Consider the following 104543-nt stretch of genomic DNA (forward strand, 5'->3'; position numbering starts at 1 on the left):
CCATATCATTAAATATAACATGGTTCCTATGTAACCAAATAGTCCACATCGTTCATCTAGACACACCACAAAATCTTTCTTTTCTTTTTCTTGATATAGCCCCCACAATGTGGTCAAAAGTGAGATACACAATTTTCCTGTAGAGCAGGTTCAAAACCTTGCCCACTTATAGCATTGACTCAAAACTTTATAAGATAAAGTGTAAGAGAAAATAAGATGACTAGAAGACTCTTCATGTTGATGGTAAAATGGGTAAAGTGTAACATCCTAATAAAAATTACAATTTAGATTGACAGAGGAAATTATGTATTGTATCTTTTATGCTTATGCTTATTTAATTGCAGTGATTATATGCTTCTAATTATTGATTTTCTTGCTATATATTTATATTTAGTGTAAATAATTTATTTAGTCTAGCTTGACAGAGATATGAAAACTGTCTGAACGAAAATTAATTTTGTAACAAAATTGTGTTAAATACTGAGTTGCAGTGTAATTTAGCTCTGTGTGAGGTTCACTCTATTAACATGTAAATTTAGGGAGATTAGCACAATAATCAAGGCATTTAGGATATAATTTACTATTTTGGCATAAAGTGAGAATATCCATTTTTGGCAAAACTCTACATTAGCCTTTTTAAGTAAAATTTTTTAAAAGTGAAGAACATCACATTTGGTAGTAGATGTACACGGTTTCCATAGTTGAGCAAAGGTCACTCATGAGTCAAAATTGAATGATTAAGATAAGCCAACACCTTAATCCAATGGACCATGCTTTAAGCTTCTTATATAAGTTCATTTAAACTCCCAAAAACTCACAAAAACTTGGTCATTCTTCTTCTATTTCACAAGCTGGTCATTAGGAAAGGAGACAAAATTTCCATTCTTCTTCCAAGCTTTTTCAAATGTTCTTGAGCCCTTCTTCCATCAAGCTTAGATAAATGACCTCCATTTTCAATTCTAAGCTTGATTTGCACTTCATTTTCTTGCTCTATTCTCACTTGTGGTTTCAAAATCTTATTTTTGCACTCTTGAAGGTTGGAAACTAGAATCTAAACTCCCTCATTCTTCCTTCTAAATTTCGTGGAGCATCATCAAGGTAAGGAGGGTTTCTCCAACTCTTGAAGTATTCTTGTTGTTAAACTTTCTTGAATTGTTGTATCCTGAAATTTTTGCATTGCTGCCCTGTTCTAGAGCTATGTGCTGATCTATTTTTCTTGAGATTTTGATACCAAAAATAAGTTATTTGGGTGTTAAAACCTAGGGTTATACTTAAGGTGCGTCTAAAATGAAATTTTCTAGACAAAGTTATGAGCAAAATAAGTTAAGGAGATTTTTAGGAAGCCATAATTTTAGTAGTATTATGTGGGCTTTTTTCTTGAATTTTTAACCTAAAAAATGAGTTTGTTAGGTATGAAATGTAGGGTAACACATAAGTTTTAGGAAAAACCGATTTTCAGAACACCTAGAAAATCTTATTAAAGTTTAGAAATGAGATTTGGTGAATCTGAACAGCAGGAGAATTTCAAGTATCAGATGAATTAATTTAGTGTTTGTAAGATAATAAATGGAGTTAGAACATGGGTAAAACCTTGGGGAAGAAGTAATTAGTGTTAAGAATTGATTCTAGCAAAATTACAAGACAATAGACTTAAACCTATAAAATTGCTAGAATTGAGCGATTTAGGGTTTGAATTTCTGAAAAAACATGATTGAGCATGTTGAATATTTATTTCTAAATTACTATTGTTTTGAATGAATAAGACTGTGTGAGTGTGAACTTCGGCTCTATTTATCTATGGTGTGTGAATTTTTTTATTTTGGCCTGGAACCTTAAGATAACCACTAAATATGAGAAGATCGTGAGAGTGTGAACTCTGATAAATTATATTGATTATCTTTTTTGTACGTGCTCTAGGTTGGATTCGGGGGTGTCTGACCCTCAATAAAAAAGAATTAGGGGAGGGAAGAAAGAATTGAGTCAATGAGGTAGATCCTTCCTCCGAACGACATGAACTTATGCTTCCAAGATGAAAATCTCTTCCTTCACTTATCCACCACCAATTTCCAAGTTTTCAATCTTCTTGGGTTAACACCTACATAGATACCTAGATAAACAAATAGAATGGGCCTAGTTTTGCAATGTAACAAGTCAGCAAAAGTCATGTGAATGATCCTCCCAAGCAAAACCACCAAACTCATTGTTAAAGAACTTAGCCTTCAAACTAGAGGCTAGTTCGAAAACTTTAAGAATGCTCTTTAAAGTGATAATGTTCCTAACCTCTGGTTCGAAGAATAAAATAGTAATGTTAGTAAACTGCAAAAGCAACATCTAGAAATTCTCATTACTAATCTTCACCCTAGAGAAGGCATTCTTGCTCACAACTTCTCACACCAAACCTCCCAAGCCCTCAACCACTATCAGAAACAGGAAATGAGCCAAAGGGTTACCTTGCTTAGTCCCTTTCCTACATCGAACTCCATTATTTGCTTCTGTTGACGGAGATTGACATTGCGAAATATTTTAAACAAGCTTTTATCCGGCCAATCCACTTTTTGTTGAAACTCATTCTCTCCATCATATAAAATAGAAACTCCCAAAACACTAAATCGTACACTTTTTCAAAGTCCACTTTAATGATACAACAAGACCTTTTTTTTTTTTTTTTTACTTTCCTTTCATGAACAATCTCATTAGAAATTACAACTCCATCCATCATCCTTGTTCCACCTACAAAAGCCGATTGAGTTTCATGGATAATCTTCCTCATCACCTTTTTCAATCATCTTGAAAGAATGTTTGCCATAACTTTGTATACACTACCTATTGTAGAGATAGGCCTACACTCACCAAGACCTTGAGGGCTCTCATTTTTTGGGATGAGAGCAATAAAAGAAGAGTTAACTCTCCTTGGAATCTTATAATTTTTTATGGAATTCTTGAATGGTCCTCACAAAATCATGTTTCAATGTATGCCAAAAGGATTTTAAGAAAAATAAGTTAAAATCATAAGGGCTAGGACTTTTATTCTTAGCATTTTAATTGCTTGTGCATTTGTGGCCAACTTCGTACGAACATAAAACTCTAGAATAATTGAATCCTTTCAAATAATGAATGAACAAACATATTTTAGGGATTTTGGACGCAGTTGGTAATTTCAACTTTTGTCTTTGGACTTATACCTTTCTCCCTCTTCTATTTTAGACATGTTAAAATTAGAACTCTCCAAACACTCTTGCTAGTTGGGGTTAGAATCCCTTAGAAGTGGTTCCTTGCCTGTTTTACAAGAGAACGAGGTAAGGAAATGGGCTCTGCGTTCCACTAAGAGAGGATAGGAGTAAAGGGTGGCATGAGCAGTTGGAAAGAAGGCGAGCATACATAGTGGTGAAGGGTGGCATGAGTAGTTGCTTCAATGATGCCAACACAAAATTTAGTAGAAGAGTCTAAAAGAGGTTGATGACGACTGATGTGCAGTGGATAACTATGGCCACTCATGCGGCAACAATTGGCTATACTTGTGCAAAGATAAATGATTTCAAATCCTTAAGTTCACTCTCCCTTTTTTTGTTTTATGGTTTTTTCTTTCATTTTTCTCTATGGTGGCAAAGGCAGCGGTGCATGAGTACATGATGCCTAGCTATGGTAGATTTCGATGAATTTTCTTTTGAATAGAGCACAAATTATTTTTTTTATCTAATATTTTGTGCATGTTTTGATGATGAAAGTGAATGAGAAGAGGGATGTTAATATGTGTATCCAAAAATAAGTAAAAAAGGATGCTTTTTGCATTTTGCATATGCAATGTTCTGAGTGGTTTAAAATTACATTATTGAAATGAAAATTTTTGTTGTGGTAAAAATTTGCTAATATATGTTAGCTTTAACAAAATTGTATCTGAAAAAAATTATAAATTAAAATTTTTGAAGTTTTAAATCATTACAAGTTATTTTTTAAACGGTCACAAATTATATCATTTTTAAGTACTACTAATGGAGTTACTGATTGGGGATAATTGTGTCATATTTAGAAAGACGAAAATGATGTTTAATCCTTATTTAAAAGTATTTGATAATTCAAATTATCATTATATATTATAATTATAATCTTAAAAAAGGAAATGAATTTTACATGATAAACACAAATTTGGAATTTATGATTAAAAGTTAACATTTTTTTTGTTGAACTTTTTTATTTTATTTTATTATTAACAATTAATTATTACAAATAATTTTATATCCGTTTTTGTAATTTTATCATAAAAAAATGCTTCTTTTAAATAATCTAAAATGAAATAAATTATTCTATTTTTCAATTAACAAATTTATAGATGGAATTTGTTTTGTATAGTTAATTATAAATTATAAAAATATAATTAATTATTATTTTTTTACAATTAATTTAAGTGCACACTAAATTTTGTAACTTTATGACGTTATAAAATTTGTCTGCATAAAACTAATATTGCACAAGTCAAATCGAATTTATGTACCAATTTTTATTTTTATTTTGCTGCCGCCACATCTGTCAAGTGTTGTTTTAACAATAATTAGGATTAGATTAGGATATTTTACGTTTGAAGGCGTGTGTAAATGAGTTGGTAAGAACCTATTTTAATTTAAAATCGATTTGAATTTGAGTTAATTGTATTAAAATTTGGTAAACCTTTCTTTTTCCGTTGTCTATAACTTTATTCAAATTGAATTTTAATCAAATATTTAATATAATATTAAAAAACAACTAGGACATTTTAATATTAGTCTAACAATACGTACCTGCATGTTTCCTCAAACATCATATAATTTGACTTTTTTTTTTTTGTGTGACTACTTTAATTTTTTTATATAATCATGTAATCTTTTTTTGGGTAAAATATAATCATTTAATCTAACTTTGATTGCAAGTATTTTCACACAAATTATATTATTTATAGCACTAAGGCCCGATAAAATTTGGCCACGTAAAAATATAATGAATTTACAAGAATCACGTTGCAAATATTTTGACTATCATATGAATATTTAAATTCAAGAAAAATATAAAAATACAGATCGATTAAAAATAAAAATTACAAAAGAAATGCAATATATATGCATTATTGATTTAAATAAAGTCTAAAAACTATAAATTAAAATATGATTATTAAAAATATTAATATATAATAATGAATATGTATAATTAGTTTACAAGTACTAGTATTTTTTTTTCAAAAAAGTATAATAAATTAAAATATTCAATTACGTTTTTTAATAAATAAAAAACACATTCTAGTTCAATCCATATATGTCTGAATACGATGTCTTAGTCTTTGTCTAAGTAAGTAAAATACACACTTCCTCAAACATGTTGAATGTGACTTAAGTAGTTGCAATATGCACAGTCTTTATCATTGATCGGTCATACTACTCGAGCCTACTAACTAAACTTTTAATGAATTTTGTTTGGAGTGGATAAATTATTAGCATTATTGTTGTAAAAGTTTTTTTACTATAAATGTTATATGATATTCTTACGATTTTTATTTTTACTTTTTTTTAACATTCTTTTATTCTATTATGTTATATTTTATTTTATTTCTCACATTTGCATTTTTTTCTTGACTTTCTGTATATTTAAATTTAAATTTCAAATTTTATATTTTTTTCCATAACTTTAAGAGAACACCAATTTAATTGGTAAATGAATCTTTTTATTTGCTTGGAAATTACTAGAGGATTACAACCAAAGGAGAGACTAAATAAGTGTCTTACAAGCTGAGGAGAACCATTGCTCTTCGGATGCTTCTTTTTTTTCCCTCTCAATTTGTACCCAACACTATGGTGTTAAACAAAGTATGGAAATTTCATGGTTTTGGATGGTAGTAAACTTTTGTAAATTCTAGAAAGAAGACCTAACTATTCTCTTTGGGAGTTACCGCTTTTTATATACTTGTATATATGTTCATTTGATATGTAACAAACCCTATTGTATTTAATAAAAAAAGAATATATTCACCCATAACGCATGTAATTTTAAAAGTCATATATTCAAACACTAAAAAATTATATGAAGCACCTTATTAAGGGCCAAAGGATTTATTCAAACGCAACTCATAGGAAATTGGTTTGGTTTAAATCGAATAATTATTAAAACTTAAAAGTAGGGCTTTTTGTTATCCTTTATAGGATTATAAATTTTTTTATATTGATATAATTGACTTAATTCTTTTAATCAAAGGTTGTCTTTCAAATATTTAAACTATAATTTTTTCTTAAAACGTGTAATAAATATTTGTTTATTAACCAAAAATCATTATTGCAAACGTTGAAAATTAAAGTCCGTACTATGCACATGCAATCAATCCATCATATTCTTAAAGCAATACTGGCTTCTTTCAAGAGTAATCATGTTTGAAATATTGTAAAACACTACTAATTGTAGATTTTTCTTCTAACAAAAAATTGAACCTTGATTCAATGGACGAAGTGCATTAATCACTAATCCATTATGAAACTACATACATATTTCTTATTTGATCAATTTGATGGAGCAACTAGAATGGATAATCCGGTCAAGGCTCTTTATTTTGGTCAAGGATTAATGGTCATGACTTGTAGGTTTTAACAATTGGTCAAGTTTGCGTGGAGAGCAATCTTGTAGTAGTGGTGGTGGGTCTCATCGGTGTTTCCCTAGGGTGGGTCTTTCAGTGCCAGCCAGTGTGCCACAACTCATATGATATGGCTTTGTGTTCATCGACAACCCTAGATGCTTACCTATCATATGATGGTAAATAAGAAATATATTCAACTGATCAACACTACAAGTTGGTTTTTATTTGATGTGTGAGACATGTTCCGTCGGCCATGTTAGGTGATCCTCTAATTCATTCATCCCAAGACTTTTAGCTTTCATAGTTTCGGTTAGTGTTGGGTTTAGATATAAATAATTTTTTTTAATTATATCTATCAATTCCATGTATGTATGTATGTGTAGAAAGAAAAAAAAATGTTTACCCGTTAAGATTCGTGTGACGCGTGGTTAAGTGCCGACATCAAGAAAAATATGTAACACGACGCGTTAACGTGAGGTTGTCATTATGGGAAGTCTCTAGTTATAAAAGGAAATTTGATGACGATTCATGATGCATGCAAGGGGAGTTTCCTGCTAGCACTAAAATAATAATATTGATTGATTAAAAAAATAATTAATATTGATGTTAAACAATATCATATCATGGTTATGTTTGAGAGAATTAGTTAAAAATTAAAAAATTAATTAAAAGTTAAAATGTTAGTTGATAATTGAAAGTTAGAAGTTAGTAGTAGTTAGAAACTGAAAAACTAATTTATCAAATTATAAGTATTTTTAAAAAAAATTAGTTGTTAAAATAGCTGAGTAAATTGAAATAAAAATCATAAAACTATAGTTTATTTAAAAAGAATAATTAAAAAAGTTGATAAATATATTAAGGATAAAAAATATTAAAAGATAGAAGTTAGAAGCTAATTAGTATTTTAAAAAAAATTAGTAGCTAATTTAAGTAACATTTTAAAAAATACTAAAAATTATTTTTAAAAAATTTATTTATCAAACAGTTAAATAAATTTTTTAAACTTATAAAAAAATTAAAAACTAATCAAAATATCTTACCAAACATAATCAATAATATTATCTTAACTATTCATAATACTAACCTCAAAATGGTAATATTAATGAAACATCTTGGTAGGTCATGAAAAGTTGTTGTCGACCAAGATATTAATAGAGGATTAGAGGTAATACTAGTTAAGTAATAAAACTTGCATAACATCGTTACTAAAATTACTATAGAATATAGAAGCATTTAATTTCCTAAAGAACAATTGCAAAGTTATAAAGTGGTGATAGTAATCTTATCGAAGAGGTCTGAATAATAGAATTTAAATATACAGTTAATTAAATACTAAACGAGGCAGATATTGATACCTAAATATATTCTAATAACGTAAATAATAAAAAATAATAAAGAGAAGAAAATTTCAATCAAATTAAATAACAATATGTTTTGGATCTGATCTAAAAGACGTAGGCTAACGTAGATGAACAAAGCCTCCTAAAGAACAATTACAAAGTTATATAGTGGTAATACTAATGTTATCGAAGAGGTCTTAATAGGAGAATTTAAATATGCAGATAATAGCAATTAATAAAGGTAGATATTGATACCTAGATTATTCAAATAACCTAAATATTAAAAAATAATAAAGAGAAAGTAATTTCAATAAAATTAAATAACAATATATTTTGGACCTCATCTGAAAGACTTAGACTCACATAAATGAACAAAACTAATACGTTGGTACAATATTATTAAGTTCGATTATAAGTCTAAAATTATAGAGTTAAAAGGAGTCAGACACATTCGTTTAAGACTGTAATTTTTAGGCCTAATTCGACCTGATGTAATTATGTTGGACCATCGGATCAAAATAATCCTAATTAAAAAATATTTTAAATTAAAAAAAATCAGTATTTTTTTAATATTAAGTCACCGGAATCAAATTATGAAACAAGTTTTAATTATTAGATAGTGCAGAATTTCTATATAAATTCTAAGATACATTTTTTATAAAATAATATAGCTTTGAATAATTTTAATTTTTTTAGTATAAATAGAATAACACATGTTTAATGATTATAAATATTCTCCACAAAATCTCATTTGCAATATCAATATTTGGGATTTAGTTAATAAGAAATTTAGTTTAAGAGCCCAGATTTGATTCCTTGGAGTATCCGAAACACGTGGAAGAATGTTGTTCGCTTATCCAAAACCATGAATTCTCTTATTGGGCATATCTATCGCGAATATGTACATAATTAGTATGTGTAAAACTAAAATTAAGGATGAATTATTTTTCAATTTATATAATATCATCCAATAATTTTTATCTTAATTATTATTTTAAGGGTAAACAAAACACAGCAAAACTTAGATCTATATATTCAAAATTTCAACAAACATATATGCAGAAAAATAATTGACTTGTTAATAATCGGTTAACGTGGTAATTTCTAATAATTAATTTTTAGAAAAAAGATGTTTAGTAAGTTTTTCATATTATACACTACTATTATAGAAAAAGACTTTGCTAATGTCTATTTATTATAAATTTTTTAACAAAATGTTTTTTTTATTTAATATGAAAAATATATTAGTAATTTTCAAAATCATTGCTATTGAAATAATATTTTATTAGGGATTTTTTTTTACAAAAGTAGTAAAAATAATTGAAAATAATAATCAAAATAAATATTTTTCTGTTAGCAATTCTTATGTAACCGTTATATATATATATATATATATATATATATATATATATAACAAATTTATTATTGTGATTTTAAAATAAATATATAACTTAGTATTTAATAAAGAAAGTAATTTATTTTTATCATTATTTATTGATTTGTGAACAAGAATTGATATTTACTAAATGTGATAAATAACCAATTAAATAAGATGATTATTAATTTAAGTAAAGAATATATCAAATATTATTAACAAATTATTTTACAAACCATTAATTATATAAATTACACTAGCAATTATTTTAAAAAATAATAATTAAATATACAAAATTTTAAACAAATAATTGTTATTAGTAAAGAAATTATAAATATTGAATAAATTATTAAATAAATATAGAAAATTTATTATTTTGATAATCATATATAATAATAAATAAGAAAATAAAATTATTATTATTTAAAAATAACAACAAAACAAACAAATGGAAAGTTAAAAAAAGGTTTGGAATAATGAACTATAATTTTATGTTGGTTCCATCATAACTTGTGACCTACCTCGAATTCTCAAGACATGTTTGAAAATTTTTCACTAGTTGATTAGATGTTATAATGTAACAATTGTTTTACACTCAAGGTATACCCACCTTGACAACTCAATCCTGAGATCTTTCTCACTTTACTTACTATCTAATAACTCACTAGGAATCACACACCACAAAATAACTTAGGAAACTCACCTTGCAAACATGAGAGAACTCACTCTTGGAATTAGAGAAAAACCTTTTCTATGTTGTTGGTCTAGGCAGCATGTCCCATGGATTCTTGGCCTGAGGATTCTTTGTATTGAAAGTCTTTCTAGTAGTGGGTTTAGACAATATGTCCCGTGAGTTGAGTAACGGTGTAAGTATCTAGAATATGTGAGTTCTAATGATTATTAGAAAATACTCGTAAATTATAACGATTTTCGCTCAAGAGAGAGATTACCATGTGGAGGAAACTCATACTTGAGAGAGAGATTGTTAAAGTAGAAGTGTGATTACTTTAAAAGGAAAATACACATGATTGAGTGTTTGATAATAAGAATATATAACCAAATTGGGTTATCATGTAAGTGACTTGTAATTCATTAGTCATGTAAGCAAAAACTCTTACAATATTTGTGCATAGAGACTAAAATAAGTTTTTATTTTCTTTCTTTCAAATTTCAAGGATTATAAAAATCAATTTTAAATTTCAAAGATAAAAAATAAACTTATCCAAAATTTAGGAGACTAAAAACACATTGAAGCCTATTTTATTTGTTTTGCTATTTTAGGTTCTTGAAAGGTTATAACATTGCATTAGGGGTATCTATAAGCTTTTTAAAATCTCGGTCTCCTAAAAATAAAAGTCTTTATAGTAATGTGTGAAAAACTTTAATCTTTATAATAAAATATGATTTTTAACTCCTTAATGAGAGGTGCATGCACTTTAGAGAAATAAAGTTAAAATGTGACATTTCTTATTTTTTTTACGATAAAACTTATAGTATTATCTTTACGATAAAAAAATGGATATTCAGTTTACATTTTAGTATTTTAAACCTTTAAAACTCATTAAAGTTAACATTCTCCGATTACCACACTGTAAAATAAATTTAAAATCTACAAATAAAATAATTGTTTCTTGGATTTAAACTTAATTGAACAGAAGCCACAGCTCCAGCAGCTATATATCCTTAATAATATTAATTGTATACTTTTTCTCCTTTTGGTAATTCATTATTGATGAACTTCATCATCTAATTGTCGTACCTAGCATACTCTATGCCATCCAAAGATGGGTATATATAAAATAAAATTGTGTTTGTGTCATAAAATTAAAGATAATAATATTTATTGGACTTTCGATTGAAATGTAAATATTTAGGAATGGGGGTAAAGAACCTTTGGAATGCCTCAAGGAAAACTTGATTTATAAAAATATTATATATTCTTATCCTTCATGTAAAGTGTTCTTATCCTTATAGTCATTAATTAAGTCAGATCCAATTGAACTGTGCAAAATATTTCGTAGCCATGGGCAATGGAGAGATTATTCTATAGTTTTTTGAAGTAATCATATTATAAGTATTAAGTGAAAACGAATTTTATAATTTTTAATTAATTAATTAACGTAGGTTATATATTATATTACTTATATTAATTATTTATATTTTTTTATTAGCTCAATATAACTAATCTAATTTGGTGAGTCTATTCTATTATGAATGCTTGATATGAGCTTAATAAACGAAAATTAATTTGACCTATCAAAGGAAGGGATAATGAAAACCTTAATAGATTTGAAACATGAGACGGTTATGATATCCAATATATTAAATAAAAAATAATTTTTTCATCTTCTCATCAAATTAATTGTTCGTTATTGTTCTTCAAATTTCAATGTGCTTCATCAATCATTAGTATCCCTAAAACTCTTTATTGATAATCTAATATAATGCGTTCTCGGTGATTATTGATATTTTAAAAGGATTTCTAAAATTCCAACAAAATATGCATCCACTTTATTTATAATTAATCTCTATTAAAAAATTAATTTAACACCACTCAAATCACTTTTTTTGCCGTGACTAATTAGTAGTTAGTTTTATATAATGACACTGTTTCCTCCAAAATAAGAATATATAAAATAAAAATTAGGATATATTTACTACTACTATTAAATTTAAGAAAAATATATTTACAAAATATTTTAAAAATTAATGGATTTTTTCTACTACTACCATTATATGATTTTTTGTTCTTACTTTTTATATTTGTTAAAAAAGTCAATTTATAACGACAGCCCCAGATTATGGATTAAACCATCAGATTGATATCCTGTTATCTTTTTTCTCTTCCTTTGACCGCGATTGAAAACCTTTATTTGTTTTGATTCTAATCGAATGGTTAATTTGGCTTCCAGAGTATCTCAATGGACCTTTGAAATTCAATAAAAAAAAGAGATATGGATAGACAAAGAAGACTTCACCCTTTGACATAGCCAACGACATTTCACTTTCTTAACCAATATGATTACATCATGTTCTCTTGGCATGCACTTAATTTTCTGCTGGTCGTGCATTTTTCGACGACTATTGTTGATATAAACAATTGTTGTTTATATAATAAGCAATAATTACTTAAAACATTTAAGTCATAAATAACATTTTTTTATTAGGTACGAATTCTTCCTTGTAATTTTTTTTATCACACAGTAATCACCCTTTAATTTCCATAAAAGATTGAACTTTCTGTTTTTAATATAAAATTCAGCCAATAGCATTTAACCACATGTATTCATACAATTTTCATGCAAATGGTATTTGTACCATATAGCACTTGTTCCAACATAATTGATATTTTGAATTGAAGTCTTAAATCCTATCTTCATCTCTAAATATATGACTCTAAATAATTTACACCTTTTACAAAGTTAATTTAGTAAGCAGTATTAAATTTGTTACTAATTATGTTTTTTTTTTAAATTATCCTTAAAATTAAATTTTTTTATCATATTTCTCTTTTCACTTAACTATTTTTTATCTTATTAATTAATGTTTGCTAATTTTCTTCTCCAATCTTTATAAGAGAGAATGCACAACATTTATCATCAACAATTTTTTTTTTCCTTTTGAACTAATTTCAATAATCCTTTTAGTTGCTTTGATAGGTGTAATTGTTGTGACTCTCGCCAATAAGAAATTTTTAGAACTAATAATATAAATCAAAACCAAAATTCAATTTTTTTTTGTTAGATTTTATAACATTTATTTTTGTTGAATTTTATATTAATGAAAATGAATATTCCTGTATAAAATCTTTTAAAATAATTAAGAATATTTGATGAAAAAAGAATTAATACAAAAGAAAATTTATTTTTCTTTTATAAAAAGGGAAGAGAGAAAGTATATGATTACATTTAATATTTATTACTTATAATAATCACTACAACCGAGCAAAATTGCAAAATAACTTATAAAAAAATACCTTTGATTAGTATTAAATAAAAAAAACTCGTGAAAAATAGATAACCTATTACTCATGGACTCTATGAATATATTTGACAAGATATTTTAATTAATTTTTTGTTTTTTATTAGGTGGAAAATTTATTTGATTTTTTTAAGTAGCTTCTAGTATTTTTTATACGCTATGTTATGTTTGACAAAATTAGTAAAAAAATTAATTGAAAACTGAAAAGTTAGTTGAAAGCTAAAAAAAATATTTGGTAGCTAAAAATATTGAAAAGCTAATTTATTAAATTATAGGTATTTGATAAAACTAGCTATTAAAGTAGAAAAAAATCTAAAATATCAAAAAAATAATAAAATTATGTTTCATTAAAAAGGGTAATCAATAAATTGAATAAATATATTGGAGATAAAAATAGAAGAAAATATAAAAATTTAGAAACTAGAAACTATTGTTTTTAATTTTTTTATTATTTCAAGTAATATTTCAAAAAACACTAAAATCTATCAAGAAGTTATTTAAAAAAAAAGATTAGTTAAACAGTCAAATAAATTTTTCAACAAATAAAAATAACTAGAAATTAATTAAAATATCTTGTTGACCATATTTAAAGTAACATTTTGTAAAATATAATTTTTTTATATTTATTCTTTTTTATTAGACTTTTTTTTAAACTTTTCTATTTAAGATAATATTTATTTTCTTTTTATCCTTAAATATTACTTAAACATATAAATTGATGTAATTGTATATTTTTTAGTTAGTTTTTATTAAACATTTATGATTTAATATGATAATTTTTCAGGTTTAAATTAACCTCTTAAGTTATTATTAACTTTTTCCGCTTTAAAACAACTTTTAAAACTGTTTTAGTAAAAGATAACATGTATATATACATATCAATTCCAAGAAAGGAAGCAACGTGTGTCACGGTAAGCCTTTCCCAAAGTGTGGTATGCTTAGGGCTTTCTTTGGGGGGGTTGTCTATGCATAGTTGGCGAGGTGCGTCACGTCAGATTCAGAATTCTCCCGAAACCTTCATCCACAACACAAAACGTAGTAAGCCCGTAAAGGTATCTACAACGATAATTCGACACATAGATTAAGAACAATAGGGAAAATATATATAATTACAAACGTAGTGTTTAGGCTTTATCTAAAACGTGTCACAAATTTTATGTAAGGATGATCAACACTCAACAGGGTGTGTGATGCTTACACCATTGTCGGAATGTCGAATAGACATTTGATTGCATCGGAGGAGACAGAATGCATAGGGATTCCACACACACCCAAGACTCCAAGAGTTACCATAGACATGTCTACATAGATATGTAGCATCAGTTATTATGGTCGATTGGACAAGGCACGTACTCAATTCAAACGGATCAGGTAGACAAAAATTGAATAGTCTTATTGATATGTTAATTTTTTTTTTAATGTTTTTGTATTATATTATTTTATTTTTTCTCAATGATTCTTGACTCTATCCTTTGAGTATAGTTTATTGTAAAAATATGCAATGTATATGTAACATTGTTTGACAAAAATTATAAGTTCGAATTCAGAGAACACTCCAAACATGAACAATTAATGTTCGTTTCTCATGTTTTTTTCATAAAACAATCATCTCAATTGTATTTCATTAAAAGTGAATGAATAAATCAAATAACCAAAATAAAAATATGTACACGTACCATTAGTTTTTTTTTGGGTACATATCTATGTTTTTTGGTACATGTACACCATTAGTTTAAAGTAAATTAATATTCTTCGATTGAAATTAACAATAAATATACTCATACTTTTAGGTTAAATTACAATCTCTTACAAATTTTTCTTAAAAAAGTTAAATTAATCACTTAATCCATTATTTATTTTAGGTTGCAATTTAGTTTTTTATTTATTAAAAGTTATAAATTAAATAATTCTTTAAGTAACACATATAATTTATTTATTTATTTTGGGACATAATTTTAAATGTGTCTCATAAGGAATGAAGAACTAAAACATCTAATATACATGGTACTTTTTTTGGTACTCATGAGACTTATTTTTTACGTATTCTCACCATTACATCAATTGATTTTTATAATTTTTATGTAAATGAATCAAATATGATAATTCTCATATCTTAATTAATAAAAGAAAGTTAAAAATTGTGTCCTAAAATTAAAATAATCTGTGTTTCGAAAAGGACAAACTTGTTATAAAAACATTACTTCAAAAAATTATTTTAATTTTTTTAATAAATAAGAAATCAAATAAAATTACAACCTAAGATAAAACTAAAATTAAGAGACTACGTCAGTAATTTACTCAAAAATAACATTTATTATTTTTTCTTCTCACACCAACATTACATCATTTCTTATTCATTTGAAGTACGTGGACTATTCACTGAAATTGAACTCTAGTAGTGAATGCTGATTGGGGTAAGTCTATGAGTGGACTATGGCCAGAGGTCTTGTAATGACTGTGAGATGTTTGACAAGGTCGATACATCATGAGAAATGAGGAGGTATCTGCAAAAAATATCTTGACGTAGTAAAAATTCCACTAGTAGTATGTAATGCTTAAATGCTACAATAATGCTTGAACTCTAAATAGGGCTAAATTCCTTAGCACGGTGCCAAGCACTTTCAAAGACAATAACTTTGTTGGTCTAACAAGGTATCTTTGCTCTAGGACGAGATTTAGATAGCTTTGAGACGGAAATCAAACATTTCAAAATTATCTTACAAAAAAATAAATATTTCCATATACATTGTTGGGATAAAAATATAATTTTGTTTAGATAGCGCTTTAGACAAAAATATATATTTCAAAATTAGAGGGATGAAACATGAACAATTTTTTTTTTGGAAATTTTAAAGAGATCAAAACATATTTTACCCTATTATAAATTTTATCAATTAGATGTGAATTTATTCATTAATAAAAAAAATGAAAGATAACTAACTGAATTTAAAAGATTCAAAATCGTGTCTCATAATAAAAAAAATGATTGGTGCTAACGAATCATTTTATAATTTTTAATAAAATAAGAGACCAAATTACAATCTAAAATAAAATTAAGGGATTAAGTGAGAAAAGTAACCTTCTTTTTAACCTAGAAGGATTTATAAGAGATATGAAGTATGGGTATAGTATTGTTAATTTCAACTAATGTACTTGATAATATTAATTTACTTGAAACTAATGGAGTACATATTTTATTTGATTGTTGAATGCATATTAGGAATCTTGTACTTGATTGAGGGCTGAGTTTAATCAACGCATACAATTTGAGTTGATCCAACATATGGGCATATGTGACCAATTATTTGAATTAAGTCTCAAGTCTAACCTAGAACACTAGCCTCCTACCTCAATATATGCACATGGATTGAGCATGTTAAATTGCATGTCCTCCTTATTTCTGGGTGTAATTGGGAAATTATCAAAGTAATTTAGTCTTAAAAAAAAATTCCTTGCAGGGTGTAAGTCACCACTCTAAAAATATATTTTGGTTAATTTAGTGAAACTATTTTGGCAGTTTTTCGCAGCCATAAAACTTGTAGTGTTCTTAAACCATTGGAAAAGAGGAAAAAATTGTCCAAAATTTTGTTTTACAAAACCAAAATTGACATTCAGAGTGTCGACTTACACCTTCCATGGATTTTTTTTATATAACAACACTACTTAGGTAATTTTAAAATAAATCTACCCCATTTTTGTAAAAAATATTTTATGGAGTCAAGTCGGCGCCTTTCACTTGTTTCACATTTTTGTTTAATTTTTGTCCTAGTTATCGTCGTTGTCAAACCACTTCTACTAATTGGTTGTTACATTCATATGCATTTAATGTTTTTCATTTCGTAAGTGACATCCAAGGCTTAGTGGAGACTATATAAAGGATTTGATTTTCATTCTTGAGTGGATCATTTGTAATTAGCTTTTCTGGTTATTTTAGCACTACAGGATGACCAAAATGACTGAGTAGCTAATTTTGGAGGATTACTCAATGATTTAAAGACATTCCTCACACAAAAGAAATGTAGAGACATCTCATCTTTTGAGAGAAAATCTTTATTAGAATAAAACTATTATTTTACTCTAGTGGAGGCTTCCTAGAATAGTCGGAACAACTAAATAAGAAAAGCAAATTATCACATGCTATATTAGGGCATATGCCTCTATATTTCTTTTTTCCCAACCAACATTTTCTTTTGAGTTGATCACGAAATTATTGGTAGACTCAAGAATTAAATAATCAATTTCACATATTAGAGATACGTCTCATTCTTGATTTAGTGTTGTTACCATCATTTTTCTATTTCTTATTTTTCTCATTAAATGTTGGATAAACATTAAATTTATCAGATTTTCATATGTATTTTGTAGTGATAATTATTTGACATTTTAGTTAACTTTAGGTTTTGTTTTGAATTAAATTAACTTTAAATTCATTTTTTACTTTGTTTTAAGTAAAATTTTATGTTTTAATTATTTTTAATGAACTTTGAATAATTTTTCAGCAAAAACAAGTCATTCCGACAAAGCTTCAAGGCCCAAAATCATCAAAAAATTCTAGAAGGAGAAATTATAGAAATTGAAGATAAACTAAAAAAAATCAAGAGTAAAATATTTTTTAAAGATAAATCAGCGGAAGAAAATAGTTACTTGAATTAGTTAGAAATATTATTTGTTTGTAATCTATTATAATTATATTTCTTTAATTAAACCTAATTACAATTTTATAAATATGAGGCTAGACATTGATTGTAATGTGGTAGAAGTCCTGAACAATTCTTAGAATTATATTTTGAACTTGCACCTACTAGATGTCACCAATATTTCATTTTATTATTTTTATGAGTGCAATTCCTTCCACCTAGGAGAGGAAATGATGAATTTTGTTTTGCTTTAATTCTATCAATTCAATACTTCATCTTGAATTCTTTATTTGTTTTTGTACTTAATGTTTTTATTTGATTCACCATCTTATAGATGAATTTAGAAATTGACTTGCATTTTGGCAAGCCTTGTTGAAACCCAAATATGAATCAAGTATTTAATTGGAATTGTCTCTAGGGATATAATAATCTTGGTTAAGTCTCGTTAATTCTCAACCATTAATCTAGATTGCTTGTGTGGTATGTCCAGGGGATTGACTATCAGACAAGTAGTTTAGAATCTGCGATCATGCGGGAGTAATAATACAATACATTAGTGAATTAGAGGTGAACAAGAGAGATGAGTAAAAAATTGTGAAGTTACAGTGAATCAAGAATATTTCAAGTCTAAATCTAGACATTCATTCATCAAGATCGACATCATCATCCAAGTCTATCATTTTTATCTTTACTTAATTATTTTATTGTCATTTAATTTTTCTTGTAATTTATTTTGTGATAATTACAAAACAAATTAAAAATACAAAAACCTAGTCCTTAGTTAAATAATTACATGAAATTCCTCCTTTATTCCTTTAGGAGACAACTTGGACGATAATTCAATTACTACATCATAATTGAATTACATTTGACCTATAAGTTGAATATAATGTGAAATAAAACCCTAACAATATCACCACACTCCTAAAAAGCTCTTGTAAAGACCTCTTGAACTTCACTTCCTCTTCCAACAACCCTCCCTCTCACTTTTTTTCCCTCAATTTAATTCATCTCTCTTCTAATAGTCACCAAACTTTTTTGAACATCTCCAAAGTCTTCCTTATTCCACCTTTTTTAGCAAACTTTGAGCCCCTTAAGTTTCTCCTTTAAGACATAAGCTCCACTCCCTTGAATGTTCAAAAAGGACCATCCATCTTGCATAACTTTCTCGAACCTCTTGTCCTCCAATCAACAATCAAGAGCCCTGAACGACTTCAGGCCCCAATTAAAATAGCAATCCTTCAATAATAGTAGATAATGGTTAAAGATGTCTCTCTCTAACACATAGATAGTACTTCTGGCTGGGCCAAACATTAAACCAATAACCTGTCACAAAAAATCTATCGATTCTACTCATGGCACTACCATTCGACTGAATGCAAGTGAACTTTCTCCCCACCAACGGTACATCCTCCACTTCCACATCACAACGGACTTGTTGAACTCTCTAGACTCTATGCCACCTAAAGAAGGATTCCTATTATCACTTCTCTCCGAAGGCCGGTTGATGCAATTTAATTATTAAAGTCTCCCAAGATGCACCAAAAATTTAAATTACTTGCTGGTTTAACCTGCTGAATCTCCTCCCAAGCCCTCCTTTTTGTGCTCCAAGTCACAAGGCAAATAAAAATTTACATGCTATCATCCTATCAAACTAATGTACAAATATAGCCTAAGTGCTAAGAAAGTAATCTAAATTGTGGAGAATGTTTTCACAAAGAATTTAAAGCCATTCGTTTATCTCAACTTCTCAAATTTCTAATCTTTGTAAGGTTTGTCTTTTATTGAGGTTTTATAGAGAGTTTGAATATGTTAGTTGGAGCTCTTCTTCATTCTTAAGAGATTATGAAAATTGATGCATTTTAATGTAGCAATAAATGCTAATTGAAAATACAAAATACTATGCTTTATCTCATTTCTTTGTATTTTTTTATGTTATCAGGAGGTATATATATCTAGGATTTCTATTTGACACTTATATCTAATTCTCCTTTGACTGGATTGACTCATTTTGAGGTCAAGCCATACCTTAAGTTATGACTCCATATTCAAGTAAGAAATCAAATCTCAGACTCTGATTAACATTAAATTACTTGTGTCCAACTACTTTGTCGCTGACTGTATGTAGTGCCGTCTTGTCCCATGCTTTTATGCTTTTTACACCATTTGATATATGGAGAGAGAAGTCTTATATATTTGCCTTGTTGTGTTAAGGATGAAGCTTTAAATCTTTTCAACCAAGCTTCTAAGCTTACATAAAATAACCTATATATCATTCTTGATTGGACTTATTCTCCTAAGTCATAGCTCTGGAAAAACACATGGATAGATGAACCTATTCTTTGTCTCTCACTCTCTCCCCTTTCTTCTTCGTTTCCTATTACTCGCTCGCAGTGCCACTAGTGCAACTATCGTGACTAGATCTGTGACCACTGCGAGGAGGAGATGATTCAAAAACAATGTCCTCTTCATCTACTCTCACCCCTCCCCAAAACGGAAACCACCATGGAGGTCGCATGGTTGGATGTCACCTAGGAGAGGTCATGAACGTGGTGGTGGTGAACGTTCTCAGCGACAGTGTCAATTAGAAAAAAAAGACAGAGAAACTGTAAGAGCTAGAGAGGGAGAGAGCTTTACATAAAAAAATTGTCAATTAGAAGAAAAAAAAATTATAATATGCTTCTTGTTACATGATACAATCTCAAGATCTACACCCTTAATTATTTTATTGTTATATCTAAGAATTTAAAATAATTTATGCATTATAACAGATGTACTTAACACACTTGTGCACCCTACAACTGATCCTATTAGAAAGAACTCAGTAAAACATGATTCATGAACGTAATATTCTTCCTTCGCGTACGCAACCTTTAACGAGCAACAATTAACAATACGTACGTGTGTGGATACTATTGTCCGTATCATGGTCAACCAACTACCCATTCCTACGTAACGTACGCTAATGTTAGAGTAAAGGTTAAATATTGCAAATTTAGAGGACGTTGTTTTATGATGTTCACAAATCTTTATCAATTTAACACGATAATGTTAGGGTAAAGGCAAAATATGGAAAAGGACATTATCTTATGTGGTGTCCACAAATCTTTATCGTAGATATTAGATAGATGCCTAACTCTTCTTAATCTAGTAAAAGCAACCAAGTTCGATTATCACCAAGAAAAAAATGTAGATTCCATACCCACTTTGTTGGAGCATATATTGCCCTTTGTGATCATTGGGAGAATTGTATATCACACTAGACATTTCTTTTTATAAAAATCTTATTTATACAACACATTTTTTTAATAAAATTTTAATAATTAGGGAAATTGCAGAAAAAGAAGAGAAAATATATAAAATTAAATTTAATATAACCAAAAGTTGTAGAAATATTATAAATATATGTATAAAAATTAATAATAACAATCTTCTTTTTATGGTTGAAAATTCTGGACTTTGACATCGATATCCTTTGTTGGCAGTCCTATCCCATCAGCTTTGAGCTAATTGAGGATTAGATTCTCAAAAGTTAGGCTTGTGTACGTTGACTATGTGTGTGTGGACTAGCTAGCGGGGGAAAGTGACAAACAAGTTAATGTGCAAGGAAAGATAGAACTTAGAACTTCGTTTGCTAAATGGAAAGTTGGGTGTTATTGTCACCCATGTGACACTTGTTAGTTCATGTAAAATGCTTTTTCTTCTTAAAGATCGAATACAAACAAATTCTACAAAACCACATATGTGTAATTAAACGAAAGTTGGAATATATTGCCCTATAAGTCTAAAGCATCAGGCTCAAAAAGACAAAATTTGATAATTCAGATATTCTCATACTAACTTTTGTATAGTTTTTTTTTTTTCTAAAGCAAGAAGCCCTCATAGCAAAAAAAAAAAAGAAATCAAACATGTCGCGGATTGAGTTTTGCCTCAAGGCAAAAATCATTGAAATGTTTTACCTCTCCAATAAAATCTTTTTCATATTATATCACTGATTTAAAAATGATAAAATTAAACATGTGGCATGTCGGGTCAATTTGCTTAACCTATCATTTTGTAAGTAGGAATTCATATACTATTCTTGGTCTTATATATAAAAAACTAATTATTTTAATTTATCAAGATCAATAAAAGTGATGAGATGGATTGATTTATCATAAATTTTAATTTTATACAAAGATTATCTATGACATTAAATGATTTAAGAAATGATTATTTTTTAAATCCAATAAATGAGTATGACTTATTTGTTGATAGCTTAATAAATATACAAAAAAAAAGAATATATATCATTATTAGATCCTACAATTAATTATAAGTAAGAAAAATGTTAATAATTAAGAAAAAAATGTTATCTTTTATTTCTTAGAACCTGGGATAATATTATATATCAATCCGCTTACCCTGTCTTATATAATCCACGTTAAGAAGGATCAAAGGAAAAATGAGCTAACCTCTGGAATATTTTTATTTTTAATTTTAAGTTTATGATGATTATGACTTAAAGTTAAATCATATTATTTCTTAATTTAAACTCTCGTTCACAATATATTTTTTCCCATTAATTATTTTTCTTAAAAAATATCATACTGGTTTTTTTTACACTTTTTTCTATTATTATTTTGTATATTTTTAATTTCTTATATGTTTAAACAAACTGAGACCCGCCAACCTGTATAATAAAACGATATTATAAAAAGAAAAAACGAGATGAATTTATCTTTCCAATTCATTTTCAAATCCAAGTTAGCCCGTACCTTCCTTTTTCTTTGGTAGGGAAGCTTTAACATTCTATTCATCCTATTTTTTCTTTCTTTCTTTCTTGTTCAATAAAGTATATACATTCCGAATAGGTCTCAAAATATCTTTCTCCTATATTCAATTTAACTTGTGGCTGTGGCTATGTTCGTTTTAACGTTGTTCACTGCCCCTCCATGGCCAGTTTGAACACGTCTGTTAGCTAGTTTCATTCGTTTATTATATCAAAGTAAAAGTTATCGTAGAAGTACAATGTTTAATTTTAATGATAAGTATTATTAGTGGCTAATGTATCATTGTTATTTGGCCTATCTAACCATGAATAATACATTAATTTTTTATTATTTCTGAAATTAATTATGTATGCATTTTCTTAGAATTCTCCATAATTTTTCTCTTTTATAATATATACCTCTTATATTTTTCTTAATTCTATATATAGTGTTTAAAATTTCATATATAATTTCTCCCAATTATTATTTTTTATTTTATATATTTTTCCCAACTTTAAAAATATTGTTTCAATAAACAAAATTTTGTTTGTTAATATCAAAGTAATTTGTAAATTCTAGCAATTACTAAAAATATCACGATGTTGATAAAAATCAACTAATCAAATAGGTTTCATTTTGTTTTAAAGTTGAGTAGACACACATAATTTAATTAGTGTATGTTTGGACTGGACACACAATTTATATAGGGTGTGTTGTTTGGACTGATGGCAAGTAACTCATCATAAATTTTGAAAGCAACAAATAATTACTTTTTTGGTGATTTAATCATGATTTTGTATGAGTCACCATATATAGGTTTTTTTTATCACTAAACCAAGCACATTATATAATGGTTAACGTTTATTAATTCTTCTTACTCTCCCACACACTTGAAACCTCATGATCTCTCACACGCACACACTAAGAAACTCATAATTTGTGTGTTTTAATTTTGACTATTTATTATGATATTGAATGATTAATATGCATACATGCAATTTTATATGAATGGTCATAATTAATAGTTTAATGTGAAAACAACACGCGTGTGTTTTAATATTTATTTTGACACAGAATATGAAAGATGCAAATTTGAACACTATAACTGTATACCAATGGTCATAATTAAGGTTGATGTACTTCAATTCGCCTCCTTCTTTAGATTATTTAATTTTTTATTTAACCACTGAAACAGAAGTTGATTGACCGCTTTGTTATAATTATCGTATGATTAATAAGCAGTTGTCAGATAGGTCACTACATAGGTCACTGCTTAAGAAATTATGTTAATTAATATGAAACTATCGTATAGACACCCGGCTAGTGATTATTTATTGTTGTTGGCCATTAATACTAATTCACTATAAACCTTTGTTAAGACTTATGCTGTGACCTAATTAAGCAACTCTCCCCTAAAACAAAAGCTTATGCACCTTGATCTTCTATCTTCTAAGTAAGATTTTTTGTGCTTTTAGCATTTTTTTAAATTCCAACTGATCAACACTAATGGTCCAGCTAGACCACTAGTTGAATTATAAACTATATATAAAGGGATAACAAATAATAATAATCGTCCTACAAAGGCTTCCTAGTACTACTTTTACATAATTTATGTGGCTTTGCTTATTGATTAGTTCTTAGTGATACGTTTTATTTATCTTTCGGATTGAGGATGTTTCAGTTTTAGAATACATGATAATGATATTGAGATTCTCTAGTATTACACGTTTTCTTATTTATAAAGATATAGATGGAGACCTTTGGGCCAATATAAATTAAATGTACCAGAATACAAATTAAAGCCACCATATTCTTTATATAAGGCATTAGCATATCCACTCCTCTCATGAAAAATCAAAACTTCTAGCAGCCGCTACTAGGCCCAGTTAAGATTGAATCCCAAAAAAGGAGTGGTACAGATTATTTCAGTTGTTTGTCTCTAAAATTGATGATATGCTTGAAAAACATTTTTGCTGAGTCACTCAGAATTAGTGTAACGTCGTGTCTTCTTTGTACGAATAGATGGAGTTTTCATCAGCGTGCTTAGACCACTGCATATTTAATCAACATAAGTGATTAATCTGATTATCATGTTAAAATTAAATTGTTAGGATATTATTTGAATTTGATTTTTTACCAAAATAATTATTGTTTCATTGAACTTTAAATTAATTAGAGTCTGATTTTTTTTTAAAAAATAAATCTCCTATTCGATAAGCACAAGGTCCAGGTCCAGGACAATGTTACTTGGATACATATTGTTAATCATAATTCCACCTGTTTTTTTTTGGTTTTTGTCTTCTTTTTTTTTTATCATTGTCACTTTCGAAATGGACTGACATATTCTTCCATATTAGTAAAATATAGAAGATATAAATACAAGCTATGGTTGCCTGCAGGTTAGTTATATGGTTTATTTATTTTGATAAGCGAAGAATGTAAATATAGAGAGCAAGCACTACGGGTGCACTAATATCAACCCAAAAAATACAGATTTAGTAGTATAACTATTCAACTACACCTATAGTGTGTTTGTATACGAGGATTCTCACATTTAATTTTTTTTTTTATTCTAACAGTAGGTAAGTTAATACGACAATAAAACTTACTTAGAAAGCTTAAGATAGAGTACCCTTGAAATTTTCTTTCTGGATTTAAAAAATTTGCTAAAAATATAAGACTTCTTATAATGAGAAAAAAAAAACTATAAATATAGAGTGTACATACATGTTAGAAATTTCATAGGAAATTTCATATGAAACGTAGATTGCCACCCTCCGCATCGATAAAAGATGTGAAGATTCAACTTCTTCAAAGTATCTCCATGTGATTATTGTAGTTCAGGTGTTATTCCAAACACACTCATAGACCATAAAAGAGGTGATGTGCCACTTTTTTAAGTCATTGTGTGACCATTTTTTATGTGTAATTATATATACTACTAAAATATATAGTTCTCATTTCTCACTTGATATGTTCCACTTATATAATGGATGACTGTATGAGAGTATTTTATTAATGAGATCTATAAATGTAGATCATACAATCATATATGAAAGATCATTATTATAAGTGGATGGTTATATAATTACTTTAAAAAAATCATGTATATTTTTCTTTTAATATATTGAACATTAAAATATGATTTCATGGTCTATATTTATAGTTTTCTTTTATAACAACAATTAAGTGTTTTCATTGGAGTCACTCTGTATGCACATATTAAATAAGAACTCGTTTTATTGTGATAAATGAGAAATGAAAATATAAACCGTTATACCATATTTCAATGAGAAAGCTAAATAAAGAAATACATAATTTTTCAAGTAATTATGTGACTAACAATTAACTTTTCATTTTCATTATCTTTGTTTGTTATACTTATATACAGTTCAGATTTATAGCTAGTTTTCATTCGTGCGTGTGTGTTTGGATGTATTTACCTTCCTATATCTAATAATTAATTAAGTTTTTTCTAATTGTTATCGGCACGCCGTATATTTTGGACTAATTAAGTTGGCATATTATATTATAAACAAATGGATCGGTATTGTTTTTCTGATTCATCTAAACTTATTTGAGCATTATCTGAAATTTCAGGCCCTTGTTAGAGGAGGAAGGTGGGAAGAAAAGCTTTAGATGGTGATTTGGAATGCTGTACTTTGGTCCCTATATATGGTCACTTTGGAATGGAATTAATTTTTCAGAATGGTAGGTGACTTCTTTATGGTGATGGATTTGAGGTTAGGTCATGTCATATAGGTTTGGTGCTAGAATGAGAAAGGGTACCCCCCTCCCTTTAATCTCAAATTGATGTATGGGTTAGAATATAGTTTCATGGGTAGGATAAGAAGTGTGTTTTTAGTTTGTAGATATATAGATGATTATTGAGGCCGTTGTGCTCTGTATAATATATCTCACTTATAAAAAATAATTTATGTGTAGCAAGGGGAATTAGGGTACCTCATGCACTGAGATATTTCGTGATAGCTAGCATGCTATTAAATACCTAATTAAACGAAAAAGATCATAGCCATATATATATACAATTGATACCCAAGTAAAAGATAAATTAATGAGTTGAATCTCAATAATGAGTATCTAACAAGATGTTACATATTACACATACTTAGCAACCAAATATTTCTCACCTCATGATCACATTAGGTATAATAACACATTCAAATGCAATATCCCTTCCTACTTGGAAAATTTCATGATATCATGGGTGGTGTCACAGCCAAGGTAATGAAATGGGAATTTCTGAGCTGAAGTTCCCACACTTGCACCTTGATGATGAGTAGGAGGGTTACATTTGCTTTGATCCATGCCATGGTGTGATGCTAGTAGCTTGTCCAAGAAAGACCAGTCACCACTGAACCTCTCTCCTTGTTGTTGTTGCTGCTGCATGAGATTAAGTCCACAGCCAGTAGTGGTTGTGAGCCTCAGGAGGTTTTGAGAGCACTGAAGGATGTCCATGGCATTCATAGATGAGGCCAAGGAAGAATTTGTGGGTGGTGCAACTGCTGATTCTTGACTGAACAACTGTGGGAGATGCATTGTCCCATCGAAGTTGTAGTGATCATAGAGTCCTTGTTGCATGTGATGATGCTTTGGCTCTAGGACCTGGCAATGACCACTTGCTCTCATATGGGTGGTTAAGTGCTCTTCTTCTTCAATTTCTTGCTGGAAACCTCGGTTTTGGCTTTTCTTTTTGAACACCCTGCATACCACCCACCCATCTTCCTACAAGAAACACACGAGAACACTTTGTCATTATATCTGGCTATTAAGTTGGATCCACAGGACCCATTATTTGAATTATATGTGATATACAGTCATACAGGTAATATAATGTGATAAAAAAAGAGAGATAAAGAAAAATTATGAGTGTTAATCAGGTGTTTGGAAAAGTGGGATGCTAAAAAATCATTGCTCTCACAAATATAATATTGCCATGTTTCACTAAAGAATATAATGGACTTGTTTCAAAATCCTTAACTTAAAGGATGTTCGAAAGTTTTTAATTACAAAGTTTATTTGGATTTTCAAAATGGGATTCATGACCTTCTTTGTAAACTATTTTTAACATATTTCAATCATATTTAACTGTCAAGATTATGAACAAGCTTTCATTAAAATAAATTCTTATTAAATAAATACTTAAGTAAGTTTTTTTCATTCATCAAAATGTGCCCTTAATCTAAAGATCAAGAGAATGAACATATATAGTTTAAGTGTATGTGTATGTATAGTTTTCTCACTTGAATATCAGCATCATCTTCATCAAGGCGATACTCATGCATGATCCAATCAGTCTTTTGGCCATGAGGAGCACGACCAGTGTAGAAAACTAGGGTTTTCCTCATGCCAATCCTCTTGGAATTAGTGTGGTATATGGCCTTGTCCCTCCCAGTTGCTTTCCAAAACCCAGCTGTAGTTGCTCGGTTTGTTCTGGTTCCTGTTGGGTACTTCTTGTCCTTGTGGCTGAAGAAATACCACTCATTCTGAGGCCCTGACCCAATCCTACACTTATCTGCAAAGAAGCACCAATATATGTTAACTAGTTCATGTTACAAAAACTCAAGAAGCATTATAACCTTCATAGTTAACAAATATTTTTGTCTTTCTTTCCATCCTAATAAAACCCTAGATAGAATTAAGAATAGTGCAAAGACAAGGATATATCATATATGCATGATTTTATGACTTTATCTGTATTAATTTAAGTATATTATGAGCTTGTTTGGATACAAAATTAGAAGTGTTTTTAAGAGTTTTTCTATTGAAAAAAGTTTATATTTGTAGCAGAGAAGCTACTTCTGTATCATAACATTATGTGGTAATGAAATATAGACCAACTATATATCTCTTTTATTATGAATGTGTTGTGTACCATTGAGGTCCCAAGGCTCAAGTTTGTTGAGATCTACTTCTCTTATGACATCAAGATCAATGGCTTCATAAGAAACTTTCTTCCTCAGGTAATAGTAGAGAAGCTCCTCATCAGTAGGGTGGAACCTGAAGCCCGGAGGAACTGTTAACTGTCCATTGCCTGGCATCATTTTGTACTCTGCAGTGTTTTTGACTCTGCTACCTGAACAAAAAAAAGAGAAAGATCCAATTGTATTATTAAGATGATGATTAAACAATTTAATTTGATATAAAATTACATATATTAATTAAATCAGGGGTACGTGGCTTGCTTATGGAAGGGTAGATGAAAAAGTTTTATTCTCATGAAAGGTATGAAAATACTAGTAGTCCATGAAGTAGAAATTAAAAATGATGGCCAAAGATTGATAATCTCGAGATCATGTAAGTTCTTCTTCATATTCACTGTCACAAAGGTACTTTATGACCATAAAATAAATAAACTAAACATGGAGGAACATTGAAGATTATATAATATTCTCCAAGACCATTGTTTAGCTACATTCCTATATATATGTAAACCAGAATTTTGTGGATAAAAAATCAAAGACAAAAAAGTAGAAGAGTAGTACAAATCATAAATTTATATATACAAAGGAAATTAATGGGTATGTTGGATGTAAAAGTAAAACCTTCTCCATGCATAATAGGAGACATTTCCTGACACGAGGAATCTAAATCTGAGTGCTAACCCTAAGAAGAATCTAAAAGAAAAGCTAGATAGTTAACTTTTCACGACCATGTCCCTGGTTGTTGAGCAGTTTCAGTTTCAGAATATCTAAACCTTTTTATATATTCCATGATGTTGAACTGCTTACAGATTATTAGAACAGTAACAAGAACAAAAAATTGTCCATGCTTCGTTCCCTCTAGTTACATCACTATGTAGTATATACTTTAGAACACAGTTCCTTAGAAACAGCAGAAAGAGAGGAATATGTATGCTCATATCCAAGGATTGGTTCAAACAAATAAAAACAATTCGTTTCCACCAAGTGTTACGTGCATGATCGAAAGGATTAAGCATAGTTCCAAGAAGAAAAATGAAAGAGAAAAAGATGGAAAAGTTATCAGTCTTCATCTTGATATGGTTTTGTATGCAACTATGTGTCAAAAACGTTCAATATATATATATATATATATATATAACTTCATTAACTGATAACTAAGTTGAATGAAATTAATTAAAGGGAGAAGTGAAGAACCAAAAGGCACACAAATCAAACCGTCGTTGCTTCTCTCCTAACATCTAAAATTTTCTGTTTGAAACACAAACACACACACACAAACATATCTTTTTCAAATTAACCTAGTTAAAACAAGAGCTACATGAAAGAAAAATTTATGAATTAAGCAAAGATAAAAATTATAATCAAGAACTACTAAAAGATCCAAAAAGGGTTTCTGAAATTATGTAATAAAGCAAGGAGCAAAGAAAAGAAGCCAGGAGAAAACGAAAAATAGAAAAAAGAAAAAGAAAATAAGCTAAGAAAGCAAAAAGGTTTCATGACACACAAAGAAGTGATGCCAAAAAGAAGAGAACAAAAGCAAACAAACCTTTTGTGATACGCAAAAAATGAAACCCTCTCTAAGGACAAAGGAAAGCAGACAAAGAACAACTACACAGGAAAACACAGACAGATTGGAGGAGTCTTTGGTTGCACTGTTTCTTAGCTTCAAGGGCACGGACGTGGGTTTTAAGAGAGAATGAGAGAGAGAAAGAGAGATTAGTGGATCAATGCAAATATTGCTAGCTTCACAAACAAGGACTGACAACCAAGAATGGGCGCAGAAATATATAAAAACTATACTTTTATTTTAGTTTAGTTACATATTTACCTGAAGCAAAATGAAGAATAATTAAATAAATTATTAAGTACACTGAGAGCTAGCTAGCTGTGTTATGACTTATGATGATATCAGAAATGCACATTATTAATAAGAAGCAATTGAAGGAGCTTGTTCATGACACCATTTGGCCCATGTTATGTTATAAACTTTCAAGTGGGTAGTTTATTTTGTATATAATACATATATAGACATAGTATGCATTGTATGGGTAAGAATAATACACAAAATAGGCTTTGGTAAATGTCCGTTGAATGGGAGACCTTCCTCCCATGTTTCGCGTCATTACAATGAAGAAAATATGCTTAACTATCAATTGCTAATCTAATATAGCCACAGTAACTTCATTTGGTTTTTTCCTCATTTTCCTTTTTTTTTATATATATATGTTTGTTTTGAGGCAAATTCTTCACTTTTATGAACAGTGAATTTAAAAGAAAAGGGTAGTTTTTGTTTTATTGTTGTATATATTTTTATGCTTTAATTTAATTACAAGATGAAAATGTATCGGTCTCTGATCACTAGTACTCTCACGCGGATTAGTCAAAGTCAAAGAAGAATGATACAGATCGAGGGCATTTTCTGCTCATTCCAATATTCCTAATACATGCATCTTAATGTAATTATATAATATAATAACTATTCTAACAAGACTATATATAATTACACATACGTTATTATATAAAAAAATGTTATTATTTTCCAAATACTATCATGATTCACAAGTCCAAACTATATCCTAGAACCTGTACAAGTGAGCGTGTGCTTTCTTTTCGGCCGGTTTAATTAAGCCAGTTAAGAGCTAGCTATGTATATCTATATATTTTAATTTATACTTATGATAATTAATTACTCTATAAATGTATTTAGCGTTTTGTAAAGCTGCAGTCAACTAATCAAAGGATGAGGATCCAGCGGCTATCCTTGAATCATGTTAATAAAAGTGAAGAATTTGCATCAAATTCAGTGTAAGTGTCAAACTTAGGAGTTCCAAGTCTACCAATGTGTATATATAGTCGTTATTCTCTGGCAAGCAAAGAGCATACGCAATATTAGTTAATTGATTAGTTAATTACCAATTTAAATCTTTTGGGTTATTGGGATGCAGCTTACCTATGGATGGTGCATCATGATTCCGGATCCTAGGCGGTAACAATAATAGATGAATTAATTAAGCTAAAGCAAGCTAAACAAAAATGACCATTTAAGCCCCCACAAATTTCATAAATTAATTTTCTACCTAGTTTGTGTAATTTTGCCCTAATTATTGCTCTTTTAACCTCTATTTTTGCTTATTTTCTGGCTGGTTTATACTTTATATTTTAATTGCTATGTTCCATTGAAAAAGATGGCAAACTTTGGTGGTTACTTGAGACCACATTTGTTTGCTAGTACACAATAAATGGATACATAACATGTCCTTGACCACACCTTTGTCTTGAAATTTTTTCTGATCCAAAGATGTGTATTACCTTTTGTCATACATGCTGACCGCATCTAACGATCACATATAATTTTAACCATATAACAACACACCTTGTTTAGCATATATGTATCCGAAATGAAGCAGAAAATATGTTGTGAAAGGCAACAAATTGTCTGTATATATGCCAAACATCTCTATCATCTTTAATTTTTTTTAATTTTTTTTATATAGACAAGCACTTTGGTTCTGTTAATACTTATTGTCAAGAGGCTCGCAATATCTTAAAGTGGGTCATGTGGAATTTTTTTCTCATAATTTTTCTAATACCATTGTGAACAGATTGCTCACTTTGGCTGCATCGAAATATTTGGACTATAATTCCTCCCTCCCTCTCTCAAAAACAAAGACACACACACACACACAAAATGTATAAATAAATAAATTTAACTTGATTTTTCATGGTATATATTTGACAATTTTAGCTTTCGAGAAAATAAAATAAAATGGTTCTTATTATTTTTATTTTTGTGTAATTTCTTTTCGTGACACGATGAGATTGCATAAAAAGTAAAATAACTATTCGCATCCCATTAAAATTACCAATTTCGTTAGTAATTGCTTAAGTATATTTTATATTTCTGAAATTCTAATGTGGGGTCAGGTGGATATAATAATAGTCCCAAAATGTCACAAGGATGGGGATGGGGTTTGCCATTGTATTATTTGCAGAAACTTATAAGAATGAAAGGTTAAAAAAATAAGAAAAATAAAAAAAGAGGGTATAAGAGAGAAAGCAAAATTCCTTAAAGTCCGTGGCTTATACACGTGCTGATCCAACATAGAATACACAATTCAAGGTCTCGGTCACATAAATCCTCATAACAAAATAGGTGCAAAACCGGGATCTGGAAGGCTTTGTTTCAGTGACTGATCTCACACTCACAAAATTCACCAAAGGGATTCCTACGCAACCTCCCCACTCTTATTGCACATGAAAAATAAACTCACACTATGCTACTTAGCTGGTCAACCACGCAGATGAACGTAATGAATGAATCAAATCAAAACCCCCCTCATTATTATTAAGACATTGGCCTCTCTTTAAAACCCATCTCTATTAATTCCTAGCTACCAATTTATTGAATCATTTATAACCATTTTATCTAGCTTCATGTTAATTGTAAATAATATACTATACTATGTACACATGCATCTTGCTTGCTAGGGCTGGTGCCGTTACCTTTACGAACACTACATAACATTAATATTTTTGGCTTAATTAAGAGATATGGGAATCCTATGCATGCCCTCGTCTGGTGTAGGTGTGAATGGCGTTGAGGGGTACACGTTCTTGATTCAAAGGACAACTATACATAACTAGTTCTTGCTGTGAAGAATGAGTACAATGGATACCTAGCTAGTTTGAATTTGGATATTTGATGCGTGGTGAATGCAGGTGCATGTCATTGTGTCAAATGAGCGGGTTGAAGAAATTTTGAGCTGTATTATGATTAAGTTGAAAATAAATTATTGATTCATATATATATATATATATATATATATATGATCCATTAATAATGTATTAAAAAATCTAATTCTTCTAAGATTCATTTGATTAAGAAAAATTCAACCTACTAATAATTTTTTATGACAGATATTCAATCCATTCATTTAAAGTATACAATATTATTTTTTATTTTTTAAAATTAATTTTATAATATAAAGTTCAATATATATAGACACATTTTTATATCTAAATTCCGTGAAAATTAGAACTTAATTGTCCCTTAAAAGCTTGTGCTCAACGAATGAACTTTGGATTTACTTCACCCCATAAATTATAAAAGTATATTAGATGATTCAATCCAATCAATCCATTTTTTTTAACTAGATGGACCGAATTGGTTGGATTTATACATAATTGGATGTTTTTTTTTATTGACAAATTTTAATTGTTAGTTTTTAATATAATGTTAATGAGAATGGTTTGAATCTGTAATTTTTTTTTTCAATCATCAAGTCAATCTTATATTTTATATAATGAATGGTTAATAATAAAGAAATGAAATTTTCACTCCTAGCTGAATGATATTTTTCATAATGACATAGTTGTTGAACAAAATGATGTACAATACTTCCATGAGTACAATACAATAATGACTATATATATAAACGCTTAAAAAACCATCATGTACCCTTTTTTATATATAAGCAAAGACACATGATTATAATTGATATAATAAGCGGTCAAGCTTAGCACAAAATGTGTCAGAAGCCGGCAACAAAAAAGATCAGAGTTCAGGGATACAATCCTAAAAAAGACTGTCATGTACTAACAATTTAGTATATATTGTATTAGTCTATTTTAGTATTTTGTATTAGGCTTTCTTATTAGTATAGTCATTATCTAACATAAATCATATTATTAATATAGACTTCACACGCTTATACTAACAAATGCATGTCTTAATAGAGAATTTTATTTGGTATAAAAAATTTGATATATATTATCAGTCTTGCAACAATAATACATGCATTTAAAAATATTTAAATTATTAATCAGTACATCAAATGTTAATACTTAATACAATACATATATATCGTATTATTAGTATAGATCTGTAAGGGTTATACTAACAATTTATGTTTTATTAAGTTACGAAAATTAATTAATTTCTATTATACAAAAAGTCTTATAAATGGTGACAATTTTAATGCCTAACGTTTTTTGTCAATTAGTAAGGACACAACTAATAAAAAAACACAAGATAACTCAGATTAATATTAAGATCTATGTTAAAGTCGGTGTTAAAGTTATTTTAAAAATATCTTTAACTGTGATTAGTTGCGATGTAAGTTTACACTATATACTCGTGTGAAAATTGATCAAAATAACATAGTCCTCGTCAGCATAGAGTTGAATTTCTTGAAAATCACTTGGATACAAGTTGATGTTTTCTTCCTCAATAGTAGAGAAGTGTAGCTGCTAATTACAATGCAACCAACCATGCCATAAGTTACAATAATAACAATATTATAATGCATCTCAAACTACCAAATTGATATGCATGCTTTGGTGGCATGGATAAGTTGGAGCTGCCAGAACGCTAGCACCTCATGAACCAGTTTTTGCGCTATGTATAGTAAACAAAAATCCAAAAAAGGTATAGAGCGCCGCTTCTTGACTTAGTTTTTGGAGACATTAAAATTGAAAACCGTATTCTCAATCTCATTTTACACTTGGTTTCTTCCCGGATTTTCGCACTCATCATATTGCAAATAAGCACATGTTTGACTCAGATTGAACACTCTATTGAAAGACTTAATTAGTCCCCTTAATTCTGATCATAACTTACTAATTTTCTCTGAAGCTCAAACCTGAATAATTTTCTCTTAGACATTGTGTTTGGATTAAAAAATTTAGACTGTCAGTGAACTTTATGTATATGCATGGTACCACCTGTGCAATATTATGCTATAGTCTTTATGTTAATTAAGAATCTTTAGAACAATTTGACACCTGATTTGACTTTATTTTATTTTTTTTATAAGCAAATAATTATATTGATAAAGTTAAAAGGTAGATTTGAATCACATTCGTGAAAGATAAATATCAGTCAATAATCATGAAACAAATAATATATGTAGTGTAAAAAAAAAAAAACTCTAACCAATCACATTTACTTTTGTCCACACCAGAAGAACAATCCGTTATGAAGACTCCAAAACAAAGATTGGGCTTTGCTTTTGCTCATCCAAAAAATTAAACACCTGATTGGATCACAGTCAGGGATGGATTTAGGTGATGGGCAAGCATTGCCTCTCATGATTCGATAGAAGTTTGATTATTGCTATATAAATTTTCATGAAATGAAAATTTGTGAGAGTCTATCTTTCTCTAGATGCATGCCTGCCTACCATCACTGAAGAAGATGAAGTGAATGACAAACATGCAAATCATAATGATCATTATCAAGACTTATGGGAGAATATTCCTATCTAATTACGTTATATATAAATAATGTTTATGCTATATTGTATAATGTAATCATTTTTCAGTATATTTATTTTTGTATTTACAATTTATTAATTTTGTATACTTGCAATTGACCTTAATTGTTTTTTTTTTTGTTTGAATAGGCACATGACGAGCTCCCCTCCTCCCAAGCTAGCTACTTCACAATCTACGGTAAAGAGGACTAAACAATCCACACAACTCAGAAGATTGACTATTAGGCGCTTAGATGAAGAGGTTATTAGTTCATGTTGATCAGAAAACTTCAAGTCCTTATAAAACTAAATTCAAGACCTATTTGGGAGGTCATTGATCGAAAAAAAAGGCTTGTATTTTGCATCGTAATCAGGACATTTGTTATAAGTTGAGAACATGATTTGGGAGGACATTCTAGTATTTCCACTAAACTCTTTATGTTATGGTAATTTGATGTACTTAACATGCATATTCTTGGTATTCACTAATTCTTAAGTAACATTTTGTAATGAAGGAACACTTTGAAATTTCAAATGCTAGGAGGAAGATCATTTTATTGGTGAGAATGAGATGGAGGTCATTCAAGTCAAAACTGACCACGCATAAGGCATTTGCAAAAGGCAAAGTGATGACGAGACTCCTTGTAAAAAGTATGGTATTAAGGAGGACAAGGGGAACAAATGTTGCGAAAGACGTAGAGACCCGACCATTTTGGAAGATTAGTTGTGGTTGTTGTTTTTGAAATTGACATTTTTAATTTATTTAAGTATTTTATTGAAATTGTGTCTAATGTCTCACAAGATATCAGAAAAGATGGCTCAGACAATCCTGAAAAAGAACATCAACACCATATATTTTTCGTGGGAGTTATAACTTTCTTGAGGAAAAAAACATGGATGAGAAGCAAAAGAGACAATAGGAGCAAGCATCCCAGTCTAGGAGTGAAGCAATTGTTGACCCTCCATTCCTCCTTCACAAAATCTGGAGTGAAAGTTGGTTTGTACAAAACCATCTGGGTAGATGACATCTAAGGCAGCACGCCAGGTTGCTAAAAATATTGTTAAGTTATTTTTTAGTTGGTTGCAAGATTTATTGGAAGAGTAGTGCATATAGGGTAGCTTAATTTTTACCTTGCCTGGGGAACAACTTCGGTACTCAGATTCATGGCGACCAGTTTAATTGAATCCCTTGTGCTGGCACTATTATCCTTTCTTTGGTCTCAAATATAAGAAAAAAATGTTTAAATAGAAAAGTTAGTTAATCACATTTGATTGCATCAATTTCAATTAAAAAATAATTTTTTTCTCAACTTATCATTTATTATTGGAACTTGATATCAAAGATAAGAAAAAACCATTGAAACTAGCACCTCAATTAAAAGAAGGATAATTTTGAGATATATTAATGAAGGTAAAACTAGTTGAAATTTTGTTATATTTAAGATTAAAAAAATGTGTTTTTCTTATATTTGAGAACAAAGGATTCAAGCAAATTCCATTGGTAAAGACTCCTTCAGTTCAGTTACTATCACACTTATGATTGGCCTTCAGTCGTGATTTGGAGACACACAAGTCGTTGCTATTTCCATTGCCTTCCAAACTGAGTTACTATCAAAATCTCCTTCTAACTGAGTCAACAATGGCCTTGATATCTCCTTTTGCCATCAAGGAGCTAACCCATTGACTTATATGAATCTTTTCTTGATTCCTTGCTATCACCGGTTGACTTGTGATTATCTCCAAAAGAGCAACACCAAAGCTATAAACATCACTCTTATCTGTTAATCTATTGGTTTTGTAGTACCTGCAAGATAATATATGTAACTCAATTTTATTGTCACCATTTCTGGACATAAAACCACTATTGGTTGGGAATGAGAGTTTTAAGGAAGCGTTTGTTTCATGGTATCGTAAAGGTTTCCCGAGAATGTGAGCTTGGAAATATTATATTTCCATGTTTGGTATAAGTTTTAAAAAAAACATTCACAGGAATACAAAATCTTCATATTTACTCCTACTTTGTTTCACATTCCCATGATAAAAGGTGACTATCTTGATTCCCATGGGAATGAAAGTTACTATTTTGAGTAACTACTAACATTGTTTCACATTTCTCTCTTCAAAACATATTTTACATTAGCTGTAAAGAGGTAAGATCAAATCCTAGAAACCAGCTCACAAGGTTCTCCAGTTCTTCACACTTTTGCTCAGTGGAGAAGGGACACTAGCAGACCAAGAGTCCAGATCAGGCAAAGGTCCTGTAAGTGCCATAAAATTTTCACCATTTTCCTTTGGCATTCTCTTCCAACTTACCTAAGAAATTCAAAACACAAACTGTAAGCATCAGTGCAACAGGTATTCATAAAAGAAATGACAAATTTTCAATGCAATATTTAATTAATTTTTAAATTAAAAATTGAAAATGACCCAATAATAAACAATGAGCACTAATACAATTGCAGCACTGCTACTTTGCTTTTTTATCTTGATATCCTACATGGCTTTTAATCTTGAAATAGAAACTCTCTTCTAAATAAATTTGTAAATACTTGAATTAAAAAAATTAATTTAGCATTTTACACATTGATAGGTACACTGAACTTCACTTGAGGAGTCACATCTCAAATCATGCATGCCAGATTACACCAGAAGTGTAGGTATTTGATAGCAAATATCTTTCTTCTTTGCATTAGTGTAACTTAATCTCCACAGAATATAAAGTTCTTAGGTACAAAGAACCCTTGGTAGTTGATATCCTATCACCAATTCCCCATCTAAATGCAGCACTATTCCATGGACCATGCATCATAATCAACTTGAGAATTAAAACCCTGTATATTTATGCTATCTGGGTCAGGCACAATATCTAATGTGTTCATACATTTCAGAAACGTTCTGCACAGGAAGTACCTTGTATTTTTTTACTTTCTACTATTCTATAGCATATAAAGATTAAATGTTTTGATGAGCTGATCAGTTCAGAAAAGTACTATCATAGTGTAATGCATGGAGCAAAAGAAACAACAACAAACCCAATGCCATCAGCAACAGAAGCATTACTTGTCCAGGAAACGCTTTGGATAGTGCTTGCAATGCTGGATTTAATAACCATGATTCATCACTTGAAGTTTCTTGATCAGTACTTCCATCCACGGCACTTGGCCCCCCACCAACACCACCACAATTCACCATGAAGCGGCCATTGGCCATCAATCTCTCATGTAATTCCAACCAAGTACTAACCTGCCAAATGCATTAAGAACTCTGAAACATAATGCTACAATTTCTTGAGACAGTAAAAGTTAATTTTTTATTACTGTCCTCGGATTTCTCAAGAAAAAAGGCAACTTAATCAATTAAGCAGATCACTGCACGAATTCACTTGTATATAATTAAGAAATTTTCAATCTCAATCACTTGTACTTTAGAACATTTTAAGGATTAATTTCTGCTTTATGACTCCATGATCATCAGTTTAAAAAAAGTTTCATCTCAAGTTTATACAGGTTGTAGAAAAAGAATGTTGAAACAGAAATAGGGAAAGTAATGGAAGAACCAAAATAACTGTTTGTTAATTATAAGTTCTGATAGCATATTAGATTTTAGCTTAAAACCAATTGATACTAAGTAAAATTGTCCAACAGATATATAAGCTGCACATTGAGAATTGAGGCAGATGATGTAGGATTTCCTAACATCATGTTAAGAGATGCAAACAAAGACTCTGCACTTGAAAAACTTCGTGGAACCCTGTGCATGGTCATGTGAAGAACTCATAAGTATTCAAATTCCATTAACTTTTCTCTTTCTATGCCATATAAATGCAAAACCTGAACCATATTCTAAAGTATTAAAGAAATTTGGCAAGACTGAGTAAAAACATTAAAAAATGCCAATTGCCAATTCCATTTTATAATTTTTATTGGTGGAAGCATAAATTTGACAACTATTATGATAAAAACAAGATACACAATCTGTCATTTGACCAAGAAGAACTTCAAAATGATGTAGTACATGCCTGTCTTTGTGTAAAAAGTACATACCTCTTGCAACTGAGGCAAAACTTTTCCATCAGAGAACAAGTCAACTATAATGCCTGACAATTGCTCAAATATAAGTTGGCCAACAGTAACAGAATAATCTCCACTTTAAATAAATGAGGAAAAAAGGTTATTTTAATGGTGTATGATACTGCATAAATAAAGATGCGTCCAAATGATGAATTCAACCATGCATTGCTGCATCAATGTTTTCAATTAAATTGAGCTTCACTGTTCAATTAATTTCTTCACAAGTAGATGAAAACACAAACAAGGTACAGAGTTTCTTTTAATCAGAAGTATAGGTAGTAGAAAATACTTTCAACCAGCCAGGTATATACTAAAGTAGGCAATATGCAATGCGAATAACTCACCAGCATATCTTTGGTGAAAATCTTCTGAGGTAATGAAGACATCACCAATATGAACATTTAAAACACCACCATTGTCCGTTGTCTTTTCCAGATCAGATAGGCCAAAATAATCTCTTGCTTTATCGATCAACTAAAAGTTTTGGTTTTTCAAGATAAAATGGGTTAGAATGCATGCATCAAGGATCAAATCAATTTAGTAAATATGATAGTAGGATAACAAGGAATAAAATTTAATTGAAAGCATTTATCATATTGTTTTAAACAGAAAATAAATTTTCCATCTAGAATGTACTGAGATTTAGTAAGACTTTTTTGAATATATATAGAAAACAAATAAACATTAATAGATAAGGAGGGGGAAATACAAAGGATATGATATCCTCAAAAAGAAATCACAAAGTGGAGGAAAACAAAACAAAACAAAACCCCTATAGGAAAACACAAAACAAGCACATTTCAAAGGAAAACAGGAAAAGGAACTGCCCTAAATCCATATCCACAACAAAAAGGAAAAAGAAATTATAAAACAATCAAAACAACACTCTCTTTTCCTTTCAATGAAGAACAGAGTTTCCAAGCTAACCCAGTTAATCCTTGTAAATCCTTTAGGCCTTTCATAATCTACTGTTATTTCTAATCTTAGAATATCCTTTTATAATCTCAGCTCTTCTTCATTCTATAGGTATTTACTGAGAAAAACACCCTTACTTCCTATTGTAAGGTCCTACATTGATTATAATGCATTAAAAATAAAAATAGTAATAGTAATTAATGTAGCCTTGGAAATACTAGGATTTAATGTGGTGTCAGAAACCATATGATCCTAGGACATAGTTCAATTCTTATTTATTGTTCTTATAAATATAAACAATATGTATTCTTTCATGCATATAAGTATCAGTATGGTGAGTACAAATAAATAAGCAATTCATTCAAACTATTGCTATTTTTTTTCAACTCAGGATCAGAGCCAGAATAGGAAGTGTATTGAATTGGACCAGTACCAGAACCTTAAAGTGAGGATTTGGAATTGGCCTAACTCAACCCCAAATGTTAGCTCAGAAGGTGAGAATTCCCAGACCTTATAAGCTCTACTTTGGCCATATCTAATAAGTCAATGTGGGATCTCCACAACTACATGTGGTGTCACTTCTGGTTACCCATGATCAGCTATGAGAAAGTCTAGGGTCTACATAAGAGGTAGTTTGACTGATAACGAATTCTATTTCCAAAGCAATAGAGTACCACCATAATTCAAATTTACATCTCAATAATAGATTAAAAACCTCAATCATATACAAGTAGAAATGGGATGTTGCTTATTTTGTTTTAACTGGAAAGTTATCACTGACTATGGAGTTTCAATTTTGATAAGCAGGTTTCTGAAGAAATCATTGTTTCATTGAATTCACCAATGTTATTGACTATAGATCAATGAAGTAAAGATGTAAATTTAATACAGAAACTGATGCCACAACTAGCCAATGGGGTAAACCATAGAAACTTCATTTAAATTTATGAAAAATATAATTGCAGAAAAGAAGCTTATATTACAATTTGATCAATCTCCCAGCCATCAAGTTGCAGTGAAGGCCATAAGTCAAGCATCAGGTGAGCTGCAGTTCCACCGCCCTGAAGGATTTAAAAGTAGTATAATATTACTAACAAGATCACTGATATTTTAGAAATTCTATCCTGTAAATTCCCCAAGACAATAAGTGACATCTTAAAATTAAGTGAATTACCAAACCTAAGATTGCGATGGGACCTTTTGGAACAATGACTGGCAAGCTTGCAAATTCATCCTGTTTAATGCAACAAGTTCAGAAACCCCTGGCATGAACAATTGATCTAATAATGTGTACATAAATACAAAAGTACCTTGCTGTTGCATAACATTCAAGAAATGAAGTTAGGAATGATGGAACTTATGTACCTGTATTCACCCTAATACTCAAAGAATATGACAACCAAAGATAAAAATGAAAATGATTCTAAAATATGCAATTACTTTAAGCACAATGGCACCCCACATAGAAGTTTTGTATTAGCCTTGAGTAATTATGCATTTATACATGTTTCTGCATCTATACTTTATTAGTTTTACTAACTATATCAACTATATCGCATAGCTTTATTCACAAGAATGAAATAAATAACATTTTATTTAACACTACATGACTCAATGGCCATCTGATGGCGCTAGTTCAGCTGAGAAATGATTTAATTTAATTCTAGATAGGTTTCATTAGAAAATGAATACTAGATCAGAGGCCATGTTTGTGCTTCAATAAAATTGCATCACTGACAATGGAAGACAAACTTTCAGTTGTTAAACATGATATATTTGGCCTAAAAACCAGTTTAAAATCATCTTGACAATTATTTGCTGGTGTGTACCCTACGGTGCCATTCTCACCATTGATATAGGGCTTATACAGCTATGTCAACAAATTTTCTCAATTCGTAAACTCCAATGGAGTCAGATTACTAATTTGTATTTAAAATATGACAACGCCAAATCAATGAGGTAAGCTGAACATAGTAAAAACTTAAATGAAAAGCAACAGTAGTAGTTCTCAACCTTGAGAATGCAAGTCTACAAACTGCAAGCAAAATATGAACACAACTGTATACACTTCTTCCTACAATCAATTTGAGCATGAATTTGATATATGAACCACAGTTAGGAAATAATGTTCTTGACAATACATTAAACTTTCTTTCATACTTAACAATCCAAATATCATTATTTTAGCGGGAAAGATTTTTACTTTTAAAGAACATACACATAAAACACACGTCCATACAGTAATAAAAAAAAAAAAAAAAACAAAGTCAGAGTAGAATACACACCCAGTAAGAACCAGTCCATTTTTGTTCCTTGTAAAGAATGCTGTGAACACTATCTGCAACAAGAGAAACACAAATTCTGACACATCAGCCACCCTTGGCAAACTGCTGAAGGAAACTGTGATCACAAATAAAAAAATTACAAACAGTTACAAGGAAATGCAAGACCCCAGTTGACTACTTTTCAGACCCAGATGACCCATGAAGTCAAGTTTGAATTTTTAAACACAATTCAGACATAGTGACAGAGAAGGGAGTACAAGATGAATCAAGGAGCAGCATTCTGGACTTTGGGGTGTCCACTATGAGTATGTCATTGTAATCAGTTTTGAGAGCTGTGAGCACTTGAAAGTTCTCTTCTTCATCGGCTTCTACTTGTTGTTGTTGTTGTTGTTGGGCAGAAACAGAAAATGAGAAGTGTGCATTGGACTTTGAGTGATGATGGGTAGAGAGGAAAAGGGGGTGTTTTGGTGTTGAGCTGAGAGAGTGAGTTGAATCAATGGAAAAAGTAAAAGGCTTTAACTTGATTCCAATGGCCACATGGGGAAGAGGAGGCACGAATTTGGTTAACGGCAATGCACACCCTCTCATTGTGTTCCTTTGGTTCAGTGTCAAAGCCAATCCTAAGGGATAAGTCAACTCAACTGAGAACTCCTACTAGTCATATCCAAATTCCAAATCATTTCCCTCTTTTTGCATTTTTATTTTCACCTTTCTTGTTAGATAATAGAAGTATCTACAAATTTCACTGCTTGTTGTCTTATTTTTCTTTCTTAATTAACTCATTTTTTTGGTTTTAAATCTTACTTTCTTGTTACATGATGTCTTTACACACTGGTGAGGTTATTCTTTTTTTAGATTTTATAAACTTTGTTAAATTATTATTATCTTTAGATTAATTAAATTTTATTTTAAATTATGATAATCACTACCTACTCTTATGATAACCACAGTAAAAACAATAGTAAATTGCCCTTTTTCACTTTTTACTTTACCAAATTTTTGCTGCTCCTTCCTTTACAGGGAGTTTGCATCTTCTTCTCTGCATTCCACTCAGAAAATCTGCTTTTGATCTTAGACTTGTAACTTGAAGAGATCCGCTGTTGCATCAGTACAAGTCCCACATCGCTTGATACACAATTTGCAAGTAGTTTATAATATCTTAGCCTCAGCTAAAGTTTATCCCTTCTTGGACGTCTAATAAAATTGGAATCGACTTAATTTTTTTATATATAATTTGTAGCTCTTCCTCTTTCTGGCTTAAGTTGAAAAAGCATGGGCTTTCACTTCGTGCTCCTGATATTTTTATTTGTTACTGAATGCTTATTTATGCTCGTTTCGAGCACATTAAATCCCCAAGCTATTCCCAAATGTGCATTTAATTAGTTTTTGGAAAAATAATTTACCTTCCGTATACATGTAGTACTAAGTAAAAGGTTACAAGTCTTGTGATGATGGATAAAATGACTGTTGTATCCTTTCGGTGCCGACCCAAAAATAAGCAAGACCTTTTTTAGTTGAAAAAAAAAATAAGAAAAATCTAACGCAAATTTTAAAAGAAATTTTTTATTTTAAATATGTTGGACTTTTTACTAACATATGTGACTTTTTTTATTAACATATGAGATCCTTTTTATTTTATAAATACTTATACAAAATATTTTTTTTTGCTGATGAGCCTAAAGCATAAGCTTTAGTTGGGTTGGTCGTGTATCCTTACTGATGATGAGCCGAAAGCACAAGTATAAATATTTTCATTGGGAACTCTTATATATGAGATCCAGAATTGCTCCCTTCTAATAGGTTTCATATTCTTTTTCTTCCATTGGACAAATTCTAACAGACTAAAGTGATCTTCTGGATCAATATCTTGTTAAATTTTACTACAGTGAACTAAAGCCAAACTTTCCTTCATTTCATTACTTTTTGAAGTAACTTCATACAACAATGGCAAAATTCGCTGTGGCATTCCTTGACAAGAAGCCTTACAAGAATAACCAACAAAATTGGGATCTTCCCAAAAACAAATGTAAAAAATTAGAATAAATAAACTAATTACAATTCTTCACCTCACCACTCAATTACTCTCTCCACACCAAACCCAAATTAAATCAATACAAATCAGAAACTATAACTAATATCAGCACCAAACTTTCACTAGCTCACTGAGAGTCACTATCCATTTGTTGCAACAAGAATTGGAAGTCAGATCTTTGCCTGAGGATTGGTGGTGGATCCACATCCATGTCTGATAGGCGGATGTCACTCATTGACCGGAACATCTCCTCCATTAAGAATGGTATGCTGAGTTTTGTAAAAGAAACCAGTGCAAAATTCTATCAGCAAAATGTGTTTCTATTGACTAAGAAGTGACTTTGGATTTGGAATGAAAAAAGGGGAATAGGTCTAGAAGCATGTTAATAGTTAATTACCTGGAATCCACCTCTAGAAGGAATGAGCTGTTGTGTATGTTTATTGAGTCTTCTGTCATAATCACTCTCATTCTGCTAATGACCTGTAAAAACAATAGTCGGAAGGGGAAAAAAAGATTTTCAAGATCTTTGTTATCATGTGTGATGAGGTCATCTAATGCAAAATGAAGTTATGATTGTAATTAATTTAATGCATGCCTGTTGTATTAATTCTTGCTGCATGTACTCTAGTTGGGAACTATGTGCCACTCAGTTGTTTTGATAGTTTTGATGTTAGGATATAAATAGAGTGGTTCTATTTCCTATATAGAAATATGATTTCTTCTGTTTTGTGATTACTCGTTCTAATGCAACTAAATTTTTATGGACCACCTCAATAAAGTTTACTATCTCTCTACAGTTTTTAATCTGATTATTGGAGGTTGATTATCAATATTTTTTTAAAGTATTGCTCCTTCCTTTGTTGTCTTTCATTTTTCTACATTAATGTAACAATCAGTTATGATGCAAATCTGTTAAGTGAAATATTTTAACTGAAGTAATAGTTTGACTTCCAGTTTCAGAGTTTCTTTGCTTCAGAAACATGTTAGTTTCTTTGAAAGCTATAATTCATTTTGAAGCAAAAATGTTTGCTAATTGTCAATTTGTCATCATATTCAAATGAATTTTGAAAGGTTGGAAAAGCTGTACACAAAAAAGCAGTATAGCTAATCAAGGTTGAGGAGACAAGGACTTACTTCTGCAGATAATCCATGTGCTCCATACTTGTCATCCCAGAACATAGTTCCTATACGATATATTTGTGGAATACTTAACACCTGATATAAGAACAATAAACAAGAAAAACATTACAATAATAAGAGTTAGAATCATCCTCTTTTCTTGGTACTTTTAATATATTATTTAGATAATTAAAATATAAAGTAAAAACTTATTCTTAATAGAGATCTAAAAGTTAGACAAAATCTACTTTAATCCAAATAGGTTCAAGGTAGAAACTATGTAAGATACTAAATGTGCATTGTGTGTCCATGATAGATGAGTTAGTTAAGTTACCGGGCAGAGCTCATTTGTGATCTCCTCCAAAGATTTTTGGGTCTTTTGATGCAAAACCTGCATTAAAAAAACATTTTAAAAATTGAATATTGAGGAAAGGGTAATGAAAGAATGCATTTTCTTTAATCTTGATCCAAGAAAGTATACCAGAAAGCCCACAGCCTGGCGTATGTGTTTGAGCTCATCCCAAGATGATCCAGCAAACTGCAAAATAAACCAAATACAAAAGATAAAAAAGATGTAGGAAATGTGTTTCTTGCACTTTTGCCTTTTTAGTCTAGGCATAGGTTGTGGCAAATTTATTAAGTTACCTGGTCTGTTGCTTTAAGACACCATAGTTCCAACTCATGCAAACCTGCCTTCAAATATTCTCCATTGCTAAAGGAACAACACTCACGGCGAAGCAACAAACTGCAACACCAAAGTTTTCAAAACATAATGAGAATTCATATTAAACTGAATAAGCATTTACTACTCCAAGATGTTTAGTGCAATTAATTGAATGAAAACTCTGTTCACCTATTAAAGAGCTGGACATTCATGAATGAGAAAACCTGACTAAATATCTTCCTTGTTATGATGGGAGGAACCTGAAGTTACAAGATGTAGAATATTGAAAAATATCTTCTCTGATAAGTACAAACCAGACAAACAAACATTAAGAGAGTAATTCATGCTTACATAGTTATCAGACAATATACGCAAGGCAGTATCTAGCTTGTCCACAATGCCTTTCCAGTACATATGCAATGCCTGTTGTTTTGCAACAATATTTGAATGGATGTTTCTGGATGACCCTCTTATTGATCTAGTCCTTATGGATCTTGGTGCCTGCCAATGGGGATAAAAGATTTACCAAATCGGCCAATACCTAACTTTCTGTTGTACTTTGGAGTTTGATCTTAAACATGTGATGCTTACCTGTATACACAGATTTAAGAAGGGGCTAATCTCTTTCTTTAAACTATCACGGATCATTCCATATATCTTCTCAACATATGCAGTTAAATGTTGCTTAAACAGAATTGCCGGGTACTTGGCTTCTACTTTAGATTGACCATTTGTCTTGTCCACCATTCCACTGTAGCCACTTGAAATCCCCAAGCCCATTGAAGATGAACGTAAACCCTGAATTTGCATATCAAGCACCATTATATTTTAACATTGATTTAATGCATTGAAAACTTGCACTATTGAAAAGCTCACTTGTGCCATTTTGCCAAACAAAGAGGCGGGCGAGTTTCGATTACGTGACACTGCCTTAGTTGTATTGCTGGCCTTCATTGTACATTGTAGATAAAACAGAAGTGTTGATGTTGTTGAAAGCCAGTAGGCTAGATCATGGATTCCTTCTTGACTCTGCCAGAACATAAAATCCAAGTTACTTTCACACAATAATATGAGTGATTACATTTAGGTTGAAATGATGATGTTTTATTTAGAATTCCTTAATCTTTGTCAATGTACTAAAGTTCTTGCAGAATACTACCTCTATAGATGATCGGATAGCATGTGTAATTTTATCAAAAATATGAGTCTTTTCTGCTTCAAGGGATCTCCAATGAAGAAGTGATTTATATACAATACAAGCAACAGCTGGTCTGTTTTTCTCAAATCGCTTATCTTCCGTAAGACACTTGAGCAGTGCATCATGACTTTCCTGTTTATAAGAGATATGGAAACTGTAAGCACCATATATATTTGTGTGAAACTGCATGACTTTCCCTGACTTGGTCTTGTCTTTAAGACATACCTGTTGCCTATCTGTGAGTGATCTTTGTTTAGTAAGCAAGAAGACTGGTGCTCTCGGTTCCTGTAAACACAATTTTTTATTTGAAATTAACATACTGTTATTGATTACATAGCCAGGAATTCTTAAAGAAGAAATGAGGTAAATTCTAAAATACTTTTCTTGCTTGCCATTCTTCCTCGGTTGAACTTCCATTATCCAAATTCTGCAACATCATAAAAGATAAATGATACATAGTGAAATAATTCTAAAAGGAAAAACTTTCAGTAGCATACCTTGATTTGTGAAGTCATATTATCTGCAATAACTCTTGGTTGCACTTGCATTTTCTCTGCAACAGCAACTTCATGGTCTGGTTCTATTTTTTCTGGATGAACTTTCTGCTCTAGAGCAGCTGCTGAATGATCTGGTTCTATTTTTTCTGGATGAACTTTCTGCTCCAAAGCAGTTGCTGAATGGACTGGTTCTATTTTTTCTGGATTAACTTTCTGCTCTAAAGCAGTTGCTGAATGGCCTGGTTCTATTTTTTCTGGTTGAACTTTCTGCTCCAAAGAAGCTGCTGAATGGTCTGATTCTATTTTTTCTGGATGAACTTTCTGCTCGAAAGCAACAGCCGCTGCCTGCCTCCGTAGGGATTCATTCTCTGATTCTAGATTTGCTATCTGATCCTTGAGGCTAGAGACAACATGAAAATTTTACTATTTTAATGGCATGTATATGTTACTTTCAGTTTTATGCTTCTTTATTCCTTCCTATTAGAGAATAAGTCCCACATTGAGCCTGAAGTGCCTAGATATTTTTGGACAAATAGGCTATTCAAGCTAAAGGCTCTCACTTGGAACTTAAAAGCCTAAAAAAATTAAAAAAGAGACTAGCCAAAAAAATTAAAAGGCCCAAAATAAAAGGAAAGGGCCAGGACAAACACAAAAAATGGTTATAAAAGGTTAGAACAGACATGAAACAATTTTAAGGAGGTATATAATCAAGAGGGCCATGAGTTTAAAGAGCATAGATATCTTTGGACAAATAGGTCACTACTAAAAGGCCACACTCTTGGACATGGCTCTTACACAATTCTATTACTTCCTAAATTTATTTTTAGTTTAGTGCCATTAGTGATGTGTAAGCCACATAAGTAGCACAACAGAGAAGCATATTATGGCTTGTGTTATGGAGTTGAATTTATTTGTTGAAAAATTTTCAATCTTCCCTGAAACTATTTACTTCATTACCTACAGAAGGTACCAAATGCAAAGTAACCATATAAATGCAGTGAATTAAAAACTTATAAAATGAAAGGAAGGAACAGTTTATCATAATATCCATAGTTATGTTGTTATCATCTGATTTTTTAAAATCTATTTCATGAACAAATACTGGACCTACACCAGGCTCATTTTGGTGTACCATTTGTGTATCCTCTTTTGCTAAGGGAGTTGTGTCCATCAAAACATCTAACCCTAAATGAAGGGACCTCAAATATGCACATAAAGTTTTTATTAGCTACACTCAACTGCAGCCATGCTCTAGTAATTGTCCATGGCAGCTAAATATCACTGAAACATAGAAATATTAAAAATGATGTGAATAATATATTAGATCTTACATTTTGATCTCTTCAAAGAGTTCTTCATTTTTTGATTCTTCCAAAGCCTTCTGGCATAGAACCTGGTTCTCAGACTCAAGGTTTGACAAACTCAATTCTAATCTGGAGTAATAAAGAATAGATGGTCAATGCCAGTTATGGTGGAAGAGATATTGTGGCTAATTATTACTTAACAACCTTTCAATAGTCTCCTGAAGTTGTGTTGCTTTAAGCTGTGCTTCTTCTGCCTCTTTCAGCCTTTCTTGGTTCTCGTTCTCGACTTCTGAGAACCTTTCTTCAAAGTCTTTAATCTTGTTTTTCAGCTCTTCTACTTCAGTCTGTATTTTCAGAACTTCAATTTAGGTATTTGTCATCATATAAAGTGTCAACTGCAAAGTTTTTATATATGCTGAGCTGTTTGTATGCAACTGTGACAGTGCATAATATTTATATCTTTACTTTTCAAGTTAACTTTTTCTCCTGCTCTTTACAATATTATTTGATGGATTACCATTGCTGTCAGAATCAAATCCAGTTACATGGTATGCTTTATATGCCCCATATAATTATAGCTGCATTTGCAGTGTTTACTACCTTGCCAAAAATGAGTGAAAACATATGTTTTCTTACATAAGGTAGTTTCTACTTTCTTTATCTATGAATGGTCTTGAAATCTACATTGTTAACCACTTTTTCAGATACTACTAAATGGCCAATCTTCTTTTATTGTAACATGTCAATAACAAACTGGAACTGTTACCTTTTTCTTTAATAAATTACCAGAACTTTTACTTAATGTAATTTGATTGTTCCACCATTTTCATGCTCAAAGTAAAATTTTCTAAATATATAGGAGACAAAGTTTTAGATTTACCTCCAACTCCTCATTTTTATTTGTCAGTAAATCTAGCTTTGTGTTGTCCACAACAGGTACCTCTTTAATTACTGGTGGTGCTTGTTCAATTGCTATTTTTGCTGCTTCTCTCTCATGTATAATTGCAGCATGGGCTTCATCTAACTGACCTTGCATTTCTTGTAAAGCATTTTGCAATTTTGCAATCTCTTGCCCTTTAGCTTCTTCAAGATCTGTCTGCAAGTTATTTTTTCCAGATTTAGATGGGGTGGATAAAATGCTTTATGAAAGAATCAAGGTTTTTTTTTTCACTACTATCTTGAATAGTGTGCACTGAATTAATAACTGATTAAAAACTGTTACAAAAAAGCTTATTCTGATTGATAATTATGCTGTTCAATTTTACTGGCATTAATATTTCATTTGAATCCGTTTGGTATTTATCAAGGAGAACTAGTTGAAATTCTCTACCCTCATGTGCTTTTCAATATCCAGTCGCCATGTAAGCTCCTCAACACGCTTCTCCAACTTGTCCTTTGCTTCCTTAAGTGCCCCAGTTTCTCTTGCAGCCTGCAAAGCAACTTAAAATTGTTACCATGGCTCTACTTTTGAAACATTTTTTTCTTGTAGATATGCTAAAATAATTGGCATTAAATTATAGAAAATGATACATAAAAATAGAAGTTACCATCCGAAGCTTTCTGAGCTCTTTCCTTGCTACTTTAGCTCTCCATAGACATTGAAGTGCAACAGTTGCTTTCTTCTGCTGTTTGTAACCAGAAAGAGCTTGGGCTCTTCTCCATTGTGTCTGTAACATGAAATGAAATAATTAAAATTATCAATATAAAAGAGAAGATATGTAATTTCCTATTATGCATACTGTCAGACTCATCTAAAGTATCTAAAGTAGATTCCAAGTTTTTATTGATGAAACTTTGATGAATTTTTCAATGAAAAATCATATTTTGGATTCCAAATTTTTTCATTAAGCATGTCATGAATCATGATCTATGTTAGTGTTAGATATTCTTTCTACAGATGTATTTACCTGAATTTTTGTTGAAGCCTTTGTTCTTCTTCTGTACCTATATTCATTTCTTGCTGCTAATGCTCTCAAACCTGATTGAATAACTATAGCTGATGCTTGTAACGTTGTATAATTCATTCTTGCTCTGTGTGCACGCACGTGTTTCTGTATCCTGATAGAAGCTGCTTCCCTCCTCATATTCTCATAGAGTTTACGTGCAAGTTTAGCTGAAAAAATAAAGCCAACAAAATAAAAACTCCTGTTATTTCCAGAACAGAACCATAACAATGATGCACTTAAGAAAAAGAAGGACATGACTAAAAATGCAAGTCTTTTTGGTGAAAAAATGTGACCTCTCCAAATCTTTTGGATATGAATAGTGGCCTTTCTCAAGGTGATAAACTCCTTTCTCGTTAAATGTGTTCGGATTTGTCTCTGTATGAGTTTGGCCGCTTTAGCTAAGACTTCGGCTCGTCGTGCATCTAATTCAGCCATCTGACCAGCTCTGAGAAATACCTTTGTTTTCCCCATCTGATTGAAACATCAAGAGGAAAAAGCATTAGTGATTATAACACAAATTCCTGAAATTTTATGGACAATCATTCCTTTTGCTTCCATATGACATCTTTTTCCATGCATGGACTTACTTGATAGCCTTTTAAACCCATCTTATCACAGATGGCCATAGATGCCTTTTTCTCATCAGAGCTGCACAGAAGAAAGCATTATTTAACATATGGGTGTATGAAGCTTAACTTATATTTTATAGGACTTGACAATAAGAGATATAGATATGATATTTATTTTCAAGTGATCCTGAATTGATTCTCTATAATATGAGCTGCTACATTGATTGTTCTGATTTGTTATTGTCAAGTGATGCTTTAAGAAGTTTAGCCAAAAAGAATTGCATTACATCTTTGATTCATGCTTCTTGCTCTATTTTCTTGAAGGTGTGTGAATGCAATATAAGTAAAAAGAAAAAGAAAAAGAAAAAAAATCATTTCATTTCCATTTTCTTGTAGACTAGAATAATCTATACCCATCAAGGACATCAGGAACTAGCATTCCAAAGCGATCAAGAAATTCTTCAAATGTCCTTTTTGTTGGATATCCAGCACAACTAATCCTTATTGCCTCAAGTACTCCCTGAAAGGGTTGTGATGTGAATTTTATTGGTGGGAAACTTTCTCAGATTCGCTGAATCACCATACATTTCAGAGATAATATGAAAATTAAACTTACCCCACATCTTAGTTGGTTCAAGACATTGAAGTTCTCAAAGATTCCTGGCTGCAGAACTGTATTTGGTTTCACACATCTTATGTAATGCGGCTCTGTTGTGTTCAGTGTCTCCATGAGAGATTGCAGTTGTTGCTGTGTATTAAGATTTGATTCAGAAGAAATTCATGGGTTGATTATTTCTAGAAATAGATGGAACTGGCCAATTTTTCAATGTTGAAATTGTACTGGTTTACCTTAAATTGTGAACCAATGGAAGAGAATTTTGATTGCTTTGATGTCTCCTCTGGTAAAGGAGGGAAGATATTAGCAACAAATGAACACTTGGAAGCACATAAAAGAGCTTGATGCTCTGCTACAACATAATCTTTGTTTTTATCAAGAAAATAATCTGCTTGATATGTGACCTGTGCATCAAAAGGTTCCATGACAATAAATTAGTAGTTTTAATTTTCTGAGTGGATGGACGAGTAAAATTTTAGAGTTTTCTCAAGCTTACATCTCCAGCATAATGGTTAATTGTGAAATTTGTTCGAGAAAGTTTTGGCTTGCTGAAGCGCTTGTGTCCTTTATATGTCTGGTACATCTTTTGTGCAAAAGTCTCATGAGTTGATTTAGGGAACATGCTGCAGAAAACAAGAATATAATTAAAATTTCAACTATTATATAACTTTTGCTTCCTATTTAGCAAGGAAATAAAATTGTCAAAGCAAGTTCTCCCACCATGTTCTCCTGTATTGAGGAATTCTTTTGCAGGCATATTATAAGCAAATATGTTTATCTGTTTTGTCATTTTAATATGTTCACAGTTTTTTGAGTAAGAAATGACATACCAGGCTTCATCAAGAAGAGCAATAATTCCCCCTGGTTTCTGCATGCAGGACATATAAATATTTTCACAATTTTATCTGGTAGAAAAAGCCTTTCACAAGCAATGATGATTAATAAGTCTCTGACTACCTTCTCAATAAGATCGAGAACATCCTGATTATCCACAAATTCTACATAGCTCCAATTGATTTCCTCCTTTGTGTACTCTTCTTGCTCCATCTTGAATACATGCTGTTGAAACAAATGCATTTCTATATTATTATTTGCATTAATAATGATGTTCAAGTTGTATTTAGAAGTTATAACCTTGCCTGATTAAAATGTTGTTGCAACTTCTCATTCGTTAGGTTGATGCATAGTTGCTCAAAACTGTAAAAGGAGAACAGATGAGATTATAAATAGAGATGTAGAAACTGTAGTTCTGACTTGTAATAATTATGCTGTTTACCTGTTGATTTTGAAGCTTTCAAATCCATAAATATCAAGGACTCCTATTATGCTTACTGCATTGGAATCTTGACCAATTGAACTGTTAATCTTGTCCACAATCCTGCCAGATTAGAAGAATGCATTTAGAATTTGTCACTCCTTGTCTCAAAACTGAAAGTATGTTTGTTGAATAGGAGCTATAAAAGCAAAACACTTCAATTCAAAGAAGATTTAGTAATGTATTATGAATAAGGTTATTAAGGACTAGTATGTTTCCTAGACATCAATGGTTTTGAATTTTCAACGTCCTATACTGAATTAGGTTAGTTACATGTTGGTGTAATTGGTTAGTTTGTTTTTACCAATCAAACAATTTGGAGTAGACAGTCTTTGCCAAGGCATCTCGGCTCAAAGCAGCTGCATCTGGGTCAAGAGGTTTGGTAATGTTACCATCAGGAGTTACAATGACACGCTCGCAAAGTGAGTCTTCCAGTGCTTTCGCATCACACCTGGACATAAACATGGTAAGAGACACCAAAGTTGAAGCATAGGAATTACACAGTTAGGGGGATCAAAGCTTGTACATGAATAAATCTGCGGCTGTTTGGAGGTGGAAGAGTGATTTATCATCTTTCAATTTGGAAGAATCAACTTCTTTCCCTTTGACAAAGTCAACATTTCCAAGATGGAGGATTGCGGCTACCACACGGAAGATCGCATCCTGTGAAGGGAAATTTTATTTGATCAAATGTTTGGATAAAATCAAATCACTGCTTCAATTGAATGTGATGCACTTATGCACTGGTCCAATACCTGCTCTTCTTGGCTAATGCCTACAATATCCATTGCATTTCTGGTCTCCAAGTATTCTTTTGCATCATCCACATTCGATACTTGATAACAGTTTGATTGATTAAGATAGTGGAATTGCCTTGGATCCCCTAACTTGTACTTCTTGACATCCTATTAAGAAACTTTTAACTATTAGATTTTGTGAGGTAAATGTATGTTGCTGAAATCCTTTCAGGATAATTATAGAATGGTCACCTCTGGTGGTGCTGCACAAAGCATGTAAAAGCAATGGTAGTTTCTCTCTGGATCAGAGACCTGGCAAACTCGTGATCTTTCGAGGAGATATGTACGGATTGCAGCTCCAGAAATCTTCCCATTCTTGTCAAATTGAATTTCAACAAATTTACCAAAACGACTGCCACAAACTCCAATGATTTTATTAGATCAACTAAAATGAGAATTGTTATAGAAAATGTGACCTGAGAAAATATCTAGGCAACTTACCTTGAGTTGTTGTTTTTGACAGTTTTGGCATTTCCAAATGCTTCCAACACTGGATTTGACTGCAGAAGTGAAAATGTCACTGCATATACCTTATTTTGAGTTAACCAAGTAACAATTTATGGGTAGTTCAAACTCACCTCCAAAACCTGTTGTTCTACAGTTCTTCCTTCTGTAGCAGATCTACCCCCCATGAATGCTAGATATCTCATGAGCATTTTCGTTGTCTCAGTTTTACCAGCTCCACTCTCTCCACTTACCAAAATGGATTGGCTTCCATTTTCATTTATCATTGCCCTGACACATTTAACTGAGTCAACTCTATAATCAATTTGTTTTCCAAGTTTACTTGTGCCAAATATATTTCTACATTGATGTGAATATACCTGTAACATGTGTCAGCTACAGCAAAAAGGTGAGGACTAAGCTCTCCAAATGCTGCTCCTTTGTACTGCTCCATCATATGGATGTCATACAAATGCGGCAGTCTTCGAAAAGGATTCACTGCAATTAAGATATTCCCTGTATATGTCTGTTTATTTCATTTATTTTTGTCAGATTTTTCTCTCTCTTTTACTTATATAATTTTTCTATCGCATATATTAAGAATGGAAATTTGATTAACTGGTTGTCACTCACATATATCTCATTGAGAGAAAAACGAGTTGCAAGGTTATGCAGGACTCCTGGCTCATGAAGGTATGCTAGCTTGGTCATGTCATCAACTCCTGCAGGTGGTGCCTCTGTATCTTTGGGGTATATGCTTGAAATTTCTGCCACCACCTGAAATTTAGGGCATTGCTAATGTTTAGTTTTATATGCTTCTCTATGCTTGTACTTCAAGTAACAATGCTGGGAGGGGGATTGTTGACTTTAGGCCATCATTCTGGCTAGTCAAGGTTGAGATGTGTCAGAATCCAATTAAATTACAATTCTTAAGCTTGTGAGCTTAAGTTCTTTTTTTTAGAAAAAAAAGGAAAAAAGTTGACTTGACTATCAATTACAAGAAAAGCTTTTGGCCCAGTGATAAGCGCTTGATTCAATATAGTGTGTTTGGTTTCACGTTGAAACCATGCAATGCACATTAAAAACGTAAACAATTTAAAGCTACAAATAGTTGCTTCTTTATCACCTCGTAAAACTGAATCAATTCTCCTAAAATCACCTATCTTTGGAAATCTTATTTGTGTAACTAGTTAATGCTTAATTATACTGTATTTGGAAATCTTATTTAAAATAATTACAGTTGAGGGATCGTTTTTCTTAATAAGAATGTGTTGTTACTTAAATTCCCAGTGATTCTAAATTGGTGGTGAGTGTGAAAATTGTGGCTGCAGCCTTTGTGATGAAATTTCACCTTGGTGTTGTATTGTTATTTTTTCTACCTATCTTTTCTCTGCTACCAGGCTAAGAACAAATACTGGTCAAGTTTTAGCATTATCACATAATATTATAAATTTAACTTCACACAATACTTTGGTTAAGAAAAATCCAGTGAAAGAACAAAAAGAATTAAAATTACAGTTGATGGATCATCCTATATAATTCTTTCTACAAGTTATTGCATTTCCATCATTCAGATCCAAAGTAGCTATGCCATTCTAGTCAAAAAGCAAATTTCTGCATCTATGAAATTGAACAATTCTAATCAAATTTCCAAGTGTTTCACCAATGAATGGCAACACTTTCATTAGTCCAATTTCATGATCAAGTAAAAAGGCTTACAGTTTTCCCATTTGTGGCAATGATGGTGGCATTTTTGCCTTTGATTTGTGTCACCTCACCATCAATCCATGCATCCTCAGGATCCTCAACCCAAACCTGTGATCCAACGATGATGTTCACAGGTGTTCCCTGAACCAATCGCAACAAGGCAAGAAAAGGTGTAATTGTTAACACACATGATCGGACACCAAAAAAAAGTGGGAAGGATCAACAACAACAACCAACAAAAACACAAAAGAAAACTCATTTTTTTCTTTTCTTTCTTCAGATTCTCACCATGATGCTGCTACTACCACTAAACTCTTCTTATCATGAAACTCAAAATGGTGGCTTGTGGAACTAGACAACCAAGATGAATGAAAATGAATGCTTATTAAGGAGAGAGTTTTTGGTGGATGCAATAAAAAGGGTGGTGTTGTTGTATTGTATCTTAAAAAATGCTGGTGTTGTGTATTGAAGAGTTTTTCAGAAAGCAGAAAGGAATGTTCAAAAGGAAAAACAAAGGCATAGGGAAAATATGCCAGGGTGGTTAACAACTTTTTAAAGCTAAAGGCCTCACCTTACCACCTTTTTCTTCCCTCTCATAGTCCCATGTACTATTTATTTTTTTAGCTCCTTCCACGACAGATGCTGACTTGGCACCAACAGAAGACCCAGAAAAAATGTGTGAGGAAAAATAATAATTATTGTTACAAAAGATTATTCAATTTCATGTGTCTGCAGCCTGCAACATGATCACACAAAAGTGGGGCCATGTTGCTTCAGCCATACGGAGAATGAACCACCGTCCAGCTTGATAATTTTGAATAATTTGTGTTTTTGGTGCATGTTATACAATTTTGGTTTTTAATAGTAGTTTTGTTATTGTCTGGCCAGGTGTGTATTATTTGGTGTTATGGTGGGTAGTACTAGTAGCATACACAGCTGGTGTTACTTGTCAATTGTCATATGTCATTAATATAGATTTATAGTAATTACTATCCTATATAGTTACCTTTCTTACACATGCTAAATATTCATGCATGATTAATTATATATTATTATATAAGGTGAATATATTCAACATCAATTAAAAAGAATAGATTAATCACCGAGCACATGAATTAATTGATGTAGGATTATTTCAATTTAATAAGTGATCTCAACTTTGAAGCCTGGATATGCAACTAAATTAAATACTTAGAGAATTTTATCGTTTATAACAATCATCTTATCCCGACTCAAACAGAATTACCTTCCATGGAAGATACCTTGGTCTAGACCAAAAAAAGAAGGGATTAATTCTCATAAAGTAGCAAACCATGATTTCATTTCTTAAGGAGAGGGACAATTACATTTTAAATTTGACCGATCTTTAAGCACAATTAAATTATATGGAAGATACTTGAAGAAAATATTTTATACATCAACAATAAAGAGTTTTTATGCTATCAATCAATTACAAATTAGTACATGTGATAAGTTTATTGACTTTTTTTACCTAATAAAATAAGACTTATAATAATTAAATTTAAACTTATAATGATTTTTATTTAGTTAATAGTTTGAAACTTTTTAAATTAACAATGTATAGAAACTGAACTACAAAAAGCTAGAATTTACATATTGCGGGCAGAGATGACAAGTTGGAACAATGGAGTGTTGGTATATTGTTTAGGCAAAAAGAGAGCATTACATCAATTTCTATTTCATACGTTATTCCACTATGTCCAAAGTCAAATGTCAATTGAGTTGAAGGAAGGCTCTCATATTAAAGATGCCCAAAAGAAAGAAAAAAAAGAAGATTGTGAAAGTTGATCCACACAAGGGATTCCACCTGGCATAGTGAAGGCCAATGGGGCCCCAAGTTTTCTAACTTTATGTATGTCTCCACCATCCAAAAATAACTTTTTGTCACCCTTGGTGCTTTCAGAACTTGAAGTGTAACTACTAACAAAAATACTACCATCTATCATTCTGTGTATCTAGAATCATGAAATTGAAGGGCGGTTAGAAAACAAGGCTGCAAGATTTTATTTTATTTTATCTCTTTTATTTTTCCCTTGTGGGACGGTTAAGGGTGGTGCCACATTTTTTGGCCTATGGTTCATTCACATGAGAAAAGGGTCATGTCATGTGGTGTGGTGGCGGGGCCTTGAAGCATAGGAAAAAGCCTAACACAAGCGTGGCTTTCCAACCAAGCTTTGTTCATCATTCTTTTTCTTGTTCCATTTGTTTAAAGAAATTTTGCTGATGTGGGCATCATTAATCATCATTACTCTTGCTTATTAAGTGTTCTAATTTGGATATTTTCGTCAAATGTTTATATGATGGGGTGGCCTATATGGCCCTCAAAGAAATTTAGATCTTGCTGTACCAATTACCAAATAGTGATGTTATAGGGTAGATGCTTCTCTTGTCGGTCATTGGTCCAAAGTAGTTTTGTTGAAACGCAACTTTTGGAATTGCTTTTGACTCAATTTTCTTTTTCAATGCAGGAATATACGTTTTCTTAGTTGAACAAAGGGGAAGGGAAATGGAGTGTAGAGAATTTGAAGATGGAAAGTCATGGTATATGCAAATGTGTGTGGGCATTTGAATCCTTCACTTCCTTTTTTAATCCAGTCTTTCATTATATTTTGAAATGTCCATTCCAATATTTAAATTTATATTTTGAAATGAATTTTTCAAAATATGATAAAAGATACAGAATTCAAATAAAGAAATTCATAAAACAAATGTCATGTGTGTAATTGGTATTTAATAAGCCCAATTATGTCAAGCCTACCACACAGGTCCATGGAGTTTATTCTTGGACATGAACAACTGTTTCCATCATGGCCTAACAGCTTCGAGCCTGTGGTTAACAAACCCTCCTACACACATGACACACCCACAAAAAAAATTCTCTTTTATGAGTATTTATTATATGTTGTAAAAAATGGTTGGTTGTGTAAACTATTTTTTAAGTCCATCGATGAAAATATCATCAAATAATATTTTCCATAAATCAAAATATTATTAGTTGATGATACAATGAAAGGTTTAATAGACATATAGCTTGAAAAGTTTTTAAATTATCAATCAATTAAAAATCATTCTTAATATAATTTTTGACATAATTATTATAAAAATTAATTAATTTATCATACGAAAATATTTTATAATTGAATGATATTATAAAAAAAATCTTTTAATTATCAATAACTATTCTATAGAGAAAGCTATAATTAATTAGTATACTAAAGACACTAATCAAGAAATAAGAAGTGTTATATGCTAAATATTTTAAATTACTTAAAATATTATTATGGAATACTTTTTACATTTATATAATATTCATTTTCTAATTTCCATTCCCTTGATTAGTGTTTTAAACACTAATTAACATTTGTCATAAACTAACAACAATATAAAAAAGTTTATATGAGACAATTTATTGTTAGCCTTTCCCTCTCATTGAACACCTTTATATAGTTCATTTGAAAGATTACAAAAAAAAAAAAGTGCAGGGTGATTTTCCTTATCCACTCTAATTTATTATGATTTGTTAGTCGATAGATCAATTCTTATGAATCGCAAGTGGGTTCTACTTTTTTCCATGGAAGAAATTACTTTTTTTTAATGGCACAGAAGAAATTACTTATCACTTACCATATATACTTCTCATATTTCAAACATTCATGAGATTATGGGGCTTGTATGTAGCACGATGATGGTGCTTATGGTAGAAATAAAGAAAACCAAAAATTCATTGTTTAAATTGTGTACGTGAAGTATACTCTTTCACGTAGTATTTATTTCATGAATGGAAATGAACATAAAATTGAAGTTTGGAAAGGAAAATTGGCCTATCAAGTCTAATTTTATATTACCACTGTTGAAAACAAGACACCAATAAGCTAATGGTTATTACTATATTATGCATATACCTATTGATTCCTTCTCTTTCCAATCTTAAATCTTAGTTCATCTTCATCCGAGGGGTACAATACCCTTCTCTCCTTCTAGGCTTCCATTGAAGACTCTAAAGAAGGAAGGTCTTTTTGTCTAGTTGGTCCAATACTTCGTCAAACCACTATTGTAAGTGAACTGGAATCACCTACTTCACCACACCTGCACTCTAGGTAACTTCTATTAACCTTCAGAGCTTAAACCTTTATGGAATTATATATATATATATATATATATATATATATATATATATATATATATATATATATATATATAATAAAAAAACCTTTAGCGGAATATCTCATCTTTTTATATGTGACCTTCTAAATTTTTATTATTTCAACTTTGCTGATAACATCTTTTAACACTTTCGACAATGATTTCACAATGGAATCACGATTTTGTTATATTATGATAGAACAAAGATGATTTCATAACGAAGTCATAATTTTATTATTCATATTATACAATGAAATCATAATTCCGTGAAAAGAACATTTTGAAAATAGAAATACGAATCAACCCCTTGTTAAGGACCAATAACAATGCTAGGGGAACAATACCAACTTCCATGTCACTTACATTCATTTTGCTCTGTTGGACCAGAAAAAATAATGATTTTAACCAGTAACTATGGGCAATTGCTTCCTACACCTCTTTTAAGCTTATGGAACACCTAATCCAAAATGTAAAATTACATTCCAAAAATATCACTCTAGAATGTAAATTTTTACATTCAGGAAAGACTTTCCAAAATGTTGTTTTACAAAATTATATTCCAGAATTGGTGTAGCTGCAGTAAGCAAATGGGAGGTGTAGAAAGTAATTTTCACAACTGGCTTCCTATGTTTTCGGAAATTGCTATTTACAGTTTTTTTTTATTTCTAACACTACCATTTTATAATTTTTAAACTTTTATTTCCAAAAACACCCTTTTCTAGAAATAGTTTGCACGAGTTAAAATTTCTCATTCCACATTCTAGAAATTAATTCCTAGAAGTGTTTTAACACTTCCAGAATTTAACTTTTGAAAACCAATTCATTCTATTACGTTCACGCACCTCCCTCATTTGACATTGTCTCCATGGAATCGGATTCAAAGAACATAGTCAAATTTGATCCTGAATCATTCATCAGAGCGAAACAATATGATCATGCCTGGAAATTTCCTCTTGTACAATCATACCAACACCAAAAAATTGAGCTTTCATTATCGCCACGACAATTTCCTCAACTGCTACGTGTACACCGTCAACATGTGAAAGGTCGTTTGGCAACAATTCCTTGCTCACAAGCCCATTGTGATAGTGAATAATCACTGATTTGAAAAATAAAAAGAACAATGCTCTCAATTTCACAACACTTGAATCTAGGGGATTACACTTCCGAAAGAAGAAATGGGGAACAAGCTTTTTTCTTCCTTGCCAAATTAGTCTTTAACTCAACATTATTTATTGGATGCCGAGTGTATGCTGATGGAAATTGGTGGTATTGAAATAAGATTAGGGGATAGTGGTGAGCATTGATCTTTGAAAGAGAAAAAAAGAAAAGGTTATTTCAATAAATTTATTTAAAAAAGAAAAGAAAAAAGGGAGTGTATTTAGTAATGAGTGGAAATGTAAATAGTAGGAGCCTTTTTTCCACCCAAACTGTGATATCTTAAAAAGCCCTTTTCTTTATCAAACAAATTAGTTTAGAAAAGCCCCCATAGTCCATTTTTGGTCAAGAACTTTTTCCATTTATTTGAGCAACATTATTATTCTGGATTCTCCAATAACTGTTGTTTTGTATTATTTAATTTCTATCATCATAAATTGTTTATTTTGGCAAGAAAAAAAAATCTCTCCCCCTTTCCACGCATGCATGTGCTAATGCCCTGAACTGAAACTTCAACAAAAATCCTCCAATTCTTCTTAGCATACGGTTAGAAACTTAGAATGAGGCTAGATTTTCAATTCTAAGCGGGGATGTAGGAACTTGGAAGTGGAACTTCGGCCCCGGACACCATTTGGTCCATTTGTGCACGTTTTATGTAGAATAATGGGCAGTACCAATATGAACGAATTCAATGCATCATTTTACAATTGCTTACTTAACTTAGATGGTTTTCGGCCCTTAAATTTGTGCATCGATCTATTTGACTGAAACAAAATTTATTTGATTTTCGTACATTTTTGTTCGTGCAATTAATATGGCAGTACTTATGTACAAATCCTCCATTTTTTTAAGAGAACCCATGTTCAAAATTATGTAATTCAACGCAATTTTGATTTACAAGATTATTTTTTTCTTGGGCCAAAGCAAACTAAGTTAAACTATTAACTAGAAGGAAAAAAAGAATTTGATCAAGATTTCCTATTATATTCGTACATTTACAAATCCATTATAGAACTATTAGAAGATATATTCTTAACAACTAATTCATACACGATACTGTATTAATTGAACTAGATTTATTTGATACTCATTATAGTTGATCGATCTAATGATATATATCAGTACATGTGCAGCAAGAATAAGGGTTAATCTTGAATAAATATAATCTGCAGGTTTAGCAGCCAATGTCTGTCTATATGACTATTGACTTGGAACATAACATAGGCCTAACATTAGTCAAAGAGAAATGGTGTCTGACTTGGCAAGTTGTAACTCACCAAAGGTCAAGCTACAGCTATTTTGGTTTTATCTAGAACCAAAATACGATCAAAAACAGCTAAGGATAGATTTATTTGCATTTGCTCGAATTCCAAAGCATCGTTTTTGTCAAAAGTTAGGCAAAAAGGCACATTATTTTTTCCCCTCACTTTTGTTTATATGGCCCCCTCTTGAATTATCGTTCTTTATAGTTTAATATATATATATATATATATATATATATATATATATATATATATATATTGAATCATAGATAATTCATTTTACATAAATTGGTTGGGTATACATGAATGAGCGATTAACAACATGTTTGAAAACACGTATGAAAACCTAAAAAAATCAAGTTTATCTTGGACATAATGTGAAAACTACGGTGCATGTTTGGTTTAGCATCAAAACAAAAAAACTTAAATCCATAACCTGAACATCTTAAGCTACATAGAGTAACTTTTGTATTAATGTGAGACATCAATGTAAATTTTGTCAGACTTGATATCAAATCAGACATTACTGATAATAAGAAGCGTTAACTTGAAAGTAGAAACTCATATCATAGAATCTGAAATCATTCACGCATTAAATTATATTAGTTCATTTAAAAGGAGTGAAATTGACCAACATCACTACTAAAAAAACACTTTACTTTTAAGATTAGATAGATGGATGAATTTGATATCGTGAATATAATTTAAGACTAAAATAAATAGAATTTGATATTTTAATGATTGGTGCATTGATCATACAACTTGTATGAATTCATTCTTTTGATATGATTACAAGACTTTATTCTATTTCTTAGTAAAAAAAATCTTATAAAAAAAAAAAAGAAAAACAAATGATGTGTTTTGACTCAACATATAAAGTTTAGTGAGTAATAAATTTTAAATAATAAAGCTTTAACTAGAATAATTAATCATTTCTAGCGTGAAATTAAGATTCAGATTGTAAAAAATGTTAGTGATGATATTTCAAAAAAAAAATATGATAATTGAATAAATTTAAAAATTCAAAAAATAATACTAAGTACTATATAATTTCAAAATTTTGAAGAATAATTTCTAAATAAAAACATCATAACTTATGTTTTTACAAACAAAAAAAAAGTTTATTCAATCACTTATACAAATATCATGTAAAATACCTACCCAAAAACAATCATGTAACATAATTTTTTCCTATTTTCAGGGCCAAATTAGTAATGACCTGTTAGATGTGTTGATAAGTGGCCTACAATAACTAAATATCATGTCACAGAGAAATATATATCTACGAGACATGAGCTGCATTGTTAATCTGTTACTGTGTTGTTGATTTAGGTTTTTGTCGTTTTGAAAAGGTTGTTTTCACTTGGACTCATTAATATTGCGTCTTGCAAGCAATAGGATTGGATAAGGATAGCTACTATCATTTATTTTTTTTCCTTTTCCCTTTCTTTTTCTTTCATTTTTATGCATGTAAACAAAGTTTTATTTTTCAATTAAGATACAACGATAGTAAGCCTTCTAAAATAGGCAAAAAAGTCTAATAACATAAAAGTTTATGAAATATGTAAGATAATTAACCCAACTTCCCAACCTCCATATGTAAGATAATTAACAGCCAATAGATCCAATATTAATATGTTAAAATATTGAAATAAACTATTGAGAAATTTTAGAATGTAAAAATGTTTTTATTAATTTTATATTGGTCGTGATTTTATAACTACGTATTAAGTTCGGTACTCTCTCTCTCTCTCCATGGAGATCTTATTAAACCTAACGAGGAAAATAAAAATAGAGCTATAAATCAACTGTTCCACAGCATACATTTTGGTAAAGATCTTTACTAGTAGGCATTACTATTAATTGAAAATGTACGTGAACTAAAAGGAGTATCTCGAATTAGAATATCAAGTCAAAGCAATAAATACGAATGATAATAATAGAGACATTTCAATGTCAATATACTATAAACACAGAATATAATCAGATATAACGATTTTCACCGAATGTGGCATCATATAAATCTTTAGTATACAAATTCCTTGTCTGAAGTCAATGTGTATCAAACCAAAATAGTTCCATACATGAATGTCAATGAATTAAGGATTGAAAAAGAAAAAATGGATTCACATGTATGCCGTGAAAAGTCAGCCATATTAATAAGAATAGTAAACGAGCATAATAAAAATTTCAGCCTTTTCACATTATTACATGAAAAAAATAATGTAGGAAATTAATATACGTACAGAAATAGTAGTGATGGGGTACAACAAGTTGGAATTTGCTTGAACAAAACAAGGCAACGCCGTTACTTATGCCCATTATATGACCAAAAAAGAATGTGTGAGAGAGATAGAGGCAATGGCATATAGCCTGAGCTGGCCAGCACCCACATCTAGGTTTTTGGAAGGTAGAATTTGGCTTTTTGTTTTTGGAGGGTGACACACACACACACTCTAATTTATACTCATATTTAATTATTTTTAAAAAAACAGTATATTAGTAAGTTATAACACAAATATTTGTGAGATAGATTTGCTAAATTATACCTACTTATTTGTTTTAGAATGAATATTTTAGCAAATTAAAATTTCAATTTTCTTAATATATATTTATATATATATAATAAAAAAAATTCTAAATTACTAATCAATTGGAAATTTGGACATGTATCACTTTTACGTGTAAAACTTAATAAACTTATTATACATAAAAATTTATAATTAAATAATAACGTAAAAATTTTGTATATTGTTAGTGGGTGGAATATTTTCTCTCTATATATTTTTTATTCTTTTTACTTTAATTCACCGCTTAATTTTATTCTTATTTAAAATATTCTTTTGATTAAAAGTTACAATCATTTAAGTTAACTCCCTACATATATAACATATAAACTAAAATATGAAATAAATAAAATAAAAATAAATTAAATTTATTTTATTTTATTCACTCAAAATATCTTTAAATATGATGACATAATTTGTTTGATGAATTTTTTTTAATAATGTTTACTTAAGAAAAATTCTTCCATTTATAAAAATATTGTATGTGTATGATTTTATAATTAAAATAAAAAAATTAATTAGTTAAAAAGAAAAAAAAAAGAGGGAATGTAATGTCTTTCCTCTCTTTTTTGTTTTACATTGTATTTATCTATAACTCTATATAGAGGCAGTATCAACTAATGCACAATGTTTCGTTTTTTTTAATTTTATATAAATAAAATAAATAATTATTTTCTCTCTTCCTCTTTATATCATTTTTTATTTTATTTTATTCATGTTAAAAATATTTTAAAAATATTTTTTATTTTTAGTTCCCATTTTATTGTCAAAATTATACTTAATATTTTATAAATAAAAAGTTAAGTTTAAATTTTATAATGTGTTCATTAAATGCATTTTTATTTATTTATTAGACATGTTATTAAACTTCTCTCATCATTAATAAAATTTTGGCACCATATAGTAGGTATTTTTTATTTTATAAAATATAAATAATTAAAATAAAATATTTTTGCTTCATTTTATTTTTACTATGTCTTCCCAATTTTTCATATGACATACAATGATATAAATAATTGAATTTTATTTTTTTGAAAAATTAAATAATGGTAAATTTAAAAATAATATGAACGGAGCGAGAGAATTCATATTTAAGAGTAACCTTTCCAATACACAAAAGGATATATTAGACTAACTTAAGACTTTTTCACTATTAAATACAAAGTTAAGCAGTAATAAATATGAACAGACATATTAAAACATTAAAGAAAAAAATACAGTATAGTTTTAGTTCTTATTTTTTCAATACATGTAACTAAGGCCCTTGTACTTTTATATTAATGAATTTGGATTTTAAACTTTAAAAAAATATAAATTTGGTTTCTTTGAAATTTAAAAAATATGATGAATTCAACATAAAAAAAAATATGATGAATTTTTAAATAAGAGAGTCTATATAATTAAATTCACATGTTTTTAAAAGTTTAAAGACCAAATTTATTAATATAAATTAAAAATATAGAAACCTTAAACACGTTTAACTGTAAATATAGAAACTAAAAATAAATTTTTCTCGAATATCAATGGCTTCATTCTTAAAATTTGTATGTATAATTTCTTCGCATATTTATGGGTAATTATAGTTTTTCTCTATTACCGGCTGTGACGACGGGCTGCGTTCAAAGACAAGTAGGGTGTATTTAATGGTGCAAGACTATCATACTCATTCTACAGTGAGAGATAGCCTCTGAAGTTAATTGGTTTAAAGTCAAAGGAATTAATCACCGAAATCATTGTTATTTTTCATTTTTCACTAGTAAATTCTTTGATTCAACAGAAAGAATGAATAAGATAAAGAGAAACGCTTATTTTATTTTATTTATTTATTAGCGGTTAAAGAGAAATGTTATCAACACTATATTTGTTTCTTTTTTATAAAAAAAACAATTACAGTTTTTTTTCTCCTAATCATTTTTAAAATTTTTAATTTTGATCCTCTTAATTTTTAGTTATAACATTTAGTCTCCTAATTTTATAAATTTGTGATTTTGATCCCCTTCATAAATTATTAACTAATAATTATGATTATTAGAAATATTAAATTAAATAAAAATTATTAACTATTTAAAAACTTTAATAAAAAAATATTAATTATAATGTAATGTTATTGTCGATAGAGTCGAGTACGATAATAGAGAAAGAAGATATATTTGCGGAGAAGAAAAGAAGTACACTATTATGAAAAGTTAGGAATAATATTTTTTATTTTTTTAAATAATTAATAGTTTTGATTAATTTATAATTAACTTAATAACTTAATTATATAATTAAAATTATTTGTTAATAATCTATCAGAAAGATTAAAATTATCAATTTATAAAATTAAGAGACCAAATATTATAATTAAAATTTAGAAAAATCAAAATCATGAATTTGAGAAACTATGTGAAATAAAATTAAATTTAACCTTTTTTTATAAAACTTTTATCTAATAACCAGTGTTAATTTCAAAAAACCGGATTGGTAAAAAAATACAATTTACGTACGGTTTATTAGTTCAACTAACCTACAGTAAAATTGAAAATAATTAAATCTATATTTTTAATATTATATAATATTTGAAGTACCAATTTTATTGAAAATAATATAAAATTATAAGAAATCAAGATATAAAAAATTATAAGTTAATATATATAAATAACTAAATTATATGTGTTGTAAGATAAAAAAATAATAATAAATGGAAAAGTAATATATACATATATGTGTGTGTAATTCTTAAATATGTATTTTTATTTATTTTAAAAATATTTGAGATTAAATTTTAAAAAATAGAACCAAAGATTAAAAAAAAAGGATAAAAAAATTCTTGTTTAAACTGGTTTCCAGTACCAATCTTTTTATTGCTTTTGAACCGTTCGACAAGTTCCTTACCAGTTCTGAAATGAACAAATTTTTTGGAGTTAATAAATCATATACTAAATTAGTTCTCAATCGTTCCATCGTGTAGATGGATCAAGCCAACCGATCTAATTCGGTTTTCAAAACTATACTAACAACTAACAACTAGCATTAATTCCATTAAGTTGAGTCAAGTTTACTATATGTTAAAGCTTCCATGTAAGTAATGTAAAATTATCATTGCATGGTAAAGTTTTTCCTTCAAAATTTTAACAAAAAAGTTACATTTTAAGGGATTGAACTCGAAACTCTTAATTGAGTTAGAGCAATCGTGGTTGATTAGTTGGTCTTTAGACACTCAATATATATTGAAGAGTTTGTAAAATAATTTGCAGTTGAAACTCTCACATCCTTATAAATTCAGCACACCCACTACCCATGACTAGACTAGACCTGAGTTTGTGGATATATACTATATGCCTTTCTTTTCCTTTTTAGTGAATCTTACGTGATTTTTCATCAAATAATAAGTAATGTTATAAAAACTGTTAGAATTTTTAACATGATAAATAAATCAAACTTTAAAGAAAAAGTGTTATATATAATTAAATAATTATTTGTTTAAACTAAATTAACTATTCTACAGAATTATTTTTTAAAACTTTAGAAAAAATCTTTAAATTAAATTAAACTAAAACAAACATTTTAATTAGAACTCACTTTCTTTCTTCACCGATCCTGATCCTAAGATCAGTACACATGCTTGTACACAACTATTTCAACTTTCACATAACGCACTAAACATGTGAAATTTAATCATGCATTGATCTGGCAGCTTCATCATGCCCATCCCCATCTTATCCCACTTTCCATCCATGTATAAAAAGCCCATTTGTATGTACCAGAAACCATTTTTGTTTGTTTTTTTGCCTCTTTTATATGAAACTAATGTGTTTGAATCGATTATTAGAGAACTGACAATTATTTCAAAGGGAATATTTTCAGTTATAATACATGTTGTTGTTTTATATATAGTCACCATTCATTAAATAAAGGGGTTTCCCCCTCTTCTTTTTCTTTTTTCTCAAGTCAAGGTCATTCAATTAAATTACAACAAGTTCCTTCAATATGTGGAATAAATTGGAAACATGCTAACCCTTTTTTTTTTTAATGAAAAGTAGTAGAATGGAGACACTATATATATTTTTGGTAATGACATGTCAAGACTACTAGTAGAGGTTACCCAAAAAAATATTGTACAAGTCTAAGTTATAATCAGTTAATTTTCTCTAATCGTATCTACGTAGTAGAGTATACGTACTTAGCTAACTGATTTTGATGTTATAAGGAATCTCTTATCAATAAAAAAAAAACTGTTTACCAAGAGAGATTTTAGTTACTAAAAGAAAAATTGAAACCAAATTCATTAAGAATATTTAATTTTTTTTTTCAAATTAATCCTTGAACTTCATTTTTCCACCCTCAATTTTCAGTGTGATAGGATTTGTCCATGACATCAGAAATAAAAATCTGGGCATGCAGCACATTAAAACACAAGGACATTGATGGGATGGACCTATATGTAGCCCTGAAATTTTTCTCTACCCCACCCATTTGAATTTTAAACATGAGCCCTTTATATATATATATGGAGCTAAATAGTGCCACTATATATATTCATGCTGCTACTTACAACCAAATATGCACCGATTGTACAATTTGTGATTTATGAAGTGTGCAATGAGCCAGTGAGACAAGTAGAGGAATCGCACGCGAAAAAAATTAAAAAAGATTCTTTGTCTGAATCCATTAGCTTGATGACAACTTACACTAAATGCCTCTGTCGGTTATATATATATATGGTAACAGAATATTAGAGTTCCATATGCTAGTGGACCTATATATCCATATATGAGGCTGGATATCGTTCACTCGCAAGAATTAAATTGTAAGTAGAAATTAGAGAAATGTTAGAAGTATATTTTATTAAACATTCTTTTAAATAATTTTTTATTGTTTAAAATTTATTAAAATTATAAAATTTTGTGGATCACATAACATAAAAAGAGGATATACATTTAAAAGAAGTGTGTTAAAAAATGTATTCCTAATCTTCTTAGTACATATTATAATCCAGAGAGATTAGTCATGACAAAATTGAATATTTTATACTAATAACATAATTGTAAAAATAAGTAGATTGATATTATAAGTGTTTATATTTTTCTCTTATTGTATAACTTTGAACCTGCTAACGATGAGTTAAAATTAATTTTGGATTTAATGTTTTTATTTAATTTCAATAAACCGTACTTATTAATTATAAATTCACCTAAAAATATATTTTGGGGGGTGGGGGCAAGTAAGAGAATAAGGTAAATTGTTTAAACAGGCCTTATTAATTCGACTACATATACATAACAGAGCGAGAAACACGGGTAGAGTCATATGAAAGACTTGTGCTTTCCTTTAATTTTTCATAATACTTTTCTATTTTCATGATGGTTTCTCTTCTTCTTTTTGTTTATATAGTTTTACGTACGTTCTTTATGAATTATGATTGATTTGTTGCAGAAGATGCATGAATGAATGCTTGTTTGATGACTTATATTATAAGAGAGATGAATTTATTAATATTATTATTGTCAAATGAATTGATCTATTATGAGTCTTATATTGAATAGATAAGAAGTTAAATGTAGTATTAAGTCATGTGCCTAGCTCTCTTCTACTTAATTAGTCTTTTGGATTAGATTATCCGTGTATACTTAAGTCATAGCCATTGTATATATTAAAAAGTTTAATGTGATACTTATTAGTTAAGTAGAAACACTCTGTGCATCAAATTAAACCACATGCACCACTACTTATGCATGTTCTTATCAATTTCTTTGAGTTTTATTCCTATAAACATAGATCCATACATGATACTTAACATGTTAGTTATAACATTATATGTATGAATTGATAGGCACAATGCCTAATTAGTATCCATTGTTTATGATTAGGCTAGAATTATTAGATATCTAATCATATTTGTTCTTTTAGTTTTCGTCTCTGAGTGTCAATGTTAATCCAATAAAAATTTTATTGTTGATATTTTTTTCAATCTCTAAACATTTCACCTCTTCATCGAAATTTTTTTCTACCCCTATCATACTCAAGCTTGGTAGTTTTCATTGCTCGTCCAGGGTTGAGTCCTGAAATTTGATGGAGAATTTAAAAAGTCACCTACAAATGCTTTACTACTTGATAAATTAGTCTTTTGGTTGGATTTTCTTTAATTTTATGGTTTTTTTATGGACTTAATTTTGTGCTAAAAGACATAACATGATCGTATATATAGTAATTTCTGACATTGAAATCATGCTGAGGACAATTCATTATAAGATTTATAATTAATTATTTGATTATAATAGATGTTAAAAATTTATATAGTTGCAGTAAAAAGAGTTTATATAATTTGAATATTTATTTATTAATCTTCATATTTATTATTATTATTATTTATTTAATCATCTCCGCAAACTAACCCAGAATCATGAATCCAACACTGCCATATATAGGAGGTCAATTTAGTGCAACGACTCAAATTGAAATTACACCACTTCTCATAGGATATAGTCAGCAATCTGAAGATGACAACCACTGGGTTTTGAGAAACAATCAAGTATTTGGTTAAATTAAACTTAACCTTGATTTAATAATTTCTATATTATAAAAAGTATTCATAATTGCGCACTGCAATTACATATTTAACAAAAAAAAATTATTATTTAAATCATTTCATTGATGTGACAATAATTATTAGATAATAACATATAACATCTATTGTGCCAAATACAAATCAAAGTTAAACTCAATTGATGGCGATAAACATGTTCGCTAATGATGAAAATGTCTTAAACAGTAATAATGTGTGGGTTAACATACAATAACTTGATTGTTGACGAGTAACGCAAATAGTTGGAATATTCTTGCATGTACGCAACAAAAAAGAAATAGGAATCTTGCATGTGAATGATAGCTACAATTGCTAGATGTGACTAGATTTGGCTCCTTTTTAGTTATTATCATGTGTAATTTTTCACGGGTTATAAAAGAATTGATGAAATGTATAGTCCCGTGTCATTATTATATAATAAAAATCCATCCTTAGAAACTTGCTCGAATGACCAGCATGTTTCAGTGTTGATATTTTGTTTACAATAATGTTATAAGGACATAAATTCTTTATAAAGATGATATTAAAAAAATAACAAATAAAAAAATGACTATAAGTCATAGCTAGGTAGTAGATTATTTTCTTAAATCACAAACATCATTCACACTAGATAATAAAGATGACAAAATTATTCTTTCAAAATGTAACTGCATGCATACATGCTCAGGAATCAAACTCAACTTAACCGAGAGAACCTAAAATCATTACAAATTTTGATTGGAACCTAGCTAACTTGACCTGGCCTGCTTAAATTAATTTACAGGTTAATGTAAGATTGTTTTAAAAAAATATAATTAGTTACACTCTACAAAGATAAATCTATTAGTCTGGTACTAAGAACTTTTAATGTAAAGTAAGTTTTTAAATAGTTTTTAGGATCATGCTAAATTTATTAAAAGCTAAGGCCATGTCGTCTAAAAAATGTTCATAACAGGGTATTGCACACAATCCCAGACTTTACGTTTAGCCAACAAACTTGACTCGTTTTAAGGCAAAAGTTCAGCTATTTTACGTATCTGTACGAAGGCACTCTTCCGTAGATGTAGCTTTCAATATCTGAGTGAAGATTAGTCACGTATACTAAAAAACAATGAGAAAAAGAGAATATTCCTAACGAAACGTGCTAATATATTTGTACATGTCTTTTGAAAAAAATAATATATTAGGATGTAAGTTACATTTCCGCGAATATATAAATTAAAAGTTATACTTATTAATGTTATTTTCTTAAAAAAAAAAGTGTTAGTTTTACAGTTCACCTCAAGGTAAACCCACTTTCAAAAGATACAAAAATACAAAATATTGCTTCTAAATTTTGTCTCTTGAAAAGTGTGAACGGAAGTTTAGGTGTATTATAACGGTTTAACAAACCAAAAATCATTAGAAATGACCATTTGTGACGTACGTCAAATAGAAATATAAATTAGTCTAGTCGAGCTGAGTACTAGAAATTTAGATTTAATTTGTGAAAAAAAAATAAAAATTCAAGCTTAACTTGCTTATTTAAGCAAATTTAATTAAAAACTTGAGCTTGTCTTATTTAACAATAAAATAAAATTCAAACTTAACTTATTTAGTTTATTTATAACTTAGTTATTTTTTAGTTTGTGAAAAACTTTCTTAAATTATTTTTTTAATTTTATTGACTTAGTATTTAATAAAACATTTTAATACTAAATAATAACCTATAAATAGAAATATGTGTTAAACAACTGCTATAATATTGTAGAATTTATAAATTTTATTTTAATCTTCACTATTAAAATAAAATGTAATGATCAAGTTTGATTTTTCTCACTCTAATATACAAAACACCTTATTATTAGATATACTCCCTAAACAAGGGCATATCTAGTGAGAGGGTAATTTTATGAGTAAAAATAAATCTAGACATATAAATATACATAAAAGATTAAAATTTAATATTATGTGATCGCTTAAAAAAAATTATATATTTTTTTAAAATCTTAAATTTGTGTGTTTTATCTTGAACATTCAAAATAAGATTTAATGATAAAACTTCATTCCTCTCACACTCATGTAAAAATAAAGTTATTCATATATATATATAAAAGTGAGCTATTCACAAGCTATTAACCTTGAGCATGTAAAGCTTGAGTTTGATTCATTTAAATAATCAAGAACAATTCCAAGTTTGAGTTTGTTTATTTAATTAAACAAATAAGATTGATCAAATATTTAACAAGCCGAGCTCGAGGAATTCATCATTAGCTTGACTCGTTTACACCTGTAACTTTAATTGCTTTTGTGGAAATTTTTTAAACATTTACATTGGATAATTTAAGATAATCTTAACTTGCATCTTAATTTTAGGGTTAAATATATTATTTATCCTTCAAAATAATACAAAATTTCAGTTTTAATTTCTATAAAAAAAATTATTCATTTCAGTTAAACAAAAATAGTACTTTTAATCTCTAATAAAAGATTAAAATTACATCACTTTTTATAAATGTAAATATTAAAAAGAAATAAAAAAATTTATGATAACTAAACAAAAATCATGATATTTGAAACCAAAAGCATACTTATTCCTAATTTTAATTATGTCTTTTTATACTGATATAAGTAGGATACTAGCTACTGTTAATTAAGTACATGATGTTATGTTATTAGGCCACAAATGACAACTTTAAAAAACATTAATTTTATTTAAATTTAATAAGATTTGTATTTTGTGTTGATATTAATTTTATGTGTACAACATTTTGTATTTGTATTTTTTAAAATTTGGTATATTTACATATTCATGTCATCTCTTACATTATGTCATATGTAATTTCTGCCAAGATATAAAGTATATAAGTATGAACATCTTTTACCTTATAAATTGGTTTTATATGATTGATTTAGACTTATAACTCACATTCTAGATTTATAGAATCAAAATCTATTCTAGCAATTATTGTTGGATCTATGGTGCTATCCGTTGTTGGGATCCAAACCATTATCAAACCACCTGTATATGTCTAGTCCTACAAATTTCATTCTTGAAATGTTAAGTCTTTGATGTAAGGGGGTGTTGGAGAATCCACATCGAGTAGAGATATATATGACCAAAATATAGTATATAAGGGAGCAACCTTCACCTTTATAGGGTTTGGGTAGGTTTAAACTCAAATTTTAAGATGGTATCATAATTTATCTTAGATTTATTATTAAAGGATTATCCACCATATTATTCATGCATCAAACCCAAAAGTGTTTGAGCATGAGAGACTGCATTGAAAAAAACTCAAGTCTCACGTTAAATAGAGACAATATCAATATATAATATATAAGTATGGGACAAGGTTTACCTTGCATGCATATTTTTTGAGTTGAGTTAGTCTCAACTAAAATTCTAAGGTGATATTAGAACATATCTTAGCGAGTATCTTTGGACCTACTGGACCACCTATTATTGGGTTGTTATCAGACCACTCACTATCGAACCACCTATAGATGACTAGTTCTGCAAATTTCATGTGAGATGTCCAATCTTCGACGTGAAAGAAGTGTTTAGAGATCCTTAAGCACAAGCCCGAGTCACTTGTCGTTGCATGGTTCTCACTCGCCACAATGAAATGACTATAATTGAATTTGAAGTATTTATATAAACACACACTTGACCCCCTTGACATCGCTTTCATTGTGGGTTGTTAGGGCACCACAATGAAAAAATTCAATAGATCGAAAACAAGCAGCAATAATTAGTGATGACACTGTGGGTTCTTGACATTGTGAAATGGGAGGGGAAGTTGGTCTTGGTTTTTCTTCTACCTTACATTGTTCTTTGCTAGGGTTCCAAATGTTTTAAATATAATTTTGCACATAGGTCCATATAATGATTTTATACGGGGATTAAACTGCAAAAATCCTAATAAGTAAATAGATTTTAATCTCATTTGTTGAATTTTTATTAATATATCTAATGATTAAAATGGTCCACCAATAGATTAATTGAATTATTGTCCACTAGAAGTCAACCATCTTATAATGCAAGAAATTAATTTCATCAAAAGAACACATATCCCACAACATTTTCAAAATAAATCCAAATCCCATCATTTTCAAAAATCACATGTTTACAAAGGTATCTTATAATTTGAGTCTTTACTTAGTTAGTCATAAGTTTTACTTATCCCAAATATAATGATAGACATGTTTTAGTAAGTACAAGTGAATTAGATGAAGGTAGGAGATAAAGGTTGTTAACACCGTTCGTGAAACTTGGTAGTAATATTCTAGAAAGCAGACCTGTGCTAATAGACCTGTCAAGGGTAATGTGAGAAACATAATAAAAAAAAAACATGTGGATTTTTAAATGATGTCAATGTTTTATTGGTGGAATAGGAAATGGAATGAGGTCTTGAGAGAGGTGATCTTCATCCTACCTCATGACATGAGATTTACTACTTAATACATCAGGAGATGGTGTCTACCATTTGTATATAGGTTTGGGTATCCTTTATCTCATACATTATCAAAATATATATATATATAATTTGCTGATTAAAAAAATATTCTTTCACATCATAGTAATTAAATTAGATTTAGTTTTCAATTTTTAATTAGAAATAAAATATTTTTAAACGTGGATATTCAATAGTTAGATTTATAAACATTTATAACTCTTTCTCATTTTTTATATCATAATTAAAACAAAATAAATCATCTTAAATAATAATAAAATATTATTTAGCCCCTTGTTTATTTTTCATTAATTCTTTTAAAACATTTTTCGTTTGTCCCCGTCCTTACATTCTGAGCAAAGTACAAATCTGCATTGGCATGCCAACCAAACGGAATCCATCAAATCACCAAAAAAATTGAATTATTAGAAATTGAAATAGCATTTCTCAAAAAAGAAATTGAAATAACGTGTTCTGAATTTGTTGAGATTATTTTAATATATAATATGCATTTTATTATAATATTAAAAATTAAAACCTACATATTTTGATTTCAGTTTTATTTGTTAAAAATTATAGACATTCTCTATTTCCATCAGGTTTTTGATATAAGAATTGTTTTTTATCTTAAAAAAATCATGTTTTCTTGAAATTATAACTTTTTTTGCTAAGATATTTTAATTAATTTCAAATTTTTTTACTAACTAAAAAATTTATTTACCAAACCGTTAAATAAATTTTTTAATAGTTTCTAATATTTTTTTAAATGTTAACTTCTAATTTTTTATATTTTTTCATTTTTATTCTCAATATTTATCTAATTTTATAATTATTCTTTTTAAGTAAATTAATAATTACTTCAATAATTAATTTTTTAAAATATATATAATTTAATAAATTAATTTTTCAATTTTCGGTTAGTTAGTTATATTTTCATCAAAAAATTATGTTTCCGAATGTTATAAATATGTTTGAGATATTCTTGAAAATGAAAGACATATTTTTTAAGAAAACATTTCTCTTTTCAATGGGAATCTTAAATTACCACCCATTCTATAAGAAAGTTGTAGATATAAATTTAATGAAAAAAATATTTTTGGGAATGTTAAATTCTTGGAATAAGTTTTAGAATATTTACACCAAATACAAATATCTATAGCCTAAAATTCCTGAAAAACTAAGGCAATTTTTAGATTAATGATAGATGATAAAGTGAAGCGAATGAGAGATAAGAAAGTTAATTCGGTATATATTTTAAAAATAAGAATAGGCCAAGATAGAAGGGACGATACTTGATCCATCCCATTCTTTTGTTTAGTCCAATTTTTATCCCCTTCAATTTGGGATGGGTGACTCAACAATTTTCTTAAAGAAAATATTCTTATTTTAACTTCTACGAAAACATGATTTTAACAAGGGATAACATAAAATCTAAAGTCATAACTTATTTCACTTAACTTGTTTTTTTTTTTTTCAAACAACGAACTGGAAAGTCCATTCCGTTCCATTATAAAATATGTAAAAAGTAAACTAATATTTGTATTTTTTATTTTAATTCATTCCGTGTCATTATATTCAGATTAAGTTTACTTAATTTTCTACCATCAATATTCTAAACGCTAAAAGAACTTATCCTAAATACTCTCTGAATATTTAATACAATTGGGAATATAAACAAAAATAAATTCAATAAAAGTTGAAATACCAATTCATGTAATTCAATTAGTAATTAATGATCCACTAATTTATCCAGCCATGAATTTACTGTCTTGATAACAACCGTTTTTTTTAAAAAGAAATCCTATAGTTTTGCAATTATACTAAAATCTAAATTTAATTCAAAAATAAACATCTAAAATTTAACTCGACCCTATTGAATTCATTTGTTTGGATAAACATATCCAAGAAAACAAAACAAAAATAAACCTTGAAGTAACTTCTTAATTACAACAATGGAAACAAACAAGAATGCATCCAATTATTTCCACTTCCAACCTCTATTTCCTTCCACTATTTCACAGCATCGTGCATTGAGAGAGAGAGAGAGAGAGAGAGCAAAACAACAAAAATAGCAAGAGAGAAAGAAAAATGGGAATTCAATATTTCAATCCCGTGACCCTAAGGAGCAAAACAGTAATTTCATACACATGATCACATGCTTGTCCATTGTAGCGGGAACTAACACACACTTTCTCTCTCCTGCCACTGTGAGTAGTGTAATCTCAATTTTGTTAGAAGGTGACTGGCATGGATTTAAATCACGATGGTAATTATGTTTGTATCAGTCACATTTTTTCATAATGTAAAGATTTTTAACTCACCTGATAAGATCGCAATCACAATTTGAAATCATGGTGACTGAATAATACCACCATGCATTTCCACAAAAACCTTTTTTTTCCTTCTTTTTGTGTTGTGTTGTTCCCATAATGCCCCTCTCTTTTTCCCTTGCAAGCGTCGGCAGTTTCTTTTGTAGGATTGTGAGGAACAAAACTACTCATAAGGAACACCCAAGAGGAGGGAATTTGAAGGGCCCCTCTCTCACTCAACCCTGTCAAAGGTGTCAAGCACATTTTTTTGTTTGTGTGTGTAGCAAAGGGTGGTGGTGTGGTGCTTGTTGTGGTTGGTGGTGGAGTGCGCAGGATAAGCGGCAAAGTAAGGTGAAGGTTAGGGGAGAGAAAGAAAGAATCAAATCAACCAAACAAAAGAACCCCATTTAAGAAAATATATAGAAAGAAAAAAAAATTGATTAAAAGATTGTTCTTTTTATTAACAACAACCCGTCATAGTTTTAAGGCCATTTAATTGGTTCTTATTGTGCTTGTGTGTGTGCTATAAATCCTTCGTGGTTTTTGGTGACCCTTTGGGTTCTATAGTTAGTCTAAGGTAACCCACTTTGAGAATTCTCATAAAGTTGCATGCTTTTGGATTGGAAGGTTGTTGCAATGGGGAAGGTTGTGTTGTTGTTTCTTTGCATGGTATTGGTGGTGGTGCCTTTGGCTTGTACTGATTCAATTCAGAAGCTTGAGGTTCAGAAGCACTTGAAGAACTTGAATAGGCCTCCTGTTAGGTCCATCAAGGTAGAAAGAGAGATAGAGAGTGCGTGTGTGTGCGTTTCTTTCTTTCTTTATTTCTGCTATGACTTTTATTTCTCTTTAGCTTTTTTATGCCGTTTATGATATCTCTTTCTTTTGCCTCTTCCACTTTTTCACTGATGGCTAAACTGTTTTTTCTAATTGGTGTTTGCAACAATGGACCTTTTTCGGGGTGAAAGGAACTTTAATCCTGGATGCTCATGTTGTCTCACTTGGGGGACTTTCTTTTAGTTTCTTTCAATTGTTCTTGAATTTAGAGCAGAATCTTCTTATTGTGCTTTTTAGTGGTGCCTTTTCTGGGTTTTGCTTTGAATTACAGTGTTATTGGTTTGGTTCTTTGGATTTTTGACGGCATACATGAGCATAGTTCTTTTTTTTGCAAGTTTCTAATTTGCATTTGTGTTGTTGTGAGAGCAGAGTCCTGATGGAGATGTTATTGATTGCATCCATGTTACACACCAGCCAGCTTTTGATCACCCTGACCTCAAAAATCACAAGATTCAGGTGAAGAATTTTACTTTTCTTGTGTGTTTTTTTGTTTCTCTCTTTCCTTTATTTGGTTCAAACTTGAATTTCAAAATTCAAACAATCATATATGCTTTGGTGATGCAGATGAAACCAAATTTCCATCCAGAAGGGCATCCTTTTGGAGAAAGCAAAGTCTCTTCAAATTCAAAGCCTATTACTCAGCTGTGGCACCAAAATGGGAGGTGCCCTGAAGGAACAATTCCGGTCCGAAGGACGAAAAAGGATGACATATTAAGAACAAGCTCTGTTCAGCATTTTGGAAAGAAGAAGCAAAGTAGCTTCCCTCAGCCAAAACCTGCAAAACCTCTACCTGACATCATCAGTCAGAGTGGCCACCAGGTATTGCCACTACCATGATACTAATAATGCACTAACTACTAGTTCAATTGTGAGGCGCATTCTCGAGAGGGAGGTCATTGGTTCAAATCGTGTAAAAGAAAATCCTTCCGGATAGAGTGACTAAAAAAAAAAACTAGTTCAATTTACTACTAATTACTAGGAAAATTAACCTCATTTCTCATGAAATAAAAGAAAAACCTGTTTATTACCATATTAAGCTTCTTTTTTATGCTAAAGAAAAAAGAAAAAGACGTATACTACCATATTAGGCTTCTTTTTATTTTCTGCTAAAGGAAAAACAAGTTAGTATGGGAGCAAAAGATAAAAGCTGTTTATTTCTTTGTTTATATATTTATCCTGATTTTGTGTATTTTTCTTTATTCCTTTGATCTTTTTGGAGCATTTAGCATGCCATAGTGTATGTGGAGGGAGATAAGTATTATGGAGCCAAGGCAACCATAAACGTTTGGGACCCAAAAATTCAACAACCCAATGAATTTAGCCTTTCTCAAATGTGGATTTTGGGTGGCTCTTTTGGTCAAGATCTCAACAGCATTGAAGCAGGTTGGCAGGTATTATTAATTTTTTTTTCTCCATTGTCATCTTCTGTCTGCAAATATTTTTCAAAATCAGCATTCTCATAAAGATAAGATTTATCACTTTACTTCTAATTTCCCGTTTCTGGTTTTTCTATTCTGTTAATTAGGTCAGCCCTGATTTGTATGGAGACAACAACACTAGACTCTTCACTTATTGGACAGTGAGTCACCAATTCAAGCACCCCAATTTTGTCTTCTCTGATAATTTTTTTCTTTAATTTCTTATTCTTTTCATGCAATTGTTCCACTACCACGACAGAGTGATGCATATCAAGCTACTGGTTGTTATAATCTCCTTTGCTCTGGCTTTATTCAAATTAACAGTGATATAGCCCTGGGAGCAAGCATCTCCCCACTTTCTAAGTATAGCTCTTCCCAATATGATATCAGCATCCTGGTCTGGAAGGTACATTTTTTATTTTTTATTTAATTTATTTCCATTTTATATATTATCTCTTGATATTGGACATTCTGGCATGAAAATACGCCCAGCACTTAACAAACACTACCATAAGGCACCATTTAAAATATTAATACCACTGTTTTGTGCAGACAACACTAGTTAATTCTAAATCAAGAGAATCTCTGACACACACATTTCATTATATGTGAATGCTGCATTATTTTTGAGGGGCCATGGATTTATTAATATGAAACAATGCCATCTGATGTTGTCTATTATGGAAAACCAATGTGTATGTAGGACCCCAAAGAGGGTAACTGGTGGATGCAGTTTGGTAATGATCATGTTATGGGATACTGGCCGGCTCCTCTATTCTCGTACCTCTCCGACAGTGCGTCAATGATTGAGTGGGGGGGAGAGGTCGTGAACTCCGAGTCCGACGGCCAACACACCTCGACTCAAATGGGGAGTGGCCATTTCCCTGAGGAAGGTTTTGGCAAGGCTAGTTACTTCAAGAACATTCAGATTGTTGATGGTGACAACAAGCTTAGAGCTCCAAAAGACCTTGGCACTTACACTGAGCAAGATAGCTGCTACAATGTTCAAACTGGTAGTGCTGGAGATTGGGGTAACTACTTCTACTATGGTGGTCCTGGTAGAAATCCAAATTGCCCTTGATCATTCATGTTAATCAAACAAAAAAAGAAAAAAAAAACAACAAAAAAAACTAGGTGTTATTTTCATCTACTGTAGTTATTTTAGTAACTTTGTGGTACCCCTTAGCTTTGTGGTGTATAATGAAGCTCCTAGTCTCTTTGAAGTCTCCAAAAAATTGTTGGAGAAAAGGGGTGGTGGGTTTCTTTCTTAGAGTTACAAGAAACAAGTTTCTTCATTGGTTTTCCCTGTTTATATTATATATTATATATATTTGTTGTTTTTGTTTGCTCCTCTCTCTAGAGCTGTGAAGGTTGAGGTGTGAATGTGAACAGAATATTCTATTATGGGACAAGGAAACTGTATTTTTTTATATTTTGCTACCATGTTTTGATTAGTGAAAAGCTGTCTTAATAAGGACATTTGTTTATGTTTATGCTCTTGCTTGTGACCTTAGTGGGTGGCCTTTTTATTAATTGAAGAAAGTAATGGTGGAAAGAAAAATTCAGGTGCATGCACATGTGATTATACAGGTCAAGGCCAGTCAATTAGTCACTTCACCTCTTTGGAATATACTCGTCATTTAATCATAGATTGTCAAAATTATTATCTTCTAATTAATTGAAACAATTATTTTGTAAAAAAAATTTCTATTCCATCAAGTGTCAACTAAATAGAAATCATTGATTTTTAAGGTTTTTATTGTAAAAATTAACAAAATTTATCATACATTATATTATATGATTATATTTTATGAGTAGATAATAATATAAAATCACTTTATATTATTTGTACATAATTTATTTTCTTTTGCAAAATGATAGCGATTATTTATGATTAACTAAAATTTATTCAAAATTATCAATTTTGATGAGTATATTTTTTTAATTAAGAGAAAAAATTATTAAATGAAAAATGAAACTTTTGGTGATTTTTAATGAATTTAAGTCAATTTCTAATTAAGATATATAATATGTTACTAGTATTTCTTAATTTCTTTTATTTTTAAAGCTATATAGTATATAGGATGATTTTTAATTAATTAAATAATGGTGTAAAATAATTCTGTGCCCACAATAAAAATTAAGCTCTTAAAGACAATATTATCCTTGACTACAGAAGAACTTAGAAAAGGAAAAGATGTGCACAAACGCGTTATCGCCTTATTGTGATGCTGATACGATGGGCCCATGAGAGATTGAATGGTATGTTAGTGTTGCAAGCTAGCATTTTCTTTCATAAAAAGCCTCCATTATGGTTGGTTATACGCCCACCTCTCCTTTCACTTAGCCTTCATTATTCATACTCATATTTCTTTCTGGCTTTAAGAAAGCAGCATTCTAAACGTATTAGGGAAAAGCTTTATGACTTTATCTACTATAGAGTATAATATTGATGTATAGTCATTGTAAAATAAATTTTTACAATTTATACTATCTATCAAACAATTAACAACATTTAGTCTAGATATGGTTTTTTTAAGTCATAATTATAAAATTCAATAATTTTCAGTTATATGATCAGTATATTTAATTAAATTAATATATATAATTTCTCATCATCTCATTATTTGTCTAACAAAGTTCATTTTGTACTCATAATATAGTATAAAGTATTTTGTGAGTTGTTAATTAATGTTGTCGTAAATATATAGTTCTGAATAATATATTTTTACAAACTTTTTTTTGAACAATTTAGATTAGTTTAGTTCTAAAAGTATCTGCCGGCTCAATGTAGATGAAACTAGGAAACCGATGTCTTTCAAGTTCCATCCCAATTTTTTCAATTAATAAAAAAATATTATTGTCAACTAATTAAAACGAATATACGTACATTTAAGAATGAGCCAGTGCTTCGATCTAGTGGCATTGTTTATATGTGTGTCTGTATAATATTCATGAAATATATACTCAATGTTATGTCTATCACAGTTCTGAAAAGCACGGGCTTTTTAGTTTAATCATTATGGCTTTTTATTGTATGCTTTAAAAAATAACACTCAACCCCATATGTTTGGTTAAGATATGGTAAAATGGCATAATTAACAATACAATAACTTGAATTGAAATACGTCATGTGTTTTTTTTTTTTTTTGTTGAAGTTCTTGTTTTTTTTAACTGGTTGTTAAAGTTATTGTTAACTCCCGCTAATTATGTTTGTGCTTTATATGAAGGAGAAAATCAGAAAAGATGCTTTTCTTCAATTAGGTTTGATAGCTTTTCTAAAAAGATTCGAGCTTTTCCTTTCTTTTAAAAAATAATGATATTGCAATTTGAAAGAGAAAATATATGTGAGTTCTATCACTTGTCAGGAGGAGGACTTGGTGTAACTAATTATAGCCATAATTACAAAATTAATCTCATCAAAATGCCAACAGAAAATTTCCTATCAAAGACCCTAAGGTTAGAGTGCGAAAGAAAGTAACCTTGATCATACAATTAAAATAATTAAATACTCAAGATTATATTTAAACAAAATTATTTCAATTATTTTTTTTTACTGATTGTTTCAATTATTTATATATAGTTAATAGTTAAGATTAATTCATATCTTATGTTATTACTGAGTAAGATGTTGCAGTCAAGGTTGAACAGTTCAGGATTTCCACAGTGATTAGTCAAAGGAGTTTTAGAGAGGTATGTATTCTTGAGACAAATGTATCATGTTGCTTCTTCATTGGCTCATGATTTGGTTTATGTTAGTTAAATTATATGCCTAACAAATTTTCAATCTAACTGTAGGTTTTAAGAATAAATTGTCCAATATTATTAACTTATGTAATAGTTCTTTTTGGCTATATTTAAATTATGTAATAATTAGTTTAAATTACATAATAATTAGTAAGTTATTCCGGTGTGATGTGATTTGATCTCTATCATACATTCCTTTCATGTCTCTTACTTGGTTTGGTTTAAAAAAATGAAAGAGATGAGTCTCTTTATTTGTTAAGCAAGAAAGGAAAACAAAATAATAATATATTATTATTAATGGGAAAACTAGGGATAAATAAAATCTCAAGCATAATTTTGTCAGTACACTTTAAAAATTATAAACTACTTTTAATTCCTATTAAATTTTCCCTCAATGTTAGAGAAAAAATAAAAAATGGAAGGAGATAAGTTTAACTCCTACATTTAATCTTCTCTCTTCTCTAAATTTCCGAATTAAAAAAGATCTCTTTTAATTTATTTCTCCGGAAGCATATTGTTCTATATGTATGTCTCCCTAGTCTCTACACACATACACCTATATATGTGTGTGAGTAAATTCTATAGCAAAATAATCCATTAGCTATTTTATAAATGTCTATAAAGTCCTAGAAAGAAGTTGTCCTTCAAGTGAGATTATACGTCAATTCAAAACAATGTTGTGTTTTTTCTTTGGAAGAAACAGTGATATATTAATGGTGTTTGAGAAGAAGATTTGAAATTGGAAGAGAACACCAATGTGTAATTTAAACGGCCTTAAAAGGTTGGTGCGAGTTACATTTAAGAATCCATTTCTCATAATGACTCCAATAATGTTTTCATTGGTGAGTTAGGGTACCCTTTACCCAAGTGTTAAGTTTTCAAGTCAAAGCACGTATTCATGCCACATGTGAGTCCATGTCGTGTGCCTATAGAGCTGTCCATCAATACATAAATGGTGGAATGATTAGTTGTTGTCCCATTGAACAAGTTTTTCAAACATATATCCAAGTTAGGAACACCAATTATGCTCAAAGGCAAAAGGCATAGATAGGGCACTAAGATTTTGTAACCTGCCTTACACGTATTTGAGTTGGAGTCAACCACAAATATATGGTATATGCCTATGGCGACAAACCAAAACCAAAACCAAAACTAGTGGACAATATGAGTAATTAATCAAACAAAAAGAAAACATGGTGCAATTAACATCTTTGGGTTGGGAAGAGGGTTAATCAGATTTGAAAAAATCCTCTTAGAATAAGGGTAAATATTTATATTAGGAGTTGCTAAATTCGTTTCTTCTTCTTTATTACTATGAAATGGTTTAATTTTGACATACTTTTATATTAAAAAAATTATACTATTAATTAATTAATTAGAAATTATTTTAAATATAATTTTTAAAGTAATTATTATTAACATTATCATGCACGAAAATTTATAATAAGATGACATACTATTTTTTTTTCATTGTTAACTCATTCTAATAATAATTATATAATTGTGTTTTTCCATTAATTCATCATTTCTTTTTGCTATTCATGTTATTTATTGGCCATGTTAGCAATTTATTTATTATTCTCTTAAGTGAGATTTTTGCTGACAGTATTTTTATCAACTATGTAGGGTGTGTTTCCCTAAAAAAAAAAATGTAGGGTGTGTCTGTAAAACGTTGAAATTTCATTCAATGTGAATCCATAAAAATTCTTCGGTCACATTTTGTTTCTTGAAACATGTGAGACCGATGCCCAAATTGGTAAACAAACACTATTTTCCATTAAAAAAAAACTTGTTTTCAGAACCTTTTAAACAAAAAATAACACCCAACTCCTTATGTTTTTATTTAGTTTGAATACTATTATTGGCATACAAATAACTTGAACGCTATCCTTCACATAGTAGATAGCAAAATAACATTTGTGAATTTTAATTAAAAGGCGCCGCAGGTGGCTCTACAATCAAGGTAGATTGGAAACAACATTCAGGCAACATATTATAAACAAAAAGATGGACTTAGTAAAGAAATCCACGTAGGTAGATTCCTGTTTATTACAGAATATGTTATACATCCATACATATGTAGCAGAAAAATGTTCAGCATGCTCTGCAACACCCTCCAATTCCAAGTTTCAACCAACCCTGCAAAAAGTGTAGCAAAATAATGGTATAAACTAAAAAACGAATAATTAATTTAAAAGGTTAGTTACAACTATAAAAAATTACAAATAAAATAAGCAAAATATGTAAAGAACATAATATGTAAGGCCAAGAAATGTTAACAAAACTCTTTTCATCACACTTTTTTATTATTAGTTAAAATTCAATAAAAATCATATTAAAATATAAATTTCACTCCTTATTTAATGAGTTTTATGTATAATTTTATAAATTCTAATATATTTCATTAATATTGATTGGGTTAGAAAGAAAAAAATATTAAATAATCCTGAACAGCCATGTGTTTATAGTTTCGACTAATTTTTACTTGCACATATATTCAAGTTTTTTAATCTATGGAAAAGAATTATTAACACTTATTATGTCCTTCTTTTTAATAGAAATGTTTTTCCTAATTATAGGTTTTGTTAGCTTCCCAAATGGGCTTTGGCCTAAACCCCATAAGGAAGCCAACATAGTTGAGATGCTTATGTTTTTCTGTTGGCAATCGCTCTAATTTTATATATATATAAAATTAACACTTATAACGTGTCATGTAAAAATTAGTTGGAACACGATATTTCTGGACTATGTTATCATTTCTAGTTAAAAAGAGTGTATCAGAAAGTGTTTTTCTGATGATAAGGGCATATGAATGTTACTTGGAACAATCAGCATTGGGAGAGATAGCCACAGGAAGGGTTATTCCACAGTTCCCCGGAAGAGCCTGAGCCAGTTGTGAGTTAATGTTGATACTCTTGGAAGTGGATTTGATGCAGTTGCAAGCAGCCTTCTTGTCCTCTGAGGTTGTTGCAGCAGAGGCAAGAGCTTTAGCTCCTGAGCAACAAGCAGCTGGTGGCTGTCCACTGCCACTCACCAAGTAGCTCACACATGGCCTCAAGTCCTTGATCACATCACTGCATGAAATTGCAGCCTCTGAAGTTGTGGCGAGAAGTAGGATCAGAAGCACAAGGGTAGCTAATGCTCCTGAAGATTTCATGGTTGCTGAAAAGAGAATGATAAATGATGATGATGCTGGTATGAATTTTGATCTCGTTCTTTTTTTCACCATTTATAGGAGTTTGATCAAGGAAGCTAAAATCTGCAAGTAAGGATGGATTTGATTTGAATTTAGTTTGATGAATGAGTGCAAGAAAGAAGAAACTTGCCATTTTGAGATTTCTTTTCTTGTGTTTTGTCAAATTCATGGTTAGGTGGAAGTGGCGAATAAGGGGTTATTCAGTTTTAACAAGTAAAACAAGCATGAAGCATGTGAAAGTTCAATGGAACATAGTGTTATTTTCTTATTATGTTTTTCTACTCATGCAAGAATTTGATCACTTAACCTTCTTTAAAAAACTATTAATTGTGATGAAAGTAAACCTTGTCAGTGGTAACAGTGACAGCTTGTCTGTTAAGGAACAAAATCATGTGCAATTGTTAGCACAGGATGATTATCTGGCTCTGAATTCTGTTTTCAATTGGCAGAAGCAATAGGCCCCTCAATTGGATATCTCAACCATACATTATATAATATTCATAGTTTATATTAATTTGTACCAGAGGGTCTTTCTATCACCAGTTATTGCTTTTGATAGATTCATTTGCTTGGCTGTTCACCATTTCCACAATTATTGCCAATATTTTTGTCTGATTGAAACCCATCACACTTTTTTAAGGTTGTATTCTCATCTATCAGTAGTCACAGATACTGTTTGATGTTCAAGTAGTCTCAAGCATTATCATTAACAGGGATGTGACTGATTTATTCTTATAATTAAATATTGGCAATATTTATTGAACCTCTTTGAGTTGAACTTTAATTTCTACCTTCAAATTATTCTTATGAAGTTTGGTACCTGTCTTTCGCCCTCCGTTATGTTTAGAAGGTAAGTAAAAAAATGTAATAAAATCCTTCCAATAAAAATATTGCAAAGCGAATCATGTCTTTGGCTAAGTACACTTTCATTAACTGGGCAAATTTCTGAGGTTTTCAAAGTTATCTTAACACCACAGATGAATACGAAAAACATATAAAATCTGACGTGCGATTTCAATTTTACTTTTACCAAGCTACTGTAAGGAATTTGAAGAGGAAAACACATTGAAGGAACATTTCTCTAACATACTTCTGCTTCAAGGTTCTAAACATTTTTATTAATCTCTCAAGAAAATTATTTGAACACAAGGATTTTCCATATAGCAGGGGATTTTAATTATGGATATTGATTAACATTACATATCGCGGTCAAAATGCTCTTACATCTTCAATGGTCAAATTTTAATCCTATTCGATGTTCTCATTTTTCTTCAGAGTGATAAACTGGTTATTGTGTAATTTTGTACATGAGTTTGTCCTTGTTTTAATGCATTTTGTTTGATTTTATTGGTAAAACTCATGGAATTCTGTGAAAGTGTGATACAGGGTGAGAGTGATAGAATGCAGAAATTCAACTTAAAAGGGTTTGAAAAAGAGTTAAAAGAGAACTCTAATGAAGAGCAAGACCATGGTCTTTGGGAGAATGGTCTTGCTCATTCCAACACATCCATGCTTTGATTCTCAAGAATTGGAAAACAACGTCAGATTTTCCACAAACGGTCGTACTCATCCAAAACACCTCATCTTTTGCTTTGTGTACAAAATTTGACTCTGAATGTCTTGGTATATTGTGGGAACTCTTTTGGATTGGGAAGAAGGCGAGGGGGAAGATTGCATAGCCTTCTAATTGTAATTTTTCTTATTCCCTTCTCTTTCTCACGTATCAAAGGTTATTGTTTTATTTGTTTGTAACTATTGACTAAACCCCTCTTTTAAGGATTATGAATTATGATGTAATATATAGATGAACCCCAAGTTTACATAATTGAAATTGTCTTTATTGAATCAATTATGTTGTTCTATTGTGCCTAATTTTTTATTAGACTTAATCAATCTATAATTTAGTTATTTGTGTAATTGTGATAAATTTCACATTAATAATGAAATTATAGAACAACCGAATCCTATAGAATGAAGATTGACCAAACACATTTTAGGGATTTCTTATTATTATTCTCTATGTACTTGTGATTTCTCGTAATTTATTTCTTAATTGATCAAATTAGAATTAAATTAAGAGAAAGACTACTGAAAATGTTTGGCCAAAATCTTTTAACAAGTTAGTCATTGATAAACATTGAGAATTCAATTCAATTAATGTACAATTGGAGGAATTCAATTGTAAGATTTATTGTAATCCTATATCTCCTTATCTTATAAATTCATTGCATTGTCTCTATTTGTTCTAGAGTATTATTTTCTAACAAAGTAATTGAACACATTTGTCAACTATTGATTAAAAATAAAAATAGTTTAGTTTCTTTCGAATTAAGTTATTATGAGGGCATGACTAGTTCTTAGGGTATGATATTCGAACTTAGATTCACTATTATTATGCGTAGCATACGCTTGCACTTCACAAACATATTTTAGGTATCACAGAGCTATCAAATGGATAAGTTTAGCCTGACCTGAATCTCTCATGGACCATTTTGTTTATATATGGTGATACCTTTGCACATAAAAAGAAAGCTTAATTAATCTTTTTTTTTACAACTATAAGATGATAATAATTAAGAAAAAAAGAGTCGAGTATTAACATATATATACTTGGATAAGGAAATGCTGGCAACAGAATTTCTGATTTTTATAATATTATTTTGAGTAAAAGTTAGTCTGAATTTACTATTAATATAAAAAGAATAACAGAGATGTTCTCAAAATTCAAATTGTTATCAATGAAGTTCACTGTTGATGACATGTAGGGTTCATACTATTTCCAGCTAGACCTGCGACTCACGTGTCTTGATCAAGGTTTTTCAAATTGCACCACACTGCGGTCGAGGAACACTATCACATGTGGTGGTTTTAGTTCAATGATTCCAAAAAAATTTAAACTTTTATTTTGTTTATCATTCAATGCATATAAAATCCTTTTGGATGCTAATGATTCCTTACGCGCAGTAAGAAAACAAACTGCAGCGTCGAGTTTTGCATGGACCCATGATTTTTGGGTGTATCAATATAGCTGGTGAGAGTTAAAGATTAATCTTTTAATATTTTAAGAGACAGAATTTTGATAAGCAAATATTTTCTATATAGACGATTAGAATTGGAGATCGTTAAACTCTTGGCTATATTTCAGCATTTTGTTGATATGAGTAGAATAGAGGTCGAATCCTGTAATTAATTAAGGTTTTGGATGAAGTCTTGAATAAAAAATACAAATGATAACAACATAGGCCCAAATTTTTGGTCGTTGATAAAAAATCAATTATTAATAAAATCAAAAAATACTTTGCATCAATCCAAAAAAAAAACTTTTGACTATATATAATTAAAAGACATAATTATCTTATAAGTACATTTGGGGCCATGAGATCTAAATCCCTTGTCTTCTTATTGTGTCTTAAAACTGAAGTATATGGCTCATTATGTATTTTCACGAATGGGTTATATTTATGATTATGTGAGAAGAATAATAAGTAATTGTTACAATACAACAGATAATAGTAATAATTAGTTTCAGGTCTATATATATATATATATATAAATGGGGTTCAGAAATTTGGATTTTGGAAGTCAGAATTCTCTTTAATTTCTGTCTGTCTCCTTTCACTCTTCTTTATTCTGTTACTGTTTCTACGTAAAAATTTAAATAACTCTTCTCAAAATGAGAATAAATTCACACATATAAAGATTTCACCTGATAGTATATGCAGAAAATCTCGTGTTTATTATCTCCCCCTCTTTCTCTTTTTATAAGATATTTGCAAAATTTGATAAGATTTCACTTACTATAAAGATTTATGAGTCAAAAGGAACAGAGACAAAATTTCACATGTGAAAATGGGTATTAAAAGATCCATTCACCTTCTCATATACACAATATATATGTGTTGCCCCTTTTATTTGGTGCGAATATCGAATTCTAGCTTGAAGTAAGGTAGGTTTTTTTTTTTTTTTTTCCTTTCCCTAACATATTTTACGACTCTATCCTTATCTTCAATTTTCTCCATACCTTGTCTTTTGATAACCCAACTTGTCTCGGTTTGTCACTTTCTTTGGATCCACATGCCGCAATAATCACGAAAAAGTAACAAGATCACGAGAAACTACATTGTATTTGCCATAATAAGTAGGCTATAGTGTACGTATTTGGTAGGTTTGTCATAACTAGTGCATGCAAAGATAACGTGAATCTTGAGAGGTGTTGCTCTTAATTATATGCTCAAAGAATGTACAGAAGTCAAATAAGGATATTTTAGACAAATAAGATTTTTTGATTCGGTCTCTCTTTTTATATTCGGTGACAAATAAGATTATTTTATTATGAGAATGGTGCAATTAATTATTTTCTTTTAAAATGTGCAAATTACCATAAACCACAAATAAATTGAGTCGGGAGGGCTGAAAAAATTAAGTACAACTTCTCTTAATAAAACATTTTTTTTTCTGCACAAAAGAATAATTGATTAGCATTTGCTGGTACCGGCAAAAGAATAATTGATAACTATCAATTTAACATATTTCTGTATGTTGTTTTGTCGGATTCAAATCGTCTCTTATGAAATTGTCTTACAACATGCGAATCAAGAATTAATGCCGATACACATATTTCTTTATGGTTATGATTACGAGACTCTTGAAAAAGAATTTTATATGACTTGTAAGTAGAAACTCCAAACTTGATTACCCCCACATGCATGGGGGTACTTTTTGCATCCAATGTCCACCATTGCTGTCTGTTTTTTTTTTTTTGTTTGTCAAAGGCATATTGCCTAAAATTTACAAACCCCTTAAGTTTGGGCCTAAATCTGTTTGAACTTTGAACCAGTGTGCAATGTAAGCATCGAGTCTACAATTCGTTCAAAAAATATAAAATTGTTCCCTACTCTTCCATGCAATGACCTAAGTTCCACTTCAAAATCATTTTACACCATGTTCCAGTAATCACCACCACCTCCTTTGAAACAAGATAATCACCTAATATAAGTTGTCATTATCTCTACCAATTGTCATATCACTTCCTTACCCCCTTAATTACTTTGCCTTTTGCCTTGCAGAAAAAGCCCAATCCACCCGCTACTATCACACCGTGTTCTAGTGATTGTTGTATTTTAAAGGTATTTCAAAAGACAAGAGTTCCACGTTGTCTAGACATGTTTTGTTTCTCTTGTTTATAAATGGACTTGGGACTAATGCTTTTAAAGTAGCTAGTACAGGGTCAAAGAGATCGGTGATTTCTTAGAAGGTAAATACGTAGTAGTTCTAAAGAAGAAGAAATTAAAAAAGATTAGTCCATAATTAATTTAATTAAATTTCTAGTATATCACCAATTTAGTTCTCAAAGTATATTTCACTCTGTATCCTAAGTAGTCTTTAAAATAATAAAATTATTTAAATAGTTCTGAATATTTATCATTTAAGTCCCTAAGTTTGTGTAATTTAATTAGTAAAATTCGGGGACCAATGATTTGTTTACTATTTACCACGATCTATAGTACTTTTAGGACTATTTTTTTAAAAAAAAAAAACTATATGAACTACATAGAAGATAAGGTATTATTTTAAAAAATAAAATTGACGATATACTCATTTAATTTCTTTTCTTTTTGAACGATACTCATTGGATTTCTGTGCACACTCTGTAAAAAAAAATTATATATCTACTATCATTTAAAATTGATGCTAGGTATAATTTTCTTGATAATTATTATAAAAAGCAATATTTAGTTTACATTTTACACGATCAAGCATTAGATAATAATATATATAAAAGCTTGATAATATAAATACTTTTTTAAATTATCAATTCATATATTATATTGTGACAGTTTAATATAGTTAGTTAAATATGACACATGAACTGTTTTAGATTCCTTGATATCTATATAAAAATACATTATGAATTTACTCAATTTAACTTTCTTAATTATCTTTAAAGTTGTAAAACAACAACTATTTATTTTAGAACAGTGGTGGTGTGAAACACACTCTGTATGCAACTAAATAAATAAATAATCAAGGAATTCTTTAAAAACAAGTAAGAAAATAGTTAAATTAAAGAAAAGCAAAAAATAAAAAATAAAAGTCCTAAACAATGGGAACAAGGCATCCAAACAACGCATTCTTGAGCGTTCCCCGACGCCTCAACAGCCAAACCAGTTTCCAGCAGCTCTCTGCGCCGCCGCCCTTCGCTGCAACACTCGGCATCGGCATCGGCATCGGCGGCGGAGGGAGCTCCCTCCGCTCCTGCCTCATCTTAATGTCACTCAATTCCATCTGCAACGGAAACTTCATCACTGTCCCAAACATTCCGTTATAGCGCGAGTCTCCTCCGGCAACTCTCGCTCCTCCGGCGCCGGCGGCTCTCACTCCCGGACGGCAACCAGAGCCATGCCACGTACCCGTTGGAGGTTTCCGACCTCAACAGCGCCCGGGTTTCAACTTCTTCGGGTCGGCGCGTTATGACTTTGCCGCAGAAAACGACGTCGTTGGGGACGCCGCCGGAAACATAGTTAACAGCCGCGGGAAAATCGAACTCGAATTCTGCGGAGCGTTTCATAACGGAAATTGTTGTTGTGTTTGGATCTTGGAAGTGGTGTTGAGAATAACGAAAGTGTGACACTGAGAGAGAAAGTATATATAGTTTTGAACGAAAAGAAGGAAAAAGAAAGCAAACACATGGGTCGTGTCAGTATATAACGTTAGTGTTACGAGGTTTCTTTCTTTCTAGAATGCGTAGAGAGAGCGTGAGAGGAAAATTGACTTAGTCGTCATGGGAGTGAAGTTTTTCTTCTTTTCTTGCTTCACATGGGAGTGTGAAGGTTTCGTTAATTTGTTTCTGGGAACTCTAGAAAGCAAAGAAATATTTAATTTTAGGCTTGTAAATTATAATTTATTCAAAAGGTTTTCCATAATTTACTCCAAGTAAAAATGGGTTAAATAACCTATTTCATTTTACCAATAGAATTCAAACAATTTTCTTATTCTTAAGGTTAAATATGGTATTTTCAAAAACTTGAAGTTAGAAATTATTTTTTAGAGACCTTTGGTGTCGTCGGGGCTTAGTCAGAAATTCAGTTCAAGAGAACCAAGAAAAAAAAATTAGTAAAGAAAACTAAATTTCCACATACATAAAATATACAAAAATATTCAATATTATATATAATATTTTTTATTATAAATAAAAATGTATATAACTATATTAAGTATAAAAATAATTGTATATAAAAAAAACCTGTCAGAAAGAAAAGAAATAAACCAGATGAATAAAATAATTTTGAATAGTTATTCGTGGACACCTCAACCTAATAAATACACATTTAACACTTTTTTAACTATCTTTCTTTTTCTATCATACTTATATTTATCCTCTCTCTTTTTTTCCCAAGAGTCAACTAACATAGTGATTTTCATATATTTTTTCTCAATAATTTTATTTTTAATTTTAGGGGATCATAAAATATTTTTTTATAGTAATTTAAGTACATTTAAAAAAAAATTGGGGGGTGGGGATTATGGCCCCTGCAGGTCTACCTTTAGCTTAATCTTTGATAGGTAATCTTTTTATGGAAGATAATTTTTTATATATTAAATAGAATTATTATCCACGATGAAAATATCTCTAAATATATTTAATGTAGCTGTATAATTTACGAACTTAATAATTAAACTGAAACAATTCTATTTAAACTACGCGCTAGATAATATTCAACATTTTTTTTGGTGATCTGACAATATTCAACATGATTGGTTTAAGTATTTTTTAAAAAATGTTTTTTGGGTTTTTGGTTACTAGAAGATTTTGACATACATTTGTTAAGGATGGGTTTGCTTCCATATCTACACATATTTTAATGTGTGGGTAGAGATTCGGTGTGAAAAAAGTATTTATTTATTTGTTTGTTTTGATTTTGACATCACCAACAGAGGAGGACAGAGGGCATTGTGGGACTATTTCTCATCAATCGGAAGGAAAAGGTTGACTTAAACCTGGCTTTGTTAGTGCATTAACATTGCATGGATTTGAGCTTAAACCACCAGATTTTTTATTAATTATCTTGTGTTTCAAGGTTTGTGATAGAAGGTTATTAAGGACAACGGAGTTGTAGTGTGTGACAGGTTGACAAAAACGAGTGTTTGATTCAATTATTCTAGATTTTCTTCAATTCTCGGAGAAATTTTTAAATAATAATAAACAATAATTTCTTTAAATAATTAAATCAATCTCTCTCCAAACATGTCCATTTCATGAAGGGTACAAATTTTAATCTATGAAATATGGATTGAATTTTTCTAAAGTGCAATCTTCAATTTAGAAGATAAAGTGTCTATATTCTAATTATTCATAATAATAAATAGTTTCAATCATTATAATTAATTTTAATTTTTCACATTAAATTTATCTTTTAAAAAAAAATATGCCATCTATAGTTACTTATTATCAACTTCTTCATCATTATTATTGTAACTGTAATTGTCATCATTATTATCATTTTATGGTAGTATTGACCATAATAATAATGATAATAATGTTGAAGGTAATAATATTTATAGTAATATAATTTTTTTTGTTTTTTAGAGAGCAAAACTAATGTGACATATTTGAATTAATGGTAAGTTGGTAACGATTTAAATCATTTATTATATATTCTCAATGTTCAAGATGTGCGCAATTACCCTCTAAAATATAGACTGCACTTTACATGAACCTAATCCATGAAACATATTTTTGTAAATACATTTCACGCAAGTTGTGTTTAACATTTTGAACCAAACATTGGAAGTTAGTTTATCGAACCAAAATTACTTTTTTTTCTTAAATAATTTTTGGTCCCTATATTTAATTTTTTTGTTTTGCATTTGTTTGGATAATTTTTTCTATTTTTTTTTTCCTTTTGAGGAGTAAATGACTATTTTAAGCCTAACTATCCAACATGAACCAATCATGGATTCGATCATAAAATTAATCTAACCATACCCTCTTACTTTTTGATTAATAATTAATTTTATGAATATTTATTTATATTTAATATTCATTTAACTAGTGTGTTAAGACATCATATATCTCATTAAAATATAATAAATAACCTATTAGTTAATGTGATAATATCAAATCAAGAAAAAACATTGCATTTGAAAATACACGTTTTCCCCTATAAACAGAGCATACTATACTAATTCAGGTAAAAGGGATGAGCAACATGCTCATCTTAAACTGTTATTCTTGCTCGGTTCATTAATGAATTTATTTCAAAAGTTTCCACAAGATGTAATTTACCTATCTGCCCATGAATATATATAATAAAAAAAATCACTGGTCAGTAGTTAATTAGTAAAAAAGGAAAAAAGAACAGTGAGTCATAAAATTTGAAAGAACAGTCAAGTTCATCATTCATCACTAATGCTGATCCAACTTTCTCTCCTTGCTACATAAAACAGAACAGCAAACACCTAAGACCCCAACATAAACATCGATTACAATGTTAATCTACCAACAACCATCTCAAGACACCATTTGGTAAAAATTTAATCATATTAGACAACACCTTAAGTTGCAACATCAATTGAAATCAAGAATTGTTTAAATTGATGTAAAAACCAGTATTCTTTGACAACTACAATCACTCATCACAAAACAATAGGCTTTCAGGAGCCAGCCCTACACATGAATTGGACACTATAAACCAAATTAAAAGTAAGAAAATATTTGCTTGAATAGCTTCTTTTTTTCTTCTTCGTCATTTTCATGAAAAAGGAAGAATGCAACTACACTTATTGAACTGTGTTGCACATGCCAGGGTTTCTAACACACCAAAGTGGCTGAATAGGCTCAGCACCTATTCCTCTACTTACCATTCTGCTTCTCCATTCATTCAATCTATCTGTGGCCTCTGCATATCTCTTCATACCCTTTTCATCCCTATTTCCTGACCATAATGACTCAGCCAACGCAGAAGTTCTTGGCCAAATTCTTCCATCCAAAACAGTAGAATCAGCTTGTTCTGTCCAAAGTGCCACTTCCCCACCCAAAACCAACTTTGCTTCTTCCTCACTCAACCCATATGCTATGTCATAATTGTATATGGTTTGCCATGTCTTGAAAGGTCCACACCAAGAGCCACCGTTGTCTTTGTTATCCCCATTTTGCTGATCATAGATACTATTATTCCCTACAAAGTCACCATGGCCACAATCCAGATAGTAGAAGTCTGATGACGACACAATGGTGCGATACCCCGAGGAAACAATCCTTTTGGTGTTGTTGTGTCCATTGTTCCATGTCTGCAAAACCACATGCTCCTTGGGAAGAATTGTGGATGGCACATGGACTGTTTCACTTAGCAAAACATCTTCCCAATAGACGACGGTTCGGTTGAGGGACACTATGAAAGGGAGAGTGTTGTTGATGAACTTCTCAAGAACTTGGCTGAGAGTTCCACCATTTGACAGATACTTCTGAATTGTGGGATCAGTTTTCCAGCAACCTGGTACAATCTCATCAGCACCTGAGTGGTAAAATGGTTCTGGAAACAACGTTGTCATGTCACGAATTACGTTCTTTAGGACTTGGTAAGTCTTGGGGTTTAGAGGGTTCAAATGACCTGTTCCTGGTTCTGCAGCAAGAATGTCACCTTCTGCTGGCCACCAGAACATGTTGGCACAAGCTACAATTTCAGGGTAGGCTAAAGCCCAAGATCCAGTGTGCCCTGCCATTATGTGGTTCCTTATTAGTCAATGATCATCACAATTCTTGGAATCACTATCTTGTAAAAGTGAAAGAGGAAATGATAGCTATATTTTTCAATCAGAATAAGTAACACTTTGAAAACAGTGTTTGAAACTTGGATATATAAAAAAAAAGCCTAATTAATTTGTTAGTTGTCCTTATGATTATAATATTTAATAAAGGACAAAACTTAGTTACTGTTTGGTTGTTCTCCAATCAGAATTAGAGTTTTATGTCAGAAATGTATGTTGACTTTTATTGCAAACCTTTATTAAGATGAAATTAACTTCAACTAATTAGAGAACATGACCAAAAAAACGTAAGAAATTGTATCCAAGTTTTATTCATTAATAAACACTAACTCCTAATAGACAAAATTTATGCCTTATCAGCAGAGACACTAAGGATCACAATAGAAGGAGGGCCCCCCCAATTAGCCAATAAAAGTAAGATTCCAATCTTCTTTATCTAAGAGATCTAAGATCCAGCTTAATAGCTCAGACTCTTCTTTAGTATAAAAAGTTGCATTGTTGATCAGAATGAAGACCTAAACTTTAACATTTTTTTTTTGTTACAAAGGAAGTGTATTATGACCTGGTTTGGGGAGGGGGGTCATAAGCTTAAGTTTAGGCAAAGTGACCTAGCTCGAACTCAATTCCTGGATCAAGCAGTTCCAATGGGACACAGTGACAATTGATGTTTCAGATATTTTCAACATAAACTTTTGGTATCAAAATTCATCAATGTTTGGACTTTTCTAGATAATGCACATATTGGTTACTATATGGCAAGTGTATGTCCCTTAACTACCCATTGGTTAGCACTCTGACAGGAAAAAAAAAGTATAAACATACTTAAAAACAGATTCCTATATTTCAAAAACGAGCATCTTAAAAGACACAAAAGGCAACATAAGGGGGGGACAAGAAGTAATTAGTGCGATTCTTGCTTTTGATGAGAAACACATCCCCTCTTTATCTGTTATTAAGTTCTGTCTGTCTAAATAAATAACATAACTCTTCCAAAAACTGCCACTGATAGAAACAAACATTTAGGAATGTTGAATTGTTGATATACACAAATTTTCAAAAATCTTATTCGTTCTCGTATATTTATAGTTATTAATACACAAGTTCTAACTTCGCCTATTTGGTTTGAGTTTGACAAACACAATTAACACCGATACCTCACAAAACCAAAATGTCATCTAGGATTTACTGGAACAAGGTTCTGATGAAAAAAAAACAACTATTATTATGAAATTATTGAAATTAAACAAGTAGTAGACTATCTTATGCAACTTTGAAAGGAGATTATGATTAAATATTAATCAATTAATCCAGCACTGTTATTTACATACAACTTGTGAATTCATTGAAGTAACAAACATACAGAAAGAAAGAAACAGGCAGGGTAACAATCAAACACATGTCAATTAATTCACTAATTTAGCATTCTTGTTGAAGCTGAAATCTTTCTAATGCAACTTGTGCCCCAAATAAGGAGACAAACAAAAACCAATCAAACCTCAAAAGAAAAGGGAAATTGAACTAACCAGGTGAGTCAATCTCAGGCATAACACGAACCCCATGATCAAGACCAAACTCCACAACCCTTTTCACATCCTCTGGTGAGTACACCATGTGAGAGGCATAAGCACCCTTTTCAGCCAAAGCAGGCTCCGAAGGAAGGACCAATGGGAAAGACTGCGAGTCCGTGACGTGCCAGTGGAACACGTTGAGCTTGTTCATGCTCATGGCTTCCACTGTCCTCAACAAGTCCTTCACTGGAAAATAGTTCCTTGAAGTGTCAAGCATGATGCCACGGTGGGCGTAGAGCGGGGAATCCCACAAGTGGACCCCCACTGCAACGCACGTGGGGTTGCCCCATGCGAGCTGGGAGAACGTCTCCAGGCCTCGCATGGCTCCCCACGTGGTCTTTGCAGTGAGGGTGGCTGAGGAGGAAGAAGGGGGGATGGAGAGGGTGTAGGACTCGTCCACGTCGTGGACGAGTCCTGCACCGGGATCAAGGACAGTGAGGGTGAGGGAATTCAGTGGTGGGAGGTTTGTGGAGATGTTCACCCCTGGGGGGACAAGTGGGTGGTGGTGCTCGGATTTTACGAGGTTTTGGTAGCGGATGATGGCGGCGGAGAGGTGTTTGTTGTGGTGGGGAGTTGTGGTGGTGATGATGGTGAATGTGGAGGCAATGAGGGTGGCTTGGTATGGTGGGGCCCACGTGAGGTTTCTTGGTTTTGGCCACACGTTGATGATTGTTGTTGAGTGTGCATTGTTCACTGTTATTAGGCATGACAACATGAAAAGTAGTAGTAAAAAGAGTGTTGGTTCTAGTTTTGTCATAGTAATGGTGTTGGTACGAGGCATTGATGCTTGTGTTTGGAATGCTATTGGTTTATGGTTGAGATGGATTAATATGGAGTTACTGTTATATTTATATACGAGAATTAATGTGTGTTTTGAAAATGGATTGAAGTGGTTTATTTAAGAGTCAGCAGCTTCATCGGCCAGATAGTTCTTGTTTTTCTGTTGTTTGTTTGCTTGTTGGTTGGACTATGTGCACTTGACACTTCCTTTGGTTTCATTGGAGATTCATCTAGAAAGGAACAAGTTAAGAGTAATGGACTGCACTAATATTATATATTGCTAATAATTGTTTATGCGTTAATGACATCATAGAACAAAGAAGCATGTGGTTTAGACGTTTAGGATTCAATCTTTAAATCGATTTGTGTATAAAAAATATTTCTTAGAAGATGTGAATTATTTCTTTAAAATTTCAGTACTTTGAGATATTAATATTTGATTCTTGACTAGAAAACATCAAATTTCCAAAAAAAAAGTAAATAATAGATACACCACCCAGTGTAAAAATGTTTTACACTAAAGTATAATTAATTAATTAATTAACTTTTATAATAATTATTTTGAAAATCATATTGAAGAGTCATTAATTGACCGTGTAAAAACAATTGCAACATATAATTAAATGCATGTTAAACTCTTTAAATTATGGATGGAATAACGAATGTTTATTTGAAATTGCTTTAGATTGTGATCCTTGAATATATTTTCTCCTATGGAGTTACTATTTTTTTAAGGTTCCATTCATTAAAAGTACGTCACTCCCTGCAGTTAAGCTAAAACTGTTTAGTGATCTTAATCATGATTCATGATGCAATTAATTGTTTAGTTCTTCGCCGGCGTGCAAGGCAAATCGATTTTGTGCTAAGTTTGGTCTTTCTACAAACATATATATGTCTTTGATAGTGGTCAAAGAGGGTAAATGTCTAACTTACGGCTCTACAAAATACAGGAGCCATATTCAAAAAGTCACGGATTATTGTAACCATCTTTGCTTTGTCTCCTTTCATTCTCTCCACTATTTAGTCTTTAGTCAAGTGAGATTGATTCAACTTGCCAAACTTGGCTACCCCTTTCGATCTCAAGGCTTGTCCTACAAACTTATTATTATTTTAAAGTTTAAATATATTTTTATGTTTGTAATAAATGATTAATTTTTGTTCTGAGTCTTTATTTCAATTAAGTAACAAGAGAGATTCAAAATAAAAAATTTAACATACCAGAATCTAATACAGTCAAAAAATTTATTAGAAACTCGAAATAAAAACGAATCATTTAACATATTTAAATCTTATATTAGAAAATAAAAATGATTTGATATTAGAAGTTTCACTCTATTCTAACCACTTGGACTAAGCCCCAAAAGCCTAAACGACATCAAAACACTACTATATATAATCTTACAAAAAAAAATGAAAAATTATACGTGAAAAAGATTCAAAGTGACAGGCAAATAAAATTGTTTAACAGAAGATTAGTGGGCCTTCTGTGTTTTAAGTTGATTTTGTTCTTTCCGTTCCTTGACTCTTGGCTACATTAATTGTAACTACTATACATTTGGATTTTTTTGGGTACGGAAAAAGTTGCCGGCACTGCACAATGTGTTCGGATTTCATTTGAAAACACTCAAAAGATGACATTATTTCATTAATACTGGCCGGCTTTAGTGTTCCATTTTCTTATTTCTAGATGCTGACTACTGTTCATTAAATAATTAAGATTAGGCAGATACTAGTTAAGGTTTTTCTTTAATTAATTACTTGCTTTTCAGAAAAAATGATGAGATGCGAAAAGGGGTCTAGGTTACCGCGCGGGAAGAATCAAAATTATTCCATGTTGGTATTGCAGAAATTGTGTTTCTCATATCTGAATAATAAATATTTAATTTGTGGAATATGTCTACAGAACTATTTCTGAAAATTAATAACTACCATCATAAAAAAAAGAATTTAATGGCATTGACAAAGTTATTCAATTAGAAATATCTGGTAATATGACTTTTAAGATAATTTTATTAAAGTAAACAAATTTATCTTAAATGATGGTTTATAATTGAATGATGGTATAAAACTATTTATATATTCTTTTTTCACAAAAAAAAAATAAAGATAAAGACGAATGATATCTCATAATCATAAGGAAACAAATAAATATATAATGTCTTTAATATCTTCATATAATTCTTGATCTCTATGAAATTCTCAATTGCATTTTTCATCCATAAAATATTTTATTACGCAACATCTGAGAGCACTACAAAAAAACACATGATTTAGAGACCAAATAATTTGGTCTCTAAATCGTTACATTCGGTCACTAAAACTGTTAGCCACCGAAATAGAGATCAATTCATCTGCGTCGCAAAAACCTAGTTGCTAAGCCTTAGCGATCGAATACAAATTCAGCCGCTATTTAGCAATCGAAGTGTCCAGAAGCAAGTAAATAAAAT

At 30.2% G+C, this 104543-nt stretch overlaps 6 protein-coding genes across 10 annotated transcripts; 1 reads left to right on the forward strand and 5 right to left on the reverse strand.

Moving 5' to 3' along the window:
* Nucleotides 1–26710: 26710 nt before the first annotated feature.
* LOC114424290 (NAC domain-containing protein 76-like) lies at nucleotides 26711–30372 on the reverse strand. The gene is made up of 4 exons (XM_028391131.1): nucleotides 30162–30372; nucleotides 28567–28767; nucleotides 27935–28206; nucleotides 26711–27416 (listed from the first exon to the last, which is right to left on the reverse strand). Exons 2-4 carry the CDS (start codon nucleotides 28733–28735, stop codon nucleotides 26871–26873), a joined length of 987 nt encoding a protein of 328 aa, XP_028246932.1. The 5' UTR covers nucleotides 28736–28767; nucleotides 30162–30372; the 3' UTR covers nucleotides 26711–26870.
* A 7413-nt stretch (nucleotides 30373–37785) lies between these two features.
* LOC114422042 (probable polyamine aminopropyl transferase) lies at nucleotides 37786–43797 on the reverse strand. Of its 2 annotated transcripts, none has more exons than XM_028388218.1 (8): nucleotides 43396–43791; nucleotides 43139–43191; nucleotides 42028–42087; nucleotides 41837–41914; nucleotides 40283–40412; nucleotides 39912–39964; nucleotides 38929–39111; nucleotides 37786–38181 (listed from the first exon to the last, which is right to left on the reverse strand). In XM_028388218.1, exons 1-8 carry the CDS (start codon nucleotides 43724–43726, stop codon nucleotides 38044–38046), a joined length of 1026 nt encoding a protein of 341 aa, XP_028244019.1. In that variant the 5' UTR covers nucleotides 43727–43791; the 3' UTR covers nucleotides 37786–38043. The 2 variants fall into 2 exon arrangements, with proteins under 2 accessions (XP_028244019.1, XP_028244020.1); XM_028388219.1 differs by having other exon boundaries at nucleotides 38013–38181; nucleotides 38901–39111; nucleotides 43396–43797.
* Nucleotides 43798–45029: 1232 nt separating this feature from the next.
* Nucleotides 45030–57898, reverse strand: LOC114422043 (myosin-12-like). The gene is made up of 40 exons (XM_028388220.1): nucleotides 57635–57898; nucleotides 57359–57487; nucleotides 56273–56416; nucleotides 56020–56165; nucleotides 55774–55930; nucleotides 55637–55695; nucleotides 55388–55547; nucleotides 55154–55303; nucleotides 54925–55061; nucleotides 54703–54849; nucleotides 54360–54461; nucleotides 54223–54280; nucleotides 54041–54142; nucleotides 53914–53951; nucleotides 53580–53706; nucleotides 53317–53487; nucleotides 53084–53215; nucleotides 52881–52987; nucleotides 52486–52546; nucleotides 52192–52369; nucleotides 51860–52065; nucleotides 51500–51619; nucleotides 51283–51381; nucleotides 50833–51048; nucleotides 50157–50296; nucleotides 49980–50081; nucleotides 48649–49048; nucleotides 48531–48578; nucleotides 48377–48436; nucleotides 48113–48283; nucleotides 47830–47982; nucleotides 47545–47751; nucleotides 47305–47454; nucleotides 47143–47213; nucleotides 46935–47034; nucleotides 46771–46827; nucleotides 46624–46680; nucleotides 46305–46385; nucleotides 45568–45650; nucleotides 45030–45439 (listed from the first exon to the last, which is right to left on the reverse strand). Exons 1-40 carry the CDS (start codon nucleotides 57635–57637, stop codon nucleotides 45298–45300), a joined length of 4971 nt encoding a protein of 1656 aa, XP_028244021.1. The 5' UTR covers nucleotides 57638–57898; the 3' UTR covers nucleotides 45030–45297.
* Nucleotides 57899–79563: 21665 nt separating this feature from the next.
* LOC114422044 lies at nucleotides 79564–83525 on the forward strand. Of its 4 annotated transcripts, none has more exons than XM_028388223.1 (8): nucleotides 79586–79684; nucleotides 80414–80557; nucleotides 80990–81076; nucleotides 81185–81439; nucleotides 81847–82011; nucleotides 82146–82199; nucleotides 82298–82444; nucleotides 82742–83525. In XM_028388223.1, exons 1-8 carry the CDS (start codon nucleotides 79625–79627, stop codon nucleotides 83117–83119), a joined length of 1290 nt encoding a protein of 429 aa, XP_028244024.1. In that variant the 5' UTR covers nucleotides 79586–79624; the 3' UTR covers nucleotides 83120–83525. The 4 variants fall into 4 exon arrangements, with proteins under 4 accessions (XP_028244025.1, XP_028244024.1, XP_028244026.1 ...); XM_028388221.1 differs by lacking the exon at nucleotides 79586–79684 and adding an exon at nucleotides 79892–80137; XM_028388224.1 differs by lacking the exon at nucleotides 80414–80557 and having other exon boundaries at nucleotides 79564–79684.
* A 4077-nt stretch (nucleotides 83526–87602) lies between these two features.
* Nucleotides 87603–89082, reverse strand: LOC114423058 (non-specific lipid-transfer protein 8-like). The gene is made up of 2 exons (XM_028389666.1): nucleotides 88605–89082; nucleotides 87603–87924 (listed from the first exon to the last, which is right to left on the reverse strand). The coding sequence occupies exons 1-2, from the start codon at nucleotides 89012–89014 to the stop codon at nucleotides 87915–87917; spliced, it is 420 nt and encodes a 139-aa protein (XP_028245467.1). The 5' UTR covers nucleotides 89015–89082; the 3' UTR covers nucleotides 87603–87914.
* Nucleotides 89083–98522: 9440 nt separating this feature from the next.
* Nucleotides 98523–102142, reverse strand: LOC114423047 (beta-hexosaminidase 2-like). The gene is made up of 2 exons (XM_028389655.1): nucleotides 101272–102142; nucleotides 98523–99696 (listed from the first exon to the last, which is right to left on the reverse strand). The coding sequence occupies exons 1-2, from the start codon at nucleotides 102095–102097 to the stop codon at nucleotides 98762–98764; spliced, it is 1761 nt and encodes a 586-aa protein (XP_028245456.1). The 5' UTR covers nucleotides 102098–102142; the 3' UTR covers nucleotides 98523–98761.
* Nucleotides 102143–104543: the final 2401 nt, after the last annotated feature.

Source organism: Glycine soja, chromosome 8 (assembly GCF_004193775.1).
Source record: "Glycine soja cultivar W05 chromosome 8, ASM419377v2, whole genome shotgun sequence".
In the NCBI taxonomy this organism is placed as follows: domain Eukaryota; kingdom Viridiplantae; phylum Streptophyta; class Magnoliopsida; order Fabales; family Fabaceae; genus Glycine; species Glycine soja.

What these genes read in the sequence shown, in the direction of transcription:
- LOC114424290 (XM_028391131.1), bottom strand. Translation starts at nt 28,735, where the DNA reads ATGATGCCAGGCAATGGACAGTTAACAGTTCCTCCGGGCTTCAGGTTC. An exon ending in TGAGCCTTGGGACCTCAATG is followed by an intron (nt 28,207 to 28,566) that starts GTACACAACACA and finishes GCTTCTTTGCAG; the next exon opens with ATAAGTGTAGGATTGGGTCA. An exon ending in AAGATGATGCTGATATTCAA is followed by an intron (nt 27,417 to 27,934) that starts GTGAGAAAACTA and finishes TGTTTCTTGTAG; the next exon opens with GAAGATGGGTGGGTGGTATG.
- LOC114422042 (XM_028388218.1), bottom strand. Translation starts at nt 43,726, where the DNA reads ATGAGAGGGTGTGCATTGCCGTTAACCAAATTCGTGCCTCCTCTTCCC. An exon ending in TTTTCACCAAAGATATGCTG is followed by an intron (nt 39,965 to 40,282) that starts GTGAGTTATTCG and finishes AGCAATTGTCAG; the next exon opens with GCATTATAGTTGACTTGTTC. An exon ending in TTTTGCCTCAGTTGCAAGAG is followed by an intron (nt 39,112 to 39,911) that starts GTATGTACTTTT and finishes TGCATTTGGCAG; the next exon opens with GTTAGTACTTGGTTGGAATT.
- LOC114422043 (XM_028388220.1), bottom strand. An exon ending in TACTCCAAATTGTTTGATTG is followed by an intron (nt 54,462 to 54,702) that starts GTAAAAACAAAC and finishes CTAATCTGGCAG; the next exon opens with GATTGTGGACAAGATTAACA. An exon ending in TGCAACAACATTTTAATCAG is followed by an intron (nt 54,143 to 54,222) that starts GCAAGGTTATAA and finishes TTGTTTCAACAG; the next exon opens with CATGTATTCAAGATGGAGCA.
- LOC114422044 (XM_028388221.1), top strand. Translation starts at nt 79,907, where the DNA reads ATGCCCCTCTCTTTTTCCCTTGCAAGCGTCGGCAGTTTCTTTTGTAGG. An exon ending in TCAGTCAGAGTGGCCACCAG is followed by an intron (nt 81,440 to 81,846) that starts GTATTGCCACTA and finishes TGGAGCATTTAG; the next exon opens with CATGCCATAGTGTATGTGGA. An exon ending in GCATTGAAGCAGGTTGGCAG is followed by an intron (nt 82,012 to 82,145) that starts GTATTATTAATT and finishes TCTGTTAATTAG; the next exon opens with GTCAGCCCTGATTTGTATGG.
- LOC114423058 (XM_028389666.1), bottom strand. Translation starts at nt 89,014, where the DNA reads ATGGTGAAAAAAAGAACGAGATCAAAATTCATACCAGCATCATCATCA.
- LOC114423047 (XM_028389655.1), bottom strand. Translation starts at nt 102,097, where the DNA reads ATGCCTCGTACCAACACCATTACTATGACAAAACTAGAACCAACACTC. An exon ending in GCCTGAGATTGACTCACCTG is followed by an intron (nt 99,697 to 101,271) that starts GTTAGTTCAATT and finishes ACATAATGGCAG; the next exon opens with GGCACACTGGATCTTGGGCT.